Genomic DNA, 144,179 nt, shown 5'->3' with positions numbered 1-144,179 from the left:
ACCCCCCACCTTCCATAGCATTCTTCTCCCCAAAATAAGGTAAGAAATCGCGCACAATATCTTTCTAAAAATAGGTGGCGCTCGGGCGGTAGAAAAGTACCGCTCGAGCGCCACACCTTCTGTAAAATCTGCTTGGGAAGTGCGGCATTCGCGCTCAGGCGGTAGAAAACTACCGCTCGAGCGCCGACCTTTCTGTCGACTTGGTCACCTTTCGCGCCCGGGCGGTAGAAAATTACTGCTCAGGCGCCGCTCATTCTGTCCGTTGCCCTCTCTTTTGTACACTTTGCTCCATTTTTGGTTTTCCGACCACTTTTCCTGCAAATTCATCATGCCCGAGTGAGATATGATAAAATGCAAATGTTTACTCTAAAATGCATAGAATGTGATTGAAATAAACGTATGCACAATGCAAAACACACACAGACTAATGCAATAAAACACGTAAAAACGACACATATCAACCCCATCATACTAACCTTTTGCTTGCCCTCAAGCAAAATAGGTTACAACCCACAACAAAAATACGAAATAAACACAAAATGATAGAATTAAACTAACGAAACTGATGGTGAAGTAGCAAACCGGTATCTCTTGCCTCAGCGGGTGTTTGAACCACATCCAATTAGTCAAATCACAACATTCACCAATACCCCTTTTTAAAGCACCTTATAACATTTTGATTTTGACCAGAAAGTGTGGTCGTGTGTGTGCTGTGGGTCTCACTAGCTCGTGCTTCAGACAGTTTCATTTGCAAATCATGCGAGTCACCAAATCAACAGTTCAATGCAAGTTTCCCTATCCCGAGTTCTGTTTCTAGTCGTGACCAACAAGTGAACACAAAGCGGCTAATTTTCAAGGTTGTACACCAGGAATTAGGGAGTCAATATCATGAGGTTTCGAATGGCTAAAGAAGATGGGACGTACACTGATCATTTTCATTATGCACTTGTCAGAATTTTTATCTGACATTCCTCAACGCCTTACTTCTCCATCTATTTAGCCTTGGGATATGATTTCATCCCTTTTTGGCTCCCCCACACCTTACATCCCCTTTTTTCATTTACAACACTCTTGTTGTAATACTTCTCTTTTTTCTTTTTTTTTTCTTAGTGCATAATTTTCTCAAGTGTACTCCCTAAATTTTGAGTATATGGAATGTTTGTTTAGTTGGCTTAGGGATAACTCTTGAGGTATTATGCACAATTGGGACGAAAGTTATTCCGGTGGGTTCAAATGATCTACGCTATTTCATGTCACTGGTCGGTCGCGACTGTCAACAAAATTCATTCAAGTTCGACTTGCATCTCATGTTATTCCAGTTCCTCCCACAGAATCTTAAACTCGACTATCGTGTACACTACTAATAATACCCACAATGTACGCATATACAATAAACATTTCATTTCACTGGGTATTCATGACGTGTGATAAAACTAAGTAACATGCAGTTCATTCACCCCACAATGTACGCATATACAATAAACATTTCATTTCACTGGGGTATTCATGACGTGTGATAAAACTAAGTAACATGCAGTTCATTCACCCCACAATCATCATCAGCTACCAATTCACTAGTTTCACCATTCACGGACACTCATGCACGACAACAAATACGAATATGCAAGACGACCCCCTCATACTAGAAGTGTGCAATGTCCCCATTGCACAAAAGAGTCAGACACAGAAATGCAAACACAAATGCAGACTAATAAAAATGAAAGTTAAAACATGCTAGAAATAAACAACGGTGAGAAAGAAAAACAGAAAACAGCGAAAAAAATTAAATGTGCAAAGGAGGGGAAACAGTAAACTCCCCTGATCAAGTGTCATCCTCATCATGCTCCGGCGGTGGCACTCATGCGGCTTCCCCCTACTAAAATAATCATACTGGAACTGGAATGGGGGAGGAGGTAGCGGAGTCGGTCGAATGGTCGACGGGTCAACGCCCCCGTGCACAAGCAAAGTGCGCATCATGGAGTCAATGTGCGATAAATGATCCGCGACATAGGAGTTGAACTGACTCTGATGTGCTTGGAAGGCTAGACTTTCATCCATCTTATCATTCTGAGTTCGCCTGCGGGGTTGTGGTGGGAGGCGGCGTGGGATGGCAGTGCTAGATCCACCGGCTTCCCCCTCCTGAGTGGGGAAGTCCGCCCGTCGTTTCGCTCTTTTTCTCTGTTCATCCTCCTAACAAATCGGCTTCATCAGTTGAAGCCACTCCTCGTCGTCCCGAAACAGTACCCCAGCCCGTGCACACAATTCGGAAATAATGGTCGGGAAGAAAAGACCTATGTGGCTGTTGTGGGTGCTCAGTGTGATTTGCGAGTTGATAAGTTTTCCCACATCGATGTCGTCTCCTCGGTGCAACGCAAAAAGTAACACCGCACGCTCTTTTTGCACCTCGATTTTGTGCGAGACTGGCATCATCCGTCGGGCCACAAACAAATACCACAAGGCACTCTCATCTCTTAAGTACTTCTCATCAAAACAGCTCGGCGTTCCACCCAATGGTTTCCACATTGCACCCGGGTGGCACAAAGTCTCGATAATCAGGTTGTAGTCGGGATTAACCACCAATGCCTGGAAATTATAGTCATCGACCTCGGCCGTTTCCAAGAGGGCGTTAATCGTGGCCGAATCAAATGGCACAAGTTTTCCTCTAACAAATGCCCTACTATCAGTTCGTTCAACGGCATTGGCGTAGAATTCCCTAACTACCGACACCACAGCCGCCTTAGGTTGCTCGCCGAATTTGTCCCATCACCTTCTTTCTAATTCCACAATAGGTGTCATGTATCTATCTTCAAAAGTGCGACGAAATCCCCTCTCGGCTATGGGATTTCTATGTATTTTAGCATGATCATATCTCGCACGAGCCTCCGCACTCACGAAACGTGTTCTATCAAATGAGGATGAAGAGGAGGAACTAGGATTACCTCGTTGCTTCTTGGGAGCCATGGGATTGAAGAGTGGAAGATGATGCCTTGAATTGGAGAAAGGTGTTCTTGCTTCCTAAGGGAGAGTGTGCCTTGCCGCCGGAAAATTGAGTGGAGATGGTGGTGCCTGCCCAAGAAAATCGAAAAGGAAAAGGATGAGAGGAGTTAGGGATTTGGGGAGTGAAATTGGGGAAAATTTCGTGCAGAATGAGGAAAGGGGAAAGGGGAAATCGCGATTTAAAAGACGTCGCGCTCGAGCGGTAGAAAATTACCGGGCGCGACCCTCTCTGGAATTTTTTTTCACAGGTATGCGCTCGCGCTCGGGCGGTAGAAAACTACCGCTCGAGCGCCAACCTCTCGGGAACTTTTTGATGCTTCGGGCGCGCTCGAGCGATAGAAAACCACCGCCCGAGCGCCGAGTTCTCGGGAAAATTACACTTTTTGTTTTGTTTTTTTTTAAATAAAATAAAACGACAGTAAAATAAAATATGCTGACACGAAAGAAAAAGAATATTAAATTAAATGCAAGAGAAGGGAAAGAAAAGTAAGTTCTCAATTTATCGTCGAGAGCTAGACTGTCGGCCGGTCTCAGTTCGGCATGTCTTGGGACCGGGTGATTCCAAGTTGTGGCTCAACTGTGCCACCCATGTAGTGCTTCAGGCACTGGGCATTGACCGTGAATGTCCCGTCCTTCCCATCTTTCAATTCTACAGCTCCCGATGGATAAACTTTGGAAATCACGAATGGACCAGACCATCGTGACTTCAATTTTCCTGGAAACAGTCGCGACCGGGAGTTGTAGAGTAGGACACTTTCACCCTCTTTAAATTCTCTTTCGATGATCCGCCTATCATGAGCCTTCTTTGTCTTTTCTTTGTATGACAGTGCTAGATCATAGGCTAGATTCCGGAATTCCTCCAACTGATCTAGTTGAAGCAAACGCTGTTCACCTGCATCAGTAAAATTAAAGTTCAGTGCTTTTGTGGCCCAGTATGCGCGATGCTCTAACTCTACAGGTAGATGACATGATTTACCAAACAAAAGCCTATACGGTTTAGTGCCTATAGGTGTTTTAAAAGCAGTCCTATATGCCCAAAGAGCATCATCTAATCTCACCGACCAATCCTTCCTACTGACACCTACCACTTTTTCCAAAATTCGCTTTATCTCTCGGTTAGACACCTCCACTTGCCCACTCGTCTGAGGGTGATAGGGGGTAGAGATTTTATGTGAGACACCATATTTTCTCAAAAATTTTTCAAATAGGTTGTTGCAAAAATGCGTGCCACCATCACTAATGATTGCTCGTGGTGTTCCAAATCGGTTAAAAATGTTTTTCTTTAAAAATTTTAGGACCACTTGAGCATCATTAGTGGCATACGCTTCCGCCTCTACCCACTTAGACACATAATCAACCGCAACCAAGATGTATTTTTTCGTGAAAGAACTGGGGAACGGTCCCATGAAGTCTATTCCCCACACATCAAAAACCTCACATTCAATGATATTATTTAACGGCATTTCATGACGGTTAGAGATGTTACCTGACCGCTGGCATTTATCACAATGTAGCACATAAGAACGAGCATCTTTGAAAAGAGTTGGCCAATAAAAGCCACATTCAAGTACCTTGGATGCCGTCCTTGTTGGTCCGAAATGACCACCTACCTCACGGTCATGACAATGGTTGAGAATTTGATCCAACTCTTCCTCCGCAACACACCGTCTTATCATGGAATCTGCACAAATTTTAAACAAAAACGGTTCCTCCCAAAAATAGTATTTCACGTCAGAAAAGAATTTCTTCCGTTGGTGGAACGATAGGTTTGGTGGATGTATGCCTGTGACAAGAAAGTTAGCGAAATTTGCATACCATGGACAATGTTTCATCTCAAACAGTTGCTCGTCAGGAAACCAATCATTAATAGCTTGATCTACATATTCATTACTAACAAGCTCTAGTCTAGATAAATTATCCGCCACCACATTCTCAACACCTTTCTTATCTTTTATTTCAAAATCAAACTCTTGTAACAGTAAGATGCACCGAAGCAAGCGTGGCTTTGCATCTTTTTTAGCAAGCAAATATTTCAGTGCAGAGTGGTCTGTGTAAATAATGACTTTTGACAAAACAAGATATGCATGAAATTTATCAAGTGCAAACACTACTGCAAGTAACTCTTTTTTAGTGGTGGCATAATTTAATTGTGCTTCATCTAGAGTCTTACTTGCATAGTATATAGTGTGGAATACCTTGTTCCGTCTTTGGCCGAGGATAGCACCAACCGCAGTATCACTGGCATCGCACATGATTTCGAAGGGCAGATCCCAATCCGGTGCCACCAAGACAGGAGCCGTCACCAAGCGCTCCTTTAAATCCTCGTATGCCTGCAAACAGTTAGAATTAAAATCAAAGGGCATATCTTTCATAAGTAGAGAGGATAGAGGTTTGGCAACTTTAGAAAAATCTTTGATAAACCGCCGATAGAAACCAGCGTGGCCTAAAAAACTTCTAACTCCCTTTACTGAGGCTGGTGGTGGTAGGTTCTTTATGACTTCAATTTTTGCCTTGTCCATCTCAATTCCTTGCTCCGAAACCTTGTGCCCTAAAACAATTCCCTCTTGTACCATGAAATGGCACTTTTCCCAATTGAGCACCAAGTTCGTCTCCTCGCATCTTCTCAACACGGATCTCAAATTCTGCAAGCACTCATCAAACGTTGCACCAAAGATATAAAAATCATCCATAAATATTTAAAGAAAGGTTTCAATCATATCATGGAATATAGCATTCATACAGCGCTGAAATGTAGCAGGTGCATTACAAAGACCAAAAGGCTTTCGGCGAAAAGCAAACGTGCCATAAGGACAAGTGAAAGTGGTTTTCTCTTGGTCCTCAGATGCAATTGTGATTTGATTATACCCCAAATATCCATCTAGAAAACAATAAAATTCATGCCCCGCTAATCTCTCCAACATTTGATCAATAAAAGGAAGGGGGAAATGGTCCTTACGGGTAGCATCATTCAACTTCCTATAGTCAATACACTCTCGTGAGAATAAGTTCATTCTTTTCATTGGTGATCACCGTAATCCCACCTTTCTTAGGCACACATTGAACCGGACTTACCCAAGGACTATCGAAAATAGGGTAGATAATACCTGAATCGAGAAGCTTAATAGTTTCAGCTTTCACTATCTCTTGCATCTTTGGATTTAGTCGTCTTTGAGGTTGCACGAGAGGTGAGTACTTTTCTTCCATCAAGATTTTATGCATGCTTATCGATGAACTGATTCCCTTGATGTCTGCCACCTTCCAAGCGAATGCCCTTTTGTGCTCTTTGAGAACTTGCAACAATTTGTCCTCCATAGCATCTGTCAAAGCAGCAGAAATAATGACAGGCAACGTGTTATTCTCACCTAGGAATACGTACTTTAAGTGCGGAGGTAAGGGTTTGAGTTCAAGCGTCGGTGGCTCCTCGATGCTCAACTTTGGAGGGATCAAATCTCTGCGTTCTCCTAAGTCCTCCAGTCGCATCTTCATTGGCTTTCTCCATGGATGGTTGGCATTGAGATGTGCCACAATTTCTGTTTTTTCATCATCCAATTCCTCTTCTCCCAACTCAGTAGTGATAGTGGCTTCAAAAAGGTCCCTAAAAGCATCCTGCACATAGTGAGACACAAGAGAGTCAAAAGCATCAATTCTAAAACAGCTATCAGAATGCAGTGTGTGCTTAAGTGCATTAAAAACATCAAAAGTAATCTCCTCCTCGCCCACTCGCAATCTCAACTTCCCTTCTTGTACATCAATCAGTGCATTGCCAGTCGCAAGGAATGGTCTCCCCAAAATTAGAGGCATCTCTATATCCTCCTCCATTTCGAGCACCACGAAATCCGCCGGAAAAATGAATTTGTCCACTTTCACTAGCACATCCTCAATCACTCATCGGGGGTACTTGACAGATCTGTCAGCCAGTTGCAAAGACATCCTCGTCGGCTTAGGTTCTCCCAACCCAAGTTTCCTAAACACAGACAATGGCATAGTATTAATACTTGCAACAAGATCACATAATGCCTTATGAAAAACAACGTCACCAATCATGCAAGGAATAGAGAAACTCCCTGGGTCTTTTAGTTTCGGAGGGATTTTGTTTCGCACCAAAGCGGAGCAATTTTCGGTTAAGTTCACTGTCATATGATCCTCCAACTTCCTCTTATTAGCTAAAATTTCCTTCAAAAATTTAGCATAACTAGGCATTTGCATTAGAGCATCGGCAAAGGGAATATTGATATGCAACTTTTTAAACACCTCAAGAAACTTACCGAATTGTGCATCTAGTTTTGCTTTTTTCAATGCAGCAGGAAAAGGAGGAGGTATAACAATTTTAGGTTGTGCAGTGGGTGCTGGTGTAGAGTTAGAAGACTTACCTTTAGATGTCGTAATCTGTTCATCCGGCACTTGAATTTTTTCTTTCTCTCTTGACTCCAAAACTTACCCACTCTTCAACTCAATGGCCTTCACTTGCTCTTTTGGATTGGTCTCGGTGTTACTTGGCAAGGTGCCTGGCTCTTGACTTGCTATCATCTTTGCTAACTGACCAATCTGATTTTCAAGCTCCTTTATCGATGCATCCTGATTTTGAAGTCTAGTTTCAGTGGATGAAATAAACCTAGACATCATTTACTCCAAGTTGGACTTTTCTTCTCTAGGAGGATCGGATCTATACATCGGTTGTTTCCCATATTGTTGTCCTCCTTGCAGTCTATTCTGACTGTTTTGACCGCCCTATGAGAAGTTGGGATGTTGCCTCCACCCAGGATTGTATGTGTTCGAATAAGGGTCATGCCTTGGGCGGTTTTGGACTCCCACTTGATTTACTGGTGCCTCATTTTGCACATTGAATGGATTGTCGTCTTGACAATCCTTCGCATAGTGTTCCCCTCCACATTTTTCACAGAATATCTCTTGAAGACGCATAGCTGTGCCACCCACGTTCAAGCCATCCAGTTTCCTGTTCAATGCATCAAGTTGTGCAGTAATAGCAGAAAAATCAGTTACCTGGTGAACTCCTGCACTTCTCCGCTGGTTGTTCCTGTCAGATTGAGGATGATAACTGCTAGCAGCCATCTCCTCCAACAACTCGTATCCTTCTTCCGCAGTCTTCCTCAAAAGGTTTCCACAAGCAGCAACATCTATCATAGTACGGTTAGGAGTAAGCAAACCGTAATAAAATATTTGAACGACTAACCCAAGTGGTAACTCGTGATGTGGGCATCTTCGTAGTAAGTCCTTGAAGCGTTCCCATGCCTGATCGAATTGAGCGAATGTTGTAATGTCTGCCCGCAGCTTCATGGTCTTGGAGGGAGGGAAGTATTTGATGAGAAATGATTTCGCCATGTCCTCCCATGTAGCAATCGAACCTACAGGCAAACAGTTTAACCACGCTTTAGCTTTATCACGCAAGGAGAAAGGAAATAAACGCAACCTAACAGCATCATCAGAAACTCCAGTGAATTTAAAAGTATCGCAGATTTCAAGAAAATCCGCGATGTGCATGTTTGGATCATCTACTGCAGTTCCTCCGAATTGGACTGTGTTCTGAATCATCTGGATTATGGCTGTCTTGATTTCAAAGTGATTTGCCTGCACGATAGGTCTCACAATGCTAGGGCGTGCACCCTCCAGCATTGGTATGCGACGCGGCATCTCGACTTGTCTATTTTCACGCTGTTCCTCCTCACGTTCTGGCTCGTGTCTCTCCATCAGTTCTTTAAGCCTCTGTTGTTGTCTTCTTCTGCGGAAGGTTCTTTCAATTTCAGGATCGAACTCAAGCTCCACGTCAAGTGACTTTGGCATGCACTGGAAAGGATATCTGTAATAAAATATGAAGTGTTATCTCAAGAGAAATAAAATAATACTAAAGAAAATAACTAAAAATAAAATTGTAGATTAACAGTTCCCGGCAACGGCGCCAAAAACTTGATCGAGCAAAACTTGCACAGTGAAATCCCCCATAAAATATTAGTTTGTATGCTCAAAATTAATCGCAAGTGCACGATGTCAAGTTATAATATAGTGTACGTGAGTACGAGTATCGTTCCACTGAAGACTGTGTTTAACAATTATTATTTTCAGTTATTTAACATTTAGCAACGAAAATTGAGTTGTGTGATTATTCCTACTATACTCAAATAAATATGCAAGTAAAATGATTCAACAAGTAATGAATGAGAATTTATATCTAAAATGATTGAGTAAAATTCGATGAAAAATGGATTTGTTGGGAATCTCGGTTCACCTACCCCTCGTTTATTAATCAATTCGTTTGATCGTGATCTACGCTTCCGACAAGATTTCCTAATCTATTGAACATACTCTCTCGAGCTATGCCAAACTAATTCTACTCAATGAAGTAATTAAATGTCTTTAATTATTTATCAAGAGCAAATCGCATTTCGATCTATGAAATCCCTTAGTTTTCGACCCTAAGGACTATGACTATCGGCATGTATCCAATTTCATATATCTATGTAAATTGTAGACCCGCGGATTATACTACTCGATCCTATCACTCGTTATTCTCTCGAACTCACTCGTGATATGAAAACGTCTTTAAAGTTAGCTACGCTTTAATGACACAGTAAAACAGTAGTAAAATCAAGAAAAATAAAATATCTGTAATAAAATATGAAGTGTTATCTCAAGAGAAATAAAATAATACTAAAGAAAATAACTAAAAATAAAATTGTAGATTAACAGTTCCCGGCAACGGCGCCAAAAATTTGATCGAGCAAAACTTGCACAGTGAAATCCCCCATAAAATATTAGTTTGTATGCTCAAAATTAATCGCAAGTGCACGATGTCAAGTTATAATATAGTGTACGTGAGTACGAATATCTTTCCACTGAAGACTGTGTTTAACAATTATTATTTTCAGTTATTTAACATTTAGCAACGAAAATTGAGTTGTGTGATTATTCCTACTATACTCAAATAAATATGCAAGTAAAATGATTCAACAAGTAATGAATGAGAATTTATATCTAAAATGATTGAGTAAAATTCGATGAAAAATGGATTTGTTGGGAATCTCGGTTCACCTACCCCTCGTTTATTAATCAATTCGTTCGATCGTGATCTACGCTTCCGACAAGATTTCCTAATCTATTGAACATACTCTCTCGAGCTATGCCAAACTAATTCTACTCAATGAAGTAATTAAATGTCTTTAATTATTTATCAAGAGCAAATCGCATTTCGATCTATGAAATCCCCTAGTTTTCGACCCTAAGGACTATGACTATCGGCATGTATCCAATTTCATATATCTATGTAAATTGTAGACCCGCGGATTATACTACTCGATCCTATCACTCGTTATTCTCTCGAACTCACTCGTGATATGAAAACGTCTTTAAAGTTAGCTACGCTTTAATGACACAGTAAAACAGTAGTAAAATCAAGAATAACGCACAATCGAAATATGAATTAATTCAATTCAATGTTCGGGGTAGGATCCCCTTTAATCCCAACAAATAATAAAGTTTAGCTACTAGAATTCATGATCAAAATAAAAAAAAAACAAATTTTAAACGATGAAAACAAAATTAGAAATACTATGCGAGACGAAATCTGCGAAGAACGATGCTCGGAAAACTTCAAATCTTCAATCCTAGCGCAAAGTTCTCTCCAAAAGCTTGTGGCGGCTGCAAAATCAAGTCTGGATCTCTCTTAAAGTCGACCCCCCCACCTTCCATAGCATTCTTCTCCCCAAAATAAGGTAAGGAATCGCGCACAATATCTTTCTAAAAATAGGTGGCGCTCGGGCGGTAGAAAAGTACCGCTCGAGCGCCACACCTTCTGTAAAATCTGCTTGGGAAGTGCGGCATTCGCGCTCGGGCGGTAGAAAACTACCGCTCGAGCGCCAACCTTTCTGTCGACTTGGTCACCTTTCGCGCCCGGGTGGTAGAAAATTACCGCTCGGGCGCCGCTCATTCTGTCCGTTGCCCTCTCTTTTGTACACTTTGCTCCATTTTTGGTTTTCCGGCCACTTTTCCTGCAAATTCATCATGCCCGAGTGAGATATGATAAAATGCAAATGTTTACTCTAAAATGCACAGAATGTGATTGAAATAAACGTATGCACAATGCAAAACACACACAGACGAATGCAATAAAACACGTAAAAACGACACATATCAATGTTCATCAAGAAAACTATCGTTAATTGGTGTCATTTCACAAGATGATCATGTTACAAGTCTCGATAAATGATCGGCTACTACATTCGCGGTTCCTTTTTTTATCTTTGATCACAATGTCAAATTCTTTGAGCAACAAAATCCATCGTATCAGTCGTGGCTTTGCATCCTGTTTGGTTAACAAATATATAATAGCAGAATGATCAGTAAACACAATAGTCATTTATCTAATAATATAAGAACGAAATTCATCTAATGCAAATATTACAACAAGTAGTTCTTTTCAGTTGTGGAGTAAATTATTTGAGCATTGTTTAAAGTTATACTTGCATAATATATCACATAAGGCATACTGTTTCTTCTTTGACCCAATACTGCACCGGCTGCATAATCACTCGCGTCGCATATGATTTCAAATGGTAAATACCAATCAGGAGGTTGCATGATAGGAGCTGATGTTAAATGTCGAATGATTTTATCAAAAGCATTTTGACATTCTTGAGTCCACTCAAATGCAGTGTCTTTTGTTAAGAGGTTACAAATGGGTTAGAGATTGAACTAAAGTCCTTTATAAAACTCCTACAAAATCCAGCATGTCCCAAAAATGAGCGAATTTCTTTAATGGTTTTTGGAGTGGGTAAATTGGAAATGACATCAACTTTTACTTTATAAACTTCAATTCCATGAGATGACACAACATGTCCCAAAACAATCCCAGAAATAATCATGTAATGACTTTTTTCCCAATTTAAAATAAGACCTTTTTCCTCGCATCTTTTTAAAAAAATTTCCAAATTTTCAAGACAATTGTCAAATGTATTTTCAAAAATAATTAAATAAACCATGAAAATCTCAAAACAATTTTCACCATGTCGCTAAAAATGCTTAGCATACATCTTTGAAATGTTGTTGGGGCATTGCATAATCCAAATGGCATCCTTCTGAATGCAAATGTTCCAAAAGGACATGCGAATGTAGTTTTATCTTGATCTTCGAGTGCAATGAGAATTCAATAATAGCCTGAATATCCATCAAGAAAACAGTAGTAGGGATGACCTATTACTCTTTCTAAAATTTGATCCAAAAATGGTAATGGAAAAGGATCTTTTCTAGTGGCGTTATTTAATTTTCTATAATCAATACACTTTCGCCAACTAGATGAGACTTGACTTGTTAAGAATTCACTTTTTTCATTTTTTATCACTATGATGCCAGATTTTTTTGGAACTACTTGTGTTCGGCTTACCCACTTACTATAAGAAATAGGGTAGATAATTCCAACATCAAGTAGTTTGAGAACTTCAGTTTTCACAACATGTTTAATGTGTGGATTTAATCTCCTTTGTGGTTGTTGAGATGTTTTAGCATTTTTTTCTAAGTGAATTTTGTGAGTGAAAATTAGTGGATTAATGTCCTTGAGATCTTTTAGCGCCCAACCAATTGCATTTTTATGTCTCTTAAGCATATCAACTAATTTACCTTTTTGATCACTTGCTAGTTTGGAAGAAATTACCACCAGATACGTTTTATATTCTCCAAGAAATGCATACTTCAATTCTTCTTGCAACACTTTTGACTCCAATATGGATGGTTCGTCTTTTTTCTCATATTTTTCCTCAAATTCTTTCTCTGATCCTGGTAACGAGTGATACCTGATAAAATCATCAAGATCAATTTCAATATTTTCTTTAACAATATCAATTGAACAAATATCTAATTGGTCACGAGTACTCCCTTCATGAATGTTTTCTTCCACAAGAGTTTCAATTATATTTTCATCTTCACTTTCATCTACTTTATCATGTGGTTGTTTACAAAGATTAAAAACATTAAGCTCCAAAGTCATGTTACGAAATGACAACTTCATTACTCCATTCCTGCAATGTAGTAGAGCATTAGAAGTTGCTAAAAATGGATGACTCAAAATTACATGAATTGCATTACAAGCTTCGATAGGTTGTGAATCTAAAAACAAAGTTATCAACTTGGATCAACACGTCTTCTATCATACCTCTTGGCACTTTAACAAATATTTCGGCAAGTAAAAGTGTTACTGAAGTAGGTTTTAACTCGCCTAGATTGAGTTCTTGATAAACTGAATATGTAAGTAAATCCACACTAGCTCCAAGATCAAGCAAGGCTTTTTTAATCTTTCGTTCTCCGATAATACATGAAATACTAGGACAACCAGGATATTTGTATGTCAAAGTATTATTATTTTGAATGATTTCACTTACTTGTTTGACTAAAAATGCTTTCTTTTTCACATTCAATTTTCTTTTCACAGTGCACAAGTCTTTCAAAAATTTGGCATATGATGGTACCTGCTTTATTGCATCTAACAAAAGAATATTAACTTTTACTTGTTTAAAATTATCATATATATCAGAATTCAAAATTTATTTTTTTTTGTATTTTTCAATGCATGAGGGAATGGTGGTGGCACTGTCTGTTGATTCTCCTCTTCGCAAGTTATGGGTTCCACATCATCATCTTCACAAGGTTCGAGAATGGATTTTTCAACAACCTTACCACTGCGAAGTGTAATAACAAATTTTACCTATTCCATCGGTTGAGTTCCAGAAGTTCCATTTTGTGAATGATGATCCTTGGGATTAGGCTGTGGTTGTGAAGAAAATTTACCTTTTTCATGAACATTAAGTGCATATGCAAATTTAGTAAGAGTATGTTTCAAATCTGTCATGGTTTGAGCAATTTGAGTATTGATAGACTCTTGTTTTGCAATGAAAGAATTCAATATATCTTCCAAATTTCTTTTAGGTGGAGGAACATAAGTTTCATAATTTTGAAATTTTTTCTGATTTTGGAAATGTGGTTGTTAAAATTGTGCAGTATTATCATTCCTCCAACTAAAATTTGGATGATTTCACCAACCTGGATTGTTATTTGAGAAATTGTTCAAAATTTGCCCTTTTGAAATTGTTCAAAACATTGACTTGTTCATGGAGACATTCTTTAAAAGAGGGCAAAGCGGGACAATCTTTTGTAGAATTATCACTTGTATCATAGATGTGACACGCAATTTCTTGAACAGATTTTAATTGACCATTCTTTTTCAATTCAAGTACCTCAACTTTTCTTGCCAAAGAGGTAAATCTATCTTGGAGATCATTTTCATCTTTGAGGGTGTACATACCTCCACCAGATGTGGAAGATTGAATCTTGTTTGATGGTTCGATTGTACATATAGTGTCCCAATTTTGAGCATTTTCAGCTAATGAATCAAGATAATCAATTGCCTCGTTTGGATCTTTATCTTCAAATGTTTCATTACACATAAATTCAACCATTTGCCTATCTTTAAGTGTTAAGCCTTCATAAAATTGAGAAACAACTCTCCAAATTTCAAAACCATGATATGGACAAAGATTAAACAATTCTTTATATCTATCCTAACACTGATAAAAAGTTTCTTCTTGTTTTTGAGTGAAAGTGATTATTTGCCTTTAGAAAGAATTTGTTCTATGAGATGGAAAAAACTTTTTCAAAAATTGTTGTTGCGATTCATCTCAAGTTCGAATGGATCCTGATCTAAAATTTTGTAGCCAAGTTATAGCATTATCTGTTAAATAAAAAGTAAAAAACTTAAGTCGAATGGTGTTCATGCTACAATTTAGATCATTATATGTGTTGCACACTTCTTCAAACTATCGTAAATTCATGTATGGATTTTCAGAATCTAAGCAATGAAAGTTGAGTAAAAGTTGGATAATATCAGGCTTAAAATTGAATGAGATACATCAGGGGAAAAACTAGACATGAAGGTGCACTAGTACGTGTAGGAATCATGTGATCTCTAAGTGTTCTTCGTCTATTATGATCATGTTGAGATTGAATTTCATCTTCATTTTCTTAGATGAGTTCTTCCGCTATGTTTTGTAAAAATAAATGGTTATTTCGAATGAGTCGACCACTAAGTGTACGTGACCAAATACTCATGCAAATCAAAAGAAAAATAATAAAAACACACAAAAGTAATAAAGATTCAAATAAAGAAAAATAAACTATAAAAAAATTAAATAAACTAGAAAATAAGTTATACTTCCCCGGCAACGGCGCCAAAAACTTGATGCGACTTTTATTCTTGCACTCCCAAGAGCAGGTTGTCCACAAGTAATATAATTCGGTGAGTCCGAATATCTTATCCACAGGCCGACCCCTCATGAGCCTAACCCTCCCTGGACCACGCCCAGCCCAAGCCCAGACCAAGCCCAAGCTCCAAAACTCAAGCACGAAGCTGCTGAACATAGGAAGCAACCTGCGCGTTCTTGTGCTTCTTCACGGTTACGTCTTTTCCTTGAGCCAGCTGCGACCCAGCCGCACCAGCCCCTAGCTCGACCCCTTCCCATGGCCCTTGGACCCTGATGGACCTACCCTGACTCGCCCTTAGCCCCGCTGCCCCTTCTACCGAAGCCCAGCAGCGTACAGCCCCTTGGGGGAGAGTCCCACTTCACGTGGACTCTTCCCCAGCCCCAAGCACCAACCCTAGCCACCCTAGGACCCAACCCAGCCCTACACCTAGACCACCCCTGCCCCTTAATCAGCCCTAGTCGAACCACCTAGTCCCATGCATAAGAACCGAGCCCTTGCACCTTGACACACCAAAACAAACTCACGGTTCCCTCCATACTTAGGCCCACGGTTCCAGCTTCTATCATTGTTTGTGCAACATTATTGGTGGATTTTGGTGACTCTAAAACATGTGTAAATCATCCTTAATTATATCCTAGCCATGACAACCCCTTTAGCACCCATATAAACATGTTTTTGGATGAAAAATCAAGAGTTTATAACACATATATGCATAGTTACGAAAATTGTGAATGGTGAGACTTGTTTTCATGCAAAAATTCTTAAATAAAATACTATGATGTGATAGATGTTTGAAGAAAAGAATATGGCGTGCCTTTGCGTTATTAACGCACGATTATACGTTGACGATGAAGAACGGATCGAAACCTTTGGCTTGTTTCCTTTTGAACCCTTCGAATTTTCTCTTCCAAAAAGCTTAAAGTCTAGTGCTGCGTGTGTTGTGAGTTGGGAGAGGGTTTTTCAGAATTTTGGGAGTGGGGAGGCGTGAGTTCTTTGATGCAAAAGTGAAGGGTTTAGGTGATTTAACACTTTAAATACCAATTAAATACCAACAACGTTTTTAGGCCTATTAAGCCTCTAACTTAAGCCCATTACTTTTAATTAGGATTTACTAAAATATCAAAAAGGTTTTTGTTTAAACAAATTTGTGAATTTATTAGTCGGGTGCCAAAATGCTCGTATTTTTAATGAAAAAATCAACACCGATAAAATCTACGTCCCGGCGTATAAAATCACCTCAAAAGCCCTTAATTTTCAAAAATATGAAAAACCTTCAAGTTTATTTTAAATAATTAAAAACAACTATTTAATAAAAACATTTTCTATTTTTTTTAGCCCTCGGTCTCCGTTCTTCGATCGCAACTCGAATAACCTTTAAAAATACATTTTAATGCAATCATGTAGAAGAATATATTTTAAACATGAAAATATGCACAACATAATTAATTCATGCAATTAAAATATTTAATTAAAATACAAAAGAATTTAATAATTGTATGCATGTGGTTTGCGTGGACCTTTAAATTTTCAGGGCATTACAATCTCCCCTCCTTAAATTGAATTTCGTCCTCGAAATTTGCTTACCCTTAATAACCCAAAGTTTAGACTTAGTTCTAGTATCCCAAAAATCCACGCTTCCGCTCCGCTATTCTGATCAAACTTAAATTTCTAGAATGTCCTTACATCTCCTCGATCTCAATTAAATTTTTCTTTCTAAATCCTTATTTTCAACTCGCAACTTAAAAGACCCAAATGACTTAGTGCTATTATTATTATAACCTCGAATTTCAATTCTTCTTACAATTCCCAATATTAAAAGATGGATAATCATGCTTATCGTATATTACTTTCCTTATTTTATACCCAAAATGTTCATCTACTAATCAAATTTCGATCTTAAAATCCCAAATGCATCTACTAACGGTTATTTTTCAAGTTTAATATTTATTCAATCTTCAAAAATCTTTGATTAACATTCCTTATAACACTATAACCATGATATCCCAAGGTTTCATATATTCTTAAAAAGTTTCATATATTCTTAAAAAGTCTAAATCCTTAAAATTCTTACTATTTAACCCATTCAATTTGTTCTTATTGCTAACTAGTCCCCAAATTTCCTTAACAATTGCGAAATAAATTCTTAAGTTCCTCAAAAATTATCTTAATTGGTCCTTAATTTTGAAAATCCTACGATTAACCCATAAGTTTTTATCATTCTTAATTTTCTTATACGGGTTTTCCATAACATAATTTCAATAAATTTACACTTATTTACCCAAAAATCAATTCCTATAACCAATATTATGTTTCATCAAAACTTAAAATCCCAAATTATACATTTTTTATTCTCAAAGTCGTTGTAAATCCTCGAATCGTTATTCCTCACGTCTAATTCCCAAAAATTAATTCGTCTAGTAACCATAAATCATAATATTTTATTAGAAAATCTATGTGTCCCAAAAGTGTTCATAATATTCGTGATTAACTTATAGCCCAAAAAGTAAAACGTCAATACTAAAACTCAAAAAAAATCAACATAGTCCAATTCCACCACCAAACATACATGCGTTGAAATCAAATAATTTCTTAATTCATATCGTAACACGTATAAAAATTCTAAATCATATAAATCATATATTATCATGAAGCTATTAAACATGTGACGTAAACATATGATTCATATAATTATGCAGGTAACATCGTAAAATCATATAAAGCATGTAAAAACTTACAACTTTGAGGCTTGACGAATGATCTTTCCGGCGCTGATGGTGGCACAACCCTTTATAGAACCATTGCTCTGATACCAACTGAAACGTCCTGAACTTTTTATTGCTTTAAAAGTACTAAAAAAAATTCTTTTAACTCTATAATTTTTCGACCATCACATGAAAATATTTTTTTATATAATATTTTCCTCTTTAAAATAAAACATCAATCAACTAGCATTTTAAAAATCAAGTGAAATAGTCATAAAAATTGAAATCGTCTACTGTTTTACCAAACCTAGAAAAGCAATAATTTGAAAAGTATAGCCCATACTAAACCTCTCAAAAATCCCTCAAAAGCATAAATAAATAGTTTTAAAAATCTTTATCAAAAATCAGTAATCATAAAACATAATGCGGAAATAGTAGCTGTAATGCCCGAGATTTAATCATTTTAATCAGACGTTGATTAATTGACGTAATGGAAGTCATAGGAACTCAAATGACGAAGCCGGGCGTTGGTTTATGTTAAGCCAAGATGTTGAATCGAAAATCTCAAGATGTTAGGCCGAACATCTCAAGATGTTAGGCCGAACATCTCTCGCCCGAGCGGCAGAAAAGCACCGCCCGAGCGCGCATGTATAATTTGTGAGGGCCGAAAGTGCTTCGCCCTAGCGAGCAACTTTTGACCGCCCGAGCGAATGGAGATGTTCAGCCGAGGATCTCGACCGAAATTGACTCGCCCTAGCGGTAAGTTTTGACCGCCCTAGCGAGAGACGTGCAGTAAGAAGGATGCGCCACTTGCTTTCATACATGTATCGTGTATATATATATATATATATATATATATATATATATATATATATATATATATATATATATATATATATACAAGCAATTCAGAAACAAGGAAAAAGAAAGAAACGAAGGGAGCTTTGGAAAAATGTGTCCGTGAATCTTAGGATCGTGATTGTGCAAAATCCGTCCGTCTGTTTTCAAATCCGACTTCGGTATCGTGTTCCTAGCGACGACGACTACAACTGGACGTAAGTTTTGTTACGTTTAGACAAGATTTGAAATTATGATATTGTCATAAATGCATATGATTCAGATATAGCATTTCTGCTACCGTAGATATTGTAGAATCGAAGTCAGATTTAGAAACAGATTGTTTATGGAATTGTTATGAATTTTAGAGTTGATTTGATTGAGATTGCTATCAGAATTATGCTGTTATTCATTTTAAAGTGTACAGATACTGAAGTTATAGATTGTACTGAGATTTATTAGGAGGTAGTGTAATTGTGATGTTAAGACTGACGGGGTTACAAGACTGTATTATTATGCCGTCTAAACATCAGTGGGTACAGATTGATTGGATTCAGTATTGGTTTCGGTTATCTTGTGATATTGTTGATATGAATCAGATTGTAGTTTATTCGGATATTGACCAGACAGATTATGAATTGGATTACACATTGATACAGTGTATTGGTTTTATCATTTCAGATCAGATATGGACAAATTCGACTTCGAGACTTCTTCTTCCTCAGACGGGGAAGATAAAGCTATAATGCATGTGATATTCGGGAAGTCCCAACTCAAATGAAATCTCATTTGAGTTTCCCAACAAAATCACATACTATACTGTTCTTTATATTTGATATGTTTATGCTTTGATTTTAGCATTTTATTCAAAGGTATGAGATTATTGCCATATTCAGATATGAATATGATTATGCTTTGTTTATAGATTATTATTCATTGCATTTAAGATAGGAAAGTCTTGACAGTCATTGTCAGACTTCTAGACGTTCGGTGTATCTCAACTTAGGAGTAGCTATTACTTCTATTGCCAACCGTCGATACAGCTCGGACCGAAGTCTAGGAATAAGACGTACGGTTACCACGATCGGTTGAGTAGGTAACAGGCATTGACGTCTTATTCATCACGGGATCCCTAGAGTTATAGTTGAGTCAAGTCTAGACATGATCTGATTTATAACTGCATGCTTATATGAATTGGTTTCATAGACTTTGGAACCAATTGTTATTGCTTTCAGTTGTGACAGCATGTCTAATGATTTAGACTTTTTATATGCATGTTTAGCTGATTTAAGTCGCATGTTTATTTAGATTAGATTTCATAGATAATGAAATCTATTCTTATTGTTTTAATTTATTCATGACAGCATGTTTCATGGATGATTATGTGTATATGCATGTTTACCATGTTTTATACTGGGATTTATTCTCACCGGAGTTATCCGGCTGTTGTCTTGTTTTGTATTTGTGCATGACAACAGGTGGGGCTGGATCAGGGTCGAGATGACGATGAGAGAAGACGAATTAGCGTGGTGATTCCGGACTTGTAGCAGACTTGGTTTATTACTTGAATTTTAGTAATTGAACCTTAGACTTAGGTTGTACAGTATTGTACTTTTCTACTGAACTGTAGTTTTATACAGATATGTATATTGTTTAGATTCCATTACCTTCCGCAGTTACATTTCAAAAAGAAAAATTTTTAGACCCTGTTTATCAGAACCGATAATTAAATCCCAACTATGATTAAGAAGATGATTAGCGTCCGGGTCCCCACAACAGGTGGTATCAGAGCCGATAGTTCCTTTAGCGATAGATCTTTTAGAGATAGATCTTTTAGATTGAGATAGTCAGAACTGATAGATCGTTTAGATTGACTTCGATTGAGATAGAAGAGAATGAGCGGGGTAGATGAATTTTCTTTCCTTGCATGTCTGTGCTAGCATGAGATTGATTTTCAGGTTGATTGACATTGTGTGCTAGCATGAGACTATATGTTACTGCTTTAAGATACATGGCTACCTGATTATTTGATTTAAATTGGTATTATGTATTCTTGAGTATGAATCAGATCGGATTCATGATCAGCAGTAAGATGATCATGATCAGAAAAGATTGGCACAGATTTGTATTATTGGGTTACTAATGTTTGTGGTAATCAGATGTACTTCCCAGAAGGATTTTGGAAACAGGCAGTACTTCGTATGAGCAGCCATAAAAACCAGAACCGCAGATAGATGCGTCAGTGACTCCGATGGAAACCAAGTTGGCAGAATTTCAGTTATTACAGCCGCCGATTCTGAGTGGTATTGAGACATCTGAAGAATGTCAGAACTGGGTTGATGATATGGAGATACTGTTAGGGTTACTTGATTGTACAGATCAGCAGAGGGTTAAATTGGTAAGTTATCAGTTACGAGAGGCTGCCAGGAATTGGTGGATTACGATCAAAAGTATATTAGACCTACGGGGTACGGTGATCACGTGGGAAGTCTTTACCACTGAATTATATCAACGATTTTTCTCAGTGTCTTATATAGAGGACAAAAGAGCGGAATTTGAGAATTTGAGACAAGGTCAAATGAATGTTGAAGACTATGTTGCCAAATTCTCTACGTTACTGCATTTTTCTCCTCAGTTGGCTGGGAATGAAGAAGCTGTAGTAAATCAGTTCGTCAGAGGATTAAATTCAGAGATAGTAGCATGGATGAATGTACAGCAACCTTATTATTTTGCTGATGTCTTGAGTAAAGCAAATAGAGCGGAAGAGAGTCTGATTCGACAATTAACGAGGTTGTGTGTGAAGCAACCCCAGACACCACAATCCCCTTCGAGATTTGAACGTGGCAATACGAGTGGAAAGCAAAACTTGCTGAAAACTCGAAAGAAGTCCTTCAAGAAATTAGGAAGTGGACTGAGCGGTTCAGCCAGCTCTAGTGGATCCAGTTCGCATTATATAGGAGTGTATTGCAGGAATTGTGGAGGGAGACACTCCACAGAGCAATGCCAAGGAGTGCTTGGTAGATGCAATATTTGTAGACAGCATGGGCATTTTGCTAGAGTGTGTCCTCAGAAGGGTTCCCAAAGATTCCAGGGAGCAGGACCATCGGGTGGCAATGCGTGAGAAACAAACCCAGAAACTACAACAGGTACTATTCTTTATGATTATATTGTAGATGTATTGATATATACTAATGCATTCTTCATGAGTATCTGTGATTGAGTAGCATGGTGATATGCTATATTTATGGGGTCTGTTTGTGCTGTAGTATTGATTTCCTTACTGTTTGGAGGAATATGTTTATATCAGAGATTTCTGTGACATGTTATATACTACAGTAGAATGAAACCGGGATTGGGCTAGATTATGATGTACTTGTGTTATATGATTTCGATCTCAGTATTGATATGTAATGCTAAACAAGTACAGAAATATCGTAGCATGTGTTCCAGAAATAGTAAGATTACGACCAGATCTAGTTGATAAATGAGGATTTTAGATCCAGAAGTCCTTAGAAAATTTGAGGGTTGAGGACTCGATTATTACAGAAAGGAACAGATGGCATCCTTATGTATTCAGTAGATCCACTGAAATCGAGCCCAAAAATTTGATAGTAATATAATAGTTAACTGGTGTTTTCTTAGATAAGATGTCAGATGGGTTCTCTATCAGAAAAGAATTGAAAGAATTGACATATTAAAGTATGGGCTAAGGAATCCAGTTGATTGTGTATTTCTCTTGAAGACATTTTAGTTCTGTTTCTAGATTGACAGATTATGTGTTCAGGGGTATTTTGAAGAATTATGCTTGTTATATCTATGATTCCGGGATATATCCACAGCATCTGATTGTTTATGTTGAATATTTGAAGACCGGGTTATATATTCCGAGAACTGTGATTATTGTATACAGCAATGGGTCAGGTATGGATTCGAATGCAGTTATTGATACAGGTCTATATTCAGACTATGTGGTATCAGGAATGTCAGAATTAGCAGAATGTCAGATATGTCAGAACTTTCTTATCTGATTTGGACAGATTATCTTATTCTGATTATCTTTTTCTTGCATTGCTTTACATATGCTGAGTATTGTTAAGATTCTAAATCAGTATTGGGGACATCTTATATTGTTTGGGAGTATATTCTATTTGCAGATGCAATATAGCAGTTGATCTGAACAGTATGAAGATTGGTCAGCCAGCCAGAATCTATTATGTTATGAGTTTTCTTAAACTCACTAGATCAGCATAGGATATTTCTATTCTGAGTTTGATTTGATGTTATTGTAATTATTATTCAGCGTGTGATGCTATGCAGTCCAATTGTATCAGAGTTGTTTGTAGGAAAATACAGTAGTCCCGAACGGTGATCAGAATTTTCAGACCTGTATTTTGTTGATCAGATCAATATAACATCTATATGATATTGGCGTTTCTATGGGTTTGGTTATGGTGTGATATCAGAATGTTTCAGAATTGTTTTCAGCTTTTTTGATATGGATAGTCAGAGCCGAATGCAAGGTAGGTATTTTTCATTATTTTATATTAGTAACTATTTGTTTATACCGGATAGTTCGAATCTGAAGTCTCAAGTAGTGTCAGAAATGCACAGTAAGGGATTCAGTTTCATTCAGATGGTTTAGAATGTATGATATTCGAACAAATAGTGTGGGTATAGACAGATGAGATCAATTGGGACAGCAATTTATGTTGTAAGGTTGGTAGAAATGGTACTGATATGTCTGAATAACCAATAAAAGAAGTCAGAAAGCTAGGAATTAGAAGATTATTACCGACTTAGGATATTCCTGAATAGAACTGGGAGTACATTTCTATTACTTTTGGGGATAAAATTTCCGCTATTTTCTTCAGATAGAGATATGAGATGAGTGTGAGTGATAGATTGTTCAATCTATATCTAGTAGTTTGTATCAGACAGTGTACAAACAGAACTATATGACAGAGATCACTGTCAAAGAAATAATTAGATTGATGTGATTGTGATGAAGTTTGCACTTGTGATAAATTATCTCATATCATAAGTTTTGCTCTTAGACTTGTTACAGATTGACAGGTAGTCAGCGTGTAGTAGTCAGATATTGAAAGGTATGGATAGAACTCTAGTGCTGGATGTTAGCACTAGTTATCAAGATAGTGCAGAAGGAATAGAGGTAGGAAACCAATGTCGGATGAGGACGATTGGTTTGTGTGGAGCCGAAGATGGAATATGTCCTTAATTGGAATAAACAGATGAAATAGCAACTACAGATGATATTGCTTTGTTATGGAGTGCAATTGGCGTATACAGGTGTTGTATAGCCAGTAATATGGGATTGATTCGGCTAGTGAAATGAGTTTGGATGTTAAACTCTGTTCTACAGTTCTTCTGATAGATTTGGGTTGGTGATTGGTGAGTTCAAGGACGAACTCAGTTCTAAGAGAGGGAGAAATGTAATGCCCGAGATTTAATCATTTTAATCAGACGTTGATTAATTGACGTAATGGAAGTCATAGGAACTCAAATGACGAAGCCGGGCGTTGGTTTATGTTAAGCCAAGATGTTGAATCGAAAATCTCAAGATGTTAGGCCGAACATCTCTCGCCCGAGCGGCAGAAAAGCACCGCCCGAGCGCGCATGTATAATTTGTGAGGGCCGAAAGTGCTTCGCCCTAGCGAGCAACTTTTGACCGCCCGAGCGAATGGAGATGTTCAGCCGAGGATCTCGACCGAAATTGACTCGCCCTAGCGGTAAGTTTTGACCGCCCTAGCGAGAGACGTGCGGTAAGAAGGATGCGCCACTTGCTTTCATGCATGTATCGTGTGTATATATATATATATATACAAGCAATTCAGAAACAAGGAAAAAGAAAGAAACGAAGGGAGCTTTGGAAAAATGTGTCCGTGAATCTTAGGATCGTGATTGTGCAAAATCCGTCCGTCTGTTTTCAAATCCGACTTCGGTATCGTGTTCCTAGCGACGACGACTACAACTGGACGTAAGTTTTGTTACGTTTAGACAAGATTTGAAATTATGATATTGTCAGAATTGCATATGATTCAGATATAGCATTTCTGCTACCGTAGATATTGTAGAATCGAAGTCAGATTTAGAAACAGATTGTTTATGGAATTGTTATGAATTTTAGAGTTGATTTGATTGAGATTGCTATCAGAATTATGCTGTTATTCATTTTAAAGTGTACAGATACTGAAGTTATAGATTGTACTGAGATTTATTAGGAATTCTGGTAGTGTAATTGTGATGTTAAGACTGACGGGGTTACAAGACTGTATTATTATGCCGTCTAAACATCAGTGGGTACAGATTGATTGGATTCAGTATTGGTTTCGGTTATCTTGTGATATTGTTGATATGAATCAGATTGTAGTTTATTCGGATATTGACCAGACAGATTATGAATTGGATTACACATTGATACAGTGTATTGGTTTTATCATTTCAGATCAGATATGGACAAATTCGACTTCGAGACTTCGTCTTCCTCAGACGGGGAAGATAAAGGTATAATGCATGTGATATTCGGGAAGTCCCAACTCAAATGAAATCTCATTTGAGTTTCCCAACAAAATCACATACTATACTGTTCTTTATATTTGATATGTTTATGCTTTGATTTTAGCATTTTATTCAAAGGTATGAGATTATTGCCATATTCAGATATGAATATGATTATGCTTTGTTTATAGATTATTATTCATTGCATTTAAGATAGGAAAGTCTTGACAGTCATTGTCAGACTTCTAGACGTTCGATGTATCTCAACTTAGGAGTAGCTATTACTCCTATTGCCAGCGGTCGATACAGCTCGGACCGAAGTCTAGGAATAAGACGTACGGTTACCACGATCGGTTGAGTAGGTAACAGGCATTGACGTCTTATTCATCACGGGATCCCTAGAGTTATAGTTGAGTCAAGTCTAGACATGATCTGATTTATAACTGCATGCTTATATGAATTGGTTTCATAGACTTAGGAACCAATTGTTATTGCTTTCAGTTGTGACAGCATGTCTCATGATTTAGACTGTTTATATGCATGTTTAGCTGATTTAAGTTGCATGTTTATTTAGATTAGATTTCATAGATAATGAAATCTATTATTATTGTTTTAATTTATTCATGACAGCATGTTTCATGGATGATTATGTGTATATGCATGTTTACCATGTTTTATACTGGGATTTATTCTCACCGGAGTTATCCGGCTGTTGTCTTGTTTTGTATGTGTGCATGACAACAGGTGGGGCTGGATCAGGGTCGAGTTGACGATGAGAGAAGACGAATTAGCGTGGTGATTCCGGACTTGTAGCAGACTTGGTTAATTACTTGAATTTTAGTAATTGAACCTTAGACTTAGGTTGTACAGTATTGTACTTTTCTACTGAACTGTAGTTTTATACAGATATGTATATTGTTTAGATTTCATTACCTTCCGCAGTTACATTTCAAAAAGAAAAATTTTTAGACCCTGTTTATCAGAACCGATAATTAAATCCCAACTATGATTAAGAAGATGATTAGCGTCCGGGTCCCCACAGTAGCACTGGTCCTCGGGTTGTGTGCACCGACAGTCCAGTAGAATCACCCGTCAAGACCTCCCTCATACCCACCTGCATCCATCACACCTAGTGAGTCTAAAGACTCAACACACCATAATCTTTATAACAAATAATACGTAATACAGTCAACATATAACAGTGAAAAATACTTGTACTTAAAATATCGTTTTCATGAAGATGCATAACTTAAGCATAAACATTTTCATGACATACATTTCATAAACCTTAACCTTTTTCCTCAACATGACATGACATAAAACATTTTTCATGATCATAAACATTTTTTCTTTTTCCTTTGTTGAATTCAGATCGTTAATTGTGACTTTTCTCAAACCTCAAAAGTCGATGGAGCCATCTACATGTAACCACAGTACTGGGCGGCGGGGGACACCAGCGACACTCTCACCGGTCAACTGGGCCCTGGCCTATCATGATCGAATAGAAATACGATCGTCGGGGCTTCATCTGGGGCCTTATCCCATAAATGGGCTCCTTCTGGGGCCTTCTCCCCTCACGATATTCCCATTCTTACCTCAAACCTCATATCCTCATAACCTCATATTCGCAATAATGGAAACACGATCGTCGGGATCTCACTGGGACCATCACCCTCTCGACATCGCCATCATTAACGAATTAGTCACAATCACTTCACTTCCTTCAACATTTTTCATTCCCATCACTTTAGAAAAATCTTGAATAATATTTGCATTTTTTTCATTTTGAAACCAAGCATGCAACGTGTATTTTAAATGTCTTCCATGAATCATAAAAATCAAATAGACATTTAAAAATCATAATTTAATCATGAACATTTCATAAACATTTAAAAATAATCATAATATCATAAAAATAGCATTTAGGGCACTGCGATGAAGTTTACTAATTTTAAGGTATAAAAGACTGTTTTACCCCTGGACGTATAATTTCTCGTTTTTGACATTTTCTTAATTTCATTGATTCTAAAATGTCTCATAGAAAGATGAAATTGGATACATGTTGATAGTTATAGTCCTAAGGGTCAAAAACTAGGGGATTTCATAAATCGGCATGAAATTCACTGTTGATAAATAATTAAAGAAATTTAATTATTTCACTAAGTATAATGAGTTTGGCATAGCTCGAGAGGGCGTATTCAATTATGTAGGAAATCCTGTCAAAAGCGTAAATCACTATCGAGCGAATTAAATAAATACCGAGGGGTAGGTGAACCGAGATTCCCAACAAATTTATTTCTCATTGAAATTTAATAAACCATTCTAGCTTATATATTTCAGCATCGAAATCTTGAACTTTTTCATTTGCATTTTTTATTTAAACATAGTAGTAGTACACAATCATTCAAATTTCGTTGTTAAAGATTTAATAACTTGAATTAATAATTGCGAAATACATTTTCTAGTGGAACGATACTCGTACTCTTGTACATCATACTATTACTTGAATAAACAGTCTCTACTGCACTTTCGATTATTTCGAACTTCAATATTATAATTTTTATTAATGATTTTTACAGTGCAAGTTTTGCTCGATCATCTGCTCGGAGGTGGCTCAAGCAGGAAAGTCCTAAGACGACTAGGAGTGCTAGGCGTGCTGAATGGAACAAGCACATACAACAAGAAAATCACCTTTCAACAACGCACATACGACAACGGTTTTTCACTAAAACCGTTCTCGTATGCTTTTTAACAACGTTTTTAGTGAAAATTGTTGTCGTATGGACGTTTGTTTAAGCAAAAGACAACGATTTTTAGAAAATCGTTGTCTTATGTGGGGTTTTTTGGGGTTCAAGGGTCAAAGACAACGAATCTATGAACCGTTGTCTTTGAGCGTGTTTTTTGGACAATCAAAACCGTTGTCGATTAGAGTGTGTTTTGGACAAATAACAACGATTTTTTAAATGTTGCTACATTTAGCAATGGTTTCAGTAAAACCGTCGCTAATTTAAAAATTACGACGATTTTGCTTAAACCCGTCGCCTAAAAAAACCGTTGCTAATTTAAAAATTACGACGATTTTGCTTAAAACTGTCGCCTAAAAATGTCGCTAAATTTAGCGACGCTTTTTAATCCGTCGCTAAATATAGCGACCTTTTTAAGCAAAACCGTAGCAATTTTTAAATTAGTGACCCCTGTCAAGGTGGAAGCTGCTGGTTCGAGCCCTGTTAGTCCCAACGGATCCAATAAATACATCAATTCATCTCTCCATGTGTGAAAAGGGGGATAGGAAGCATAATTTCATTCCCAACGGGGATCCTTTTTCGTTTCTTCTCATCAAGGGGGTAATTTTCATTACTTCAACTAGTACTGATTGATGGGATAGAGATGTATGTGGATTAGTAAAATTTTGGCATATTCAGGATTCCAAGAGAGACTGTGTCTGGGTTTCGATCCATGTAATTGAATAGAGTACCATATCTTTCTCGGAAGCACATACACAAATGGAATTCATTTCTCGTACGATACAAAATGAATTTATTTAAGTTATATTTAATAAACAACCGTCGCTAATAGCGATAGTTAATGCTTAACCGTCGCAAATTGTCTATAAATATCACGTTTTCGATCCATTTTTTTCCACACCACTTCACAACACTTAAATTTTTTCTCTCTTTGACGATTTTAGTTTCGATTTAGGGTACATTTTTTCGTTTCAATTTTTGGTAAATTTTTAAGTGTTATAAATTATGAATATTGTTAGAATAGTGAGATTGTAAGTTTTTTTTAGAACAGTTGCCACATTTGTAAATTACCTATGACAACGGATTCTATCCATTGGGTCCAAGGGTCAGGGCTGGTCAGTAGGGTACCTAGATGTGTTGGCTAGGGTCTGGCTCGAGGTGGCTCGACATAATAGGGAGATCGCCCGATGATCTTTGTTAAGGATCAATATTGCAAAAATTAATGAATAAATTCGAACCATGGGTTCACGGGGGAGGTTCATGGCTCACAAGAGTAGTTTAGGAAATAAAAAATCTATGTTTAAAGTTTGGGAAGAAAATATTAAAGGTTGAATTTAATTATGGAATTAAATGCCTCACGAATTAGTTATTAAGGAATAAAATATAAAGCCTCGAATTAAGCTATATAAAATTATGAAAAATTAGATTTAAGCTTAAAAAATATTTGGGATAATCCCATGTCATTAAAAGTAAGAAAAAGTCAAAAATCAAGAATTTTACGTCTTGGGACAAAAAGGTCATTTTACACTTTGGTAATACGTAAAAACTTGGCAGCTTCCTGAAGGATCATAACACGTGTTAAATGATATTTTATGACGTTTAAAATGAAAATATGAGATTTTATGATTTATGGTAAGCCATGCAATTTTTACTGTTAAAATGCTATTTTTGAGAAGTCGTGATATTTTACGATTTTCTCGACTATGAAAAATGTTATTTTGCAAAGGTGGAAAGGAAATGATATTTTATGTTTTAAAAAGGAAAATGAAAAATATTTTGAGGGATGTGAATTGACTGTGACTAAGAGGATTTGTGGGGATTCGTTTTAAGAAAGAACGGTAAACTTACAATGTTGTGGGGGATACGTTTTAAGAAAGGAATGGTGAACTTACAATTTTTTGGGGATTTCGTTAGGTAAAAGGTCCTAGAGGGAGCCCGGTTACGAGAAAAGGTCCCAGAGGGAGCTGACGATCATATTTCCACGGCGGAGCTTAGTGCTCGCCCCATGGGCCATGTGGAGCTGAAAAATGATCGGTCTACCAAAAGATAAAAGCTATCCACTTTCAATGATCAAATTTTACCCAAAATGATAAAGGATTGAAAACTTTACGATTTTAAGATTTTATGATATATGATTTATATATGTCGAAAAATATTTTAAATAGTTTATTTATGTTTAAAAATTATTTTTAAATTAAAGTATGATTTAATTTGATGTGCTTGTATATGTATTACTTGTTATAAAGGTTTAGAACGTACTGAGTCATTAGACTCTCTAGATTTTGAATATTGCAGGATTTTATGGTATGAGGAGGCGCTGACGCTTGAGTGAATCGAGTGCGGCAGTACAATCTCGAGGGACATTTATTTTCCATAATAGCTTGTTAGATAAAAGATTTGATGGATTATTGTTAATGATTTAATTAGTTATTTTTATGCTTTATTTTGTTGTTAGTTGATCTTTTTTGAAGGTAGATGTAGGATTTTTGGTTATTTGATGATTTAGATATTTATTTTACGCACTTGAGATTCAAATGTTAAATTATGAGGATTTATGGAAACGTTAAGTTATTTTATTTAGAAATTTTCGAGTTTATGAATAAAATAATAATAAAATTTAAGTAGAGGACGTTTTAGCAGACTTTTGACCAGCAATTGCAGAAGTGGAGACAGAGGGATAAGGCTAAGGGTCGGGATTGTACACTGTTGTGGATGTCATAGTCAGATATAGGGACTGACGATGGGTTCCTAGCAGTGATTCCCTTAGACCATATATCTTGAGCGACGCCCACAACACCCTGTACTCCATCCATCAAGGGAGTACAAAGATGTATAAGGATCTTCAGTCTCTTTATTGGTGGCCGGGCATGAAGAGAGATATTTTGCATTTCTTCTCCGAGTGTTTGACATGTCAGCAGGTCAAGGCAGAGCATCAGAGACCTACAAGGAAGCTAAGACCACTCCCTATTCCCGAGTGGAAATGGGAGAACATTACCATGGGCTTTGTAACAAGGCTCCCTACGACGACTGGTGGATATAATGTCATTTGGGTGATAGTTGATCGGATCGCTAAATCAGCTCTTTTTCTACCGATCAAGAAGAATTTCACCATGATTCAGGCCCAGAGCTGTACATCAGAGAGATAGTATACTACATGGGATTTCAGTGTCCATCGTGTCAGAGAGGGATCCGAGGTTCATGTCTGCGTTCTAGAAGAGTTTGCATCAGGCGTTGCGTATTGAGATGCTATTCAGTACTGCCTTCAATCCTCAGACCGAAGGGGAGTCAGAGAGGGTGATTCAAGTCCTGGAGAACCTACTCAGAGCTTGCATGATCGACTTCAAGGGTAGCTGGGAGCCGAAGTTACCTCTTGTGGTATAATGGCCCGAAAATTCGCGTTTGAAAATTTGCGGAAAATTTAAAATTTTCCTTAAATAATTAAAATGCCTCATTCAAAATTCAACTGATAGATAAATTTTAATATTCAAAATAGCAGCGGAAGTAAATATTTGTTTGTAAAATAACAATTTAAGAATAATCCAACAAAAGATAAAATGTTTGAACATAAAAAGGGTAAATGCTAAAATGAGGTCATCGGGTTCCACTGCTACCGACCCAAGCTAGCTCACTGGTCCCCGCCCTCGGCCCCGACATCATCAGCACCTACAACAATCAAGTCTAGTGAGTCTAAAGACTCATCATGCATATATCGTAAATAACGAGTAAATAATATAATAAAGTTGCATGGGAGTAAAAATATCATGTCATGAGGCATAATGTGAAAATAACTTATCATGAGCAATTATAATACGTTCATAACTGAACTGAAAATCACAGTGAAAATGTTTGCTCCTTGGAGCCCTGTAATAAAATAGCATGTCATAAATTTTCTGTTGAGATTATGGTCTACGCAAGTGGCCCTGCACTGAACTGAACTGAACTGACCGGTAACTGGCGACCGGGTGAAATAATAAACGTCTGATCAGACTAATGCCACAGTATACTGGGTGGTACAGAACTGAACTGACCGATAACTGGAGACCGGATAATACAATGCTCTCATGATAGTGAAATGGCCACAAACAATATCGCATAAATCTCAAAAATGAATATTTTATATTTTTATGCACGTAATATAATTAAATGGCATAATGAAATATCTTGTAAATTTTACCACATGGGTTGGATCGTTCCCATGCTCGCTGCGACCTAAATTTAACATGAAAAATATGCAAATGACTTTTCTTGACCAAACTTTGTAGTTGAATCCAAAAACGAGACAATTACGCCCAACGACTTTGTATTTAATCATGACTCCGTGCCAACCCGAACCAACACCGAACCATCATTTAGTAATTATTAAAATACACTTAAAATGATGAAATAATGCTCCTAAAATGATGCAAGTCGAAATTTTGGTGAATGGAGGCCAAAACATGAAACGCTCTTTCGAGAGTCTATTTGGCATATCGCACAGTGAATTCTCGTACGACCTCTAAAATGATCCGAATCACGAACGGCCTAAAACATGACCTTCTCAACTTGGTGAGGCACTGTCTAGTCCAAGGCCATAGGCTAAAGGCCAACCAAGAAATCAAACGAGCCACTGAACCGAAGCAGCAAGTTGTTGTCACAAAAATACAGCAGCTGTGCTTTGGTTTCCTTGCGTCGTTTGCGAGGCTAATGGCCATTGGGGCTTGAACCACCAATCAGAACCTCTTACCAACATCCTAAGGAATGATTTGAACCATGGCTAAGGGCCCTAGGCCAGCCACAATTTGAACCACGCCATGCAACCGACCGAAAAGTCCCACCCGAGAGCACCCTTGCGTGCGTGTGGTGTTTTGCTTCGCTTGCTGTCTCGTGTCGTTCCAATGGCCATTTGATTGACCATGGCACAATCTAGACATCATAAGGTATGGTATGAACCGTGGCTAAGGGCTAAAAAGCCAACCAAGGTCCACCCCAATACCATATACTTGAAACTCACTTGCTGTAAAATGAGCAAGGCCGAAAGGGGTAGGGTTTGTTCTAGTGTTTTGATTTAAAAACCGATTCAACCATGGACCAAGCCTCAAAAGGGTGACTTGGTCACGTCTTAGACATGATAGGGAAGTGTTCTAACCATGGCTATGGGCACCTAGGGCAGCCAAGATCAGAAACTTCCTCTATGGACAGCAACTAAAAAATCGGGCACAAGATGACACTTAATGGGGTGTTTCTATCAACTCTGGATTTCGGCTAGCATGGGACTCAAAACAATGGACAAACGTTTTCCTAAAATGTCCTAGTAGATGCCTAGGAGCAGCCTTGGAAGCCTGGAATAGAACCTATACCGGAAACCATCAAAAACGTAGGAACCGTGAAGCATGAAATGAAGGACAGAAATTCTGCACCTCATTTTTCGAAAAATAGTATGGAAGGATTTGGGTTTTGAGCTTAAATAAATCATGATTATGATGTTTTAAAATACTTATATGGCTTGATTTAAGAGTGAATAAAAATATAAACATGCTTGGTTTCGTTTTGAAAAGAAAACGAACGAAACGCAACGATGCGGCGCGGAGGAGACGGAGCGTTTTTCTTTCTTGCTTGCTACTCAATTTTTTCCTCTTGTTTCTAGCTATGAGGCTCACGATTTTTCTCTCAATATGGCTCTGAATTCGGTGGTGAGGAATGTAATGCCCGAGATTTAATATCGTGTCAATTACGATTATTGATTTTTAATCAAGACGATTATTAATGGGCTAACCAGGACACGAATTAAAAGTCTGTTGGTGAAATCGTGAGTGCGAGAGCCGAAGGTCTCGCGCATATGCGCGAAGATTGGCGCGCATATGCGCGAGCAGGGCAGGAGCAATGGTGCAAATCAGAACACTCGGCGCATATGCGCGAAGATGCGCGCGCACATGCGCGAGAGTTCCAGAAAGGGTGGCGCACATGCGCGGCAGAAGGCGCGCATATGCGCGAGGGTGGCCGAGAGTTACGAAGAAAACGTCGCGCACATGCGCGGAAGATTGGCGCGCACATGCGCGAGCTGCCGAGTAAGCCAAGCACGAGACCAGTAGGTCTCGCGCATATGCGCCAATGATGTCGCGCATATGCGCGAGACGTGGTGCACGCGGGATGTGCCATTTGCCTTCATGCATGTTTGAGATGTATATGTATATATATATATACATGCACGAATTGCTTGAGAAATCAGAACAAAGAAATCGAGAAAGGGTTCTGTCATTTTATTGAAAAAAATCCTTACGCCTTTTCTGAGAAATCCGTCCGTCAGATTTTGAAGCCGACTTCGGTACTGTGTTCCTAGCAACGTAGGCTACAACTGGACGTAAGTTTTACTACGTTTTGACATGCTTTGAAATTATGATATTGTCAGAATTGAATGGAACTCAGATATGTTGTTCTTGACATGTTAGACAGCGTAGAATCGAAGTCAGATTAAGAAACAGACTGATTATGGAATTGTTATGATTTTCGGAATAGTTTTGGAGTCAAGTGATATCTGAATTGAGTTGTTATTGAGTATGAGATATTAGAATTAATATCTGATTGATAGGGTATTGTTGGGTATATTGATATTATACCGTTATGCCATCGATATTGAATTAGATTGAGTATTGAGCAGGACAGATTTAATTCGAGTGGTATATTGATATTATACTCCTCGATATTGTTCTTGTCAGATTGAGTATTGACAGATTTGAGTTCGAGACTTCGACAGAGTCAGAATAACAGAAGGACAGGTATAAATTAATGTTGAGTTGGGATTGCACATCTCGAGTGAGGTTTGACTCGAGTTTCCCTAAATCACATACTTTCATTTATTGCATTGATATTTTCAATTGATAAGACTTATGATTGTAGTTTATTGATTTATAACTACTGTATGATAAGATTGATATTTGTAGCCTATTGATTATAGCTACTGCATGAGATGACTACTGATTCGCTAGTCATTGACTGAATGGTTTAGATACTGAATGCATGTATTGATTACTGAGTCGTGAGTCATAGGCTGATTCGCCTAGTCACCGGTTGATTCGTCTGGTTATAGACTGATTCGTCTATTTATTGGCTGATTCGCCTAATTATAGCTGATTCGCTATATTTGGACTGATTCGTCTAAACTTAAGCTGATTCGCTTAATTACAGGCTGATTCGTCTGGTTATTGGCTGATTCGCCTAATTCTTGACTGATTCGTCAATTCTGTGGCTGATTCGCCCAGACACTGAATATATGAATTATATCGATGCCGTTTAGGGATTGAGTCATTCCTATCGACTGAGATTCGGTATATTATCATTATTCAGACATCGGGATCCCTAGGATAGAGTTGAGTCGAGTCTGAGACGACGTGTCAGTTGAGTCGAGTCTGAGATGACGCGTCGGTTGAGTTGAGTCGGATATGACAGGTTGATTTACATTGTTTATATCATTCATGTTTATTGAATGCTTGATATTGATTATGTTTCTGATTTGAGACATGTTATGAATAGTTCGTATATGCTTTTATATGATTGCATGTATACATTGTTTATACTGGGATATTCATATCTCACCGGAGTTATCCGGATGTTGTCTTGTTTTGTATGTGTGCATGACAACAGGTGGGGCTGGATCAGGGTCAAGAAGAGGATGAGAGAAGATAGATAGCGTGGAGGCTCCGGACTTGGTTTAGAGATAGGGTTAGACACTTGATATTAGCTGTTAAACCCTAGTTGAATAAATGTATGTAGTACAGGACTTGTACTTTTATACTGAGAAGTTTATTCATGTTTAATATGTAATTTGAGTAAATTACATGACGTTTCCGCTTTGTATTTAAAAAAAAAAAAATTAGGCCCTGTTTTATAATTGACTAATTAGTCCCAATGATGATTAAGAACTTGATTAGCGTCCGGGTCCCCACAACAGGTGGTATCAGAGCTTTAGGTACTAGAACTGTAGATTCTTGAGATTGAGATAGAAGAGGCTAGTGAGCGGGGTAAATTGAGGTTTTCTTTCCTTGCTTGTGAATGCTAGCATGTCGTACTGCTTTGTATAATACATGTTACTTGACTTATCTGATTTGATTTGTAATATGTATTATTGGGAACAAATCTGAACCGATTCTCGATCAGCAGTAAGATGATCGGAGGAGGGAACTGGATTGAAACAGATGTGTTGGATTGGGTCACTAATCCTTTTAAGTTTCAGATATGCCTCCTAGACGAATTCCAGAACAGGGTAGTACATCGAATCCTCCAATGGATGTAACACCGACTCCAATGGAAACTTTGCTGAAGAGGTTTCAGTCATTCAAACCACCCACTCTGAAAGGTACTGAGACATCAGTTGAGTTTGAGAGTTGGCTGAATGATATCGAAAAGCTGTTTGAATTGCTGGAGTATAGTGATGAGCGCCGAATTAAGTTGATTGGGAACCAGTTGCATGATGTTGCAAAGAGCTGGTGGAGTACGATGAAGAGAGCCTTGGAGCAACGAGGTACGATTATTACTTGGGATGTATTTAAAACTGAGTTTTATCAGAGATTTTTCCCAATATCGTACAGAAAAGACAAGGGGGCGGAGTTTGCCAATTTGAGACAGGGTCAGCTGAACATTGAAGAATACGTGACCAAGTTCTCTACCTTGTTGAAGTTTGCTCCACATGTGGCTGATAATGATGAAGCCGTGGCTGATCAGTTCATCAATGGCTTGAATCCTGATATCTTTACATTGGTGAACACAGGGCGACTGAATAACTTTGCTGATGCTATGAATAGAGCAAAGGGCGCTGAAGCAGGCCTGATAAGGCAGAGAGGAGCTGCATTTGTTTCTCAAGAGTGGAGACCACCGCAACCACCTCCCCGATTCGAGAGTGGCAGTAGCAGTGGTGGGAAGAAAGATTTTCTGAAGTCTAGAGGAAAGCAGTTTAAGAAGTCTGGCGGCAGTTCTTCTAGCTCTAGTGGTTCTCAGCAGAGTTATACCGGCGTTTATTGCGGAAATTGTGGCGGAAGACATTCCACTGAACAATGCCAAGGAGTACTTGGTAGTTGCCACTTTTGTAAACAACAGGGACATTTTGCTAGAGTATGTCCACAGAGGGTTTCCCAAAGATCCTAGGGAGCCGAACCATCTGGATCAGCGGCACAGTGGAGTATACGATCAGCTGCTGTTCCTTCATTTCAGCCAGCACCATCTCAGTCACAGCAGAGGCCAGGAGGAAGCCAGACAGTCGGCCAGCCTCCTAGACAGCAGGCCAGAGTATTTGCTTTGACCGAGGAGCAGGCTCAGGAAGCACCAGATGATAATGTTGCAGGTAACTGATTTGTTTGAATTTCCTGCATGTGTATTGAGGGATACCGGTGCTTCACATATTTTATTTCTGAAAGATTTGCATTGATGCATGCATTATCTGTTGAATCCCTAGTTACTGTAGTAATTGTTTATTTTCCTTTGGGAAAAGATCTTGTATCAGTGATTTCTGTTAGATCTTGTATACTACAGTAAGATAAGAATGAGATCGAGTTAGATCATGTAGTAGCTTGTATTGTACTGGTGTTATATGATTTTAGAACTGCATTACTGATATTGATATGCTGACCAAGTACAGAGCTACCATAGATTAGTTCCAGAAGATGGTAAGAATCAGACCTGAGATGATCAAGAGATGAATATTGTACGATAAGAATTCTAGACTGAGAATTCCTTTGATATTCGTACTAGCTATGACTCGATTATTACAGAAAGGAGCAGAGTGACTCCTTATGTATTCAGTTGATTTACTGAAATTGAGTCTATCATTGGCTGATTTACCAATGATATAAACGTTATTAATGTTTTCTCTGATAAGACTTCAGATCTGATTCCAATCAGAGAGATTGATTTTAGCCTTGAATCTGATTGAATATTGATGCTTATTCTGAATACGTGTTTAAGATAGATGGTAGGCAATGGAGATTACATTGTACCGTCTGAACCAGAGCTGATGTTGAAACGTTAGCAGTTCGAAAAGCTGATTAGAATGTTTAGAACTTAATATCGATAGTCAGAACAGAGTGTCGATCAGAGTAACAGATATGTGAATTTGTTTTTGTATGAGATTGATTAGTCTGTGATGTCAGATGTGTCAGAATTGTACAGTAAATCTTGATAGTGATAGTCAGAGCCGAATACCAGGTAGGTATTTCCTCTTTAATTTATGTTATTAACTGATTGTGTATATCAAATAGTTCGAATCAGAAAAGAACAGATATTGTTAGAAGCTTACAGAGAGGGATTCAGTGTTCAGTCTGATGATTGAGTCTGTATGGTATCCGAACAGATAGTTGTGATATAGACAGATGAGATCAGTTATAACAGAATGGTATGGAAATGTTGGCAGAATTTGTACTGATATGTCTAAATCGCTAACAGGAAAGATAGAAAGATAGAAATCAGAAGATTTATTACAGAATTGTGAAGCTTTAAATAGAAATGGGAGTTCATTTCTATAGCCTTCGTAATGAAATTATCATCAGTTTTACAGATTGTAACATGATATGATTAAGATTGACAGATTGTTCAATCTATATCTATCAGTTTGTACCAGATTACGTACAAACAGAACTAGATGACACAGATCGATGTCAGAAAAGTGGTCAAAAAGATCAGAATGCCACAGTAGATTATGTCAGATTGTGATTTTGCTTGAGTTTGTATTCGTGATAGATTATATCATGAACTTTCTCTTAGATGGTTTTACAGATTGACAGACCGTCAGAATGTATTAGCCAGATATTGGAAGATTTTTGTACAGCTTTAGTGCTGGATGTTAGCACTACTTGATATAACTTATTATCGCTGTGTGACAATAACTATCAACTTCTCAGATGGGTAATGAGATAGTTATAGACAAGACAGTATACGATGAGTACTACAGATTTCTTTTGAAGACAATTCGAAGGAAGATGCAGATAGTTTAGAATGGACAGATTTAAGAAACCAACGTCGGATGATGACGATTGGTAGTTGAAGCTAAAGATTGTTTATGTCTTTGGTTGAGGTAAACAGATTTGTTAACAGCTGATGATACTGATATGTGATAAGCTGTAGATTGGTTTATACGGATGTTGTATAGCCAGTAATGCGATATTGATTCCGTCAGAAGGATTGGAGAAGTATTATGATATGATACTTGGTGAATTCTCATTCCGGATTGGAATCAGAAATCTGAGTTTTGATTTAAACTCTGTATACATTTCTTCTGATATATCTGAATTGATTGTTTATGAGTTCGAGGACGAACTCAGATTTAAGAGGGGGAGAAATGTAATGCCCGAGATTTAATATCGTGTCAATTACGATTATTGATTTTTAATCAAGACAATTATTAAAGGGCTAACCAGGACACGAAATAAAAGTCTGTTGGTGAAATCGTGAGTGCGAGAGCCGAAGGTCTCGCGCATATGCGCGAAGATTGGCGCGCATATGCGCGAGCAGGGCAGGAGCAATGGTGCAAATCAGAACACTCGGCGCATATGCGCGAAGATGCGCGCGCACATGCGCGAGAGTTCCAGAAAGGGTGGCGCACATGCGCGGCAGAAGGCGCGCATATGCGCGAGGGTGGCCGAGAGATACGAAGAAAACGTCGCGCACATGCGCGGAAGATTGGCGCGCACATGCGCGAGCTGCCGAGTAAGCCAAGCACGAGACCAGTAGGTCTCGCGCATATGCGCCGATGATGTCGCGCATATGCGCGAGACGTGGTGCACGCGGGATGTGCCATTTGCCTTCATGCATGTTTGAGATGTATATGTATATATATATACATGCACGAATTGCTTGAGAAATCAGAACAAAGAAATCGAGAAAGGGTTCTGTCATTTTATTGAAAAAAATCCTTACGCCTTTTCTGAGAAATCCGTCCGTCAGATTTTGAAGCCGACTTCGGTACTGTGTTCCTAGCAACGTAGGCTACAACTGGACGTAAGTTTTACTACGTTTTGACATGCTTTGAAATTATGATATTGTCAGAATTGAATGGAACTCAGATATGTTGTTCTTGACATGTTAGACAGCGTAGAATCGAAGTCAGATTAAGAAACGGACTGATTATGGAATTGTTATGATTTTCGGAATAGTTTTGGAGTCAAGTGATATCAGAATTGAGTTGTTATTGAGTATGAGATATTAGAATTAATATCTGATTTATAGGGTATTGTTGGGTATATTGATATTATACCGTTATGCCATCGATATTGAATTAGATTGAGTATTGAGCAGGACAGATTTAATTCGAGTGGTATATTGATATTATACTCCTCGATATTGTTCTTGTCAGATTGAGTATTGACAGATTTGAGTTCGAGACTTCGACAGAGTCAGAATAACAGAAGGACAGGTATAAATTAATGTTGAGTTGGGATTGCACATCTCGAGTGAGGTTTGACTCGAGTTTCCCTAAATCACATACTTTCATTTATTGCATTGATATTTGCAATTGATAAGACTTATGATTGTAGTTTATTGATTTATAACTACTGTATGATAAGATTGATATTTGTAGCCTATTGATTATAGCTACTGCATGAGATGACTACTGATTCGCTAGTCATTGACTGAATGGTTTAGATACTGAATGCATGTATTGATTACTGAGTCGTGAGTCATAGGCTGATTCGCGTAGTCACCGGTTGATTCGTCTGGTTATAGACTGATTCGTCTATTTATTGGCTGATTCGCCTAATTATAGCTGATTCGCTATATTTGGACTGATTCGTCTAAACTTAAGCTGATTCGCTTAATTACAGGCTGATTCGTCTGGTTATTGGCTGATTCGCCTAATTCTTGACTGATTCGTCAATTCTGCGGCTGATTCGCCCAGACACTGAATATATGAATTATATCGATGCCGTTTAGGGATTGAGTCATTCCTATCGACTGAGATTCGGTATATTATCATTATTCAGACATCGGGATCCCTAGGATAGAGTTGAGTCGAGTCTGAGACGACGTGTCAGTTGAGTCGAGTCTGAGATGACGCGTCGGTTGAGTTGAGTCGGATATGACAGGTTGATTTACATTGTTTATATCATTCATGTTTATTGAATGCTTGATATTGATTATGTTTCTGATTTGAGACATGTTATGAATAGTTCGTATATGCTTTTATATGATTGCATGTATACATTGTTTATACTGGGATATTCATATCTCACCGGAGTTATCCGGATGTTGTCTTGTTTTGTATGTGTGCATGACAACAGGTGGGGCTGGATCAGGGTCAAGAAGAGGATGAGATAAGATAGATAGCGTGGAGGCTCCGGACTTGGTTTAGAGATAGGGTTAGACACTTGATATTAGCTGTTAAACCCTAGTTGAATAAATGTATGTAGTACAGGACTTGTACTTTTATACTGAGATGTTTATTCATGTTTAATATGTAATTTGAGTAAATTACATGACGTTTTCGCTTTGTATTTTAAAAAAAAATTTAGACCCTGTTTTATAATTGATTAATTAGTCCCAATGATGATTAAGAACTTGATTAGCGTCCGGGTCCCCACAAGGAAGGGGGAATGGTGGTTAGGAGAGTGAGGGGAAGGGGTTGAAATATAAGAGGGATGGCAAGACCAAGTCTACATCTTTTGAAATTTGAAATTGTTTGCTAACCAAATGATTGTTGGAGGGATAGTAGAATGACCGAATCCTACATGCTAAACAAGGCTAGGATATTGATCTAATATTAATTAATTAAGGGTGATTAATAAATGAAAAGATTATCATATTAAGGGATGACAAAGAAAGGGTCAAAGGTGAGTTGGCAAAGAATTGTTTAATCATCTAAGGGGGCCGAAAATTAAACAAATAAATGGAGGGGAAATATTATTTAGTTAGTGTCTTTTAAATCTTTAGAGCCTTACCTACCCTTTAAATAATTTAGTGAATTAACACCAAAAGTTATGGGACTTAATTGAACTTTTTTCCTACTTACCTCAAGTTACTAAAATAATTCCTTAAACCTCCTTCTAACTTAAATTAACTTACTAGCTAGCTAAAATAAACTCTGGGAATGATTTCTTACTATTAAATTTTATCTAAAAACTCCAACTCCAGTCTGACCTCACTGAATTAACTGAAAAGATAAAAATTAAAATACTGCATAAAATAATTAACTTTAAAGAAAAGAATTTAAATACTCATGCAATAAAATCATTTTAATTTAAAATACTAGAATTATGCATGGCTTATACGTAGTCTAATTTATGGGTTCTACATGTGGAGTTCATGTACAACAACAGCTACCAGGCATCGATCGGTATGGCTCCATATGAGGTATTGTACATGAGAAAGTGTAGATCGCCAGTGTATTGGGACGAGGTAGGAGAGAGGGCAGAATTTGGTCTGGATATTTTCAGGCAAACCGTATAGTTGGTAGTCTGAATTCGGGACAGGATGAGGACTGCTCAAAGCCGTCAGAAGAGTTATGCAGATCAGCAGCGCATGGATCTGGAGTTTTCAATGGGGGATCATGTATTTGTGAAGGTTGCAACGATGAATGGTGTGATGAGGTTCGAGACGAAGGGAAAGCTATGTCCTAGATTTATAGGACCAATCGAGATCCTAGAGAGAGTTGGGACACTCGCGTACAGAGTTGCATTACCGCCGAATCTCGCTGGAGTTCATAATGTGTTCCACATCTCTATGCTGCGGAAGTACATGTCGAATCCTTTACATGTATTAAACTATGAGCCGCTACAGCTGACACCGAACCTGTCTTTCAAGGAGAGACCCACTCAGATCTTGGAAAAGCAGGAGAGGAGGCTCCAGAACAAGGTGATCCACATGATCAAAGTCAAGTGGCTGAATCATTCTGAGGAAGAGGATACTTGGGAGACGAGATGAGGAGTCGTTACCTGGAGTTATTCGGTATTTTTTAAATTTCGAGGACGAAATTTTGGTGTAGGTGGAGAGTTGTAAGGTCTAGGAAATTCGAATTACGTAACGAGAATGCATCGAATCTAGGGTTTTGTCTAAAATACGTGTTTAAGGATTTTTATGCATTTAATGCATGGTTATTGCATGAGAAAGGTTTATTTCATGATTATTTTTATGTTTCATGCATTAGGGTTTTAGGGGTATTTTGCGCTCGAACGAGTAACGGAGATTGGAGAAAATTGAGAAAAGTATTTTTATTTCATGATTATTTTTAAGTTTCATGCATGGTTATGTGTATTTTTCGAAAATTGGGCATTGGTGGGTATTTTTATTCGTTGGATCGTATTTTTAACCGGTACAAAAATTTTAGCGAACGAGGGGACTTTTTGAGGGTTCGGGCAATATTTTCAAAAACGTACCTTTTTCGAGAGTATTGTTGGGCTTGTTGGGTTGGTTTTAATGCTTAATGGGTTCAAGACCCATTTTAATCCTTTTAAAATCTAATTTAAGGCTCATCAATGCTTTGTAATTATATTTAAATATTACCCTAAACTAACCATAAAAATATTATCACCCTAGCATCCGCCCCCTCCCCTCCATCAGCAATCTCTCCCACTTAAATTACAGCAGCAAACATCAGCAACCTTCGGCCCTTCAATTTTTCAAAGAAAGCTTCCTCCCCACCTCTCCGATTAACATCCTGCGCGTAGTTCTTCGAGTTTTTGATGACTTTATCGCTAAGCCACGCCATTTATATTCTTTCTCGCATCATTTACGCCATATATATGTTGTGATGTGTGTCATGTATATAGAATGCTCGATCTTTGCATGATATCATGTTATTTCATTCATTTTTGACATTAACCCGCATGTTTATGCTTACCTATCATGTTTTATTGGTTTTATTGTAAGGGGCTGTCGTGTCTCAATCCTATGGGCTGTGTAAGTCGAAGTATTGAGATGACAAGAGTCTGGTGTCATGTAGGAGTCACGCTTTGTCGAGGGCCGTGCGCTATGTCTTGGTAGATGGCCTCGGGTGAAGTTTCATCGTGGGGATAGAGGGCGCCGGCTGTTCAAGGGTTGTTCCTAGACATGCACCACCCTGGTGGGTCTGAGTCATGGTCTAGGGGTGGCTCGAACGCAGCTAGTTTGGTGTTAGGGCCGGTCGATCGAGTTGTGTACGAGTTGGTCTAGGGTGGAGTTCCTTTTGTGGCTAACGAGGGTTTGAGTCATGCGTCTTGCATGGGTCTATGGCTGTGTGTTAAATAGTTCCAAGAGGGTCCAGTGGTGGGCTAGGAAGGGTGAGCTTTGGTGAGGTCCTCGCCAGTTCAAGCGAGAGTCTCGCGCATATGCGCGGAAGAATGTCGCGCATATGCACGAGCTGCCGAGAAGGGTAGATGCCGGGACAGTACGTCTCACACATATGCGCGAGGCGAGTGCGTGCATATGCGCGAGTGGATAAATTTTGAAATGCCGGGCAGAAAGCCAGGCGCATATGCGCGGGCCTTGGGCGCACATATGCGCGCGGCATGCAGAACAAAAGCAAGCCACTTGCCCCTCATATGTAACATGTATATATATATATATATATATATATATATATATATATATATATATATATATATATACATACAAACTTAATTTTTATTCAGAAGAAAGAAACGATATTTCATTTTCCTTCGAAGTTTATAATTGTGGTTTTCGGGAAATCCGCCCGTCTGATTTTGAATCCGACTTCAGTACTGAGTTTCTATTGACACAGGCTACAGCAGGACGTAAGTTTTACTACGTTTTGATATGTCTTGAAATTATGGTATTGCCAGAATCAGATACAATTCATATATGTTGTTCTTGCGATATCAGACATTGTATAATCGAAACCAGATCGAAGAACAGACTGTATTATCGCTGGGGTTATAAGTTGTATTGATATCGATTATACCTCGTGGTATTATATCTGTATTATTGATATTGCTGGGATTATTGAGATTGTATTGTTATACCGTCAAAACATCAGTGGGTTGATATTGATCAGATTCAGTACTGACTTCGATTATATCGTGATATCATCGATATGAATTAGATTGTATTTTGATCCGATATTGATCAGATTATGTCTTGATTTGCATATTGATCAGAACAAGCCGTGAATTGGGCTGTATATTGATATTGTGTCTATTTGATATTGTCATTGCCAGATTGGATATGGACAGATTCAAAATAGAGCCTTCGACTTTATCAAACGGAGAAGATAAAGGTATAAATCAATGTGGTATTTGGAGATCGACTCAAGTAGGATATACTTGAGTTTCCCTAAATCACACACTTATTGTTATTATATGCATTGAATTGATATGCTTGTTCTATTGATTTTTAGGAAGCATGTATTAGACGAGTGATCTTGTGGCAGAAGTGCCTGATAGTGGTGGGATCGCCACGGGCACATTGCACGATGTCACAAGATAGTAAATTGGAGATAGTGCCAAAGTCTATCACGTATAGGTCACCGGACGATTGGCTATCGATGTGGACAGAATTCGAGTTTCTTCTATTACTGGTGATCGATACCATATCGATGTGGATAGAATTGGAGTTTCTTCTATTACTGGTGATCGATATGGAATGCCAACGTCTGGAAATCGGGATCCCTAGACTAGGATTGAGTCTAGTCTGAGTCGTGGAGTCACGAGTATGATTGATAGTTTTATCTTCATTATGTTCAGACTTTGATATATATCTGATATCTGCTTCATGCTTTATATTGATTATATGATTTCATGTTCGTTGATTTATACTGGGAATATAATTCTCACCGGATTTATCCGGCTGTTTTTTTGTTCGTATGTGTGCATGACAACAGGTGGGACAGGTTCAGGGTCAAGGAGACGAAGAGTGATTGTGATTAGAGTGGAGACTACGGACTTGGAGTAGAAATAGGGTTTTGGACCCTTGATGTTTAATTGTTAAACTCTAGTTTGAATAAATGTATGTTGTACGGGACTTGTACCTTAAATTATACTGATGTATAATAGTGATATGTATAATAGATAAATGCCATTACGTTCCGCATGTAACAGTATATGTTAAAAAAAATTTAGACCCTGTTTATTATAATTGATTAATTAGTCCCAAAGATGATTAAGAATCGAATTAGCGTCCGGGTCCCCACAACAGGTGGTATCAGAGCGATAGATCCATTAGAGTAAGACTGAGATGAGGCTAGTGAGCGGGGTAGATTGAGTTTTCTTTCGTTGCATGGGATTGCTAGCATGTGATTTCTTATAATGTTGACTTACATTGTATACGCTAATAGTGCAGTATGTTTTACTGTTTTGTTTGAAGATACATGTTACCTGAATATCTGAGTTGATGTGGTAATGTGTATTACTTGAGGACAAATCAGAACCAATTCTCGATCAGAGGTAAGCTGATCGGAAAGGGACTGAGACGGATTTGTCTTATGTGATTGCTAACACTTGCGATTATCAGATATACCTCCTAGAAGAATTCCGGAACGGGATAGTACTGCGACCGATAAGATGGATATGTCAGAAACTCCGATGGAAAAAATGATGAAGAGGTTTCAGTCGTTTCAACCACCGATTCTAAAGGGTACTGAGACGCCAGTCGATTGTGAGAATTGGTTAGAGGATATAGAAATGCTATTTGAATTTCTGGGTTTCACAGATGATTGTAGAGTTAAACTGATTGGGCACCAGTTACGGAAAGTCGCAAGGAGTTGGTGGCTGGTAACCAAAGAAGACTTAGAACAACGTGGTACAGTGATTACATCGAAAATTTTTAAAGTTGAATTCTATCAAAGATTCTTCCCTATATCATACAGACAGGATAAAGGTACAGAGTTTGCAAATTTACGACAGGGTCAGTTGAATATCGATGAGTATTTGGCCCAGTTCTTCACCCTGCTACGTTTTGCCCCTCACGTGGCTAGGAATGATGCAGTTGTATTTGATCATTTCATTCAAGGATTGAATCCGGAGATCCGTACATCAGTATATATTCATGAATCTCGAACCAAAACATAAACTTGACAGCAACATGAAGAAAACGGTACAGGCCCTTCTCGGTTATGGTTTTTAAATCTCATGGGTGATGTGTCTTGTTGAGTTCAGGATGTGTTTCGATTCCAGGCACTCAAGGCTGTGTCTAGGCATGAATTAGTGTGTGTTAGAGTGTTGTTGGTTCATTGGTTTGAGTCCAAAAATTTCAAATAAAAGCAAGACAGCAACTATTTTCCACAAGCTACAGATTTGGTTCACGATTTTTCTGTCATTGGGTTGTTTAAGGGGTGTTCGAATCATGGCTGTCCTAGGGCCTGTAGCCATGGTTGGAACCCTACCTTAACATGCCTAGGACGTGACAAATCATCCCTTCAAGGATTGGTTCAAGGATCCATCAGATTTTTACATCAACAATGCAAGAGTCACTTGGTTTGCATCTTTTCAGTTTCTGTGTGAATGTGGTTTCGGTTTTGGTGTGTTGGTTGGATTCTAGCCCATAGCCATGGTTAATACAACTCTCCATCATGTCTAGATCGAGCCATGGTCGATCAAATGGCCCTTGGAACGAGACAAGACAGTAAAATATTTCAATACAACACACTACACAACAAGTGGTGCTCTCGGCTGGTATGTTGTGATTGTCCTAGGTGTTTGCTTGGGTTGTGGTTGGCTTTTAGCCCTTAGCCATAGTTCAGGCCATGCCTTAGGATGTTGGTAAGAGTCTTTGGTCAGTGGTTTAAGCCAATGGTCATTAAATTTCAGAGTTTACACCACAAACACACAAGCTTCTACTGCTGTATTTTTTACATCAACTTTCAGTTTAGGTTTTAGTGCTTGTTTGAGTTCTTGGATGGCTTTTAGCCCATGGCCTTAGACTGGACAACACCTAATGAGTTAGGAAAGTCATGTTTCTGGCCGTTTGTGATTCAGCTGAGTCTAGAGGTCGTACGAGAATTTACGGTGTAATGTGCCAAAATGACTCTCGAAAGAGTGTTTTATGTTTTTGGATTCCATTCACCAATTTTCGTGTACAGCTATCATCATGAACATTTTTCCGTATGTTAGGGGTATTTTTAATCATGGTTAAACGACGGTTTAATGTTGGTTTTGGTTGGTACGAAGCCATGAAATCAAGTGATTGGTTCTAATCGTCTCGTTTTTAGTTCGATTGTTAAGTTTTTGTCAAGTTAAGATTAATTGCATGTGTCAGCTATTAGAACTAGGTTGCAGCAAGCCTGGGAGCGATCCAACTCATCCGGTAAAAACAAGGTTATAATTATGTTACGTGCATAAAAATATAAAATGGTTATTTTTGGGATATATGTGGTATGTCTTGTGGCCACCTTATGTTTATGGGTTTGGAAGTCGGTAGACGCAACCGAGGACCTCTCCACCCGGTGATTTACAACCGGTTTACGATTATGTATGGGTACAGATATCCAATGCAAGGGCTGTGGTGATCTCTATCGCCCAGTATACTGTGGTTTAGTCTGATCAGGCTCTCATGTTATGTTATGGGCCACTTGCTTAGAAACATTATCTCTACTAGAAAATTTTGATATGATATGACTGAACTCTATTGAGAAAAGCTTTTACGTATGATTTTCATATATGCACGTAGTTATAATTAATCATGATACGTCTTTCACTGTACGCTTTTCAATACCATATTTTTACGTTTCATGCTATTTTATGATATATATTTACTTGTTATTCACGATATATACATGTTGAGTCTTTAGACTCACTAGACTTGATTGTTGTAGGTACTAATGAGGTCGAGACGGAGGGCGGAGACTAGTGAGTTATCTTGGGGCAGCAGTAGCAAACCCGAGGACCTCAAATTTTAGTTTATGCACTTTCTTATGTTCAAACTCAGTTTTAATACGTTGGATATATTTTGAAGTTGTTGTTTGAAAATAATATTTTCTTCCGCTGTTATTTGAAAGTAAAATTATTTACATGTTTATTTTATAAATGAGGCAAGATAATTATTTATTTAGAAAAATTTTAATAATTCCACTAAAATAGGAATACGAAATACGGGCCTTTACAGTTTTAGGTACTGATGAGGTCGGGACTGAGGGCGGGGACCAGTGAGCCATCTTGGGTCGGCAGTAGTAGGAACCCGAGGACCTCATTTATCAGTTTATTTATTATTTTATTCAAACTCATTTTATCATGATGAATTATTTTAAGTTGTTGCTTTGAAACAAGTAATTACTTCCGCTGCTACTTTAAACATTGAATCTTTTTATCAGTATATTTTATGAATGAGGCATTTTTTTATTTAAAGAGAAAATTTTAAATTAGTCCGCAAATTTTCATGTACGAATTTCGGGCCTCTACAGTTGGTATCAGAGCCTATGTTCTTGTAAAGGGTTGTATTACTACTGACCTCTAGAAGCTCACAAAGTCACGTCTTCGGTTTGTAAATTTTACGTTTACGCATTTCTTTTAAAGCATGAAATATTTTAACAGCATGTTTTCATGAAATATTTTACGTTCAGATTTTGATTACGTAGTATTTATTTAAATTTAAATAAATAATAGAGATTATGCATGTTAGTTACGTATGGATTATGTATGGAACAGTATGCCTCCTAGACGCATTCTTGAGCGCACGAGAGATGATGAGCCTCGCCAGGAGGACGGTGAGAATCAGTGGCAGGAGAGAGATTTACCACCTCCACCGGACATGAATGCCCATATGTTAGCAAGGATGACTCAGTTCTTCGCACAGTTTGCGGGGAACAATGCTGTGGCAACCACACCGGCAGGGCCTGAGGCTACATATGAGCAGTTCATGAAGATGAGACCGAAGGAGTTTTCAGGGACTACAGATCCCATGATTGTAAAGGGCTGGATTAAGTCCCTCGAGGTTATCTTCGAGTTCATGGAGCTTAGAGACGATTATAGGGTCCGTTGTGCGACCTATCTATTTGGAGGAGATGCCCGCTTATGGTGGGAAGGAGCATCCGTAGCCCTGAACTTGGCTACTCTGAGCTGGACGCGCTTCACCAAGGTATTCTACTCGAAATATTTTACTGACGAGGTGCGTTCCAGGTTGACCAGGGAGTTCATGACCCTGAGGCAAGGAGATATGACTGTTACGGAGTTCATCCGTAAGTTTGAGAGGGTTGCCATTTTGTGCCCCTGATTGCCAATGATGCCGGAGCAAAGCTGAGACACTTTCTAGATGGTTTACGGCCGATCTTGCGCCGTGATGTTAGGGTGGGTGGCCCCACTACTTATGATGTCGCCGTCTCCAGATCTCTAGCTGCAGAGCAGGATCTGAATGACATTGAGAGAGACCGCCAGGGCAAGCGACCAGTCCAAGTGCTACACCGCCCTCCTCCTCGGGAGCAGCCCCAGAATAAGAGGCCTTTCCATGGCCCACCCAAGAACAGAGGACAGCAGCAGCAGCGGGGACACGCAGTCCCGAGGACTTTTGAGCACCCAGTCTGTCCTAGGTGCACACGCCGCCATTCTGGAGCGTGTATGTATGGTTCAGGGAAGTGTTACAAGTGTGGTAGTCTAGACCACTTGCTGCAGCAGTGCCCACAGGGGAGTCTGCCTACCCAAGGCAGAGTTTTTGCTCTCCATGCAGCGGAGACGAACCCAGACACCACGCTCATGAAAGGTATCTTAAAGCTTTAAGTTAATATTTGAAATTCAATGTTGTGGGAATCTGGATTAAGATTTTGAACTTAGAATTGTGATAGGGTTGCATGCTCTAATCAGTGTTATTTTTGGGAATTTAGTTTGGAAGAACTCCGGCCTTTGCATGTCTATAGGTTAGTTCTTGTGATTATTGGGTTCAGCTTGACGTTCCAACCTTTCAGGGAGAATTTTTATATCGGGTTCAGCTACGAAAGCCTTGATAGATTCAGGGACTACTCATTCATTCATTTCGGAGACCTTTGCTAATTTTCTCAAGGTCAAGACCATTGGGCTAAATATAGCCTATTCAATAGTACAGCCTTTGAGAGAGGAGATGGCAGCTACTAATGTGATCCGAGACATAGACCTCAAGCTTCATGGAAATCTTGTTTATGCGGATCTTATCGTTTTGTCGTTGCCAGAGTTTGACATTATCTTGGGGATGGACTGGCTATTAAGAAACAGATTTTTGATCGACTTACAGCTGAGATCTGTTCTAGTCCGACCGCCTGGGATGGAGCATTTCTTATTTGAGCCAGACATGTACTTTCATTTATCGCGTATGATATCTTGTGTCCAGGCTAGGAAACTCATGCATAGAGGGTGTCGGGAATTTTTAGCGACTTTTATATCCGTTCCCGAGACACCCAGTCAGTCAGCCTCCGATGTCCCAATTGTTAGGGACTTTCTAGAAGTTTTTCATGAGGACGTCTCTAGTATGCCACCCGAGCGAAAGGTGGAATTTTGTATTGAGCTTAGGCCAGGTACCACACCGATATCGAAAGAACCATACCGATTAGCACCGACAGAGATGGCAGAACTCAAGAAACAGATTCAGGAACTTCTTGACAAGGAGTTAATTCGCCCGAGCTTTTACCCATGGGGCGCACGGTCTTGTTTGTGAAGAAGAAGGATGGTTCTATGAGGCTTCGCATTGATTACAGGGAGTTAAACAGGGTTATAGTGAAGAACAAATATCCACTTCCAAGGATTGAAGATTTATTTGATTAGTTGCAGGGAGCTTCAGTTTTCTCAAAGATTGATCTGCGTTCTGGTTATCACCAGTTGAGGGTGAGAGATGCCGATGTTTCCAAGACTGCTTTTAGGACTCGATATGGCCACTTCGAGTTCCTAGTGATGCCGTTCGGTTTGACGAATAAGCCAGCGATCTTCATGGATCTCATGAATCGCGTATTTCAGCCGTATCTTGATCAGTTCGTGATAGTATTCATAGATGACATTCTCGTCTACTCAAATAATCAAGAGGATCATAGCAGACATCTGACCACAGTTTTGCAGACCTTGCAGAAGCATAAGTTATTCGCGAAGTTCAATAAGTGCGAATTCTGGTTAGAGAATGTGGCGTTCTTAGGCCACATCATTTCTATCAGCGGTATTGAGGTAGACCCAGCGAATGTCGCAGCAGTCAAAGATTGGGTTGTGCCGCAGAATGCATCAGAGATACGTAATTTCCTTGGCCTAGCAGGATATTATCGGAAGTTTATTCAGGGATTCTCCTCTATCGCAGTTCCACTCACGTCGTTGACAAAGAAGAATGTTAAATTCGTGTGGAGCGATGAGTGTCAGAAGAGCTTCGATACTTTGAAGCAAGCTCTTATCTCAGCGCCAGTATTGGCCATGTTGTCAGGGCCCGGCGAATTTGTTTTGTATACCGATGCTTCGAAGCTCGGTCTAGGCGCATTGTTGATGCAGCATGGGAAGGTGATAGCGTATGCTTCTCTTCAATTGAAAATCCATGAGAAGAACTACCTTGCCCATAATCTAGAGTTGTCCGCCGTAGTTTTTTCCTTTAAGATTTGGAGGCATTATTTGTATGGAGAGAAGTGCCAGATCTTTACCGACCATAAGAGCCTCAAGTAGTTCTTTACGCAGAAAGAGCTGAATATGCGTCAGAGGCGTTGGTTGGAGCTAGAGAAGGACTATGACTGTGACATTAGCTACCACCCGGGTAAAGATAATGTAGTTGCGGATGCATTGAGCAGGAAAGTCGCAGTGATGGCTCATATAGCGATTTCGAGGCATCTTCAGTCTGAGATGCAGAGGTTTGGTCTAGAGACTTATCCTCGAGGTAGAGTTCCCCGTCTATCTACTTTGACGATTCATTCTTCCCTTCTAGACTGTATTCGCAGTGGTCAGTCAACAGATGAGCAGTTGGCAAAGTGGAAGTAGAGAATGAGGCCAAGGGCAGTGTCTTGTAAACAGTTAGCGACTGTATTGTGATATATCGAGACAGAATGTGGGTTCCTAGCAGTGATTCTATTCGAGTACATATTCTATCTGAGGCCCATATGTCGCCGTACTCTATTCATACTGGGTGTACGAAGATGTACAAAGATCTGCAGTTGTTGTATTGGTGGCCAGGGATGAAGAAGGATACCAGACGTTTTGTATCCGACTGTCTGACTTGCCAGCTAGTCAAAGCAGAGCATCAGAGACAAGCAGGTATGCTCAAGCCTCTTCCTATTCCCGAGTGGAAGTGTGAGAATATTACCATGGACTTCGTGACCGGTTTGCAGAAGTCAGTCAGAGGATCAAATGCTATATGAGTGATTGTTGATCGTCTTACCAAATCAACGCACTTCTTGCCCATTAAGATGACTTTCACCATGATTCATTATGTAGAGTTGTACATCCGCGAGATAGTCAGACTTCATGGTATTCCTGTTTCTATAGTGTTTGGCCGATATCCTAGATTCAGTTCCACATTTTGGAAGATTCTGCATTCAACAGTGGGTACGAAGTTGTTGTTTAGCACAGCTTTCCACCCTCAGAAAAATGGGCAGTAGAGAGAGTTATCCAGATTTTGGAGGATCTTCTCCGTGCTTGTGTCATCAATTTCTCAAGGAGTTGGGATTCAAATTTTCCATTGGTAGAGTTCACCTATAACAACAGCTTCCAGTCGTCTGTAGGTATGGCTCCGTTTAAAGCACTGTATGGTCGTAAGTGCAGATCATCTGTTCATTGGGATGAAGTAGGGGAGAGATCAGAGTTGGGCCCTGAGATTATTCAGCAGGCTGCCGATATAGTAGTCAAGATCCTTGACTGGATGAGGACTCCTCAGAGCCGACAGAAAAGCTATGCGGATCAGAGGAGGAGAGATCCAGAGTTTGTCGTCGGCGACCATGTTTTTGTGAAGGTAGCACCTATGAAATATGTCATGCTGTTCGGGAAGAAAGGAAAGCTCAGTCCGAGATTCATCGGACCATTTGAGATCCTCGACAGGGTTGGGACGCTAGCTTATCGTGTTGCTCTTCCGCCGAATCTGGCCGGAGTACACAATGTGTTCCATGTCTCCATGCTGAGGAAGTATATGGAAAATACTTCGCATGTCCTGAATTTTGAACCGTTGCAGCTCACTCCAAACCTGTCTTATGAAGAGAGACCAGTGCAAATCTTAGACAGACAGGAGAAGAAGCTTCGGAAAAATATGGTTAAGAGAGTGAAAGTCAAATGGCTTAATCATTCAGAGGAGGAAGCTACGTGGGAGTCTGAGTTAGATATGAGGAGTTGGTATCCCGAGTTATTTTTTTAGTTTTAATTTCGAGGACGAAATTTCTTTTAAGGGGGGAGAGTTGTAGAACCCGTTAAATCAGACTACGTATAAGCCATGCATAATTACTATTATTTAAATTAAAATGATTTTATGCATGAGGATTTAAATTCTTTTCTTTAAATCTAATTATTTTATGTACTAGTTTAGTTGTTATCTTTTCAGTTAAATAAGTGAGGTCGGACTGGAGTTGGAGTATTGAGATAAAATTTAATATTGAGAAAACATTCCTAGAATTTATTTAAGATCAATAATAAATTATTTTAATGTAAAATAATTCTTAAAAGAATTATTTAAGTAATTTGAGATAAGTAATACATAAATCCTTTTAGGTTCAATAATTAATTTATTAATTCACTAAAATATTTAATGGGTAGATAAAACTCTAAAGATTTAAAATACAAGATTTAGCAAAATTTTCCCCTCCATTTTTATTGCAAAATTCGGCCACCCCCTTAAAGATTTAACTTTGATTTGTCAACTCTCCGTTTTTGACATCTTTCCTTATCCCTTCATGGTAGAATAATTCCCACAATTTTAATCCTCAATAATTATTAATTAAGCAATTTTCCTACCCTCACTTTTGATAAGAAAAAATAGGCCACCTCCCTTGTAGAAAGATTTGATATTTGTTTAACAACTCAACATTTTTTTTCTTTCCTTATCTTTTCTTGGAGATAATTCCCTCACCATTTAGTCTTCACTAATTAATAAATAAGCAATATTTCTACCTTGCAACTAGACTAGAAAAATCGGCCACCCCTTCAATCAAATCAAATAATATCATTTTCATTTCCTTATCTCACAAATTCAAAGAAAGCAAGATTCATTTTTGCCATTTAATCTCCAATTATTTTGCAACCTTCCCATTTATTTTCCTAGCCTTCTCTCCCACTCTTTATTTTCGAAATTCAGTAGACTTTCAGCAAGAAAAACCGAGAGAAAACAATAGAGAAATCATGAGAATCAAGAGAGAAAAACATGAAGCAAAGCAACTCCGTCTCCTCCGCGCCGCGTCGTCGTAATCGTTTGTTTTCTTTCAAAACAAATCCAAGGCATATTTATATTATTTTTTTTCTCTTCAATCAAGTCATATACATTTTTAAAACCATAATTTTTCATGATTTTAATAGCCAAAAACCGAAATAAAGATAGTAACTTCCATAAGAATTTTGCACAGTTTTCTCGGTCACTTCATGCTTCACGGTTTTTTGTTTATGTTGTGGTTTCAGGGTTGGCTCGATTTCCAGGGGCTCAAGGCTACTTATAGACATGATATAGGATACGCTAGGAAGGTTTTAGTCCTTTGATTAAAGCCTCCCCCCCAGCAACGCGAATGGACAGCAACTCGTCCATGGTGCATTTCGTGTCTCAAAATTCTGGTTTTTGGTTTGTACAGGGAGGTTCGAATCTTGGTTGGCTTTTGGGCTTGTAACCATGGTTGGAACCCTTCCTTGACATTTTTAGGACGTGACCAAGATGCCCTTTCATGGCTTGGTTCATGTTCCCAACAGTTTTTAAAATAAAACAAGAACAGCCCCTTCGGTTTTAAAATTCTGGTTATGGTCGAGTGTGTGGAGTTTCGGTTTTATGGTGTCAAGTGGGTTGTGTTTGGCTTCTAGCCCTTAGCCATAACTCATGCAACACCTTAGCATTTCTAGCATGGACCATGGTTAATCTCATAGCCATTGGATCCTTCATTTGACAGCAAAACAAGCAAGACGTCCCACGCGTGCAGTTTGGTTCTCGGTTGGAAGCGTGGTGATGTTTCTGGTGTTGATTTGATTATGGCTGGCCTAGGGCCCTTAGCCTTGGTTCAAGCCACACCTTAGGGTGTTGGGAAGAGGCTATGGTCAGTGGTTCACCCCCAATGGCCATTAGTCTCGCAAACGATGCAAGGAAGCGCAACAGCTGCTGCTGTAATTTTCTTGACAGCAACTTTGTGCTTCGGTTCAGAGGCTCGTTTGAATTCTTGGTTGGCTTTTAGCCTATGGACTTGGACTGGACAGTACCTCATCGAGTTAGGAAGGTCTTTTTTGACCGTTCGTGATTCGGTTAAGTTTATAGGGCGTACGAGAATTTACGGTGCAATGTGCCAAAGTAACTCTCGAAAGAGCGTTTCTTGTTTTTGGCCTCCATCCACCAAATTTCGACTTGTACAATTTTAGGAGCTTTATTTCATCATTTTAGGTGTATTTTAATCATAACTAAATGATGGTTTGATGTTGGTTCGGGTTGGTACGGAGTCATGGTTAGAAATTTAGTTGTTGGTCTAGTTGGCCCCGTTTTTGGGTTCAATGACTAAGTTATTTTCAAGAAAAATCATTTTCATATTTTTCATGTAAGAATTAGGTCACAGTGAGCCTGTGAACTATCCAACCCATTCGGTAAAATAATACAGGACATTTAATTATATTACGTGCATAAAAATATAAAAGTTTATTTTTGAGATATAGGCTATATTGCTTGTGGCCACTTCACACTCATGGGATTGCAGCTTATCATGAGATTTTACTTCATCCGGTGGCCACTGACCAGTTCATGTTCATGTATTGGTACGGATATCCAGTCCAAGGGCTGTGATGATCTCTACCGCCCAGTATATTGTGGTTTAGTCTGATCAGACGATTCAGTTCATGTTATGGGCTACTTGCGTAGAACATATTCTCAACAGAAAATTATTATATGCTATTTCATGACAGGGCTCTATCGAGCAAACATTTCACTTACGATTTTCAGTTCAGTTATGCACATATTTATAATTACTCATGACAAGATATTTTCACGTTATGGTTTACGATATGATATCTTTAAACGGCATGAAATTTTATGATATATTTACTTGTTATCTACGATATATGCATGTTGAGTCTTTAGACTCACTAGACTTGATTGTTGTAGGTACTGATGAGGTCGGGACCGAGGGTGGGGACCAGAGAGCCATCTTGGGTCGGCAGTAGTAGGAACCCAAGGACCTCATTTATCAGTTTATTTATTATTTTATGCAAACTCATTTTTTAAGTTTTTTCTTTGAAACAAATATTTATTTCCGCTGCTACTTTAAACATTGAATCTTTTTATCAGTATATTTTATGAATGAGGCATTTTATTTATTTAAAGAGAAAATTTTAAATTATTCCACAAATTTTCAAGTACGAATTTCGGGCCTCTACAGATGTAGAGTTTGTGATCGATCTAGTTCCGGGGACAGTTCCTATTTCCAAAGCTCCGTATAGAATGGCCCCGAAAGAGATGAAAGAATTGAAGACGCACTTGCAGGATCTTTTGGATAAAGATTTTATTCGGCCGAGTTCTTCGCTTTGGGGAGCTCCGGTTCCTTTCGTCAAAAAGAAAGACGGGTTATTACGGCTGTGTATTGATTACAGAGAGATCAACAAAGTGACGATCAAGAATAAATATCTGTTGCCACGAATAGACGATCTTTTTGATCAGCTGTAAGGGGCTACAGTGTTTTCGAAGATTGATTTGCGATCTGGCTATTACCAGTTGAAAGCTAGGGAGTCTGATATCCCTAAGACGACGTTTCGGACCAGGTATGGTCATTACGAATTTATTGTGATGTCGTTCGGTCTGACTAATGCTCCTTCAGTCTTCATGGATCTTATGAACCGGGTGTTCAAGCCATATTTGGATAGCTTTGTCATTGTTTTCATCGATGATATATTGATTTATTCCAAGACCAGAGAGCTTCATGCAGAGCACCTCAGAGTCGTTTTTCAATTGTTTAGAGAGAAAAGGCTATATGCTAAGTTGAAGAAATGTGAGTTCTAGTTGGAGCAGATTTCTTTCTTAGGCCATGTTGTCTCGAAGGATGGTTTAGCTGTTGATCCAGCGAAAATAGAGGCGATACAGAAGTGGCATATCCCTACCACTGTATCAGAGGTACGCAGTTTTCTTGGTTTGGCAGGTTATTATCGTCTTTTTATTTCAGATTTTTCCAAAATTTCCCTTTCGTTAACCAACCTGACGAGGAAGACTGTGAAGTTTGAGTGGTCCAATGAATGCCAGAGTGGATTCCATGAGTTGAAAGATAAGTTGACGACAGCTCCGGTACTTGCATTGTCTAGTGGTACAGAAGATTTTGTTGTTTATACTGATGCGTCGAAGAAGGGCCTTGGTGCAGTGCTGATGCAACGTGGAAAGGTTATAGCTTATGCTTCTCATCAATTAAAGACTATGAGAAAAATTATCCCACGCATGATCTGGAACTGGCAGCTGTGATATTCGCCTTAAAAATCTGGATACATTATTTATATGGCTAAAAGTGTGAAATTTTCACGGACCACAAGAGTTTAAAGTATTTATTTTCTCAGAAAGAACTCAATATGCGACAGAGACGGTGGTTAGAACTTGTTAAAGATTATGATGTGACGATTAGTTACCACCTTGGGAAAGCAAATGTTGTAGCGGATGCATTGAGCCGTAAGTCAAGTTCCTTTTTGAGTTCTATGATCCAGAAACCATTGTTGTTAGATTTGCAACGAGAGGAGATAGCTCTGGTAGTCCCAGGAACTATCGCTCGCTTTTCAGCGTTGATCATTCGGGCTACATCGACGGACAGGATCCGTAGAGAGCAGGCCAATGATGCTCAGTTGATAGAGATGAGAGCCAGAGAAGAAGAGAGAAATAATTCAGAGTTTGGGATGAATAGAGATGGTTTGATGACATTCAGAGGTCGTATATGTATTCCTGTTGTGATGATATTCGGCGAGACATCTTGACAGAGGCACAAACCTCGCCATACTCGATACATCCAGGTAGTACCAAGATGTATCAGAATCTCCGAAGACTCTATTGGTGGCAAGGTATGAAGAAGGATATTGCCATGTTTATTTCTCAGAGTCTAACTTGTCATTAGGTGAAAATCGAGCATCAGAAACCTTCTGGGACATTGCAGTCATTGCCGATTCCTCAATGGAAATGGGAGCACATTACAATGGATTTCGTGACTGGTCTTCCTACAACACAGAAAGGCTATAACTCTTTTTGGGTTATCGTTGATCGGTTGACAAAGTCAACGCATTTTCTCCCAGTCAAGATGACGTATTCCATGAACCAGTATGCCGAAGAGTACATAGCAGAGATTGTTAGACTTCATGGTGTTCTTGTGTCGATCGTGTCTGATCATGACCCTAGATTTACCTCAGAGTTTTGTAAGAGTTTGCACAGAGCCTTGGGTACACGATTAGCATTCAGTACAACATATCATCCTCTGAGCGACGGTCAATCAGAGAGAGTTATTCAGATTTTTGAGGATATGCTCAGAGCTTGTACCACCGACTATCCTGGTAGTTGGTATTCCAAATTGCCTTTGGTTGAGTTCATGTACAATAACAGTTACCAGGCGACGATTGGCATGCACCGTATGAAGCACTTTATGGCAGGAAATGTAGATCACCCTTATATTGGGACGAGATTGGTGAGAGAAATATTTTGGGTCCAGAGTTGGTCCAACAGACAGCTGATGTTGTTGCTGTTATTCAAGCGAGGATGAAGACAGCACAGTCAAGACAGAAGAGTTATGCTGATGTGAGATGTAGGCCATTGCAGTTTGAGGTTGGCGACCATGTGTTCTTGAAGATAGCACCTCTTAAAGGTGTGATGCGGTTTAGAAAAAAGGGAAAGTTGAGTCCAAGATTTATTGGCCCATTTGAGATCTTGGATAGAGTCGGTGATCGAGCTTACAAGGTTAGTCCTACCGCTAGATCTTGATAGAGTTCATAATGTTTTTCATGTCTCCATGCTCAGGAAGTATATTGCGAATCCTTCCCACGTTCTTCACCACGAGCCATTGGATTTGACGCCGAATTTGACATACCAAGAGATTCCAGTCCAGATTCTGGATCGCAAAGTTAAAGTATTGAGAAACAAAGAGATCGGCATTGTTAAAGTCCTTTGGAGGAATCAAATGATTGAAGAAGCCACGTGGGAACCAGAGGATGAGATGAAAGGAAAGTATCCTAAGTTGTTTGCGCAGTGACGTCAATTTAGGGGACAAAATTTCTTTAAGGAGGGGAGATTGTAGTATCCAATCTTGGTGAACGGCACGGTTTAAGATTTAATATGTTTATTGACTCATTGGTTAAGTTTAAAAATAGTTTTGATGTTAAGAGTTGCGATTTATGGTTTATTGTATTGTTGATTATAGATTATGTGTAGTTATGTTGTAGCGTCGTTACCATTTCATTCTTGATAAATTGTATGTTAAGCCAATTGGTATGAAGCCAATTGTAGTGGTTAGATAAGACATAGAAGTGTAACTTTCTTGTAGAGAGCGTTGCCAAATTATGAGGAGAAGCGACGTTGCGATTCGATTTTTAGTTGCTAAGTATTTTGTTGGCTATAGAGGAGAGTGCACCCGCGCGAGGAAAGCTACCGCACCCGCGGTATTTGGACAGAAGGGTGACCGCACCCACGGTAGGAAAGACACCGCACCTGTGGTGGTTTGGCAGAAGCGATACCGCACTCGCGGTCCATTTAGCAGCGCACCTGCGGTCGTCGTTTTCGGATATTTGGAAGTGGTTCAGTAGGCCTAGCTTACCCGCGGTGGAAGAGTTAGCGCACCTGCGGTGCGTAAACAGTAAATTCGTGTTTTCGAGATTTAAGTGATATAATACAAGAGTTGGCTCAATTTTCTTCATTCTTTCCCAATTCTCTCGGTTCTTCAGCTCAAGGGAAGCTAGGGTTCTCAATTCCTTTCTTTTATTTCTTTGATTTAAACTCCTAGTTGGGTTATTGAAGTTAGAACAAGATCATTTTGGGTTCAAGGAGCTAAGGTAATCTTGTGGCTTTAGTTAGTTCTTGGTTTATGGTGTTGGGGGAAATTATGGGATTATTGATTGTGTTGGCTTTATGGGTTTTATGGTATGGGTTTGTGATTATTAAGTTGTTGATGATTCAATACATGGTTTATTGTTGTAGGATTTGTACCAAGAGATTAGAATCAAGGTTTCCATTGGTTGTAAGTGGAATTCATTCCTTGTGCTACATGAATTATATGTATTGTATTTCAATGGTTTTAACATGCTCCCTCCATTTGATTAATGTTATGTATTGATACACTTTTTTGTATATTAGAGGCATTTTTATGTCTCAATTATGTCAAAGGGAATGCAAAAGAGAAGAGTCTTCAAAGTGTTTGTTTTAATACCCAAGAGAGAGCTCAAATGATTTATTGGATTGATAAATAGATAGTCAGAGATTTCATGCAATTAGTTAATCAACGACCATAGGCTTATATCCCGACAGAGTAATCGATTTATATCGATAGGATATAGGTGCAGAGACATAAATACTATTTAAATATCAATCCATCAGAGAAAAGAGAAATATCATCATTATTGTTCATGTTCTACTATATTATTCATGTGTTAAGAGTAGATGGTATTTAATGATTTCAAAGTCATGTTTTACAGAGTATGATATGTATACATTGTTATGTAAGAGTTTCACTTGCTGAGTTTTATATTCATTCCAGTTATTTCATGTGATGCAGATAAGAGAGATGAGCCGGAACGTTGATTGGAGCCGGAGTCATATGTACAGAGATGGAAGGAAGAAAAATATTTTCTTGGCATATTGACATGATCAAAATGATATTTTGTATTTTGATTCAATACTTTATTGATCTCTTATATACTTTTGGTTCTAAATATATTAGGATTATGTTCATGTCAAGAAATTAATTTTAAATCCTTCTTTCCTTTAAGAAAATATTTTTAAATTCCGTTGTTATTTTATTAAAATCAGTCGATGGTGTTACATTTCTGAATCTGATTTCTCTTCCAATGCACGACTTTGATTGTATTATTGGTATGGATATCTTGTAATGCCCGAGATTTTGATTTTGTTAATATGAGATTATTGATTTTGAACTGATATAATTATAGACGGGTTAGTTTGAGACTAGATTGGCCAAAGCATATGAAGGATGCCATTTCTGTACAGAACTATTGGCACCCGAGCGGTAGAAAGTGACCGCCCGAGCGCCAATGTTCAACAAGATAGGCTTCGGGCAGAAGATGTGGCGCCCGGGCGGTAGTTTTTGACCGCCCGAGCGCCAATGAATAATCGTGGGGGCAGAGTCTTCCGCGCCCGGGCGGTAAGTTTTAACCGCCCAAGGGCTGAGCAAGCGCCCGGGCGGAAATTCATGATTTTGATTCTGACTTCAGTACTGTGTTCCTATCGACGCAGGCTACAATTGGACGTAAATTTTGTTACGTTTTGATATGTATTGAAATTATGATATTTCTGGAATCGGATATGATTCATATATGCTATTCTTGGCATATTAGACATCGTAGAATCGAAGTCAGATTGAGAAACAGATTGATTATAGAATTGTTATGATTTTCAGAATGGATTTAATTGAAATGTGATATCAGATTTGAATTATTATTGATTATGAGGTGAAGAATTTGATAGCTGTTGATGTGTATTGCTGGGTATATTAAGATTGTGCAGTTAAGCCGTGGATACAAAATTTGATTTAGTTCTGATTATATCCAGTCTTGATCTGAGTTGTATATTGATACGATACCTTCAATATTGTCATTGTCAGATTGAGTACTGACAGGCACTGAATCCGAGACTTCGACATTCATACTGATATAAAGAAAGGTATAAATTAATGTTGAGTTGGGATTGCACAACTCGAGTGAGATTTGACTCGAGTTTCCCTTAATCACATACCTTATTGTATTGCAGTGATATTTGCAATTAATGATATTGATGTGTGTGGTCTATTGATTCATAGACAATGTATGTATTGAGTCATAGATTGATTCGTCTAGCTATCGGCTGATTCGCCTAGTCACTAGCTAATTCGCCTAGTCATTGGCTGATTCGTCAATTCTGTGGCCGATTCGCCCAGACACTAGATATATGAATTATATCGATGCCTTTTAAGAATTGATTCATCCTATCGACTGAGATTCGATATATTTGTCAATATCCAGATACCGGGATCCCTAGATTAGGAATGAGTCGAGTCTGAGTCTGAGTGCGATTCATTGCTTGATATTAATTTATGTTTCTGATTTGTTACATGTTATGAATATCTGTTATATGCTTTTATATTGTATATATGATTGCATGTATACATTGATTATACTGGGATGTATTTCTCACAGGAGCTATCCGAGTTGTTGTCTTGTTTTGTATGTGTGCATGACAACAGGTGGGGCAGGATCAGGAAGAGGATGAGAGATTCAGGATTAGCGTGGAGATCCGGACTTAGAGTAGAGTGATTTTCAGTACTTGACATAGCGACTGAACTTTAATTAAGTTAAATAAATGTTGTGCACAATTTGTACTATTACACTGATACGTGTATCAGATTTATTATCTTACGTTTCCACACTTGTATATTGAAAAAAATTATGTCCCACTATTACTTAGTTTTTTACTTTGATCTTAATAACAATTAAGTGTTTAATTAGGTTCGGGTCCCCACAGCAGCTGGTATCAGAGCGATAGATCCTTTAGATTGAGATAGAAGCTAGTGAGCGGGGTAGATTGAGATTTGCCTTCCTGCTTTTTATTGCTGGCATGTCTTACTGCTTTAATACATGTTACTTGCTTATCTGATTTGATATAGCAATATGTTTTATTGAGAATGGATCAGCACCGATTCTACATCAGCAGTAAGATGATCAGAGGAGGATTGAAAGCGGTTGTTGTATTTGGGTTACTAATCTATTTGATTATCAGATATGCCTCCGAGAAGAATACCAGAACAGGGTAGCACTTCGAATCCTCCCATGGATGTTACAGCCACTCCTATGGAAAAATTATTGAAAAGATTTCAGTCATCCAAACCGCCAACCCTGAAAGGAACAGAGACTTCGGTTGACTGTGAGAGTTGGTTGGATGACATAGAAATGTTGTTTGATTCGTTGGAGTATACAGATGAGCGACGAGTTCGGCTGATAGGACACCAGTTGCAGGACGTTGCAAAGAACTGGTGGATTACGCAAAAAGAGCATCGAGCTACGACTATTACCTGGAATGTATTTAGAACTGAATTTTATCAGAGATTTTTCCCAGTGTCGTACATGAAAGACAAAGGGGCCGAATTTGCCAATCTAAGACAGGGTCAATTGAATATTGAAGAGTATGTGACCAAGTTATCTACCTTGTTGAGATTTGCCCCACATGTTGCTGAGTGCGAAGAAGCTACTGCTGATCAGTTCATCAATGGTTTGAACCCAGAGATCTTTACATTGGTGAACACAGGGCGACCGAATAACTTTACTGACGCCCTGAACAGAGCCAAAGGAGCAGAAGCCGGTCTGATGAGACAGAAAGGAGTTTTTTTTGTTCCTCCAGCACCAGACCACAACAACCACCTCCCAAATTTGAGGGTGGCATCGGCAGTGGTGGAAAGAAGGATTTCTTGAAAGCTAGAGGAAAACAGTTTAAGAAGTCTGGCAGCAGTTCTTCTAGCTCCAGTGGTTCCAAACAGAGTTATACCAGAGCTTACTGCAGAACTTGCGGAGGGAGACATCCCACAGAGCAATGGCAAGGAGTGCTTGGTAGTTGCCACATCTGCAGACAACAGGGACATTTTGCCAGAGTATGTCCACAGAGAGGTTCCCAAAAATCCCATGGAGCCGAATCATCAGGATCAGCATCACAGACTGATAGACGATCAGCTGTTGTTCATTCATTTCAGCCAGCACCATCTCAGTCACAGCAGAGGCCAGGATGAAGTCAAACACTTAGCCAACCTCCGAGACAGCAGGCCCGAGTATTTGCTTTGACGGAGGATCAAGCTCAGGAAGCACCAGATGATGTCGTTGCAGGTAACTGTTCTTTATGTGGTTACCCTGCTTATGTATTAATTGATACTGGTGCATCACATACATTTATATCTGAGCGATTTTGCATCGAGTCATGCATTGCCTATTGAATCATTGTCTGCAATAGTGTCTGTCTCTTCTCCTTTGGGTACAGGTTTGATATCGGTGAATTCTTTGAAACATTGTATGCTACAGTATGACGGGTATGAGATTGAGTTAGATTGTATCGTACTTGGGCTATCTGATTTTGACTGTATTATCGGTATCGATATGTTGACCAAGTACAAAGCTACTGTCGATTGTTTCGAGAAGATTGTGAGATTCAGACCTGAGATGGCTGATGAGTGGAAATTTTATGGTAAGGGTTCTCGAGCCAGAATTCTTTTGATATCTGCTATGAATATGACTCGATTATTGCAGAAAGGAGCGGATGGATTCCTTGTTTATTCAGTTGATGTACTGAAATCGAGTCCATCATTGGCCGATTTGCCAGTAGTATGTGAGTTTGCTGATGTCTTCCCAGATGAGATTACTGGTTTGCCTCCGAATCGAGAGATCGGCTTCAGCATTGAATTGATGCCAGGTACATTTCCGATTTCGAGGGCTCCGTACAGAATGGCACTGATTGAGTTGAAAGAGTTGAAAGAACAGTTGGAGGATTTACTGGCCAAGGGGTATATCAGACCGAGTGTGTCTCCTTGGGGTGCTCCAGTACTGTTTGTTAGGAAGAAAGATGGTTCTATGAGACTCTGTATCGATTACCGGCAACTGAACAAGGAAACGGTAAAGAACAAATACCATTTGCCTCGTATTGATTATTTATTTGATCAGTTGCAGGGTTTTTCTGTATTTTCCAAGATCGATCTGAGATCTGGATATCATCAGCTGAGAGTCAAGGACTCTGATATCTCTAAGACAGCATTCAGAACCAAGTATGGACATTATGAGTTTATTGTCATGTCGTTTGGTTTAACGAATGCTCCAGCTGTATTTATGGGCCTGATGAATCATATCTTCCAGAAATATCTCGATGATTTTGTAATTATATTCATTGATGATATTTTGATTTATTCGAAAAATGTGACTGAGCATGCTGAACACTTGAGAACTGTGTTGAGAATATTGAGGGCTGAGAAATTGTATGCCAAACTGTCAAAATGGGAGTTTTGGCTGAGACAGGTGGTATTCTTGGGTCACATTATATCTGGAGACGGTATTTCTGTTGATCCATTAAGGTTGAAGCCGTGATCAGTTGGCCTAGACCGACATCTGTACCAGAGATACACAGTTTTATGGGTTTGGCAGGATATTACCGACGATTTATTGAAGATTTCTCGAGTTTTGCTAAACCGATTACGCAGTTGACTCAAAAGAATGCACCATTTGTTTGGTCAGAAAACTGTGAGTCCTGTTTTCTGGAGTTGAAGAAGAGACTGACCAGTGCTCCGATACTGACTATCCCTTCTGGTACTGGTGACTTTGTTGTTTATTGTGACGCTTCTCACAGGGGATTGGGATGTGTATTGATGCAGCGAGGCCATGTTATCGCTCATGCTTCATTACAGTTGAAGCCACACGAGACTCGTTATCCAATTCATGATCTTGAATTGGCTGTCATCGTCTTTGCATTAAAGATATGGCGACACTACTCGTATGGTGAGAAGTTTGAGATTTATTCTGATCATAAAATCCTGAAATATCTATTTTCACAATTAGAATTGAATATGAGACAGCGGAGATGGCTTGATTTGCTTAAAGATATTGATTGTGAGATCAAATACTATCCTGGAAAGTCCAATGCAACAGCAGATGCACTGAGTCGTAAGGTATGTTCTTTTTCCTTAACGACTATTGGTGTGTCAAATTTGATAGAAGATTGCTGTTTGTCTGGATTGGTATTTGAGATAGATCATAGACCGTTAAGATTATACGCTGTTCAAGTTGAACCAGAGCTGATTGTGAAAATTAAAGCAGCTCAGAAAGTTGATCAGAATGTACAGAATTCGATATCGATGGTCAGAGCAGGGCATCGATCAGAGTATCAGGTACGTGACAGTGTACTGTATGTGAATAATCGTCTTGTTGTGCCGAATGTTTCCGATTTGAAACAACAGATATTATCAGAAGCACACAGCAGTCGATTCAGTATTCATCCTGGTGGCAGGAAAATATATAATGATTTGAAAAGACAGTTTTGGTGGAACAGATGAAAGCTGATATTGCGGAATTTGTAGCCAAATGTCTGAATTGCCAACAGGTAAAAACTGAGAGATAGAAACCAGGAGGATTGTTAAAAATCTTATCGATTCCTGAATGGAAATGGGATCACATTTCCATGGACTTTGTGACAAAGCTACCGAGATCTTCCCGAGGTTGTGATGCGATTTGGGTCATAATTGACAGATTGATCAAATCCGCATGTTTTCTTCCATATAAGATGACGTACCGACATAACCAGATGGCAGAGATTTATGTCAGAGAAGTGGTCAGACTGCACGGAGTGCCGAAGTCGAATATTTCAGACCGTAATCCTCGGTTTACTTCGCACTTCTGGCAGAGTTTACAGCAAGCTCTAGGTACGAAGTTACATCTTAGTACCGCATATCATCCACAGACCGACGGATAGTCAGAGCGGACTATCCAGATATTGGAAGATATGCTAAGAGCTGTGGTGCTTGATTTTAACACTAGTTGGCAGGATGCATTGCCACTTTGTGAATTCTCGAACAACAATAGCTATCAAAGGAGTATTGAGATGGCTCCTTTCGAGGCGTTGTACGGAAGGAAATGTCGATCCCCTCTGTATTGGGATTATATCTCTAAAGTTCCTTAGACGGGACCTGATATGATCAGAGATATGACTGAGAAAGTGAAGCTGATACAGAAGAGAATAAAGGCAGCCCAAGATAGACAGGCCAAATATGCCAATGTGCGGCGTAGACCATTGATATTCGAGGCAGGAGACAGAGTATTTTTGAAGATTTCACCTTTCAGAGGAGTTGTCAGATTTGGCACGAAAAGGAAGTTGTCTCCACGATATATTGGGCCAAATGAGATTCTTGAGAAGATAGGAGATCGTGCCGACTCGCATTACCGCCTTCATTATCTGGGATACATGATGTCTTTCATGTATCATTATTGCGAAAGTACATTCCAGATGCTTCACATGTTATTCAGCCAGACGAGGCCGAATTGGACGAGACATTGAGTTATTTCGAGAAGCCAATTCAGATTCTCGATCGAAAGGAAAAGCAACTTAGAACAAAGACTATTTCACTTGTGAAAGTTCAGTGGAGTCGTCATGGCATCGAAGAAGCTACTTAGGAAACAGAGTCAGACATGAGACAAAGATTTCTCGAGTTATTTCACTAATGTGAGTTTCTGATTAACTGTTGTTATACATCTCTTTCTGATCTGATTTGATTGCCTGTGATTTCGAGGACGAAATCATATCTTAGGGGGGGAGAAATGTAATGCCCGAGATTTTGATTTTGTTAATATGAGATTATTGATTTTGAACTGATATGATTATAGACGGGTTAGTTCGACACTAGATTGGCCAAAGCATATGAAGGATGCCATTTTTGGACAGAACTAATGGCGCCCGAGCGGTAGAAAGTGACCGCCCGAGCGCCAATGTTCAATAAGGTAGGCTTCGGGCAGAAGATGCCCGAGCGCCAATGAATAATCATGAGGGCAGAGTCTTCCGCGCTCGGGCGGTAAGTTTTAACCACCCGAGCGCCGAGCAAGCGCCCGGGCGGAAATTCATGACCGCCCGAGCGCCAATCGATTTTCATGAAAAAGTGACATGTTTCTTCAACATGCAATGGATGTATATATATATATATATATATATATATAGATATATATATATATATATATATACAAATCCTTCAGAATTGCTTAAAAACGAACAAAGGAAAACGAGAAAGATTGATAAAAATCCTTACACCTTTAAATTTCAATCCGTCTGTCCGATTTTGAATCTGACTTCAGTACTGTGTTCCTATCGACGCAGGCTACAATTGGACGTAAGTTTTGTTACGTTTTGATGTCTTGAAATTATGATATTGCTGGAATCGGATATGATTCATATATGCTATTCTTGGCATATTAGACATCGTAGAATCGAAGTCAGATTGAGAAACAGATTGATTATAGAATTGTTATGATTTTCAGAATGGGTTTGATTGAAATGTGATATCAGATTTGAATTATTATTGATTATGAGTTGAGGAAATTGATAGCTGTTGATGTGTAATGTTGGGTATATTAAGATTGTGCAGTTAAGCTGTGGAAACAGAATTTGATTTAGTTCATATTATATCCAGTCTTGATCTGAGTTGTATATTGATATGATACCTTCAATATTGTCATTGCCAGATTGAGTACTGACAGGCATTGAATCGGAGACTTCGACAGAGTCAGACTGATATAAAGAAAGGTATAAATTAATATTGAGTTGGGATTGCACAACTCGAGTGAGATTTGACTCGAGTTTCCCTAAATCACATACCTTAGTGTATTGCAGTGATATTTTAATTAATGATATTGATGTGTGTGGTCTATTGATTCATAGACAATGTATGTATTGAGTCATAGACTGATTCGTCTAGCTATCGGCTGATTTGCCTAGTCACTGGTTGATTCGCCTAGTCATTGACTGATTCGTCAATTCTGTGGCCGATTCGCCCAGACACTAGATATACGAATTATATCGATGCCGTTTAGGAATTGATTCATTCCTATCGATTGAGATTCAATATATTTTTCAATATCCAGAAACCGGGATCCCTAGATTAGGAATGAGTCGAGTCTGAATCTGAGTGCGATTCATTGTTTGATATTAATTAATGTTTCTGATTTGATACATGTTATGAATATCTGTTATATGCTTTTATATTGTATATATGATTGCATGTATACATTGTTTATATTGGGTTGTATTTCTCACCGGAGCTATACGGCTGTTGTCTTGTTTTTTATGTGTGCATGACAACAGGTGGGGCAGGATCAGGATCTGGAAGAGGATGAAAGATTCAGGATTAGCATGGAGATCCGGACTTAGAGTAGAGTGATTTTCAGTACTTGACATAGCGACTGAACTTTAATTAAGTTAAATAAATGTTGTGGAAGATTTGTACTATTACACTGACACGTGTATCAAATTTATTATCTTACGTTTCCGCACTTGTATATTAAAAAAAATTATGTCCCACTATTACTTAGTTGTTAACTTTGATCTTAATAACAATTAAGTGTTGAATTAGGTTGGGTCCCCACATATCTTGACAAGAAATCGAGCTACTGTCGATTGTTTTCATGGATTTGTTCGATTTTGCCTGTTGATGGACTCAAATGGAATTTTTATGGCAAGGGTTCTCAAGCCAAAATTCCATTGGTATCCTCTTTGGAAATGTCCCGACTTTTGTTTAGCAGGGATGAGGGTTATCTTATTTACGCTATTGATATCTCTAAGAAGGAACCTTCTTTATCTGATATTCCATTTGCGAAAGAGTTCTCAGATGTATTTCCCGATGAGATTCCTAACTTTCCTCCTCATCGAGAAGTTGAATTTAGTATTGATCTTATGCCGGGGACTGCGTCTAGTTATAAAGCTCCTTATCACATGGTACCATTAGAACTGAAAGAATTGAAAGAACAATTACACGATCTTCTCGATAAGGTATATATTTGATCGAATGTATCACCTTGGGGAGCTCCAGTTTATTTGTTCGAAAGAAATATGGTACTATGCGAATGTGTATCGATTATAGGTAACTGAATCGGGATACTGTGAAAAACAATTATCCACTTCCTCGTATTAATGACTTATTTGATCAGCTTCAGGGTATTTCTGTTTACTCTAATATTGATCTTCGATCTGGATATCATCAAGTACGAGTTCTAGATGAAGATGTGACTAAAACTGCTTTCCGTACCAGGTATGACCACTATGAGTTCCTGGTTATGCCTTTTGGTCTCACGAATGCTCCTGCTGTATTTATGGATCTAATGAATCGTGTCTTTCGAGATTATCTTGACCGATTCGTTTTTGTATTTATTGATGATATTCTTGTATATTCGAAATCGAAAAAAGAGCATGCTGAACATTTGAGACTGGTACTTCAAACTCTTCGTAATGGACATTTATATGATAAATTGTCCAAATGCGAATTCTGGATGGATAGAGTAGTATTTTTGGGCCATGTTATTTCAAAACAAGGAATATCTGTTGATCCTGCGAAGGTTGAAGCTGTATTGAATTGGCCGAGACCTACTAATGCTCCTGAGATCCGTAGCTTCATGGGTTTAGCTGGTTATTATCGTCGTTTTATTGAAGGATTTTCGAAAATAACTAAACCTATTACTCAACTGACACAGAAGAATCAGCGATTCATTTGGTCAGATGAATGTGAAGCTAGTTTTCTTGAATTGAAGACGAGATTGACCACAGCACATGTGCTTACTATTCCCTCAGGTACCGGAGGATTTGTGGTGTGTACAAATGCGTCTGGTAAAAGTTTGGGCTGTGTTCTGATGCAACATGGCAAAGTGGTTGCTTATGCGTCTCGTTAATTGAAATCTCATTAAACACTTCATCATGTTCATGATCAAGAATTGGCCGACATTGTGTTTACACTGAAGATTTGGCGCCATTACTTGTATGGAGAGAAGTTTGTTATTTATTCAGACCATAAGAGTCTGAAATATCTCTTTTCTCAATCTGATTTGAACATGAGGCAACGCAGGTGGATGGATCTCCTGAAAGATTTTGATTGTGAGATTCAGTATCACCCTGTGTAAGGGACAGAACGGGAACCGCACCCGCGGTGAAAAATATAGCACACCCGCGGTCGTGTGTTTTGAATTGTTGGATGTAATCCAGTACGCTCAGCGCACCCGCGTTAAGAAATGTAACGCACCCGCGGTGCGACGTGTTTTGGGAAAAAATGAGCCACTTGTCCTAGCATGCATGAGATATATATATAAGTTGCTTCATCCTCAGCAGAACACGAGGAAGAAAAATGGAAGTCCAGGGAAAAGCCTTAATCCTTGATACTAGAATTCCATTTGCGAGAAATCCGCCCGTTAGAATTTCAATTCGAGTATACTACCGTGATCCTAGCATCGACAGCTACAGCCAGACGTAAGTTTTGTTAAGATTTGAAATTATGATATTGTCAAAATTAAATGGAATTTATATATGATGTTCTGAACATGTTAGACATCGTAGAATTGATGTTAGATTTAGAAACAGGTCAATTATAGAATTGTTATGAATTTCTAGGTTATATTGACTAGTATTGGACAGATTTGAGTAATGAATCGATTACAGGTTGTAGTGGATATCATTTATGGATTGTAATTGATATTTGTTGTTATGATATTAACGGGGATACTGAAATTGTGTCGTTATGCCGATGATTTGAATTAAATTCACATTAATCAGATTCAGTATTGAATTGAGAATGGAACATTGATATTATAATTCTCAATATGTCATTTCAGAGTTACAGAGACAGTCTTGAGTTCAAAACGGTTATTGCTTCAGACCGAGACTACGAACGAAAGGTATAAGTCAATGTGTATTGGGAGATCGACTCGAGTAGGATATACTTGAGTTTCCCTAAATCACATACTTATTATTATGTTTTATCATTGTGTTCATTGATTTGATTAAAATGCATGTTCTATTGATTTATAGGAGCATGCATTAGACGCGTAACCTTGTGACAGAAGTACTTGATAGTGGCTGGATCGCCACTGGCACATTGCACGATGTCACAAGATAGTGTATTGGCGATAGGACCACAATCTGTGACGGATAGGTCCAAACCCTGGATGTTCGGTTATATCGACGTGGATAGAATCAGAGTTTCTTCTATTACTGTTGGTCGATATAGGAATACCAACATCTTGAAACCGGGATCCCTAGACTAGGATTGAGTCTAGTCTGAGTCGTGGAGTCACGAGTATGATTGATAGTTGATATTAATTATGGTTCAGATTTCGATATATATCTGATATCTGCTTCATGCTTGATATAGTTTATATGATTGCATGTTCATTGATTTATACTGGGATATCTTTCTCACCGGTATTATCCGGCTGTTGTCTTGTTTGTATGTGTACATGACAACATGTGGGACAGGATCTGGGTCAATGAGATGAGGAGAGATCGTGATAGAGTGGAGACTACGGACTTGGATTGTAAATAGGGTTTAAAACACTTGATATCTAAGTTGTTGAACCTTAGTTTTTATTCAATGTAGACGGTACATGACTTGTACTTTATTTTATACAGATTTGTATATTCAGTTTATTCCATTACGTTCAGCATTTTAAAAAAAAATTTAGACCATGTTTTTAATTGATTAATTAGTCCTAATGATGATTAAGAATTGAATTAACATCTGGGTCCCCACAACAGGTGGTATCAGAGCGATAGATCCTTCAGATTGAGATAGGAGCTAGTGAGCGGGGTAGAATGTGTTTCTTTCCTGCTTTTGATTGCTAGCATGATTTATTGATTTAATACATGTTTACCTGAATTATCTGATTTTGATATGGTAATGTGTATTATTGAGTATGGATCAGAACCGATTATTGATCAGAGGTAAGATGATCAGAAAAGGGGCTGAGACATATTTATTATGTGATTGCTAACCTTTTGATATTCAGATATGCCTCCGAGAAGAGTACCAGAGCAGGGTAGCACCTCGAATCCTCCAATAGACGTTACAGCCACTCCAATGGAGACACTATTGAAAAGATTTCAGTCATTTCATCCACAAACTTTGAAGGGAACGGAGACTTCCGTGGATTGTGAGAATTGGCTGGATGATAGTGAAATGTTGTTTGAGTCCTTGGAATATACTGGTGAGCGGAAAGTGAAACTGATAGGACACCAATTACACGACGTTGCAAAGAACTGGTGGGTTACGACAAAGAGGGCATTGGAACACCGAGGTACGACCATTACCTGGAATGTGTTTAGGACTGAATTCTATCAGAGGTTCTTTCCAGTGTCGTACAGGAAGGACAAGGGAGCCGAGTTTGCAAACTTGAGACAGGACCAGTTAAATATTGAGGAATATGTGGCCAAGTTCTCTTCATTGTTGCGATTTGCTCCACATGTGGCTGAACATGATGAGGCCGTCGCTGATCAGTTCATAAATGGCCTAAATCCAGAAATATTTACGTTGGTAAACACTGGGAGACCGAACAATTTTATCGACGCTTTGAACAGAGCCAAGAGAGCTGAAGCCGGTCTGATGAGACAGAGAGGAGCTTCGTTTATGCTTCCAGCACCGGGACCACAGCAACCACCTCCTCGATTCGAAGGTGTCAGCAGCAGTGGCGGAAAGAAGGATTTCTTGAAAGCTAGAGGGAAGCAATTCAAGAAGTCATGGAGCAGTTCTTCTAGCTCTGGGAGTCCTCGACAGAGCCAGAGTTATACTGGACCTTATTGCAATACTTGTGTAGGGAAGCATTCCACTGAGCAGTGCCGAGGATTATTTGGCAGCTGCCGTATCTGTAAACAACAGGGACATTTTGCCCGAGTATGTCCGCAGAGAGGTGTCCATGGATCCCAGGCAGCTGAGTCATCTGGATCAGCGGCTCAGACAGGTAGACGACCATCAGCTATTCATTCTTTCCAGCCAGCACCGTCTACACAGTCACAGCAGAGGCCAAGAGGAAGCCAGACAGTGAGCCAGCCTCCTAGACAGCAGGCCCGAGTTTTTACTTTGACCGAGGAGCAGGCACAGGATGCACCTGATGATGTTGTGGCAGGTAACTGTTTTATTTTTGGTTATCCTGCATACGTATTGATAGATACTGGTGCATCACATACATTTATTTCTGAGAGGTTTGCATTGAGTCATGCATTACCTATTGAGTCGTTGTCTGCGGTAGTGTCTGTCTCTTCTTCGTTAGGGACAGGTTTGATATCGGTGAAGTCTGTGAAATCTTGTATACTGCAGTACGATGGGCATGAGATTGAGTTAGACTGTATTGTGCTTGGGATATCTAATTTTGATTGTATTATCGGTATTGATATGTTAACCAAGTACAGAGGCACAGTCGATTGTTTCCACAAGATTGTTCGATTCAGACCTGATATGGCTAAGGAGTGGAAATTTTACGTTAAGGGTTCTCGAACCAGAATTCCTTTGATATCTGCAATGAATATGACTCGATTATTGCAGAAAGGAGCTGATGGATTCCTGGTCTATTCAGTTGATTTACTGAAATCGAGCCCATCATTGGCGGACATGCGAGTGGTGTTTTACTGATGTCTTTCCAGATGAGATTCCTGGATTACCTCCGATTCGAGAGATAGACATCAGTATTGAGTTGATGCAAAGAACAGTTCCGATTTCAAGGGCTCCGTACAGGATGGCACCGATCGATTTGAAAGAGTTGAAAGAACAGTTGGAAGATCTACTGGCCAAGGGTTACATCAGATCGAGTGTATCTCCTTGGGGTGCTCCAGTACTGTTTGTGAGAAAGAAAGATGGGTCGATGAGACTTTGTATCGACTACCGGCAACTGAACAAGGCAACAGTAAAGAATAAATATCCATTGCCTCGTATTGATGATTTATTTGACCAGTTGCAGGGTTCTTCGGTGTATTCCAAGATCGATCTGAGATCTGTATACCATCAGCTGAGACTCAGGGATTCTGATATATCGAAGATAGCATTCAGAACCAGGTATGGACACTATGAATTTATTGTCATGCCATTTGGTTCGACGAATGCACCGGCGGTATTTATGGGATTAATGAACCGTGTGTTTCAGAGATATCTCGATGATTTTGTGATTATATTCATCGATGATATTTTGATTTATTCCAAGAATATGATGGAGCATGCCGAGAATTTGAGAAGAGTGTTGCGAATTCTGAGGGTTGAGAAACTGTATGCTAAATTGTCGAAATGTGAGTTCTGGTTGAGACAAGTAGTATTTCTGGGTCACATTATATCTAGAGATATTATATCAGTTGATCCCAGTAAGATTGAAGCCGTAATTTCTTGGCCGAGACCGACTTCTGTGCCAGAGATTTGCAGTTTTATGGGTTTGGCAGGATACTACCATCGATTTATCAAAGATTTCTCCATTATTGCCAAGCCAATTACACAGTTGACTCAGAAAAATGCACCGTTTGTTTGGTCTGAAGAATGTGAGACCAGTTTTCTTGAATTGAAGAAAAGACTGACCAGTGCCCCAGTGTTGACTATCCCGTCAGGTACTGGTGGATTTGTTGTTTATTGTGATGCATCTCACCACGGATTGGGTTGTGTTTTGATGTAGCGAGGGCATGTGATTGCTTATGCCTCGAGACAGCTGAAACCCCATGAATCTCGTTATCCAATTCATGATCTTGAATTGGCAGCCATCATTTTTGCGTTAAAAATATGGCGACACTATCTGTACGGTGAGAAATTCGAAATATATTCTGATCACAAAAGCTTGAAGTATCTATTTTCACAGTCCGAGCTGAATATGAGACAGCGAAGATGGCTGGATTTATTGAAAGACTTTGATTGTGAAATCAAGTACTATCCGGGGAAATCCAATGCAGCAGCATATGCACTGAGTCGAAAGGTATGTTCTTTGTCCTTATTGACTATGGGTGTTTCCAATTTGATTGAAGACTGCTGTTTGTCTGGATTAGATTTTGAAACAGATCGTCAGCCTTGAGATTATGTGCTATTCGGGCCGAACCAGAGCTGATTTTGAAAATTAAAGCAGCTCAGAATGTTGATCAAAATGTTCAGAACTCGATTGCGATGGTCAGAGCAGGACATCGATCAGAGTATCAAGTACGTGACAGTGTACTGTATGTGAATAATCGTCTAGTTGTGCCGAATGTTTCGGATTTGAGACAGCGGATACTAGCAGAAGCGCACAGCAGCCGTTTTAGCATTCATCCTGGTGGCAGGAAAATGTACAATGATCTGAAGACACAATATTGGTGGAAACAGATGAAGACTGATGTTGCAGAATTTGTTTCCAAGTGTCTAAATTGCCAACAGGTAAAGGCAGAAAGGAAGAAACCTGGAGGACTGTTACAGAGTTAGTCCATTCCTGAATGCAAATGGGATCACATTTCCATGGATTTTGTGACACAGTTGCCACGTTCCTCCCGAGGTTGTGATGCGATTTGCGTTGTGATTGACAGATTGACCAAATCTGCATGTTTCATTCCATACAAGATGAAGTACCGATATGATTAGATGGCCGATATCTATGTCAAGGAAGTAGTTAGATTGCACGGAGTGCCGAAGTCAATTTTCTCAGACGGTGATTCTCGGTTTACTTTGCACTTCTGGCAGAGCCTGCAGCAAGATCTCGGTACAAAGTTACATCTGAGTACCGCATATGTGGGGACCCGGGCTCTAACTCAATTCTTTTGGGATTTATTGGATCTTTGCTCGAAAATGTGGGTCAAAATTTTGCTTTTTAATATTAAATCAAATGTAAACATAAAGCATGTCACTATTATTTAAACAACCATAATGTACATACACATCTGTCTGATATAAACATACACGATTGTCTAAATGTTCCGTACAAGTCTAGTACAATATCAAGTAGTCTTCTTCTACGCCCGACATCGCCACACTATAAACTCTCTCTTCAACGACGTGACCCTGTACCTGCCCCACCTGTTGTCAAGTACACATATAGACAAGACAACAGCCGTATAACTCCGGTGAGAATAAATCCCAGTATAAAACATGTATGCATGCAATGTAATAAATCATACACCAATGCATAGCATATATCAATGCACATGAATATAAAATCTACAACATGTAAAGGAATACAAATCTGTATTCAACCTCTAATTCTTGACTCGATTCATTTCTAATCTAGGGATCCCGGTGTGAATAAGACGTACCGTCACCTACATGAATTATACCTTTCTTGTCGAATAATCGGTGTCGTAGTCGAAGTCTCGAGTTCACAATAGCCAATACAAATCTGAAATGGCATAATCAATGTGCTATATATCAAAACACAACTCAAAAAATCTTGTGCAATTCAATAATCAGTCTCGGTATAAATCGACGGCATAACGACGTACTTCTTCCATACCGATAACTCAACAATACTAAGCTCAATATCAACAATTCATAATCTCATCTAACACAATTATGTATACTGAAATCTGTATAATCCTCACATAATACCTGCTGAAATTTCGAAACAGTAACATACGGCGTCTGAAAATCGATCCGTTTACGTTTCTACGATGCTCATAATCTCAAGAACACATATTATACATCATATCACAATTTCCTAAACATGTATATTTCGAGACATGCTGAAACATAACAAAACTTACTTCCTTTTGTAGCCAATGATGCAGGGATCAATAATCTCTACTCGGATTCAAAATCGGATGCACAAATCTTTCAAAACCAATGCTCTCATCTACCTGGAAGCTTAAGGATTCTTTGGAGGAGGGGCTCGGTTCTTGTGTCTGAATGAAAGCTGAAATGAAGACAACACATTAAGTATGCATGGCCTAAGACAAGTGTTATCATTTTTCTCTTGACACGCACGACCGCGGGTGCTTTATCTCGGGACTGCGGGTGCGCTATGCTTTCGGCAGCCCTTTCAATTTCTGAAATTCATCGACCGCGGGTGCGGTCTCTGCAAGACCGCGGGTGCGGTCTGGGTTCGGTACAAACTTCACAAATCTGATATAAAGACTGCGGGTGCGGTCATGTTCTTACCGCGGGTGCGGTCTGGCTTCGAATAAAATTTGCCAACTTTTGTCTATACACCGCGGGTGCGGTGTTTCCTAGCACTGCAGGTGCGGTGTGGCTTCGACATGTCTTCACAAATTCTCATTTTTATGTCATGCATTCTCACCTCTTCAAATCTATCATCAATGACAACTGATAATTCTCGAGCCTTACATTTCTCCCCCTCTTAGACAGGAGTTCGTCCTCGAACTCGTAAGCAAATAATCATGCAAGTATATACAAAACAGTATAATCAAAATTGAAAGGAAGACTCACATCATATGAATAGCTCGGGATGTTTTTGTCTCATATCAGACTCTGTCTCCCAAGTCGCTTCCTCGATGCCATGACGACTCCACTGAACCTTCACAAGCGGAATGGTCTTGGTTCTCAGCTGTTTCTCCTTCCGATCAAGAATTTGTATCGGTCTTTCCACATAGCTCAGAGTCCGATCTAACTCGGCTTCGTCAGGCTGAATGACATGAGAATCATCTGGCATATATCTGCGTAACATCGATACATGGAATACATCATGAATACCAGATAATGAAGGAGGAAGAGCAAGTCTGTAAGCTCGATCGCCAATCTTCTCAAGGATCTCATACGGACCGACGAATCTAGGAGACAACTTTCCACGCTTGCCAAATCTGACAACGCCTCTGAAAGGTGAAATCTTCAAAAATACTCTATCTCCCTGTTAAAATATCAACGGTCTGCGTCTGAAATTGGCGTATTTCGTTTTCCTATCCTGTGCCGTCTTCATTCGCTTCTGAATGATCTTCACTTTTTCGGTCATCTCACGGATCATATCAGGTCCCAACTCTGGTACCTCGGAGAAATCATCCCAGTACAACGGAGATCTGCACTTCTTTCCGTATAAAGCTTCGAACGGTGCCATCTCAATGCTAGTCTGATAGCTGTTGTTGTATGGAAACTCACACAACGGCAATGAATCTTGCCAACTATTACCAAAGTCTAGTACTATAGCTCTCAGCATGTCCTCTATCACGATCTGATACGATCGATTTCGGCACACCGTGCAATCTGACGACCTCTCTGACATACAACTCTGCCATCTGATCGTGTCGATAGGTCATTCTGTACGGAATAAAGCACGCTGATTTGGTCAGTCTGTCTATCACAACCCAAATCGCGTCACAGCCCCGCGAAGATCGAGGTAACTTCGTCACAAAATCCATGGAAATGTGATCCCATTTCCATTCAGGAATAGACAAACTCTGAAGTAAACCTCCGGGCTTCTTTCTTTCTGCCTTCACCTGCTGGCAATTCAGACACTTAGACACAAAATCTGCAATGTTTGTCTTCATCTGCTTCCACCAGAATTGCTTCTTCAAATCATTGTACATCTTTTTGCCACCAGGATGAATGGTGAACCGACTACCGTGTGCCTCTGCCATGATCTGTCGTCTCAAATCTGAAACCTCTGACACTACTAAGCGGTTATTCATATACAGAACAGAATCTCTAACCTGATACTCTGATATATGACCAGCTCTGAACATATCAATCGATCTCTGAACGCTTGGATCAGTTCTCTGCGCTTCTTTGACCATCGAAATCAAATCTGGTTCAATCTGAATCGCAGCAAGTCGCAACGGTCTACTTTCTGTATCAAATGTCAATCCAGACAAGCAACAATCCTCTACTAAATTCGATACACCTACTGTCGACAAGGAAAGAGCACATACCTTTCGACTCAAGGCGTCTGCCGCTGCATTCGACTTCCCTGGATAGTACTTGATCTCGCAATCAAAATCTTTCAGCAGATCAAGCCATCGTCGCTGCCTCATGTTCAACTCTGACTGAGAAAAGAGGTACTTCAGGCTCTTATGATCGGAATAGATCTCAAATTTCTCGCCATACAGATAATGGCGCCAGATCTTGAGTGCAAAGACAATCGCCGCCAATTCAAGATCATGAATCGGATAACGGGTCTCGTGCGGCTTCAACTGTCTAGAGGCGTACGCTATCACGTGCCCTCGCTGCATAAGAACACACCCTAGCCCTCTGTGAGATGCATCACAGTATACAACAAACTCACCTATACCTGAAGGAATCGTCAAGACAGGCGCGCTAGTCAGCCTATTCTTCAACTCTACAAAACTGGCTTCACAATCTTCGGACCACACAAATGGCATGTTCTTCTGTGTCAACTGGGTGATAGGCTTAGCTATACTAGAGAAATCTCGAATAAAACGACGATAATACCCGGCTAGACCCATGAAACTGCGTATCTCCAGCACAGAAGTCGGTCTCGGCCAACTGATCACAGCTTCAACTTTACTCGGATCTACCGCAATACCATCTCCAGATATAATGTGCCCCAAAAAGACAACATGTTTCAGCCAGAATTCGCACTTGGACAGTTTGGCATACAACTGCTCATTTCTTAAAGTCTTCAATAAGATTCTCAGATGATCTGCATGCTCAGTCAGACTCTTCGAATATACCAAAATATCATCAATGAACACAATCACAAAGTCATCTAAATATCTTTGAAAGACGCGGTTCATCAAACTTGTAGTAACCCGAATCCCAAATTGGGTAATTAACGGATTATTGGTGATTAAGAAGGTTTAATGTGTAATTTTGACCGTGGTCATGATCGGACGGACCGAAGATGGTTCGGTAGCAACGAAGAGTTCGGACGGTCCGAAGTGAGTTCGGTGGATCCGAACATGAGGTGTCAAGAGTCGATGGACACGTGGGAGTTCGGACGATCCGAAGTATAGGTTCGGAGGATCCGAACATGAGGTGTCAAGAGCTGATGGACACGTAAGAGTTCGGACGTTCCGAAGAGGGTTCGGACGATCCGAACATGGCCTATAAATAGTGGTCGGATTTCCTCATTTTGACTCGCCAATTCAGAGAGTTCCATAGCATTTCAGTCGTTTCTGACAGGTTCTAGTCTTGTTCCGAGATTTGGGCACTAGCGGGGAGCTGCTGGTCTTGTAGCAGAGCTGTGCTCTAGTTGGGAGCTAGCGGCATCAGCGGGCTAGCGACGGACGAAGGTTTGGAATTTTATCAGTATTTATCTCAGGATTATCTAGTTAAGTCTGGTAGATAAGTTTAGTGATGGTTTTCACTTGATGAATAGGCTTGGATTAGACCTGTTGTCTGGTGGTTCCAGTGGATTAGGATTGCTGTGATAGAGGTACGAAAGTACTATCCGAGATATCCTGGTTGAGTATACATTCTTATATGTGTTGCATGATTATGTGGTGCATTGTTATATGTCATATGATGCATGCTATTATGTCACGTTTATTACTGCACGTTGCATTTCATGTTGAGCCGTATTCTCCTTTGAGATAGCCTTTACTGTTGAGCTGTATCTCTTTCGAGATAAGCTATATCTTGGGGCCGCTCAGCCCTGTCTTGTGGACGCATGGACACCGAGAGTACACAGTGGCCGACGGGTCGGGAGGGCTTCGGTGGTCCGGGACATTTTAGGTCCACGTCTGTCTTGTAGTGGATGCAGTGACCCAGAGGTGTACCGCGCGGCACTATCCACTTGGCGCCTCTAGACTGAGCATTTTGAGATCCTTTGTGATTCCTGTTTCTTGACTACCCTGGTATCATATCATAGCATGTGCATTTCATATAGGTTTGTATACTCATACTTTTGTACTGGGCGTTCTTATCGCTCACGTCCTCGGTTTTGTTTATTCTTGGACACCCCATTCCCACGGGGCAGGCCTCAGGTTGGACAGCTCAGGAGGAGCAGGAGGAGGACGTTGAGTAGCTGGTTGGTTTAGTTTATCGGTATTGTTTTGATTCGATATGGTTGTATTGGATATTTTATTTTGAGTTATTCTAGACTTCGATTGGGTTGTATAACCATTATTTTGTTGACTTTTCCGCTGTTATCTCTGTTTATGGTTAATTAAGTTAGTTGCATGCTTAGTTTTTTATTAGTAGGTGATTCTGGAACGGGTCACTACAAAACTCATAAATACCGCTGGTGCATTCGTCAAACCGAAAGGCATAACAACAAACTCATAATGTCCATACCTGGTTCGGAATGCAGTCTTTGGAATATCAACGTCTCTAACTCTGAGCTGATGATACCCTGACCTCAAATCAATCTTCGAGTATACAGAAGATCCCTGTAACTGATCAAACAAATCATCGATGCGTGGCAAAGGATACTTGTTCTTCACTATTGCCTTGTTCAACTGTCTGTAATCAATACATAACCGCATCGAACCATCTTTCTTTCGAACAAATAGCACCGGAGCACCCCAAGGTGATACACTCGGTCTAATGTATCCCTTGGACAGAAGATCTTCTAACTGTGCTTTCAACTCTTTCAGCTCTATCGGAGCCATCCTATACGGAGCTCTCGAAATAGGAACAGAACCGGGTATAAGATCTATGCTGAAATCAACCTCTCGAGCTGGAGGTAACCCCAGTATCTCATCTGGAAAAACATCTGCAAACTCGCAAACCACTGGCAGGTCTGCCAATGCTGGGCTCGACTTCAGTAGATCTACTGAATATACGAGAAAGCCCTCTGCTCCTCTATGAAGCAATCTACTCATAGTCAGAGCAGATACTAAGGGAATCCGAGATCTGGAACCCTTTCCGTAGAATTTCCACTCATCTGTCATTTCGGGTCTGAATCTGACAATTTTGTGGAAACAATCTACAGTGGCCCTGTACTTGGTCAACATGTCTATACCAACTATACAATCAAAATCAGCTAAACCAAGTACTATACAATCCAGATCAATCTCATGCCCCTCAAACTGAAGCATACAATGTCTAACTGTAGTCACAGATATCAAACCACTTCCTAACGGAGAAGCTATAGATACTACAGTAGATATCGACTCGACAGGCAAATAATGCAATAATGCAAAACGTTAAGAGATGAATGTGTGGGATGCACATGTGTCTATCAATACATATGCAGGATAACTGCAAAGAAAACAGTTACCTGTAATGACATCGTCTGGTGCCTCCTGCGCCTGTTCCTCTGTCAGCGCAAACACCCTAGCCTGCTGTCTGGGAGGTTGACTCACTGTCTGACTACCTCCGGGTCTCTGCTGGGTCTGTGTAGATGGTGGCTGGAAGGAGTGTACAGAGTATGCCTGTCTCTCCATCTGTGGCACTGGTGCTGATGACCCGGTACTCTGGAATCGTTGTGCACCTCTCTGGGGACAAACTCTGGCGAAGTGTCCCTGTTGTCTACAGATGTTGCAGCGTCCCATAACTCCTTGACACTGCTCCATGGCATGTCGCCCTCCACACGAACTGCAATACGCGCCACTGTAATCTGAACCCTGACCTCTCTGTCGAGATCCACTCGAACTCGATGAACTACTCCCAGACCTCTTAAAATGCTTGCCCTTAGCCTTCAGAAATTCCTTCTTGCCACTACTACTAGATCCACTATCAAAGCGAGGAGGATGCGGTGGAAACTGAACGGCGGTAGGCTGTGGCTGTCTCTGGCCATGAACACTGTAAGAAGCGCCTCGCTGCCTGATCATGCCAGCCTCTGCTCCCTTCGCTCGGTTCAGTACCTCTGAAAAAGTATTGGGTCTCTCGGTGTTTACCAAGGTAAAGACATCTGGGTTCAACCCGTTGATGAACTGATCGGCCACTGCCTCGTCGTTTCCTGCCACATGAGGTGCAAATCGTAGCAATGCAGAAAATTTAGCAACATACTCCTCGATGTTCCACTGTCCCTGCCTCAGAGTCGCAAATTCAGCCCCTTTATCTTTTCGGTAGGAGACGGGGAAGAAGCGCTGATAGAACTCATCCTTGAAAACTTTCCACGTAATGTCAATACCTCGGTGCTCAAGGGCTCTCTTCGCAGTCAACCACCAGCTCTTTGCAACCTCTTGCAGCTGATGCCCTATCAATTTCACACGTCGCTCATCAGTATATGCCAAAGACTCAAACAACATCTCAATATCATCAAGCCAGCTCTCGCACTCTACTGCACTCTCTGTGCCCTTCAGCGTAGGAGGATGGAAAGACTGAAACCTCTTCAGTAAGGTATCCATCGGCGTAGCGGTGACATCCATCTGTGCACCTGATGTGCTACCCTGCTCTGGCTGTGGTATACGTCTAGGCGGCATAAATTTGATTATCAAACTAATTAGTACACAATCAATATCATCTGTCTCAGCCCTCCTCTGATCATAACCTCTGATCGAGAATCGGTTCTGATTCAGGCTTGAAATGTTGTAAATCAATTCAGATAATACAACAACATACAATAAGGAAAGCAATAAATCATGCTAGCACATCAAAAGCAAGGAAGATGACTCGATCTACCCCGCTCATTCTATTCTATCTCAGTCTACAGAACCTACTGCTCTGATACCACCTGTTGTGGGGACCCGGGCTCTAACTCAATTCTTTTGGGATTTATTGGATCTTTGCTCGAAAATGTGGGTCAAAATTTTGCTTTTTAATATTAAATCAAATGTAAACATAAAGCATGTCACTATTATTTAAACAACCATAATGTACATACACATCTGTCTGATATAAACATACACGATTGTCTAAATGTTCCGTACAAGTCTAGTACAATATCAAGTAGTCTTCTTCTACGCCCGACATCGCCACACTATAAACTCTCTCTTCAATGACGTGACCCTGTACCTGCCCCACCTGTTGTCAAGTACACATATAGACAAGACAACAGCCGTATAACTCCGGTGAGAATAAATCCCAGTATAAAACATGTATGCATGCAATGTAATAAATCATACACCAATGCATAGCATATATCAATGCACATGAATATAAAATCTACAACACGTAAAGGAATACAAATCTGTATTCAACCTCTAATTCTTGACTCGATTCATTTCTAATCTAGGGATCCCGGTGTGAATAAGACGGTCTGTCACCTACCCAACCACTCGGGGTGACGGTACGTCTTATTCCTAGACTTCGGTCAACTCTGTATCGAGGGTCTACACATAGAGAAAATCTGCTCCTATGCGTCGATACACCGAAACGTCTAGTTTTGGCCGATCTGCCAATATCTCCTATCTCAATACTCGAATATAAATCAATAAACAAGACATTACATAATCAAATGTAATAACAATCTAGTATGTGATTTAGGGAAACTCGTATCAAATCTGAATCGAGTTGTGCAATCCCGTGACCACATGAATTATACCTTTCTTGTCGAATAATCGGTGTCGTAGTCGAAGTCTCGAGTTCACAATAGCCAATACAAATCTGAAATGGCATAATCAATGTGCTATATATCAAAACACAACTCAAAAAATCTTGTGCAATTCAATAATCAGTCCCGGTATAAATCGACGGCATAACGACGTATTTCTTCCATACCGATAACTCAACAATACTAAGCTCAATATCAACAATTCATAATCTCATCTAACACAATTATGTATACTGAAATCTGTATAATCCTCACATAATACCTGCTGAAATTTCGAAACAGTAACATACGGCGTCTGAAAATCGATCCGTTTACGTTTCTACGATGCTCATAATCTCAAGAACACATATTATACATCATATCACAATTTCCTAAACATGTATATTTCGAGACATGCTGAAACATAACAAAATTTACTTCCTTTTGTAGCCAATGATGCAGGGATCAATAATCTCTACTCGGATTCAAAATCGGATGCACAAATCTTTCAAAACCAATGCTCTCATCTACCTTGAAGCTTAAGGATTCTTTGGAGGAGGGGCTCGGTTCTTGTGTCTGAATGAAAGCTGAAATGAAGACAACACATTAAGTATGCATGGCCTAAGACAAGTGTTATCATTTTTCTCTTGACACGCACGACCGCGGGTGCTTTATCTCGGGACCGCGGGTGCGCTATGCTTTCGGCAGCCCTTTCATTTTCTGAAATTCATCGACCGCAGGTGCGGTCTCTGCAAGACCGCGGGTGCGGTCTGGGTTCGGTACAAACTTCACAAATCTGATATAAAGACTGCGGGTGCGGTCATGTTCTTACCGCGGGTGCGGTCTGGCTTCGAATAAAATTTGCCAACTTTTGTCTATACACCGCGGGTGCGGTGTTTCCTAGCACTGCAGGTGCGGTGTGGCTTCGACCTGTCTTCACAAATTCCCATTTTTATGTCATGCATTCTCACCTCTTCAAATCTATCATCAATGACAACAGATAATTCTCGAGCCTTACAGCATATCATCCACAGACTGACGGACAGTCAGAGCGTACGATCCAGACATTGGAAGATATGCTGAGAGCTGTGGTGCTTGATTTTAGCACTAATTGGCAAGATACATTGCCACTTTGCGATTTTTCGTACAACAACAGCTATCAAACGAGTATTGAGATGGCACTTTTTGAAGCGTTGTACGGAAAAAAGTGTCGATCTCCTCTTTATTGGGATGATATCTCTGAAGTTCCGGAGACTGGACCTGATATGATCAGAGATATGACAGAGAAAGTAAAGTTGATTCAAAAGAAAATGAAGGCAGCTCAGGACCGACAGGCCAAATATGCCAACATCAGACGACGACCGTTGGTATTTAAGATTGGAGACAGAGTATTTCTGAAGATTTCACCTTTCCGAGGAGTTGTCAGATTTGGCAATAAAGAGAAATTGTCTCCACGATATGTTGGTCCATACAAAATTCTCGAGAAGATAGGAGATCGTGCCTATCGACTCGCCTTGCCGCCTTCATTATCTAGAATACATAATCTCTTTCATGTATCGATGCTGTGGAAGTATCTCCCTGATGACTCTCATATTATTCAGCCAGATGAGACCGAACTTGATGAATCTCTGAGTTACGTTGAAAAGCCAATTCAAATTATTGATCGTAAAGAAAAGCAACTCAGAACAAAGACTATTCCTCGTGTGAAGGTACAATGGACTAGTCATGGCACTGAAGAAGCCACTTGGGAGACTGAATCAAATATGAGACAAGAATTCCCAGAATTATTTCACTGATTTAAGTTTCTATTTAATTTCTATTACATGCCTTCTTATTGATACGATTGATTGCCGGTGATTTCGGGGACGAAATCATATCTTAGGGGGGGAGAAATGTAATGCCCGAAAATTTATCGTAGTTAATTAACGATCATTGATTTATAATTTAATGTGATTATGAAAGGACCAACCGAGACACGATTTGAGGTAACGTGTGATAAGGTATGTGAAAAGACAGTGCACCCGCGGTGTGAATACAGTAGAGACACCGCACCTGCGGTACAACATGCACCGCACCCGCGGTCGTGTATCATGAAATGTTGGAAATTTACAGTAGCTTGAGCGCACCCGTGCCAAAAAAGCAACCGCACTCGCGGTGTTGGGACAGAACGGGAACCTCACCCGCGGTGAAAAATATAGCGCACCCGCGGTCGTGTGTTTTGAATTGTTGGATGTAATCCAGTACGCTCAGCGCACCCGCGGTGTGACGTGTTTTGGGCAAAAATGAGCCACTTGTCCTCGCATGCATGAGATATATATATAAGTTGCTTCATCCTCAACAGAACACGAGAAAGAAAAACGGAAGTCCAGGGAAAAGCCTTAATCCTTGATACTAGAATTCGATTTGCGAGAAATTCGCCCGTTACAATTTCAATTCGAGAATACTACCGTGATCCTAGCGTCGACAGCTACAGCTAGACATAATTTTTGTTACGTTTTGTTAAGATTGGAAATTATGATATTGTCAGAATTGAATGGAATTTATATATGATGTTCTGAACATGTTAGACATTGTAGAATTGAAGTCATATTTAGAAACAGATCAATTATAGAATTGTTATGAATTTCTAGGCTATATTGACTGGTATTGGACAGATTTGAGTAATGAATCGATTACAGGTTGTAGTGGATATCAGTTATGGATTGTAATTGATATCTGTTGATATGATATTAACGGGGATATTGAAATTGTGCCGTTATGCCGATGATTTGAATTAAATTCAGATTAATCAGATTCAGTGTTGAATTGAGAATGGAACATTTATATTATAATTCTCAATATGTCATTTCAGAGTTAAAGAGACAGTCTTGAGTTCAGAACGGTTATTGCTTCAGACCGATACTACGAACGAAAGGTATATGTCAATGTGTATTGGGAGATCGACTCGAGTGAATATACTTGAGTTTCCCTAAATCACATACTTATTATTATGTTTTATCATTGTGTTCATTGATTTGATTAAAATGAATGTTCTATTGATTTATAGGAGCATGCATTAGACGAGTAACCTTGTGACAGAAGTACCTGATAGTGGCGGGATCTCCACAGGCACATTGCACGATGTCACAAGATAGTGTATTGGCAATAGGACCATAGTCTGTGACGGATAGGTCCAGACCCTGGATGTTCGGTTATATCGACGTGGATAGAATCGGAGTTTCTTCTATTACTGTTGATCGATAAAGGAATACCAACATCTGGAAACCGGGATCCCTAGACTAGGATTGAGTCTAGTCTGAGTCGTGGAGTCACGAGTATGATTGATAGTTGATATTAATTATGGTTCAGATTTCGATATATATCTGATATCTGCTTCATGCTTTATATAGTTTATATGATTGCATGTTCATTGATTTATACTGGGATATCTTTCTCACCGGTATTATCCGGCTGTTGTCTTGTTTGTATGTGTACATGACAACAGGTGGGACAGGATCTGGGTCAAGGAGATGAGGAGAGATCGTGATAGAGTGGAGACTACGGACTTGGATTGTAAATAGGGTTTAAACACTTGATATCTAAGTTGTTGAACCTTAGTTTTTATTCAATGTAGATGGTACAGGACTTGTACTTTATTTTATACAGTCCCAATGATGATTAAGAATTGAATTATTCAATTATTCCCAATGATGATTAAGAATTTAATTTCACCACAACTGAAGAATTTTTATTCAATTAGTCCCAATGATGATTAAGAATTGAATTAACATCCGGGTCCCCACACCCTGGATCGATGAATGTTACTGCGGATGCCCTTAGTTGTAAGGTGCTTGATTCTGTGTTAGCATCTGTCAATGTCGCCAAAGTACACGAGGATATATGTACTTCTGGTTGGACTTTAATTTTCACTCGAATTTGAATTATGTGACTATCTCAGCATTGCAAATTGAGCCTAACTTGATATCGAAAATCCGAAAGGCCCAATGCAGCGATGCTCACATTCAAAAGTCGAAAGAACTTGTATATGCATGAAATCAGTCTGGATTTCAGATTTCTTCTGATGGTTCTTTACGACTTATGGTCAGCTGGTAGTTCCTGATAATTCTGATTTGAAATATGCCCTTCTTCGTGAAGCACATTGTAGCAAATACAGTATTCACCCTGGAGGTCGAAAGATGTACTTGAAATTGAGACCACAATTCTGGTGGAGACGTATGAAGAAGGACATTGCTGAATTTATTTCGAAATTCCTTGTATGCCAGCAAGTGAAAGCCGAGAGAATGAAACCTGGAGGATTACTCCATAGTCTTTAAATCCCAAAATGGAATTGGGAACATATTGCTATGGATTGTGTGACTCATTTACCTCGTTCGTCCAAGGGATGTGATGCTATTTGGGTTATTATTGATCGACTTTCTAAATCTGCACATTTTATTCCGTATGAGCGGACTTATCCTTATAAGATAATGGCCCGTTTATATATCGAGAATATTGTGAGACTGCACGGTGTACCAGTCTCAATTGTATCTGATCGTGATCACAGGTTTGCCTCTAAATTTTGGGGTAGTTTCCAAGAAGCGATGGGTATGCGTTTGTCTATGAGTACTGCTTATCATCCTCAAACTGATGGCCAAACTGAGCGTACAATTCAAACTTTAGAGGATATGTTACGTGCGATTGTGATGGATTTTAGAATGGGATGGCAAGATGCCTTACAATTGGTTGAATTTTCTTATAATAATAGTTTTCAAACGAGCATTGGTATGGCACCGTTTGAAGCCTTATATGGGAGATGATGTAGGTTACCGTTATTCTGGGATGAAATTGGTGAAAGACATTTGACTGGACCTGAAATGATACAGGAAATGAATGATAAGATTCAGTTGATTCGACAGCGGATGAAAGCTGTTCAGGATCGTCAAACGAGTTATGCGAATAAACGAAGACGACCCTTAGAATTCCAGAAAGTTGATAAAGTGTTTTTGAAAATATCTCCCTTCAGAGGAACTGTTCGATTTGGCATGCGAGGGAAGTTATCACCTCGATATGTTGGTCCATACGAGATCCTTGATCGAGTTGGGGATCTTGCCTATCGACTGGCATTGCCACGATCTTTATCTATCATTCATGATGTATTTCATGTTTCTATGTTGAGAAAAAAAGAACCAGATCCATCACATGTACTTGCACCTGATGGGGTTGAACTTGATCCTTCTCTTTCCTATATCGAACAACCTGTTTGCATTATGGATCGGAAGGAGAAAGTATTGCGTAATAAATTGATTCCGCTAGTTCGAGTACAATGGACACGACATGGTGTGGAAGAGTCAACGCGGGAATTGGAAATCAAGATGCGAGAATCTTATCCACACTTATTTGTTTCTATTCTACATGTTCCATTGTATTCAATGTATAGTGATCCATTTACTGAATTTAATTTTGATATGTACTATAACTGATGACATATTATATGTTTGTCAATGTTATGTATATAGAGATGTTTGAGATTTTGAGGACGAAATCTTTTAAGTTGGGGAGAAATGTGAGACCCCGAGAATAAAATAACTTTGATGGCATTTTGGTAAATAAGTTGAAAATTATTCAATTTATTTTGATGACATTTTCGTAATTAAGTTGAAAAATAATCAATTAATTTTAAAGAATAAATTATGACATATCTTGGTCATATGAAGTCCAAATGATTTGAGATTTGGATATATCGTAGAAAACTCAAAGATATAGAAGTTTCATGTTTTGAGTTTTGAAAAATTTGATTGTTTGATTTGTTCAAAAGGATATACCGGCGTTAAAATCTTAAATATTATATATTATATTAAAATAATATAATATAATATTTAAAAAAAACTTAAATTGAGGCGGTGGAATTGAAATTTCATTTCCATCGACAGAGGGTGAGGAAGAGGGGAGAGATAATAGTGTTTCGACTTTTCTTTTCGATCTTGCGACTTATCGGTTTATCCAATCGAAGAACCTACTTCAGTTCTGGGATCGTTGACACAAGGTCTTCGATTTGAGGTATAAATTTTATATTTTTGGTTATGTTTGAAATTCGTCGATTTTTGAAATAAATTCGATAAATTGTTAAATCATACAGAGATTGAAGATTGTTGAATAATGTATGATTTTAACGAAGAAGAGATGATTATAGTTATGTTATTTTGAATTATTCATAATTTATTATAATTAGAGAATTTTAATCGTTGGATTGAAATTGAAGAATTATTTGTCAGTTGTTGTTAATTCTGATAAATATATGTGATAGAATAACCGACAAGAAACTAAGTTTTGAAGTCGGAATTGAATTATGTTATGATTTTGATTTAATATGAATTTTTGAAGTTTCAAAAGATATTTGAAACTTATATTGTTGATTTTGAATGATGTTATTGATGTAGATAGATTATTATACTGCTATCTTCAACCTACATCAACTTGAACGAAGAATTGAGTTATGTTGCAACTGGGTAACATACGACATGTATCTGTATGATATGATATATGTTTGATTGATTGGATTCAGATTACATGTCTATATGCCTTATTTGTTGAGTTTATGTGACATACATGACATGCACGTTGAGCTATGATCCTTGGATACCTTGATATGATTGGATTTGAATCTGGGGTTTGTGAACACGATGCTATATTTGGCATTATGTGACCCTTAAAGAATAGTCAATTGTGGCCCCGATGATTGATTGAGATTTGGAATTTGATGGCGCTTTGTCGACGCTATCATACGATATCCCTGATTGAGGCCGGTGTGCCAGCTCGAGCATTGATTTGATAGCGATTCGATTGATTCTGATATATGCTCAGTGGATGGGCATTTAACCTGATACCTCCAATACATACATGCATTGCATATCATATATCATTGTTTAGATATCTGTGGTATATATTGTGGTTGCTTCAGACTGAGCTTTGCTCAACCCAGAGGGGCTGTTGTTGTCTTTGTATGTTGACAATGACAGGTACTTCGGGTTATCAGGATACCGGATATGGTACTTCTGGAGGGAGTAATGGTTGATTTGAGGTTTTGTGGTCTTTCCCAGTATATATGTATATGTATCTATATACCGGGACATGTCCCGAGGTTATGAGTTGTTTGTATGTGATTGGTTTTGATTATCTATGGGCATATTTTACGATGTGAGATGAAATACTATTTCTAGTATTCAAATAAGATATTTTGGGCTCATTGTAAAGAAAATTTAAACTCGTTTTCTGTGGGGACCCGGACGCTAACAAATGTTCTAAATCATTATTGGGACTAATAAATCAATTAGTATAAACAGGGTCTAAATTTTTTTTTTAAAATGCAAAGAGGAAACGTAATGTAATTTACCTCAAATTACATATTAAACATAAACATACAATCCTGTGTTATCTACAAGAATTCAACTAGGTTCAACTACATATCAGTGCTGAATCCTAAGTTGCTTCGAAGCCCCGATCTCGACGCTATCTAGTCCAGCCTCATTCTCTTCTTAACCATGAACATGTCCCACCTGTTGTCATGTACACATACAGACAAGACAACAGCCGGATAATTCCGGTGAGAATATAATCCCAGTATAAATCAACGAAACATGCAATCATATAAACAATATAAAGCATGTAACAGGTAACAATAATCAGTATCAAAATCTGAAACATAACTAATATCAAACTGTCGACAATACTCGTAGCTACACAATTTAGACTAGACTCAACCCTAGTATAGGGATCCCGATTTCAAGAAGTTAACATTCCTATATCGACCAACAGTAATAGAAAAGACTCCAGTTCTATCCACGTCGATAAGGTATCGATCACCAGAAATAGAAAAAGGTCTGATTCTATCCACACCGATATGGTATCGATCACCAGTAATAGAAGGAACTCGAATTCTATCAACACCGATATAATATCGATCACGAGTAATAGAAAAAGCTCCAATTCTATCAACACCGATACGATATCGATCAACAGTAATAGAAGAAACCCAAATTCAATCCACATCGATAGCCAATCCTCCGGTGACAGACTTTGGCTCTATCGCCAATGGACTATCTTGTAACATCGTGCAATGTGCCCGTGGAGATCCTGCCACTATCAGGCACTTCTGTTACAAGATTACTGGACTAATACCTGCTGTCTATATCTCAAGAGAACAAGTAATATGATACCTGCTATCTATATATCAAGAGAACAAGTATATCAATCAAATACAAGCAAATATCGATGCAATAAAGTAAAGTATGTGATTTAGGGAAACTCAAGTCTAAACCGACTCAAGTCGATCTCCCAATACCACATTGACTTATACCTTTATCTTCTCGCTCTGACGAAGACGAAGTCCTGAATTCAACTCTGTCCATTCTCAATCTGGGAATAACAATACCAAACAGGCATAATATCAATATCTAACTCAATTCAATACTTGTTCTGATCAATACTCAAATCACAACAAAATCTGCTCAATGCCAATCGACATACGGTACCACAATACAATCTCAACCAATACCGAATCTGATTAATATCAATTTACGGATGTTTCGACGGCATAACAATACAGTCACAATAACCCCGTTAGTCCAAACATCACAAATATAATACCAGAATTCGTAATCAGTATCAGTACAACGCATACTCTCAATAACAATACACACCTGATATGAAATCTCAGTCAAATCAAATCCAAAATTCATAACAATTCTATCAACAGTCCGTTCTTTAATCTGACTTCAATTATACGATGTCTACTATGTCAAGAACATCATATATGACTCATATTCAATTCTGACAACAACATAATTTCAAAACATGTCAGAACGTAGCAAAACTTACGTCCAGTTGTAGCCGTCGTCGTAAGGATCACAATACTGAAGTCGGATTACAATTTGAACGGGCCGATTTATCACAAATCAAATTATACGAAAGGTAAAGCTTAAGATTCTCCTAAGGCTTCTCGATTCTTCCTTTTTTCCTTTCTGAAGAAATTGAAGACACTTATATATATATATTGCATGAAAATCACACGTGGCGTCTCCAACTTTTGCCACAAAACTACTCGCGCATATGCGCGCATCTACCCGCGCATATGCGCCGAAGGTTCTTGGCATGTCGTGCATAAGCGCGTCTTTACTCGCGCATATGCGCCAAAGCTTCTGTAATTTTCGCGCAGATGCGCCGCTACCTGTCGCGCATGTGCGCCAAGCCTTTCTGAGATGTTCGGCCGAACATCTTGAGATGTTCGGTTGAACATCTTGGCTTATAATGTAACGCTGCCCGGTTTCTTAATTCAAGTTTGTATAACCTCAATCATGTCAATTGATCAATAAATCATTCCAGATTAATCTTAAATTACGGTAATTATACCCAAATCATTTCAGATTACGGTAATTAAATTCTCGAGCATTACATTTCTCCCCCTCTAAGATATGATTTCGTCCCCGAAATCCCAAGCAATCCACTCGTGGAATACAGATAATCATATCAGATCTCAAATCGGATACTAGAAGGAGATGTACATAAACTACAATAATCCCATATCAACGAAATCACTCGTGATAATATCAATCACAAACTATTGGCTATACAACATCCGTATATACCAATCGACAGTTCATAACAAGCCAAAACAATCAGCTGTTATCAAATCTGTTTATCTCAGTCAAGAATATATTCATTTTTCATCCTTAAATACCAACAGTCATCGTCCGACGTTGGATTTTTTAATGTCAAATTTCGAGCTGTCTTCATTTGTTTCTGATTCCATCGCATTTCCGATATCAGATCTCCGATCCTATCAGCTTCAGTCTCAAGTATCATCGAAATATAAATCTCCATCCCACGGAAATAGACAGTTCTCACTGTACAACATCTCAATAATCATTTGATAGCTCTCGTTGTACGAAAATTCATAAATGACAATCAATCGTGTCAACTAGTGCTAAAATCTAGCACTACAGTTCCTGGATATCCTCCAGTATCACGATAGTTTGCTCCGACCATCCGTCCATTTATAGATCATAGATCAAAATTCATGATATACATTCTGCCAAAAGTACAAAATCAACCAAAAATCATGGTATAATATAATCAATTCTGGCATTTAATACCATCAGACCTCTGTTTCTGATATACCTCTCAGTCGTCTGGTCATATTTGTACGTCATCCTGTACAATATAACATAGGCAGATTTGCACAATCGTTCAATCATAACCACATACTGGTACAATCTTGGCAAGATTTCGGTAATTCCATCACCAGATCCATAGAAATGTACTCCCATTTATATTTAGGAATCAATAATTTGTATAACCAATCCCCTGGTTTTTATCTTTCTGTTTTCATCTGTCAGCGATTTAGACATTTCAATACAAATTCTGACATAACTGATTTCATCTGTTTACTTCAAAACTGTCTATTCGAATTATCACACATTTCCTGTTACCAGAATAATACTGAATCTACTACTGTGTGCATCTGACAATACCTGTCATTTCAAATTCGAATATCTGACACAAACAAATCAGCTAATAATATAAATTAAAGAAAAATACCTACCTGGTATTCGGTTTTGACTATCAAAATCAAGTTCTGAACAGTCTGATCAAACTTCTGAACTGGTTTAATCTTCAAAATCAGTTCTGACTCGACTGAACTGTATATAAGCTCAACGGTTCATAACAATCGGTATCAAACACAGACTCAGGATGATAATAATATCGGATCAGATTCAAAATATCAATACGCAATACCGATCTAATAACTGCATAGAACGCAATTTCTGACATTTCGAAAATTTTGCCATATTCAATGTCGTTCTCAGCCACTGATCACGGTCTCACTGTGCTACAATCAATCAGTATACTATCTTCAGATATCACAAACTCTGAATACAATCTGTTATAATCCCGATTCATACCCGAACAATTCTGTATACAACAATCTCAGTTCCCCGAACATTCAATACCATTTCAACTGTTCAGTTCAATCAATCATATGCTGCGAATATATCAAAATGTCATAGATAAAACGAGCATAACATCATCAGAATACTTCTGAACACAGGATTTATCAACCCATACACAGAACTGAAGTATTTTACCGAGGAACACATAATCATATGTAACTCTAACTCTCAGGCAGTAATTCTTTCAACTGATATCTCAATTCTTTCAGTTCAATCAGTATCATTCTATAAAAATTCTAAAATGAACCCAATACCTGGTATCGAATCAGGGTTGAAATCACTCTCCCCGATACAGGACAAACCTGAAATCTCATTTGAAAGATTATAACAAACTTCATGTTACTAGTAAATCAATCCCTAATAGGCTCAACTTCAGTAATCAACTGAATACATAAGGAATTACTCCATTCCTTTTGATAATCATCGAATCATATATATTACGGATATCAAGGAATTCAAAATCGAGAATCCTTACCGTATATCATTCATTCCTTGGCCATTTCAGGTACGAATCTTACCATCTCCTGGCAAGAATCTATACTAGCTCTGTACTTGTTCGATATATCAATATACATCATGCAGTCATTATCAGACAATACAAGTATAATCTAGTCTAATTCAATCTCATTCTCAATTTACTGCAGTATACAATATATCACAGAATATCACTGATGTCAAATTCTTTCCCCAAAAGATACAAAAATCAATACTACAGTAATATAGACTCAACAGGTACATCATATATCAATGCAACTCAGTCAAAAATAATCGTAAAAATGCATTAGTATATATCAATACATATGCAATATAATCATAAAAGATCAGTACATGTCACTGTATCATCAAGTGTGTCCTGGTTCTGTTCCTCGATCCCTCCCACCAGAGGATTCTGCTCCCTGAAATCTTCGGGGACCTCTCTGTGGACAAGCTCTAGCAAAATGTCCTTGCTGTTTACAGATATTGCACTTACCAGTCACTCCCTGGCATTGCTCCGTGGAATGTCTCCCACCGCAATTCCTGCAATAAACTCCAGTATGACTCGGGCTAGAACCACTGGAGCTAGATGAACCACTCAGTCCGCTCCCCAACTTCTTAAACTGTTTCTTTTGAGTTTTCAGCAAATCTTGCTTTCCACTCGTGCTGCCGCGATCAAATTTGTGAGGGGATTGCTGTGTCTGGGGTTGCATCGCACACAACCTTCCTAGTTGTCTAATTAGACTCGCCTCCGCTTTCTTCGCTCTACTCAAGGCATCAGCAAAATGGTAAGGTCATTGCATATTCATCAATGCAACTATCTCCGAGTTCAATCTTCTGATGAACTGAGCCGTTACAGCTTCATCATTCCCACCTACATGAGGAGCAAAACGCAGTAAAGTAGAGAATTTAGCAACATACCCTTCAATATTCAGTTGACCTTGCCTCAAATTCTCAAATTCAGCTTTCTTGTCCTCTAGGTATGAAACAGAGAAAAACCTTCGATAAAATTCAGTTCTGAATATTTTCCACGAAATCACTGTACCTCTCTGTTCTAACATTCTTTTACTTGTAATCCACCAACTCCTGGCGGCTTCTCGTAACTAGTTAGGCACCATTTTAACTCTCTGTTCATCTGTACAATCAAGTAAATCGAACAGTATTTCTATGTCCTCAAGCCAGTTCTCACAATCTCAAGCGTCTCGATACCACTCAGAATCGGCGACTGCAATAACTGAAACTCTTTCAACTTTATTTCCATCTGAGTTTCTGATACATCTATCTGATCAGACGAAGTACTACCCCTTTCTGGAACTCTTCTAGGAGGAATATCTGATAATCACAGATGTTAGTAGCAATAGGAGACAAATCCGTCTCAATCCCAATCCTGATCAGCTTACCTCTGATCAAGAATCGGTTCTGATCCAGTTTCAAATAATACATATTACCAAATCAACTTAAATATTAAGGTAACATGTAGCTTAATATACAGTAAAAACATACTGAAATCTTAGCATATACAATGTAATTTCAACATTATATTCAATCATATGCCATATAAATCCAGGCAGTAAAACATAATATTATGCTAGCATACACAATGTAATTCCACATTATAATCAATCACATGCTAACAATCAAACGCAGGTAAGAAAACTCAATCTACCCCGCTCATTCTCCTCTATCTCAGTGCTAAGGAACCTACAGTTCAAGGACCTACAGCTCTTATACCACCTGTTACGGGGACCCGGACGCTAATCATGTTCTAAATCATTATTGGGACTAATAAATCAATTAGTATAAACAGGGTCTAAATTTTTTTTTTTAAAATGCAAAGCGGAAACGTAATGTAATTTACCTCAAATTACATATTAAACATAAACATACAATCCTGTGTTATCTACAAGAATTCAAATAGGTTCAACTACATATCAGTGCTGAATCCTAAGTTGCTTCGAAGCCCGGATCTCCACGCTATCTAGTCCAGCCTCATTCTCTTCTTGACCCTGAACCTGTCCCACCTGTTGTCATGTACACATACAGACAAGACAACAGCCGGATAATTCCGGTGAGAATATAATCCCAATAAAATCAACGAAACATGCAATCATATAAACAATATAAAGCACGTAACAGGTAACAATAATCAGTATCAAAATCTGAAACATAACTAATATCAAACTATCGACAATACTCGTAGCTACACAATTTAGACTAGACTCAATCCTAGTCTAGGGATCTCGATTTCCAGAAGTTGGCATTCCTATATCGACCAACAGTAATAAAAAAGACTCCAGTTATATCCACGTCGATAAGGTATCGATCACCAGAAATAGAAAAAGGTCTGATTATATCCACACCGATATGGTATCGATCACCAGTAATAGAAAGAACTCGAATTCTATCCACACCGATATAATATCGATCACCAGTAATAGAAAAAGCTCCAATTCTATCCACACCGATACGATATCGATCAACAGTAATAGAAGAAACCCAAATTCTATCCACATCGATAGCCAATCCTCCGGTGACAGACTTTGGCTCTATCGCCAATGGACTATCTTGTAACATCGTGCAATGTGCCCGTGGCGATCCCGCCACTATCAGGCACTTCTGTTACAAGATTACTGGACTAATACATGTTGTCTATATCTCAAGAGAACAAGTAATATGATACCTGCTATCTATATATCAAGAGAACAAGTATATCAATCAAATACAAGCAAATATCGATGCAATAAAGTAAAGTATGTGATTTAGGGAAACTCAAGTCTAAACCGAATCAAGTCGATCTCCCAATACCACATTGACTTATACCTTTATCTTCTCGCTCTGACGAAGACGAAGTCCTGAATTCAACTCTGTCCATTCTCAATCTGGGATTAACAATACCAAACAGGCATAATATCAATATCTAACTCAATTCAATACATGTTCTGATCAATACTCAAATCACAACACAATCTGCTCAATGTCAATCGACATACGGTACCACAATACAATCTCAACCAATACCGAATCTGATTAATATCAATTTACGGATGTTTCGACGGCATAAAAATACAGTCATAATAAGCCCGTCAGTCCAAACATCACAAATATAATACCAGAATTCGTAATCAGTATCAGTACAACGCATACTCTCAATAACAATACACACCTGATATGAAATCTCAGTCAAATCAAATCCAAAATTCATAACAATTCTATCAACAGTCTGTTCTTTAATCTGACTTCAATTATACGATGTCTACTATGTCAAGAACATCATATATGACTCATATTCAATTCTGACAACAACATAATTTCAAAACATGTCAGAACGTAGCAAAACTTACGTCCAGTTGTAGCAGTCGTCGTAAGGATCACAATACTGAAGTGGGATTACAATTTGAACGGGCCGATTTATCACAAATCAAATTATACGAAAGGTGAAGCTTAAGATTCTCCTAAGGCTTCTCGATTCTTCCTTTTTTCCTTTCTGAAGAAATTGAAGACACTTATATATATATATTGCATGAAAATCACACGTGGCGTCTCCAACTTTTGCCACAAAACTACTCGCGCATATGCGCGCATCTACCCGCGCATATGCGCCGAAGGTTCTGGGCATTTTGCGCATATGCGCGTCTTTACTCGCGCATATGCGCCAAAGCTTCTGTAATTTTCGCGCAGATGCGCCGCTACCTGTCGCGCATGTGCGCCAAGCCTTTCTGAGATGTTCGGCCGAACATCTTGAGATGTTCGGTTGAACATCGTGGCTTATAATGTAACGATGCCCGGTTTCTTAATTCAAGTTTGTATAACCTCAATCATGTCAATTGATCAATAAATCATTCCAGATTAATCTTAAATTACGGTAATTATACCCAAATCATTTCAGATTACGGTAATTAAATTCTCGAGCATTACATTTTCTGCTGTAATTAATTAACCCTAATCAAATTGTATTTTAATAACGATTAGGAGTTAAGGGCCTCACATAATGTGTTCCACATCTCGATGCTAAGAAATTACATGTCGAACCCTTCACATGTACTAATTGAGCCTTTACAATTTACTTCAAATTTCATATGAGGAAAGGCCAATACAAATCTTGGGAATACAAGAAAGGAAGTTTCGAAACAAGGTCATACCAATGGTCAAAGTCAAGTGACTAAATCACTCGGAGGAAGAAGCTACTTGGGATACTGAGAGGGACATGAGGAGTCGCTAACCGGAATTATTCGGTAAGTTCTAATTTCGAGAATGAAATTTCATTTAAGGGATGGAGGAATTGTAAGGTCCAAAATACGAAAACATAACATAAATACATGAAAATCTAGGGAAAATAGAAAATAGCTAATTAAATAGTTTTAATTGCATAAATTGAACATGATGTGCATGGTTGCATGTATAAAATGTACTTTCTACACGAATGCATGAAAACAGTGTTTTTTAAAGATTATTCGAGAAACGAATGAGGAACGGAGGCCCGTGACTATAAAAAGGAAAATATTTTTGTTAGATGATTATTTTTAATTGTTTAATACATGGCATAATTTAATTAACATTTTCGAAAATAAGGAGTTTTCAGGTGTTTTTATACGTCGAGTCGTATTTTCAACCAGTGTTCGATTTTCGACTAAAATATGAATTTTTCGATAACTCGGCTAATATTTTCACGAATTTCCTTAAGCAAAATATTTTAAATATGCAATAATGGGATTAATGAACCTAATATACCATGTTAATGGGCCCATGCTCCCATCAATTGGTTTGATTATTATTTAAAGCCCTAAACCCTTATATTCAGGCCCACCAATCCACACACACAGAGACACAAACTCTTCCTAGCAGCACAAATCACACACAAACACGTGAAGGTGGGAGGAGAAAGCATCGGTATTGGAAGAAAAACAAGTAGGGTCCCACGTTCGTCGACGTCTTCGCATCTCAACTTGTTTTCGTGTGTAAAATACGCAAAATCATGCCCTAAATCTCTTTTTTTTACTCATCTATCACACCATATTACGTTTTTGAATTATTTTTGCACGAAAAACGTGTTTACCTTATGATTATTTTCGTTTTTAAGCTTTGATGTTTCAATAACATGTATTTTTATGCTACAAAACTTAAAATATTATTGCATAAAGGGGCTGCCATCATAGGGACACCAAAAGGAAGGAGTTTAAGAGTGCTTAAGGGTCCCTAGATCAAGGTTTAAGGGCTGGACATCACCATGGGACAAGGGAGACGAAAAATATAATCCTTGTGTTACAAGGAGTCTTCGGGTAGGGCTCGGCTTTGGAGGTTTAGGAAGGGAGGGATGTAAGGCCTGTCTTCTAGGCCAGGATAGGGGCTCGTGAGGGTCCTAGCCTTGAGCCAAGGCTGTCCATACGAGGCTAGTTGGGTTAGGAAGGGAGGCGCACACGACTAGGACTCTTCCTAGCCGTGGCTGCACATAGAAGATAAAACCCTGCATGCTTTTGTGCATGGGCCAAGGGGCTGGGCTAAGAGGGTCTTGGAGGGTGCGGTTAGGGTCCTAGGAGGGCTGACCAGGGTCTGGACCAAGTGGTTAGGGGCTGGAGTCGAAATAGGAAGAGTTCAAACCAAACTAGGACTAGTGTTCCTTGTGCAAAAATTCAGTAGCTGCTAGGGAAGTGTTCAAGGGACTAAATGGGCTTGATTTGGGTTGGAAAAAGTTTAGTTGTGTGTTAGGAGGCTTGGGGTCAAGTTTGGTTAAGTTTCGAGTCCATACGAGTCAAAATCGGGTTGCACGTGTAAGTTTAAAAACGAATCAAATAATTTATCAAAAATCTAAATTTTAAGCCTAAGGAATATATGAGGGAGTATTTTAAAGTATTAGGATAAGTTTGGGGCAATTTGGGACGTCGTTCCAAGGCCTAAGGATAAAGACGAAAAATTAATCTTTTAGGGGTGAAAATGTCATTTTACGCACAAAATTTATTAGTCGTCCTGGCAGCGCCCCGAATGCTGTAAAATATGTTAATAGGTTTATTTTTAGTGATTATGGAATTTTATGATGAAACTTTAACGCTAAAATACATGTTGCATGTTTTGTTTTAAAAAATGAAAAAAATAATATGTATATGCTTAAACTTTTGTAAGTGATGAAAATACGAGTAGTTGAAGGATGTAAATTGATTGTGCCAATATGATGATACGATGATATGATGATACGTTTGGCTAAGGCTCAGTTGACTGATGAGAATGTCGCTGATGTCCCTGCCACCCTGTACCGTGGTAGTACGTAGATAGATCCATCGATCTTCAGCTAATACGAAAGCCACAATTAAATATCTGAATTCAATAAAAAGAGAATACGTATACTAATATGATGATGTGAAAAAGTATATGATAAAAAAGGACATGTTTATGATGAGGTTTAAAATTTACGTTTATGAAAAGCTATTTTAAATAAAGTATTTTCACTGTTACATGCAGATGTATATGTATTATTTGTTATCATAGTTAAGGTTTGCTGACTCAATAGACTCACTAAGTGTGATCAATGCATGTGAGCATTATATTGATGTTAATGGAGGTTTTGATGGTTGAACTAGCTGGACTGAAAGTGTACACAATCCGAGGACCGTTGCTAGTTTCCTGGAAATAAAACTATGTTTATGATTTATAATTACTTAAAGATTTTTATGATTTATGATGCTTAGGAGAGGTTTTAAGAAAATGTTAAAGTTAAGTTTATTTTGAATTAATGTAAGTTTAGGTTAGTTGACGGTAACGATTTTATACTTTGAGTTACTTTCTCTTGGATTTTCAAATAATAGTTAGTGGATTTATTTTAAATGGTACAAAGTACTTTAAAATATAATTATGTACATTTCGGCCGAATGTAGTAGGAATAAAAAAATATTTTCTAGTATATTTTAAAGAAAAACAAGTAGTAGACGTTTCAGTATCACATCACATTATTATAATGAGGTATCAAAGACTCTTTTTATATAATATTGCTACATTATACATATATATATATATATATATATATATATATATATATATATATATATATATATAATTATTATATAACACAATAAAAATATATAAACAGTGAAATAATCACATCACGTAATTATAATAAGGTGTTATAGACTCTTTTTATATAATAAATGATATTATTCAAATATATATACAATAAAAACATTAACACAATAAAAATATATAAGCAGTGTAATTAGGGGTGAGCAAAATCTCGGTTAAACCGAAATAACCGACCAAACCGAGCCAATTCGGAAATTCAGTTCGGTTATTTCGGAAATTCGGTTTTGAAAGTTTAAAAAAATCGGTTAATTCGGTTAATTCCATTCGGTTTCGATTTTCGTAAAAAAAAATCGGTTAACCGAATTAACCGAATAATAAATTAATTTTTTTAAAAAAATAGAATTATTAAATAATTTATAATATTTTTAATGTTTTTATATTTAATTTTATTTTTAAAAAAAAAATCGGTTAATTCGGTCACTGACCGAATTAACCGATTTTAATTCGGTTAATTTATGATCGGTTATTAAAACTAATTAGGTCAGTTCGGTTATCAAAATAAAATTCGGTTCGGTTCGGTTCGGTTATTGGAAATTCGGTTCGGTCCGACCGAATGCACACCCCTAAGTGTAATAATATAATTACATCACGTTATCATAATAAGTTGTCATAGAATCATTTTATATAATAACAGATATTATATATTAAATATATCCACAATAAAAATAAATAAATAATAAAATAAATATTCTTACTTTGAATTTTGTTATCTTTTTCTTGTGTTTTGGAGTTTAGAAAAATATAGAGAACGAACCTTCGAGCATCGTGCTGATAATGTGAAGTAAAAAATTTACGGTAAAAAGTAAAAATCTCAATCTCACAAAATCTATTAAATTACACATTTTATAAAATTTTCTTCGCTCAATTGTGTTTTTCTACACAAATTGAGAGTCCTATTTACAGAATTTTTTTAGAAATAATCCAAAAATAAATGTATCATTACATACATCATCATACACTAATTTTCAATATTTAAACTTTTTAATTTCAATCACTCTAATTATACATATAAATGATTGCTATTTTTCTAGCACAAAACTAAAATAAAAAAAAAATCAATGCATTTTGGTTTTTTAAGTACTATTAATTAAAACTAGGGATGTAAATGAACCGAACTGTTCGCGAGCTTTTCGGATCTCGGCTCGTTAAAAAGCTCGTTCGGGCTCGTTTGTTAAGCTTATCGAGCCGAGCCCGAGCCTTATTTTGGGCTCGACAATAGCGACGGGTTTTAATAAACCTTCGCTTCATTTAATATGCGACGGTTTTAATAAAAACTGTCGCTATATTAGCGACTGTAATGAATAAACCGTCGCCGATTAATATCAGCGACGGTTTTAGTAAACCGTCGCTAATAGCAACGGTTTTGGGGTTTAGGGTTTAGGGTTTAGGGTTCAGGGTTTTAGCAAACTGTCTATAAATTGTCGCGTTTAGAGTCGTTTGTAACATTTCCACTTAGTCATCCTGAGTGTTTATTAAATGAATATATCCGTTGTCCTTACAATCGAAAAAATGTCAAAACAAACCATATTTTGACGAAATTACAAACTATTTGTGTTTCCTAATAAAAAGTACAAAATTGTTGATGTCAATCGAAAAAAGAGTCTTGGATACTACGAACCATTTGTGTTTTCTACGCAAGCCTCGCAAGTTGTGTATTTGACTTATCCAACAACGAAGAGAGCAGAATCAGATTGGATGCATGTGAGTACTCTACGTAGGCGAGCTTATGTCACTGATGTTGAGCCAAATACTGAGCATAATCAAATTGATGCGAACGATGCATTTCAAAACAACGAAAGTGGACCTCATGACATCTCAACTCAATTTCTTTTATCGTCTCAAAATCTAGTCGATGTTAATGTTATGTACGACAACGAAATTGATTTGAACTGAAAGTGAAACAGAAGAGGTTCAATATTCGAGCGACAATGTCCGTGACATTTATTGAATTGTACTTTGGAAACAATATATATTTCATTAATTATAAATGTTAATGTTTTACAATTATTGAATTAATTTTAGCGAGCACGACATGGCAGAGATACAACGTCATGAGAGCTATACGTTCACACACATCGACATGCAGATGGATCTTTCGTTGTCACGCGATCCCGCCTGCTCCACGTAAGTTTATTAAATTTCGTTATTCTCATCAACTTTACATTAAGAAAATTCAATTTGATTCATTTTAAATCAACATCACAGGAGGAGATGGAGCGCTACATGGCTGATTCATTTTGTATGAAACACTTGTATTATGTATTATTATTTGCAGATTAATAATATGATTACATTTCTCAAATTTTGTTAATTTTTTTTCGATTATACAGCACAATATATTTTTATTTCAGATTTAAATAATTATAACATTTAAAAAAAACAATTAGCGAAGGGTTTTTGTTCAAACCGTCGCGATATTAGCGACGTTTGATAAAACCCATCGCTAATGGCGACGGGTTTGACATACCGTTGCTATAATAGCGACAGTCTACGATAACCGTTGTGAGGCCCATTTACTCTAACGATAATTAATGATCAAACAATAATGGTTTGACTTAAAACTGCAGTGGAAAAAGGTTTAAAATACTTTAAAACGGACCTCAGGGCCTAGAAAAATTTCGGCATGACCTCCCCGTAAGTAGGACATCCCGAAAACTCAAGCAGCAGTTTATATCAAAATATACTCCAACTAGAGTCAATAAAACAAAAACCGAAGTTAAACAACCTATAGCCGCACTGGCCAGGACTAAGCAGAAATTAAAACTTACCAAAAGCTCACCTGATCATAAACATCACAGAGTCGACTCAGAACATCACAAAAACAACCAAATACTACTACAGATACACGGGGCATCTCCCCGGCAAATAAAGTACAATAAAAGTCTGAAACAAACTCAAGACATACATATAGACTAACTGGGAGACTCCACTAAACAGAACCAAGCAATCCAACCTCAATCCCGAGCTCCACTGGCGGAACCTCGGCCTGATGCTGCAAAACGACTCGGGAGATCTACCATGGTGCCCAAAAGCAACCACAGCAGCCCCCCCAGTAAACAACTGAGGTTAGGATTCTGGTATGAAACAGTTCAACAATAACATAAATCATGCATAATCATATAATGAAATGTAATATGCAATGCATGAAAGGCTCAACGAATAATCGGGATAACAGGAGCCAACAAACGGTACGATAACAACTGGAATAATGCTCGAGCAACAACACAGAGGAGCTACATCGTCATGCAGCTAAACCGCCCTGCCAAGTATGCGAGGTATGCCAAGCTGTGCTGAATAACACACCTGACTCGGCCTCCATACAGCTGATACGATATAACAGGATGGCACAACAAAACGAACTAGATGACACAATCCCAGCGCTCACCTCAAAAGGCTGCACTAACCATGGGATTGTTCAATCACATCTACAGTATCATGTGTATAGGCCTATCAGCCACACAATGATCCCGAGATAAACAAAAGTGCCAGATAACAACGGATATCAACAATGGCTAACAAGAACGATATGGCTCAACATGAATGTCATAACTGTATGCCCAATACTAAATGCCAATAATATGTCATAAACATAAACATATATCACAACAAAGGCATTTAACAATTTACAACAGTCAACAAGTCATACACACGATCAATAAAACACAGAATGACAATTAAACATAATTTATGTTTTACCGTCGTATGTTACCGAGCTGTAACATACCTAAACCGACTCTAAAATCACAACAAGCTCAATTTTAATCTCCTCGACCTAAAAATGATAAAATAGGTCGAATAATTCACAATTCGCCAATAACACTAAATTAATCCAACTTATTGATTTTTAATTATCAAAACTTAATTCCCAAATCCAAACAATTCTGGAATTTCAACTAAATAACCGTAATTCTCCAAAATAATCAAACGATTAACTCGATACTAATTCACAAACTCCTCGATTTATACCTCAAAGCTCTCCAACGATCGAACCTACAATATAAACCCAATATATACGTCAATATAATGCATTAAAATCGACAAGGCGAAATTAAATCGAAGCGAGTAACATTACACTTCGGGGCAGCCTACTTATGCACCGAAAAATTTGGAATTGGATCCAAAAATTACCAAGATCGAAGTATAAACTAGTCGCTAGCGGTTCAAAGTTGCTACTCGCCGGAAAAGACGCCGGAAACACTATTCACGACCAAAACCAAACTGAAAACTATCTGGAAAATGCAGGAACAACAAGGTAAGATTTAAGCTTCAAATCCTTGCTCAATATACTCCAAAGAACCAAGAAAAACCAAACAATAGCTCACCTAAAATCGAACAAGAAATTCGAAAAAGAGCAGTCCCGAAACAGGGCTCGATTGGGGCTGAAACGAGCATCAAAATTAGCGATTCATGGTTCAAAATGAAGCTATGGATGTAAGGAAGACAACCCCTCAAACCGTTCGTGATTTGGACTCCGGACGGAGGAGATATCAAAACTTTCCCACAGCTGCTACATGAGTTGCGAAAATGGGGATGAGGGAAATGGGTTTTCTTCTTCTCTCTCTTCTTTTTCCTTGCCCGATTCTTCTCTCTCAATTAGATATGTGTGTATGTATATGTATATATATATATATATATTGTATATTTGGTTACAAAACTAGTAACTCAAGCCCATTAATCCCGGTCTGTAATTATTTTGCTCTCGTGTGTTATTTAAACTCTATATGTATTTTATATCGTTAAATTCTCCGATATCCTCAAATACATATTTTTAACACACTTCCTGAATTTATTTGGCATAAATAATTATTTTAATTTACAACTCAATAATTATTCTAATTATGCCAAAATTACCGGATAATTAATTACAGGGCCTTACAACCGTCGCTTTTTGGCGACGATGTCTTAACCGTCGCTATTTGCGACAGGTGTACAAAAACGTCGCCGATCTAGATCGGCGACGTTTAGGCATAACTGTCGCTGTTGGCGACGGTTTAAGAACGTCGCCGATCTAGATCGGCCACGTTTTTGTCATTACCCGTCGCTATTAGCGACGCTTTTACTCAAAACCCGTCGCTATTAGCTAGCCAAGCTCGAGCCGAGCCCGAGCTTCAAACCAAAGGCTCGTAACGACCCGAGCTGAAAAAATAGTTAAACGAGCCGACCCCGAGCCAGCTACTGTTCGGCTCGGCTCGGCTCATTTACATCCCTAATTAAAACTCTTATATTTTTTGCCTGGAAAGGACTTCAGAGTCAGACGCTCCTATAATAATCTGCTAGAAGATCTTTTGTGAGAGAATTTCACGAATTTTTACCTGTAAGACGAGTTAATCCTACCGATATTCATAATAAAAAGTAATGATCCAAATAAAATATATGTATCACGAAATACGACCTATAAAATCGTTTTACACAAATTTTTGTCATTATCAATGCGATGAAATTGGCCTCAATCTTTCAACAAATTTCGCGAAATAAATAAACATGGGTTTATTTCACCCTACCTTGTGAGGCACTGCCCCCATGAGGTGATCAAAGGTCCAGATTTAAACACACATACACCCTATGAAGTGATCAAAGGCCCAGATTTAATCACCATATAAAATCAATGGCTGAGATCCTGTGAGGGCACTGCCCCACAGGTAGCATCTACTCTACCATAAACATGATAGGGAGGGTATTTTGGACATTGGGCTACACAGTCAGTCTTCTTTAGTGAAGTGGACGTACTTTCTCTCTCTCACACACGCGGTCGTAGGGACGGAAACAAACGAAGAGAAGAAATCGCGTCAAAATTGGAACTCCGAATCTCGCTCCATCACCTGCGCACTCGTATCTTCGGAGCTCTTCGTAAGATTTTCGCTCTTATTCGCTCTCGGTTTGACCGTATTTTACTGAGATTGATTGGTGTTCGCTGATGTTTTCACGCGCATTGTTGTGATTTTGTAGATTTGGAGGTTTTCCGGAGCTTGATGCGTGAGTTGTGAAGCTAGCAGATCGGTCATGGCGGAGGTTTCCGGTGAAGGACGTCCTGTGGTGGCGTCGAAGTTGATTTCGGGAGACAATGCACTGGAGAGGACGCCGCTGGCGGTGTCGGGCTCGTTCAAGGATGGGGTCAAAACGTCGTCGTATCGGCGGAGGGTTTCCCTAAGGCCGAGTTTAGATGCGGACGACTTTATAAACTTGCTTCATGGCTCGGATCCGGTGAAGATGGAGCTCAATCGGCTCGAGAATGAAGTCAAAGGTCAGTCTTCCTAGCTGGATCCACTGGATTCGCGCTTGGATTTGTTTTAAACCACCGCCGTTTTTGTGGCCGCGCGTGTTGTTCCAAATAATTTGCGAGTTTTGGTGCTTCGTATTTGTTAAATGCGGAAACCACGACGTTTTACATGGGTTTTGCGGTGGTTTGCAGATAAGGAAAGGGAATTAGGCGAAGCCCAGTCTCATATCAAGGCGTTGAAGTTATCCGAGCGGCTTCGTGAAAAAGCTGTCGAAGAGGTGCCTTTATTTTGAAGTTTTATTTTCATGAAAAAGAATCCATTTTTTTCTTTAGTACAGTAGACTACGAGTGCATTGGACCTGGTGGTTTTTTCTTTATTTCCTAATTACGTTTCTTGAACTCTTTTTATTTTTTCTTACGGAAACGTTTAAGTGGTCTGTTTGAAACTTTGTTAGTGTATTTGGATTTTTTAGTTTGATATTAGAACTAATCAGTACGGAGTGATACTCTTCCCGGTAAGTTTAAATTCAACATGGTTGACATTCGTGTTTTGCAGAAATTTGGTATTTGTCAACCATTTGAACCAGTTTGTGCCTTAGTGAATGCCAATTCTTATTGGTGGATTGTCAGAGAGAAAATAAAGGTAGAACTAATTGAAAGTCCTGTTCTCGTGCTCTGGGCACTAGCCTATATTCTGGAAGCAAATTATTTGCTTTAAGGAATTCAATAGTGTTTAAACAAAAACTGAGTGTCTGCTAACTGTGAGTAAGGTGAATGATTTAGAAATGTGGTGGATAATATTATTGCTTCTTTCAGTTTTAGTGGTAGAAATGAAGGGCAAAAGGTTCCTCCATTCATAATATTTCTCATAGATCACTGTTTTTCTAAGCCTAGTTCGGCCGATTTGTTTGAAATAATTCAGCTGGAATTAGTTGATTGTACTTTGAAGAATTATTTTAATTTAGGCCTAGCAAATATCATGCCAATGCATTGTCAAGGGAAATTGAAGTCGGACTCTGTTAGAATTATCCAAATGCTTAAATTTTTCTGTTGAGAATTTTGAGTTTCGATAGCTTGTTCGTGCCAGCTTGAGTTTCCATAGCATGTGTCCTTTGTGTCAGTTTGGACAAGAGATTACCTTCTGTGCAAAATACGAATAATGTTGCTGAATGTGGTTCATCCGTGAGAAAATATATTTACATGGTCAAAAAAATAATGTTCTGTTTGAATGTTGGCTTTGTCTTAATGTTTAAGTTCCTTTTAATGTGTTTGTACTATTTGGTCTTTCTTCTTTGAAGTGAGTGTTCTAGTTCAGTTTTCCACCCTGCCCCCTTTCCCTGGTTGTCTTCATCCTTCATGAGTAGCATGAAGCTTTGAACATAAGATTGAAAAAAATCTGAGATTGCTCATTTCACTTCAGCTCACCGAGGAGTTGGCTAAAGTGAAAGAGAAGCTCAAATTAACAGAGTCTAACCTAGAAAACAAGGTACCACCTAGAATCCCTGCCCGCTTTGTCGGTACTTTCTTATTTCTTACATGTGATCACACGAGCCTTTGTTCTGGCCAGAATCTTGAAATTAAAAGAATCAACGATGAAAAGAAGGCTTCAATGGCAGCTCAATTTGCTGCAGAAGCGACTCTTCGGAGAGTTCACGCTGCTCAAAAGGATGATGACATGCCTCCTATTGAAGCTATCCTGGCCCCCTTGGAGGCTGAACTCAAGCTTGCTCGACTGGAGGTTTGTGGTGAAATGCAGTTCTTTTCCAGATGCCTTTTTCTTAAACAATTCTCATTCTGGAACATTTCTTAAATTTTAGTTGGCCTTTTGTTTTCAGATTGCAAAGCTGATGGATTATAACAAAGCATTGGACAGGCTTACCAAATCAAAAGAGGCTGCACTGCTCGAGGCAGAGAGGACTGTACATGTAGCATTGGCAAAGGCTTCTATGGTGGATGATCTTCAAAACAAGAATCAAGAATTGGTGAAGCAGATTGAAATTTGCCAGGTTATGTAATCGTGCAGGGACCATCTCTATTAAATACTGCCACTCGCTTGTTTTCTCTAACTCGAGATCTTTTTCAATTGAGCAGGAAGAGAACAAGATCTTAGATCGAATGCATCGCCAGAAGGTTGCAGAGGTTGAAAAGCTTACTCAAACTGTAGGTGAGCTGGAAGAGGCTGTTCTTGCTGGTGGTGCTGCTGCCAATGCTGTTCGCGATTACCAGCGGAAAGTTCAGGAGATGAATGTAATGTTCTGTACACACACTCACACACACACACACTCTCTCTCTCTTTCTTGTTTCCCTCTTCAATGTGGTATAATAGGCATCTGATATTTATTTCTGATCCATTCAGGAGGAAAGAAAAATTATTGATAGGGAGCTGGCTCGTGCTAAAGTAACTGCCAATAGAGTGGCAACAGTGGTAGCAAATGAATGGAAAGATGCTAATGACAAGGTGATGCCTGTGAAGCAATGGCTTGAAGAAAGAAGATTCTTACAGGTTAATTTTTTCTGTGCCTGTGGTCTTTAATTTTCCTAGCTATCGAAATTATTTAACTTCTTACTTCTCTTGCTAGATCTGTTCTCACTTTAGTTTGTTATAGGGTGAGATGCAACAACTACGAGACAAGCTTGCCATTACTGAGCGAACGGCGAAGTCTGAAGCCCAATTGAAAGTAATTTGCTTTTTAATTGTTGATATGATGTATTCTTTTTCCAAAAAAGTATATCATTCTTTTTTCAAGTTCAAATAAATTGTCATCCTGTCCTTTAGGAAAAATATCAATTAAGACTTAAAGTTCTAGAAGAGACTTTGAGATCACCAAACACTGCTACGCGTAGCACTACGCCTGGGCCTGATGGAAGAAGCTTAAGCAACGGTCCTTCTAGACGACAATCACTTGGTGGAGCAGAAAATGTTCCTAAATTGACTTCCAATGGCTTTCTACCCAAGAGGTCACCATCTTTTCAGATGAGATCTTCTGGGAGCAGTTCAGTGTTGAAACATGCAAAAGGGACATCAAGGTCATTTGATGGTGGTTCCAGATCTTTGGACCGGGGGAAAGTTCTCTTAAATGGATTAGGGCCAAATTTCAAACAAAGCCAGTCCTGTGATGGAACTAAGGACGTTGAGACACAAAATACTTTATGGAAAGGAAGTCAAAATGAAAATATCAGTGATGTACAAACAAGTGAGAAAGAAGATTCAGTACCTGGGTTATTATATAATCTATTACAGAAAGAAGTGATTGTATTGAGGAAGGCTAGTCTTGAAAAAGATCAAAGTCTTAAAGACAAGGATGATGCAATTGAGGTTTATTTTCTTCCATCGTGTTGTTTATTGTATAACTTATAGTATATTCTTTTAAAAAATTCTTGTCTTGCTTTTGATCAGATGCTAGCAAAGAAGGTGGAAACATTAACCAAAGCCATGGAAGTCGAGGCTAAAAAGATGAGAAGGGAAGTGGCGTCGATGGAGAAGGAAGTGGCTGCCATGCGGGTGGAGAAAGAACATGATAATAGGGCCAAACGACTTGGGAATGCCACTAAGAATTCACTTAACACTTCTCAGTTTCTTCCAGGAAGGTATGTCCATTATTTAGGAAGCTATTACTGTTAGATCTCGGTTTTCTACACGCTCAAACGCAGCGGAAGTTTTAAAATTTTTATTTATTTTGACAATCAAAATATGTTTTGTTTTGGGCGCTCGTATGATTTTAACATAAACATTCATAGGGAGTTGAAAATTATACCTTTGGTGAACGATTCACACAGCTCCAACTATTCCGGGGTTAGCGGAGATAGCTCTTGATGAATTCTCTACGAACTTTTTTCAAAGACTCCTTTCTTCTAATCAGGTCCACGACTGGATGGTTTTATCCTCTTCCAACTTGCACTAGAAAATTTGGAAGAAGTTTTGCGTAGGAGAGAAAATAACTGAGAGACGGCTCAAACCTTTTTTCTTGAAAATGGCCAAGAATTATTCTGGAGAGATTTTGTGATTCTCTCGTGTATCACAATTGGAGAGCCAAAAGTTTATTTAAAACTTGCCAAAAGATTTTGGAATCTCCTTCACGTAATACAAGGAGCAAAAGTCCTTATGATTGTGTCTAATCTTTAATTTACTAAATTAATTAGATAATTAATTCAATTAAAGATTCTACAAAATATTTTCATGCCATTCACGTGAATCATTATTAGAGATTGGTGGAGGCTTTATCTTTTAGGTCAAACTCTTTTTTTTTAAAAGAAATTTTCATGACCTAATTATCATAATTAACATTAATGGGCTTTATTAATTAATTGGACTAGTCCAACTAGTTTAATTAATAAATCAAAGTCCATTAAGAACTTTAATTATTTAGTATGTTGGATTTGTACTCCTACAAGCCCATTAAACATACTTCCCACTATATTTAATTTAATTTTAATAAACTCAACTTTTGAGTTTAATAAACTAAATATATTATAAATTCAACATTTGAATTTAATATTACAAATTCAACTCCTTGAATTTACCACCTCCAAAATTTAATATTTAATAAACTCAACTTTTGAGTTTAATAAATTAAATCCTCAAATTTTATAAATTCAACTCTTTGAATTTATTCTCTCCAAATTTCATAAATTCAACTTCTTGAATTTACTATCTCATAAATTCAACTCCTTGAATTTATTTTCTCAAAATTTAGTTATCATAAATTCAACTCCTTGAATTTACTATATCATAATATAAATTCAACTCCTTGAATTTATTCTCTCAACGGGAACAAACGATCCAGTGCTTGTGTAACCCTCAATGGTTCAGGGATACAGCTAGCCGTGGGTTCACAACTCTTTGTGATTCAGGACATAATCCTTTATTTAGGCTTACCCTAGTTAGCCTCATTCTTTCCATCAACACCTTGATAAAGAATGTCAGAACTCATTTCTGATTGCACCCATCGGATCATGGTAAGAGCGTCTAGTAGCATCGCCCCATGATCCCCTAGGTATCACTGATAGTGCCTGCAAGAACCAGTCGATTATGATTAACGTACAGTACAGTCCCTTCATCTCAAATATCCCGATCGAATCCACAACCATTGGTTCGTCGAGGGTTGCATATTAATTCGATAACTATGTGTTACATATAATAGTGGCATCGCGTGTACTATTGGAGAACTCCTTCTCCAATGTACATCTCATACTCTGGCCAGAGATTCCATGCACTATTATTACATCAGATCACATAGGATATCCACACCCGTAGGTGAGCGGTGAATCCCCGGCTACAATGCACTGGCTCTTATATGTGTCGCAACTGTACCCAACCTCGCCACCTGATGACTCTCCTGGAGCCGGTAAACGAGTCAAAGCACAGCCCTAGCATATAGAGCCTCAGTGTTTGTCCCGGGTCGTAAGGACTAATGGTGTACAATCATAACCACGGACTTATCCTCTCGATGAATGATAACCACTTGAAAAGTCCGAGGGAGGGTTGTTCGGTATAATCATCATATGACTACCCATCTGCATGTTTAGACATCTCCATGCCCTTACCAAGAAACGCAGTACACAACATCACATATGCTAGTCTCGAGCTCAAGCGACCTTTATCCCTGTTTTAGGCGGCTGAATCGACTAGGAACGAATTTAGAATATGCAGTGTTTACAAATGAGTTTCAACATCGAATTACGATTCATTTGTATTAAAGCATAATCAAGGACTTTATCTATTGCATGGGTATACAGATAAAGTATAACAAGACCATATGAAGTTAAATTATATTAAAATAAAGATTGTTTATTTCACTTGAGTCAATAAATTCCCTAGCCAACCGTTGGTTTGCAGGACATCTACTCTAACAATCTCCCACTTGCCCTAGAGCCAACTACCCTTAATCCCATTGCTTCGCGATGCTTTTCAAACAATGGTCCTGGCAAGGGCTTTATAAGTGGATCAGCAACATTATCTGCAGAGGGGACTCTTTCAACTGATATGTCTTCTCTTCCCACCATCTCCCGTATGATGTGGAAATTCCTTAGTACATGTTTGGATCACTGATGAGACCCTGGTTCCTTTGCTTGCGCAACGGCACCAGTGTTGTCCCAGTACAACGGGACTGGATCAACTCCATTAGGAATAACGCTCAACTCTTGGACCAAATTCCTCATCCAAACTACCTCTTGGGCTGCATCAGATGCAGCAATGTATTCAGCTTCAATGGTGGAATCCGTAACGGTGTCTTGCTTGGAACCTTTCCAAGAGACAGCCGCACCATATAGCATGAATACAAAACCAGAGGTCGATTTCGAATCATCTACGTCACATTGGAAGCTAGAATCCATGTAACCTTCCAATTTCAATTCTCCACCCCCATAGACCATGAACAAGTTCTTAGTTCTTCTCAAGTACTTAAGAATATCTTTCACGGCCTTCCAATGCATTGGATCAGGGTTTGCCTGATATCTGCTTGTAACACTCAGAGCGCAAACAATATCATGACGTGTCTATATCACACCATACATGATACTACCAATGGCTGACGCATACGGAATACGTGTCATCATCTCTATCTCTTCATCAGTTTTGGGACACATAGCTTTAGATAGAGTAATACCATGACACATTGGTAAGTATCTTCTCTTGGACTCTTCCATAGAGAATCGTTTAATAATGGTATCGATATAGGTGACTTGGGTGAGTCCGAGCATGGGTATACAGATAAAGTATAACCAGTGTTCTAAATGGCGGTCGAGGCGGCCGCCTAGGCACCGCCTAGGCGGTAGGCGGCCCTCGACCGCACCGCCTATGCATGAGGCGGGTGTTGAGGCGGGTTGAGGGGTGTCGAGGCGGGTCGATGCGGCGAGTAGGCGGGTCGAGGCGGAAAACAGGCGGTCGAGGCGGGCGAGACGGCGAGTAGGCGGGCGAGGCAGTAGTCAACAATTTTAAAAACCTAGGCAACAATTTTAAAAACCAAGTCAAAGTCAACTAATTTTAAATATTAGGACTATTTAAAGGCTCTTACTTGGAGAATGGTAGTGGAGCCTCGGGAGCGGATGAAGTGCTACATCCAAGGAGGAGTGCACATTATGGATGTAGTAGATGGCGCATATATAGATGATTTGGAAGATTAGTTATGTTTAGTCTATTACTTGTTCTAATAATGGATAATTGATCGAAACTTTGAAAATTTAAACTTAGTTTTTTGGTAAAAAAATATATTACTTCGTTAGCATAATAACATTAATATAATGATGAATTTTTATTAATTGCACATTATCTAGATGATATTATATTTTGTGCTTAAACATTATTTAATTGCACATTTTACAGCATGATTATCTATAAAAAATTACTTAAAAAAATCCAACCGCCTAGGCGGCCGAGGCGGTAGGCGGTCACCGACCGCCCCGCCACCGCCTCCCGCCATTTACAACCTTGAGTATAACAAGACCATATGAAGTTAAATTATATTAAAATAAATATTGTTTATTTCACTTGAGTCAATAAATTCCCAAGCCAACGGTTGGCTTGCAAGACATCTACTCTAACAATTACCCATTATAATAGTATGTTTCTTGGTGGTATGCTGTTGCTCTCTTTCAAATTTATATAGGCCCATTATAAAAAAAAACATCTGAACCATCGTTTCCCTTCTGTATCGGGATGAGTTTATCTCACTGAAATTTTTTGTAGGACTTTGTCAAGAAGCGGAACACAACGTGGAATAACAATTAGCCCAATTGCAGCATCACAGCTTGGTTCTGTATAAACCTCGTAATTGTCCTTCATCCGTTTGATGTTCTTAAACTTACCCTTCGTTGTTGTTTGTATAATTTCAAGCATGCCATTGACTCTGGTTGTGGCAAGAAACCAAAATTGTCACTAACTAGCTCAAATCGGGTGGAAATGATCGGTATGCTTCTGACTTAGACTTAAACCCTCTCCTTGGAAATCACCGCAAGATATAAAAGGGGATATCAAAGTTAAGCTAACCTTTTCGAAGAACGATCTGAGTGGCAGTTATTGTGGTTGTATAGTTAGCTTTGTTGGCGCTATATTTGTAATCTGCTGTTATTGTGGCTATGATTTGTTGACGTGTGCAAATATTCTTGTATCAAGATAAAGATCAGATTTGTTTTTGTAATTTATGTTTTTATCCATTTATATATATTTTGCTCCCTATGATTCTTACAGTAGGAGCATTATTTGTCAGTCAAGTGAACATATTCTTCAAGTTGTTGGCAGCATGTTTTCATCTTATATCAAGTTTGTTTAGAAATATATAATTACTGATTTTGCTACGACTTCGAATCAAAAAATTCGACCGGAAAGGATGAAAACCATGTCCTCCTATTTTGCATGTTAAATCAAGCTGGAATTTTAACTTATTATCCTATTATGTTGGCTTGTAAAAGTTCGAGTTTAACTACATTCTATAAAGGTGCGAATTTTCTACCAACACTCGATGTACATTGCTTGCTGGATGTGCTGCTGCGACTGTTCTGGAATTTTATTAAGCAGTCAACTGAAAAGAAACGGTGAATTATGCCAACACCTCTAGATTGTTGGGGTACTTTGTTCTCATGCTCAAAACGTAGAAGGATTTTAAAAATTGTCATACAAATTATTGGACACGTGTTTTGTGGGGACACGGACGCTAATCATCTTCTTAATCGTCATTGGGACTAATTTAATCAGTTATAATAAACAGTGAAAGAAGATCGATTACGGTGACCGGAAGCGCAACGGAAGTTCAAAAATTTTATTTTTCATACAATATTTTCGGCCACCACATGAATCTTGTGTAGCAAATACAAAAACACAAAAATGACATTCATAGTGTGTTTAGAATTTTACCTATCAATCACAAGGATTGATGTATGACTCCAACTAAGATGTAAACACCTTAGCTCTTCAATGGCAAGACAATCTCCAAGCTTCTTTTGAGCCCACCTTGCTCAAATATTAAGCCCACCATCAACTAGCTAGAACCACTCTAATTTTGCACTAGAAAAATTAGAGCATTTTTCTTTGAGAAGTGTATTGTTTCTCCAACAATTGAAGAACAAAAATTGAGAGCAAAATTGGAGAGAATGAGGGAGAAATTTCGGCCATAGCATGATGGAATGAAGGGGAGGGAGACTTGTCTTGGTCTTGCAAAAAGTAGAGACAAAAGTAGCATGCCAAGCCTTGGTAGTTGCAAAAGTTGTCTCCCAACTTTTCACTTCCCCATGCACATTCTATTTGGGCTTGTAACAATTACAAGGCCCATGGACTTTTATTTAAATGTCTCAAACACATTTGAGACCATTTAATATTTACTTGATTTTACTCAAGCCCACTAGTTTAATAATTAATTCTAATTGGGCTCTACAAGGCCAATGTAGTTTAATTAATCCAACACTTGAATTAATTTAATTATTTGGGCTCTACTAGGCCCACTAGTGTTTAATTAGTTCAACACTTGAATTAATTTAATTTAGTCCATAATAATGTTTATGAAAATCACAATTTTCAAATACATTATTAATTTGGCCAACTTTTAATTTAGGAACACTTCCATAAATTAAAATTTACATTTCTCTAATAGAAGTCATACTTCTATTTTTCTTTACACTTATAAACTCATTTATAAGTCGTTCAATACATTGAACTAGTTTCTCCTTTATAGAAGTCATACTTCTAATTTTCCCTACGCTTATAAACTCCTTTATAAGCCGTTCAACACATTGAACTATTTTTACTTCTCAACGGGTTCTAGAAAGCCAGTACTTGTGTGGCCCTCAATGGTTCATTGATACAACTAGCCGTGGGTTCACATCTCCATGTGATTCGGACTAAACATGTCCTTATATGAGCATACCCCAATTGCTCCATTCTTACTTATCAACTCCTTGATAACAAGAACGTCAGAACTCAAGTTTGATAGTACCTGTAGTATCCCGATTCCTAATTTGAGTTAATTATTGGATTAATTATATTTTCGGTAGGATCGGAAGGACCGAACCGGGTTCGGATCGTCCGAAGCGAGTTCGGAGCGTCCGAAGGTGGTTCGGACCGTCCGAGACAGGTGGCTGGAAGACGTGGAAGGATTCTGGACACGTGGTAAAGTTCGGATCGTCCGATCGGGGTTCGGATCGTCCGAGACATGTGGCTGTACTCGTGGAAGTCATGCAAGGTTCGGATCGTCCGATCAGGGTTCGGACCGTCCGAAGTGTACCGGATCGGATCGTACGAAGTGGTTCGGAGCGTCCGAACATTGGCTATAAATAGTGGCGCGAGGCTTCACATTTGACTCGCCATTTCAGAGGATTCCAGAGCATTTCAGTCGTTTCTGACAAGTTTCTAGTCTTTTTCCGAGGTTCGGGCACTAGCGGGGAGCTGCTGGTATTGTAGCGGAGCTGTGCTCTAGTTGGGAGCTAGCGGCATCAGTGGGCTGACTGCGGGCGCAGGCGTGAGTCTAGGACTGATTGTTATGATTGCAGTGATAGAGGTACGAAAGTACTATCCGAGATATCCTGGTTGAGTATACATTCATATATGTGTTGCATGATTATTTGTTGCATTGATATATGTCATATGATGCATGCTATTATGTCACGCTTTATGATGCATGTTGCATTTCATGTTGAGCCGTATCTCCTTCGAGATAGCCTTTACTGTTGAGCTGTATCTCTTTCGAGATAAGCTATATCTTGTGGGGCCGCTCAGCCCTGTCTTGTCTTGTGGACGCATGGACACCGAGAGTACACAGTGGCCGACGGGTCCGGAGGGTTTCGGTGATCCGGGACATTTTAGGTCCACGTCTGTTCTTGTAGTGGATGCAGTGACCCAGAGGAGTACCGCGCGGCACTATCCACATGGCGCCTCTAGACTGAGCATTTTGAGATCCTTTGTGATTCCTGTTTCTTGACTACCCTGGTATCATATCATAGCATGTGCATTTCATATAGGTTTGTATACTCATGCTTTTGTACTGGGCGTTCTTATCGCTCACGTCCTCGGTTTTGTTTATCTTGGACACCCCATTCCCACGGGGCAGGCCTCAGGTTGGACAGCTCAGGAGGAGGAGGAGGAGGACGTTGAGTAGGTGGTTGGTTTAGTTCTTCGGTATCTTTTTGATTCGTTATGGTTGTACCGTATATTTCATTTTAGTTTGAGTTGTCCTGGATTTTCGATTGGGTTGTATAACTATCTTTTGGTGACAGTTTTCCACCTTTATTTCTGATTGTTTTTAATTAAGTTAATCGCATGCTTAGTTCTTGATTAGTAGGTGATTCTGGAACGGGTCACTACATTTATGGTATCAGAGCATGCTTACGATTTTGGGATATAGATTTCTGTTTTGGGATTTTCGTTGACCATTTTATCATTTTCCCCATTCTATCTTGTAGCGATGGCTGACCACTTTGGTGACGAGAGTAGTTAGGGGAGTGTAGGTCGTTGGGGTGACCAGGACGATCGTAGGCGTCATCGTGAACATCGTCATCGTCGGGATGGTCCTAGGCGTTTTGATTTGCACCGTTTTATTCAGATGGGGCCTAAGCCTCTAGTCGGTGGTGAGACTCCTGATGATGCTGAGGATTGGATAGAGCGCATGGAGAGTTGTTTCCGTGCATTCCAGTGCACCGAGGAGCAGAAGATGGAGACCCTTAGTTTTCTTCTTGAGGGCCGTGCGCGCAAGTGGTGGCGATCGACTTCTGCGCCGATAGTCCAGTCCCAGGGTAGGGTGACTTGGGCCGATTTCCGTGCGGCTTTCATGCAGCTGTATTTTCCTCCAGCCCTTCGCCAGGCAAAGACGATTGAGCTCCTGAACCTTAAGCAGGGTAGTATGTCTGTTGACGAATATCAGCAGAAGTTCTTCGAGTTGTTACCCTTTGCTCCTCATATCAGTGGCAGTTCTGAGGCCAAGTATGATCATTTCCTTCAGGGCCTTAACCAGGAGATCTTTGATCGAGTCACTGTCTGTGATAATCCTACTTCGTATGATGGATTAGTGAACCGGTGTCGCCAGGCCGAGATCAGTCTTCAGCGTGGTAGGTCTATTCTTTCTTCTAGACCTTCGCATACTTTGAGCCCTCGATCTCAGTCGTTCAAGAAATCTGGTTCTTCTTCTTCTGGATCTGGATCACGGTCTAGCGGTGTTTTTCGCTTTGGTAAGAAGAAGGATGCTTGTGTGCATTGTGGGAAGAACCATCCATCGGAGCAATGCCGATCAGCCGCGGGAGCTTGTTTTCAGTGCGGAGAGATGGGGCATATTAAGAAGAATTGTCCTCAGTTGCGAGGTGGAGCAGGATCTGGTTCCGGATCTCAGGCGACTGTTCAGCAGAGGAGGCAGGGTCAGGCAGTGGGTAGTTCGAATCTTCGACCTCGTGCCCAAGGTCAGGTTTTTGCGCTGAACCAGGATCAGGCTGCAGATGAGACAGAGAGAGTCATAGCAGGTACTTTTCGTTTATGCGGTATTCCTGCTTTTGTTCTTATTGATACCGGAGCATCTCATTCATTCATTTCTGCACGATTTGTTAAGCGTCATAAGTTACCGTATGTTTCTCTAGACGTCATTCTTTCCGTTTCTACCCCGATGGGTCATTCGGTGTTAGCAAAGCGTCTAGTGATGGGTTGTCCCTTAGATTTTGAGGGTAACGAGTTGACTGCGAATCTTATGATCCTAGAGATGGAAGATTTTGATTGTATTTTGGGTATAGACCTATTGACTACTTACCGAGCTACTGTGGATTGTTACCAGAAGCTTGTTCAGTTTCGTCCGACTGAGAGCTCTAGTTGGTTTTTCTATGGTGAGGGAGCGCGACCTCCGATGCCAGTGGTATCTGCTCTGAAAGCCTGTCGTGCTTTAGAGGCGGGCGGGGAAGGCTACCTCATCTATGCGATTGATTCATCCACAGGTAATGTTGGTATAGAGGATATTCCAGTGGTTTGTGAATTTCCTGATGTTTTTCCAGATGAGATTCCTGGTTTTCCTCCGGTTAGAGAGGTGGAATTTGGCATTGAGTTAATGCCAGGGACTGCACCGATTTCTCGTGCCCCCTATCGTCTTGCTCCATCAGAGATGAGAGAATTGAAGCAGCAATTGCAGGATCTTCTTGATAAAGGTTATATTCGCCCGAGTGTTTCACCTTGGGGAGCTCCAGTTTTGTTTGTCAAGAAAAAGGATGGATCGATGCGATTGTGTATTGATTATCGCCAGCTGAATCGTATAACGATAAAAAACAAGTATCCATTACCTCGTATCGATGACTTGTTCGATCAGCTTCAGGGTACCTCTGTTTACTCCAAGATTGACTTGAGATCGGGTTATCATCAGATGAGAGTCAGAGATGATGATATTTCCAAAACTGCATTTCGTACTCGATATGGGCATTACGAGTTTTTAGTTATGCCATTCGGATTGACGAATGCGCCAGCGGTGTTCATGGATTTGATGAACCGAGTCTTTCGGGATTTCCTGGATCAGTTTGTTGTGGTCTTCATCGATGATATCTTGATTTATTCTCACAGTGTGGAAGAGCATATCCAGCACTTGAGGATCGTGTTGCAGATTCTTCGCGAGAAGCAATTGTATGCCAAGCTGAGTAAGTGCGAGTTCTGGATTGATCGTGTAGTATTCCTTGGTCATGTGATTTCCAAGGAAGGAATTTCTGTGGATCCTAGCAAGATTGAGGCAGTGCTGAATTGGTCACGTCCGACGACGGTGGCCGAGATTCGTAGTTTTCTAGGTCTGGCAGGGTATTATCGTCGTTTCATCGTGAATTTCTCTCAGGTAGCTAGACCATTGACGCAACTTACTCGGAAGGATGTTCCATTTGAGTGGTCATCTGAGTGCGAAGATAGTTTCAGAGAGCTTCGTCGACTTCTGACTTCTGCACCTGTTTTGGCGTTACCGTCAGGACCTGATGGTTTCAGTGTTTACACCGATGCCTCTTTTCAAGGCTTAGGGTGTGTGTTGACGCAGAATGGTCATGTGATCGCTTACGCATCCAGGCAGTTAAAACCTCACGAGGAGAAGTATCCTATTCATGATCTAGAATTAGCTGCTATTGTGTTTGCGCTAAAGATCTGGCATCATTATTTGTATGGGGTTAAGTTTGAAATTTTTACTGATCATAAGAGTCTGAAGTATCTGTTCACTCAGGCTGAATTGAACATGAGACAACGTCGTTGGATGGATCTACTTAAAGATTATGACTGCGAGATCAAGTACCATCCAGGTTCTGCAAATCTCACAGCCGATGCTCTTAGTCGCAAGGTGAGAGCTTCTGCACTTCAGACCAGTGCTATGATTAGTACTATCCAGGATTGTTGTTCGTTGGGATTTAATTTCAAACATCGGAAAGATATGGAGAGCATTCGTGTTGCTACCATTTTATCTGAGCCAGCTTTGTTCGCTCGGATTCGAGATGCTCAGATGTCTGATCTCAAGACTCAGAGATTAGCTCGGTTGGCTGGTGGAGATAGTAATTTCCATTATCAATCCAATGGTCTTCTGTGTTTGTCTAATCGGGTTGTAGTACCAGAGGATGATAATTTGAGGAAAGAGATCTTGTCCCAGGCTCATCGAAGCAAGTTGAGTGTTCATCCGGGAAGCAACAAGATGTATAAAGATTTGAGGACACGATTTTGGTGGAAAGGGATGAAGCGCAGCGTTTATCAGTTTGTTTCCAAGTGTCTTGTTTGTCAGCAGGTTAAGGCAGAGCACCGTCGACCGGGAGGATTATTGCTGAACTTACCTATTCCTGAATGGAAGTGGGAGCATATCGCGATGGATTTCATTACTCACTTACCATTGTCTTCGAGGAACAGTGATGCTATTTGGGTAGTGGTGGATCGACTCACCAAGTCTGCTCATTTTCTGCCATATAACCGTGATTTCACTTTCGATCGTATGGCTCGCTTGTATATTCAAGAGATTTTACGTCTGCATGGAGTGCCAGTCAGTATTGTTAGTGACAGAGATCCTCGTTTTACCTCACGGTTTTGGGGTAGTTTCCAGTCAGCATTGGGCACTTCACTAAGTTTGAGTACGGCTTATCATCCAGAGACCGACGGTCAGACAGAGAGGACTATCCGTACACTTGAGGATATGTTGCGAGCTTGTGTTATGGATTTCGGAACCGCTTGGCAGGATCATTTGCCTTTGATTGAGTTCGCGTACAACAACAGCTATCATCGTAGTATTGGTATGGCACCATTTGAGGCGTTGTATGGGCGACGTTGTCGTACTCCATTATTTTGGGATGAAGTTGGGGAACGACATGTTGAGGGACCGGAGTTAGTCCAGCAGGCTATTGATAAGGTTGCAGTAATCAAGAAACGGATTAAGATCGCTCAGGATCGACAGGCTAGTTATGCGAACACCAAGCGGCGACCTCTTTATTTTCAGCCAGGTGAGAAAGTGTTTCTCCGAGTTTCGCCTTTTCGCAGGATTTTGAGATTTGGTCTCAAGGGTAAGCTATCTCCGAGATTTATTGGTCCATTTGAAATATTGGAAAGCGTGGGAGATTTGGCTTACAGACTTGCATTGCCGCCGTACCTATCCAGTATTCATGATGTGTTCCACGTATCTTTGTTGAGACGATACGTAGCAGATGAGTCTCACATCTTGCATCCCTCTGAAGTTCAACTAAATACGGATTTGTCTTACGTGGAACGACCAGTGCGGATTCTCGATCGCAAGGACAAAGTGTTGCGGAATAAGATCATTCCTCTTGTCTTAGTTCAGTGGCAACACAAAGGCACTGAAGAAGTCACTTGGGAGCTAGAGAGTCGTATGCGTTCGGAGCATCCAGAGCTCTTTTGAGTTGTATTGTAGTTGTACTATGGATGTGCATGTGTGTTTTCCATTGTAATCCAAAGATCAGTTGTGTTCAAACAACAATTGAGATATAATAACAATGTTGTTATTTCAGTTTTGTTCATCCTCTAAGCCTGATTTCGAGGACGAAATCTTTTTAAGGGGGGGAGAATGTAGTATCCCGATTCCTAATTTGAGTTAATTATTGGATTAATTATATTTTCGGTAGGATCGGAAGGACCGAACCGGGTTCGGATCGTCCGAAGCGAGTTCGGAGCGTCCGAAGGTGGTTCGGACCGTCCGAGACAGGTGGCTGGAAGACGTGGAAGGATTCTAGACACGTGGTAAAGTTCGGATCGTCCGATCGGGGTTCGGATCGTCCGAGACAGGTGGCTGTACTCGTGGAAGTCATGCAAGGTTCGGATCGTCCGATCAGGGTTCGGACCGTCCGAAGTGTACCGGATCGGATCGTACGAAGTGGTTCGGAGCGTCCGAACATTGGCTATAAATAGTGGCGCGAGGCTTCACATTTGACTCGCCATTTCAGAGGATTCCATAGCATTTCAGTCGTTTCTGACAAGTTTCTAGTCTTTTTCCGAGGTTCGGGCACTAGCGGGGAGCTGCTGGTATTGTAGCGGAGCTGTGCTCTAGTTGGGAGCTAGCGGCATCAGTGTGCTGACTGCGGACGCAGGCGTGAGTCTAGGACTGATTGTTAGGATTGCAGTGATAGAGGTACGAAAGTACTATCCGAGATATCCTGGTTGAGTATACATTCATATATGTGTTGCATGATTATTTGCTGCATTGATATATGTCATATGATGCATGCTATTATGTCACGCTTTATGATGCATGTTGCATTTCATGTTGAGCCGTATCTCCTTCGAGATAGCCTTTACTGTTGAGCTGTATCTCTTTCGAGATAAGCTATATCTTGTGGGGCCGCTCAGCCCTGTCTTGTCTTGTGGACGCATGGACACCGAGAGTACACAGTGGCCGACGGGTCCAGAGGGCTTCGGTGATCCGGGACATTTTAGGTCCACGTCTGTTCTTGTAGTGGATGCAGTGACCCAGAGGAGTACCGCGCGGCACTATCCACATGGCGCCTCTAGACTGAGCATTTTGAGATCCTTTGTGATTCCTGTTTCTTGACTACCCTGGTATCATATCATAGCATGTGCATTTCATATAGGTTTGTATACTCATGCTTTTGTACTGGGCGTTCTTATCGCTCACGTCCTCGGTTTTGTTTATCTTGGACACCCCATTCCCACGGGGCAGGCCTCAGGTTGGACAGCTCAGGAGGAGGAGGAGGAGGACGTTGAGTAGGTGGTTGGTTTAGTTCTTCGGTATCTTTTTGATTCGTTATGGTTGTACCGTATATTTCATTTTAGTTTGAGTTGTCCTGGATTTTCGATTGGGTTGTATAACTATCTTTTGGTGACAGTTTTCCACCTTTATTTCTGATTGTTTTTAATTAAGTTAATCGCATGCTTAGTTCTTGATTAGTAGGTGATTCTGGAACGGGTCACTACATTCCAACCAATAATGTTAAACGCCTAGCAGCATCGCTTACATGATTCCCTAGGTATCAAATGATAGTGCCTGCAAGAACCATTCAATTATGGTTAGCGTACAGTACGGTCCCTTCAACTCATATATCCCGATCGATTCGACAACCATTGGTTTATCGAGAGTTGTCAATGAATCGATACTATGTGTCATGTCGTAGTTGCATCGATGGTGTAATCTATGAAACTCCTTTCATAATTACAACCATACTCTGGCCAGAGATTTCAACCTACATACACATGATAACATATAGGATATCCATACCCGAAGGTAAGCGGTGAATACCCGACTACAATGCATCGACTCCTATGTGTTTCGACAGAATACCCAACCTTGCCACCTGATGACCCCATGAGAGTCGGTAAACAAGTCAAAGTGTAATTCTAGTACATAGAGTCTCAATGTTGTTCCGGGTCATAAGGACTAATGGTGTACAACCATAAACTAGGACGTTTCCACTCAATAAGTGAGAACCACTTGGAAAGTCCTTTTATGGAGGGTTTTTCAGTGCAGTCAACAAGAAGCACCTATCTGCATGTTCGGACATCACAATGTCCCCTACCAATGAAACTTGGTACCTACATCATTCCCAATGATTAGAATGTCATCAAAATAAAACACCAGGAATGTCACAACACTCCCACTGACCTTCTTATACACACAGGGTTCCTCAGGATTCTTAGTAAAACCAAACTCTTTGATTGTACTATCGAATTTGAGGTTCCAACTCCTAGATGTCTTCTTTAGACCATAAATAGATCTGCGAAGTTTGCATACCATATGCTCACTTCCGACAGATGTAAACCCTTCAGGTTGAGACAAGTAAATCACTTTCTTAATATCCCCATTAAGAAAGGCTGTCTTGACATCCATCTGCCATATCTCATAGTCATACTATGCAGCTATGGCGAGCAATATCCTTATAGACTTGAACATTGCAACTGGTGAAAAGGTTTCCTCAAAGTCAACTCCTTGTCTTTGAGTATATCCTTTGCCACCAATCGCGCCTTGAAGGTCAATACCTTCCCATCCGCCCCAAGTTTCCTCTTGTAAATCCATTTACACCCTATGGGAACAATTCCCTCAGGTGGATCCACTAGATTCCACACTTGGTTCGAATGCATGGAATTCATCTCAGATTCCATCGCTTCAAGCCACTTGGATGAATCGGCATCAAATAATGCTTCCTTGAAGGTCCTTGGATCACATCCATGGTTAGGCTCATCATGGCCCTCTTCAAGAAGCTGACCATACCTCATAGGTGGTCTCGAGAATTTCTCGGATTTTCTAGGAGCTTGTATCTCCTCACTTGGCTCTTCGGGTGTGGGTTCTATAATTGTGGCTGTCTCTCGAACCTATTCGAGTTCTATCATCTCCCATTTTCTATCCAATAGAAATTCCTTATCCAAAAAGGTTGCATTCCTAGAAAGAAATACTTTTGTTTCTTGGGGATGATAGAAATAATATCCAACTTAATTCCTTGGATATTCCACAAAGTAACATAAAATGGATCGACTATCCAATTTATCTCCCACTACCTGCTTCACATAAGCAGGGCTCCCATATTCTAAGATAAGAATATTTGGGAGGCTTACCCATCCATATCTCATATGGTGTCTGCCTTTGAATGGACATTTAATGGAATATCTTTCAATTTTAAGTTATAGAGATTGTTTTCAAGTTCTCAAGTACCAATTAAACATTCATTCTTGTAAATGTTGCAAACACCTTTGCTGAATAAACAAGAATATCCATTTTTATCACCATAGAAATGGAAACATTGTTTTCACCAAAAAGGTACAAACAAAACATCTCTTAAAATTAACTTAAAATCATTGTTCAACAATAAGTAAACATTTCTTAAGGTCTTGGCAGCAACTCTTGCTCCATAGCCATTCCCAAGAAGGTCTCACCTTCTCTAATCCTCTAACTTCTGCCCATCACTTGCAACACATTACAGAGATGTGATGCACATTTGGTATCCAATAACCAAGAAGTAGAGTTAATTGAAATGTTTACTTCTATTTAGAACATACCGTTTCCAGAACTCTTCTGGGCCAGATATTCCTTGCAATTTCGCCTCCAATGTCCAGGCTTCTTGCAGTGATGAAAAACATCACTAGTCTTGTCAGCCTTAACTGATGTGGCTGCCACAACGGGATTCGGAGATTGCCTCAACAAGGGCACGTTCTTCTTGGGACGTTGGAAAGAACGCTTCTTTCCCTTCCCATGTGGATCAATCTTCGTACCAGATGAAGAACCCACATAAAGAACCAACTTCTCTTTCTTGATGGTGGACTCAAAGATCACAAGCATGTTCACCAACTCCTCAAGGGTCGGCTCCATCTTGTTCATGTTGAAGTTCACCACAAAAGGATCAAATGAGCTATGCAGCGATAAGAGCAACACGTCGGTGGTCAACTCCGAAGGCAAGATCAGATCCATGCCAACGAGCTTGTCCACGAGCCCGATCATCCTTAAGCCATGCTCATGGACCGAGGCCCCATCTCGCATGCGCAAAGTGATCAGATCATTGACGGTAGCATGCCTTAGAGGCCGTGTTTGCTCACCAAAGAGCTCCATGAGATGCAAATGAATGTCAGCAGCACTCTTTGCATCCTCAAAACGCCTCTGCAGCTCATCATTCATAGAAGTCAGCATATAACACCTGGCTATCAAGTCATGGTCACACCATTCCTTGTAAGCCTGCAATTCCTCATGAGTGCAGTCAGTCGGAGCCTCAACAGGGGGCGACTCAGTCAGTGTATATGCTACCCTTTCCGAATTCAAGACGATTTTCAGGTTTCTTAGCCAAGTGAGGTAATTAGGTCCAGTTAATATGTGTTTGTCGAGTATTACGGATATCGGATTGATAATCGATGACAATGTCAATTTGTACTGAAAAGTAAAAACAGATAAATGTTGACGACTATTTTAAAATATTTAGTAAGATATGAAGTTTGGACTTTTACTTCATAAATATTTGCTCCCACTGTTTTGACATCTTTCACTACCCTCTAGTGAAAACGGGAAACTCTTTTCCTCAGTAGGTACGTAAGGTCCAATTAGCGAATTATGATCCCGAATAATATCAGCCAATCACAATTCCTAAAAGGTAGTTTCCAATTGCATCACAATGCAACCCTCTACGTAAAATTTTGTCTCACGTTTGATTAGGACCCAATATTGACGTCGTTCATCTTTACGTGTCAAGCCTTACCCATCGATGTTGAACCTTAATGGACGGTCGCCATGAGTTCCCTCAATTATCTGAGCCGAAGTCATGGGAGTTCCACGTAGTTCACATCACCATGTCAAATGGATGTCACAGCTTTCCGGTACTAAGGGCCCCCCAATAATATGAGCCGAGCCCCGAGTACGGGTAGCGATTCGTCATGCACCCATTTGTCGATGGAAGACATGGAAATTATAAACAAATTTATAATTCCCCTTTTCGGGCTTGATATTAATTTTGAATTTTATTCAAAATGAGGGTTTTTAATTTTGAAAGGTCTCATCATTAATTTTATTTTAAAACTCGCCATGTTTGATCGTATGTTTGTCGGATTCATGCAACTTTGTTATTATCATAATAATAACGCACATACTCATTATTTGTAACATATCATGCATATATTATAAACAGTAAACAAACAAGGATGATCAATCGCCCCAATACTAACGGACCGTGTGAGCTAAACACGGGCCTAGGTCCAATACTAGGGAAATGCACGGGATGCAAATGCAACTATTACATAAGCTTCCAATATTTACATGTCTTCGATCTTCATAATCATCATGGCCACCATCTTCCAATCTTGATCATCCACTATACTAATATTTACAAGTAAATATCCATGGAAAATAGGGATACATCTCATGGGGGTGGGAACGGGCCATAAACCAAGCCCACTTTATAAATTGATAATTATTACAATCATTCAACACAAAATATCCTAGCATACACCTAGCAAATTGGGCTTGGGCTTTTGATCATCCTTCATGAATAATATCACATATAATACACCATCAATTAATTATCACAATAATTAATTGATCCAATATTATATATCTTGATCCAATCACTAACCGCCACGATTATAAACTAAATTAACAAAATATACAAACACCTTTGTCTAATTTCCAATTAATTTATTTATAACCGAATTTCTTGTAAATCACCATTTACTATAAATAATTATAGTCCAACTTAAATTATTTATTTCATGAGAAAATATTTGCAACTTTTGTAATTTTAAACTTAAGGGTCCAAAAATTCATTTTTCACCAAAGACATTTTGGCCCATTTAAAATTCACAAATATGTTGGCCATCTAATGGCCCAACAACATCAAGGCCCATGACACTTTGATTATCCAAAACACTTTTTGAAACCCTAGTCGTCATCGCCGTCGCCGGAGCTCCGTCGCCGGATTCCGGCCAACATGCCAAAATTTTTTTTTTTTAATAAAGTGTAGGGGCTGTTCGGGCAGCCCCTCGGGCTGCCCTAGCTGCCCGTTTCGGGCAGCCCCTCGGGCTGCCCGAAATGGGTAGAAACATGCTGCCCAAAAACGCCCTTGCATTGGCCTTGATTTTGGTTGCAAAAATTACACTCATGCGGTTAGAAATCGATCTCAATATAATATCTTGTAGTTGCTACACAAAATCGTAACCATAGCTCGGGTACCACTTGAAAGAAGATCGGTTACGGTGACCGGAAGCGTAACGGAAGTTCAAAAATTTTATTTTTCATACAATATTTTCGGCCACCACATGAATCTTGTGTAGCAAATACAAAAACACAAAAATGACATTCATAGTGTGTTTATAATTTTACCTATCAATCACAAGGATTGATGTATGACTCCAACTAAGATGTAAACACCTTAGCTCTTCAATGGCAAGACAATCTTCAAGCTTCCTTTGAGCCCAACTTGCTCAAATATTAAGCCCACCACCAACTAGCTAGAACCACTCTAATTTTGCACTAGAAAAATTAGAGCATTTTTCTTTGAGAAGTGTATTGTTTCTCCAACAATTGAAGAACAAAAATTGAGAGCAAAATTGGAGAGAATGAGGGAGAAATTTCGGCCATAGCATGATGGAATGAAGGGGAGGGAGACTTGTCTTGGTCTTGCAAAAAGTAGAGACAAAAGTAGCATGCCAAGCCTTGGTAGTTGCAAAAGTTGTCTCCCAACTCTTCACCTCCCCATGCACATTCTATTTGGGCTTGTAACAATTACAAGGCCCATGGACTTTTATTTAAATGTCTCAAACACATTTGAGACCATTTAACATTTACTTGATTTTACTCAAGCCCACTAGTTTAATAATTAATTCTAATTGGGCTCTACAAGGCCAATGTAGTTTAATTAATCCAAAACTTGAATTAATTTAATTATTTGGGCTCTACTAGGCCCACTAGTGTTTAATTAGTTCAACACTTGAATTAATTTAATTTAGTCCATAATAATGTTTATGAAAATCACAATTTTCAAATACATTATTAATTTGGCCAACTTTTAATTTAGGAACACTTCCATAAATTAAAATTTACATTTCTCTAATAGAAATCACACTTCTATTTTTCTTTACACTTATAAACTCATTTATAAGTCGTTCAACACATTGAACTAGTTTCTCCTTTATAGAAGTCATACTTTTAATTTTCATTACGCTTATAAACTCCTTTATAAGCCGTTCAGCACATTGAACTATTTTTACTTCTCAACGGGTTCTAGAAAGCCAGTACTTGTGTGGCCCTCAATGGTTCATTGATACAACTAGCCGTGGGTTCACATCTCCATGTGATTCGGACTAAACATGTCCTTATATGAGCATACCCCAATTGCTCCATTCTTACTTATCAACTCCTTGATAACAAGAACGTCAGAACTCAAGTTTGATAGTACCCAACCAATCATGTTAAACGCCTAGCAGCATCGCTTACATGATTCCATAGGTATCAAATGATAGTGCCTGGAAGAACCATTCAATTATGGTTAGCGTACAGTACGGTCCCTTCAACTCATATATCCCGATCGATTCGACAACCATTGGTTTATCGAGAGTTGTCAATTAATCGATACTATGTGTCATGTCGTAGTTGCATCCATGGTGTAATCTATGAAACCCCTTTTATAATTACAACCATACTCTGGCCAGAGATTTCAACCTACATACACATGATAACACATAGGATATCCATATCCGAAGGTAAGCGGTGAATCCCCGACTACAATGCATCGACTCCTATGTGTTTCGACAGAATAACCAACTTTGCCACCTGATGACCCCATAAGAGTCGGTAAACAAGTCAAAGTGTAATTCTACCACATAGAGTCTCAATGTTGTTCCGGGTCATAAGGACTAATGGTGTACAACCATAAACTAGGACGTTTCCACTCGATAAGTGAGAACCACTTGGAAAGTCCTTTTATGGAGGGTTGTTCAGTGCAGTCAACAAGAAGCACCTATCTGCATGTTCGGACATCACAATGTCCCATACCAATGAAACATGGTACTCACATCGCAGATACTAGTCTCGAACTCGAGCGGCCTATATCCTTCTTAGTGGCGGCTGAATCGACTAGGAACCGTTTAGAATATACAATATTACAAATATGAGTTTCATGATACTCATCATATGAGCATCTCATATTCGTTCTACCATTTGTATATTCAAGGGCTTTATCTATGCAACTAGCATGGGTATACAGATAAAGATGTGCCAAAATAATAATATCAAATATTACTAAAATAAAGATTGCTTATACATAGAGTTTCATTGTGAACACTCGGCCAACACTTGGCTCGACGGGCACCTACTCTAACAAACAGGGTCTAAAAATTTCTTTTTTTAAAGTACATTATCAAAAGCGGAACGTAATGGCATACATCTTAATATACATGTCAGTATTAAAAGTACAAGTCTTGCACTATATACAATCAGTCTCAACTAAGGTTTAACAACTATATAGCAGGTGTTTAAACCCTATCTCTAGTCCAAGTCCGTAGTCTCCACTCTAATCTCGATATTTCTTCACCTCTCTGACCCTGAATGTAATGCCCGAGAATTTGATCCTAATAATCTGTAATTATTGATTATAATTTGACATGATTATAAGAGGATTAATCGGGACACGACTTAAATTCGGCATAAAAATATGTATGTGCGAGGACGAAACTCTCGCGCATATGCGCGGCCTGGCAAGGCGCATATGCGCGGAACGTCAGAGTTGAATTAACTGAGATGTGATGTCAGATTTGTACGGTGGTTGATTATAAGTTAATGGAATTGGTATAGACTGATATGGTAATTACCAGTATTGCAAGATTGTACTGTTGTACTATCAGAATTTGATAAAACAGAGGTGTCGTGATTTGATTAGAATATTGATACAGTATATTGATATTGCCATTGCCAGATGGAACAGTGACAGACTTTGAGTCAAGACTTCGATTGTATCAGAGCGACATCAAGAAAAGTATAAATAAATGTTGATTCGGGATTGCACAACTCGAGTTAGGTTTGACTTGAGTTTCCCAAAATCACATACTTTATTTTATTGCATTGATATTTGCAGATTATCAGATTGATATGTTTAGTTTATTGAATGATAGAAGAGCCAGAGTTTGAGTCTAGGGCAGATCAGCCTAGCTAGGGCAGAACCGCCGAGTCTTTGTAAGAACCGCGAAGACTCTAGACTTACGGTGTATCAATGAGCTTAGATGTAGATCGACATCTATTGTAGACATTCGATACAGCATACCAAAGTCTAAATTAGGTGGATCCCTAGATTTGGAATGAGTCCTAGATTTAGGTACAGATTTGTATCGATTTATGTGGTCAGATCGGATACATGTTTTCATGATTGTTTATGCTTTTATATATGTTTTATATGATTGCATTGATACATTGTTTATACTGGGATATTTATATCTCACCGGAGTTATCCGGCTGTTGTCTTGTTTGTATGTGTGCATGGAAACAGTTGGAAAGGGTCACAGAGATGAAGAAAGATCGAGATTAGAGTGGTGATTCCGGACTTGGATATAAATAGGTTTCATTACTTGTTTGTAGTAGTTGAACCTTAGTTTTGAAACTCGATGCATGTTATACAGGATTTGTATTATTATACTGGTTTGTATAATAAAGTGATTCCATTACTTTCCGCATTTAAAAAAAAAATTTAGACCCTGTTTATTATAATTGATTAAATTAGTCCCAATGACGATTAAGAAGATGATTAGCGTTCGGGTCCCCACAACAGGTGGTATCAGAGCGATAGATCCTTTAGATTGAGATAGAAGATGTGGGGACCCGGACGCTGATCTTTTTCTTAATCATCTTTGGGATTTAATTATCATTTAAAATAAAACAGGGTCTAAAAATTTTTCTTTTTAAAATAGAGTGCGGAAGGTAATGGCATCTACATATTATACATATCTGTATAAAAGTACAATTCAGTACAATGGTACAATTGTTTTTCAACTATTCTAAGGTTCACTACTAAAGTTCAAGTAATAAAACCAAGTCTACAATAAGTCCGGAATCACCACGCTATCTAGTCCAGCCTCTTTCTCATCTTGACCCTGATCCAGCCCCACCTGTTGTCATGCACACATACAAAACAAGACAACAGCCGGATAACTCCGGTGAGAATAAATCCCAGTATAAAACATGGTAAGCATGTATATACACACAGTAAATCATGAAACGATCGATCATGAATAAACTTAAAAGTAATAGATTTCATATTCTATGAAATTAAATCAAAATAAGCATGCAACTCAATCAGATAAACATGCATTTCAAATCCAATCATAAAAACATGCTATCATGACTGAAAGCAATAAAGATGGGTTCCAAGGTCTAGGAAACCACATTCATAACGCATGCAATTCTAGTCAAATCCATGTCTAGACTCAACTATAACTCTAGGGATCCCGTTGTGAATAAGACGATCTATCACCTACTCTCCAATCGGGGTGACGGTACGTCTTATTCCTAGACTTCGGTCTGATCTGTATCGTCATCTACAATAGGAGAGTGAGTCTTCTCCTAAGCTGAGATCTCACCGAACGTCTAGAAGTTTGACGGTTTCTATCAAGACTTCCTATCTTAAATGCCATTAATAACAATCTATAAACAAAGCATGCTCAATTCAAAAGATATGAATATAACATCTATAAACACATCAAATTCATAAAAATACATAACAATAATTCTAGTATGTGATTTTGTTGGGAAACTCCAATCAGATCTGATTCGAGTTGTATCTTCCCGAATATCACATGAATTATACCTTTGTCGTCCCTGTCTGACGAAGACGATGACCTGTATTCAAATCTGTCCATATCAAATCTGAAATGACAATAACGAATACGCTGAATCAGTGAATAACTCACTACACAATCTGTTCTGATCAATACTCAATTCAGTACATAATCTGATCACTATCTGAACAAGATACAATCTGATTCATATCAATAATATTACAATCTAATCGAAGTCATATCTGATCTGATTAATCTAAATCAATTGATGTTTCGACGGCATAACAATACAATCTGAATAACCCCGTCAATCTGAACATCACAAATACAATACTGGAACTCATAATCTGTGTCAATACAATTCATACTCTGAATACTAACACAATTCTGATATAAAATCTCAGTCAATATCTTCCAAAAATCATAATAATTACAGAAACGTTATGTTCTTTAATCTGACTTCAATTCTATAATGTCTACGGTAGCAGATACACCATATCTGAATCATATTCAATTCTAGCAACATCATATTTTCAAAACATCTCAAAACGTAACAAAACTTACGTCCTTGTGTAGCCTGCGTTGCTAGGAACACAGTACTGAAGTCGGATTAGAAATCAGACGGACGGATTTCATAAAATCGCAACTATAAGCTTCAGAGGAAATTTTGAAAGCTTTCTCTCCAATCTTCGATTCCTCTCTGCATTCTCAAGATTAACATTGCATGTATATATATATATATATATATATATATATATATATATATATCTTGCATGCAATTCTTACGTGTCCTCTCCAAGATTTGCCACAAAACCACTCGCGCATATGCGCGCTTCATCTCGCGCATATGCGCCAAAGATTCTGGAGGTGTCGCGCATATGCGCGCCTTTTCTCGCGCATATGCGCGAGGGCTTCTGGACCCCTCGCGCAGATGCGCGTGTTTCTTCGCGCATGTGCGCCGGTCATTTCTTTTGAGATGTTCGGCCGAACATCTCGAGATGTTCGGTGGAACATCTTGGCTTATAGTATAACGATGCCCGACTTCTTCATTCAAGTTCGTATAACCTCAATCATGAAATTAATCAACGTATGATTACAGTAATTAAGTCTCGGGCATTACATTTCTCCCCCTCTTAGATCTGAGTTCGTCCTCGAACTCGCAGGTAATCCATTCAGATATATCAGAAGAAATGTATACAGAGTTTTAAATCAAAACTCAAATATCTGATTCCTATCTGGAATAAGAATTCCCTAAGTATAATATCATAATACTTCTCCAATCCTTCTGACAGATCTTGCCATGTTGGTTATACAACATCCGTATAAACCAATCCCAGTTCATCACATATCCGTACCATCTGCTGTTATCAAAGACATCTACAGTCTTCAGCTTCAAATACCAATCGTCATCATCCGACGTTGGTTTCTTAAATCTGTCCATTCGGAACTATCTTCATCTTCCTTCAAATTGTCTTCAAAAGAAATCTGTAGTACTCATCGTATACTGTCTTGACGGAAACTATCTCATTACCAATCTGGTAGGCTGATAGGTATTATCATGCAGTGATAATAAGTCATATCTATTAGTGCTAACATCCAGCACTCTATAATTCTACCAAGATCTTCCAACATCTGGATAACATATACCCTGACTATCTGTCAATCTGCGATAAATCTAAGGAGCAACTCATGATATACTCTGTCACAAGTACAAAGTCAACCAGAAAATCACATTCTGATATATTCTATCTCAACATTCTGTTGATTCTGATCATTCCTCTGACATCAATATGTGTCATCTGGTTCTGTTTGTATGTTATCTGATACAAACTAATAGATATAGATTGATCAATCTGTCAATCATAATCATATCATATCACAATCTGGAGAAAATGACAGTAATGTCATTACGAAAGCCATAGAAATGCACTCCCATTTCTATTCAGAAATATACAATTCTGTAATAAATCTTCTGATTTCTATCTTTCTGCTTATTCTGTTAGCGATTCAGACCTATCAGTATGATTTATGCCAACATTTCAGGATAAATTCTGCCATAACTGATCTAATCTGTCTATACCAAACTATCTGTTACCCGAATGAAAACTGCATCCATCACTGTGCATGTCTGACACTATCTGTGATATCTGATTCGAACTATTCGGTACAAAAAAATCAGTTAATAATATAAATTAAAGAAGAAATACCTACCTGGTATTCGGCTCTGACTCTTAATGTCAATTCTGTTATACAATTCTGAAACATTCTGACACATTCTGATCTCATTTCTGAACTGCTGTAACTCTCGAAGTTAACGCTGATACAATTGAACTGTATATAATCTCAACGGTTCACAATAAGCTGTATCACAAACGGATTCAAAACAACAGTAAGATCCGTATCTACGAAATATCAGTAACCTATACTGATCTAGTGAGTTCAAGGAACTCATAAAACACTGATTTCTGGTAAATATCTTCATGTCATTCTGAGCAACTGCTATCTTTCATCTGTAAATAAATTATACTCCCAGCAATACCATCTGTATTAAATACTGATCTAGAAGCAATAATACTCAAACAGATAAAATAAATGTCTGACCTTCTGGCATTTCTGAAATTTCTGATCTTTCTGACCTCAATATCATGCTCTAATCTCAACTGTATCCAATCAATTTGTATACTAATTCTAGATATCGCATATTCTGAACACAATCTGTTTCAAGCGGAATTCTTATCTGAATAATTTCTGTATACAATAATCACCGTTCTTTGAATATTCAACAAAATCTTTAAATATTCAATATCATTCTGTACTGAATCTAACAGACAAACAATACCGGATTGTAACTCAATTCTGAAATCTATCTACAAATCCGAAATCTTATCTAGGCAGATATCGGCCAACACGTATATTACTGGCGAATCTGCCAATGCTAGGCTCGATTTCAGTGGATCTACTGAATACATAAGGATGCAATCTGCTCCTTTCTGTACTAATCGAGTCATATACAATACAGATATCAAAGGAATTCTAAATCTAGAATCTTTACTGTGGTATCTCCACTAATCAGTCAACTCTGATCTGAATCTTACCATTTCTGGCACAAGTTCTACAATATATCTATCTTTCTGTACTTGTTTAGCATATAATTGTCAATAATGCATTCAAATCAGAAACACAAGTACCTCACACTCTATCTCGATCTCATTCTTATCTTACTGTAGTATAAAACATATACAGAAATCTCTGATAATAATAGTTTCCTTACAAGTAAGGGAATCAATACTACATTATAATCAGATCCAACATATAATGCATATCTCCATGCAACTCAGTCACAGATACTCATAACGAATGCATTAGTACATATCAATACATATGCAATATAATCATAAAGAATAGTACCTGTTACTATGTTACCCAGTGTGACCTGGATCTGTCCCTCGATCACCATATCCAGATGGTCCAGCCCCCTGAAATCTTCGAGGACCCCTCTGGGAACAAACTCTAGCAAAGTGTCCTCGCTGTCTGCAGATATGGAAACTACCAGACACTCCCTGGCATTGCTCTGTGGGATGCCTCCCACCGCAAGTCCTGCAATACACTCCAGTATCGCTGGGACTAGGACAGCTGGAGCTAGAGGAACCACTTCCCAATTTCTTAAATGACTTCTTTCGAGCTTTCAGCAAATCTTGCTTTCCACTCGTGCTGCCTTTATCAAATCGAAGAGGGGATTGCTGGGTTTGGGATGGCTTCACGCACAACCTCCCTAGCTGTCTAATCATACTCGCCTCAGCTCTCTTTGCTCTACCCAAGATATCAGCAAAATGATAAGGTCGCTGCAAATTCATCAGTGCAACTATCTCTGAATTCAATACTCTGATGAACTGATTCACTACAGCTTCATCATTCCCAGCTAAATGAGGAGCAAAACGCAGTAAGGTAGAGAATTTAGCAGCATATTCATCAATATTCAATGGGCCTTGTCTTAAATTCTCAAATTCTGCTCCTTTCTCCTCCCGATAGGAAACTGAGAAAAATCTTTGATAGAATTCAGCTTTGAAGACTTTCCACGTGATCGCAGTACCACGTTGTACTAAAACTCTTGTAATTGTAATCCACCAACTTCTGGCAGCCTCTTGTAACTGGTGGAATACCAATTTAATTTTCTGGTCATCTGTACAGTCAATTAGATCAAAAAATATTTTTATGTCATCTAACCAGTTCTGACAATCTTCAAATGTCTCGATACCACTCAAAATCGACGGCTGAAATAACTGAAACTCTCTCAACTGTACTTCTATCTGAGTTTCGGATGCATCTATTTGTTCAGACGAAGTGCTACCTCTTTCTGGAATTCTCCGAGGCGGTATATCTGAATATCAAACAGATTAGTACCAAGTCTATACAATCTGTCTCAGCCCTCCTCTGATCATATACCTCTGATCGAGAATCGGTTCTGATTTAGGCTTGGTAATTACATGCTGCAATCAACTCAGATACAAACAACATGTAACAGGGAAAGCAGTAAATCATGCTAGCACACATAATGTCAATCAACATTAAATAAATCTCATGCTAGCAATCACATGCAAGGAAAGACAAATCAATCTACCCCGCTCATTCTCTGCTATCTCAGTCTAAAAGATCTATCAGTTCTGACTCTCTCAATCTAAAAGATCTATCAATTCTGACCATCTCAATCTAAAGGATCTATGGCTCTGATACCACCTGTTGTGGGGACCCGGACGCTGATCTTTTTCTTAATCATCTTTGGGATTTAATTATCATTTAAAATAAAACAGGGTCTAAAAATTTTTCTTTTTAAAATAGAGTGCGGAAGGTAATGGCATCTACATATTATACATATCTGTATAAAAGTACAATTCAGTACAATGGTACAATTGTTTTTCAACTATTCTAAGGTTCACTACTAAAGTTCAAGTAATAAAACCAAGTCTACAATAAGTCCGGAATCACCACGCTATCTAGTCCAGCCTCTTTTTATCTTGACCCTGATCCAGCCCCACCTGTTGTCATGCACACATACAAAACAAGACAACAGCCGGATAACTCCGGTGAGAATAAATCCCAGTATAAAACATGGTAAGCATGTATATACACACAGTAAATCATGAAACGTTCGATCATGAATAAACTTAAAAGTAATAGATTTCATATTCTATGAAATTAAATCAAAATAAGCATGCAACTCAATCAGATAAACATGCATTTCAAATCCAATCATAAAAACATGCTATCATGACTGAAAGCAATAAAGATGGGTTCCAAGGTCTAGGAAACCACATTCATAACGCATGCAATTCTAGTCAAATCGATGTCTAGACTCAACTCAACTATAACTCTAGGGATCCCGTTGTGAATAAGACGATCTATCACCTACTCTCCAATCGGGGTGACGGTACGTCTTATTCCTAGACTTCGGTCTGATCTGTATCGTCATCTACAATAGGAGAGTGAGTCTTCTCCTAAGCTGAGATCTCACCGAACGTCTAGAAGTTTGACGGTTTCTATCAAGACTTCCTATCTTAAATGCCATGAATAACAATCTATAAACAAAGCATGCTCAATTCAAAAGATATGAATATAACATCTATAAACACATCAAATTCATAAAAATACATAACAATAATTCTAGTATGTGATTTTGTTGGGAAACTCCAATCAGATCTGATTCGAGTTGTATCTTCCCGAATATCACATGAATTATACCTTTGTCGTCCCTGTCTGACGAAGACGATGACCTGTATTCAAATCTGTCCATATAAAATCTGAAATGACAATAACGAATACGCTGAATCAGTGAATAACTCACTACACAATCTGTTCTGATCAATACTCAATTCAGTACATAATCTGATCACTATCTGAACAAGATACAATCTGATTCATATCGATAATATTACAATCTAATCGAAGTCATATCTGATCTGATTAATCTAAATTAATTGATGTTTCGACGGCATAACAATACAATCTGAATAACCCCGTCAATCTGAACATCACAAATACAATACTGGAACTCATAATCTGTGTCAATACAATTCATACTCTGAATACTAACACAATTCTGATATAAAATCTCAGTCAATATCTTCCAAAAATCATAATAATTACAGAAACGTTATGTTCTTTAATCTGACTTCAATTCTATAATGTCTACGGTAGCAGATACACCATATCTGAATCATATTCAATTCTAGCAACATCATATTTTCAAAACATCTCAAAACGTAACAAAACTTACGTCCTTGTGTAGCCTGCGTTGCTAGGAACACAGTACTGAAGTCGGATTAGAAATCAGACGGACGGATTTCATAAAATCGCAACTATAAGCTTCGGAGGAAATTTTGAAAGCTTTCTCTCCAATCTTCGATTCCTCTCTGCATTCTCAAGATTAACATTGCATGTATATATATATATATATATATATATATATATATATATATATATATATATATATATATATCTTGCATGCAATTCTTACGTGTCCTCTCCAAGATTTGTCACAAAACCACTCGCGCATATGCGCGCTTCATCTCGCGCATATGCGCCAAAGATTCTGGAGGTGTCGCGCATATGCACGCCTTTTCTCGCGCATATGCGCGAGGGCTTCTGGACCCCTCGCGCAGATGCGCGTGTTTCTTCGCGCATGTGCGCCGGTCATTTCTTTTGAGATGTTCGGCCGAACATCTCGAGATGTTCGGTTGAACATCTTGGCTTATAGTATAACGATGCCCGCTTTCATCATTCAAGTTCGTATAACCTAAATCATGAAATTAATCAACGTATG

At 39.0% G+C, this 144,179-nt stretch overlaps 1 protein-coding gene and 1 long non-coding RNA gene across 3 annotated transcripts; one reads left to right on the top strand and one right to left on the bottom strand.

Moving 5' to 3' along the window:
• Positions 1-32,009: 32,009 nt before the first annotated feature.
• LOC140820254 (uncharacterized) lies at positions 32,010-109,080 on the bottom strand. 2 transcript variants are annotated; one of them, XR_012115390.1, is made up of 4 exons: positions 108,818-109,080; positions 108,624-108,724; positions 106,981-108,485; positions 32,010-32,032 (listed from the first exon to the last, which is right to left on the bottom strand). It is a non-coding gene; the product is annotated as an uncharacterized lncRNA (long non-coding RNA). The 2 variants fall into 2 exon arrangements; XR_012115391.1 differs by lacking the exons at positions 108,624-108,724; positions 108,818-109,080 and adding an exon at positions 108,568-108,584 and having other exon boundaries at positions 32,011-32,032.
• A 1,118-nt stretch (positions 109,081-110,198) lies between these two features.
• Positions 110,199-118,915, top strand: LOC140819349 (microtubule-associated protein 70-1-like). The gene is made up of 12 exons (XM_073179393.1): positions 110,199-110,342; positions 110,442-110,736; positions 110,905-110,990; positions 112,133-112,198; positions 112,280-112,450; positions 112,548-112,718; positions 112,804-112,959; positions 113,069-113,215; positions 113,319-113,390; positions 113,489-114,028; positions 114,110-114,300; positions 118,397-118,915. The coding sequence occupies exons 2-12, from the start codon at positions 110,496-110,498 to the stop codon at positions 118,470-118,472; spliced, it is 1,917 nt and encodes a 638-aa protein (XP_073035494.1). The 5' UTR covers positions 110,199-110,342; positions 110,442-110,495; the 3' UTR covers positions 118,473-118,915.
• The last annotated feature ends 25,264 nt before the right edge of the window (positions 118,916-144,179 follow it).

Source organism: Primulina eburnea, chromosome 18, assembly GCF_022965805.1.
Source record: "Primulina eburnea isolate SZY01 chromosome 18, ASM2296580v1, whole genome shotgun sequence".
NCBI classification, from domain to species: Eukaryota; Viridiplantae; Streptophyta; class Magnoliopsida; order Lamiales; family Gesneriaceae; genus Primulina; species Primulina eburnea.
Note: the sequence above shows the minus strand (reverse complement) of the source record. Positions and strands in the feature narration are given on the sequence as shown.

What these genes read in the sequence shown, in the direction of transcription:
- LOC140819349 (XM_073179393.1), top strand. Translation starts at nt 110,496, where the DNA reads ATGGCGGAGGTTTCCGGTGAAGGACGTCCTGTGGTGGCGTCGAAGTTG. An exon ending in AGTCTAACCTAGAAAACAAG is followed by an intron (nt 112,199 to 112,279) that starts GTACCACCTAGA and finishes TGTTCTGGCCAG; the next exon opens with AATCTTGAAATTAAAAGAAT. An exon ending in ACAAGGATGATGCAATTGAG is followed by an intron (nt 114,029 to 114,109) that starts GTTTATTTTCTT and finishes GCTTTTGATCAG; the next exon opens with ATGCTAGCAAAGAAGGTGGA.